Source organism: Labeo rohita, chromosome 21 (assembly GCF_022985175.1).
Source record: "Labeo rohita strain BAU-BD-2019 chromosome 21, IGBB_LRoh.1.0, whole genome shotgun sequence".
Classification (NCBI taxonomy): Eukaryota; Metazoa; Chordata; class Actinopteri; order Cypriniformes; family Cyprinidae; genus Labeo; species Labeo rohita.
This window is the reverse complement of record NC_066889.1, coordinates 4359091-4503269: the sequence shown is the minus strand read 5'-3', so window position 1 is coordinate 4503269 and position 144179 is coordinate 4359091. Positions and strand designations below refer to the sequence as shown.

Here is a 144179-nt window from a genome sequence, read left to right as displayed (position 1 = left end):
AATGGAAGAAGTCAAAACAATCAGAAAGTGGAACTGCTAGTAATAGTACTGTTTATTTTGGCAATGTATTTCTGTGCATAGGTCTTCATCGGGGCTGAAGGTAATATGAAGGTTTGCCAACATCAAGAAGATCAAACGCCCTTTACAAAAAAGATTTTTCAACATACCCTAACTGTATTGACCCAGATTACACAAAGTACGCATACGCACCGCAGAGACGAGACAAGACGAGCATTTGAGGTTAAAAAGTATATAAATTATCAATTTGTTTCGAAAATGACCGATCGTATCATTTAGAAGAGACCCTTCTTTCTTGACAGGGATTATTTAGAGCCATTTGAAGCTGCATTTAAACTGCATTTTGGAAGTTCAAACTTGGGGACACCACTGAAGTCCACTATATGGAGATCATTCCTGAAATGCTTTCCTCAAGAATAATTGAGAATAATTTCTTATCAACTGGAAAGTCATGAACATCTTGGATGACAAGGGGGTGAGTACATTTTCTGTCATTTTTGTTCTGGAAGTGAACTAATCCTTTAAGCCTAAACTTTATTAGACACAGAATTAGCTTGAGCTGTTGCACATACATACAGTTAGCTTATGTATGCGCTGAAGTTTGAATTGCAAATATGGCAAGTCTACAGAGCTATCACAAAAGTTATAGAGAAGCTATAGAGAAGAAATAATTTTAGTACGTTAGAAAGTCTAGGCCAATATGAAGATTTTCAAGACATTAAAAGTTTCTAGAGACACAGCTGGCAGCCTTACTCCTTAGTTTAAAATGAGTTGTAAAACCTTTGAAAACCTTTGAGGGTGTTGAACAAAAAAAGCACAATGTCATAAAAGGTTTGAAGAACAACTGAGGAAAAACCTGCAATGTACAGCCAGAGACTTGCAAGATGACCCGACGAAAGGACGAAAGGATTCTTGCCGAATGCCACTCTTGACTAAAAACAACAAAAAGGCCGACTTGAACATGCTAAAATTCATTTGGATAGACCTGTGTAGTTCTGTAAGAATGTTTTATGGGGTGATGTGACCAAACTGGAACTTTTTTAGACCTATGGATCAGCAGAATATCTGGTGCAAAAAAGGCAAAGCTTATAAGCAGAAGAACATCATCTCCACTGTCAAACTTAGAGGTGGGCCAGTCCTGTTATGGGGGCATTTTACTGTTGGAAATCGTGACTGTATGAAGGACATTTTGGATTCTTTGAAGTATCAGGGAGTTTGGCAAAAATTGTGATGCCTTTGGTGCAAAGACTGAAGCTAATGATCAATGGATTTTCCTGCAGGACAATCATCCCAAAGTATACATCCAAATCTACTTACGCTTGGTTCAGGGATCAGTCATAGAATGTTCTTGAGTGGCCTGTTCAGTCTCCAGATTTAATTCTCATTGAAAATTTTTGGTTGAATTTGAAGAAAGCAGTGGCAATGTGAAAACCAAAGATTATCAGTGATCTGGAAGCTTTATCAGGCGAGGAATGGGCCTTTCCAAGCAGTGTTTATTGGTGGTTTTAAGGAATAAAAGATTCTACACCAAATTTGACTTTTGGGGGTTGAACAATTTTGAGCATGAACGTTGAGAGCCAATTTGGTTGTTTTTCATTATTCATCAACTTACGTTCTCAGAATTACTCAAATGTGTATTAATAAACTTTCACACTTATTTATGCAGCGCTTTTTAACAAAACAGTTTGTGTCAAAGCAACTTTTCAGTATTAAATAGGACAATAGTGTGTCAATAATGCAAAAGTTCCATGTTGCAGCAAACCAGATTGCAGAGGACTCATCTGGTTCCCGTGGTCTTGTGCCGACTGCCGTCTAGGTGACTTTCTCTGATAGTGTACTGATGCCTTTGAATTGTTTTTACAAAATTTTGTTCTCTGCAGCAAAAAGTCTTGCAGGTCAAGGGTGTTGAATAATTTTAATTGCAACTGTACATCATGAGATCAGGTAGCATTTTGCAGAGATGTCACTACAGGCACATTTTTACAGTGAGCCTGGGTTAAAAATTTCTGGGTTGAAAAACTCTTCTGTCAGCGGCAACACAGTGTAAGAAAAATGTGTTACTGTCACTTTAAAATTTTTATTGTTAATAATAAAACATTGGTTTAGTATAGATAAATTGTGACTCTGGACCACAAAACCATTCATAAGGGTCAATTTTTGGAATCTAAGGGTGCAAAAAAAATCTAAATATTGAGAAAATCACCTTTAAAGTTGTCCGAATGAAGTTCTTAGCAATGCATATTACTAATACAAAATTAAGTTTTGATATAGTTACGGTAGGAAATTTAAAAAATATCTTCATGGAACATGATCTTTACTTATATCCTAATGACTTTTGGCATAAAAGAAAAATAAGATAAAAAAGATCATTTTGACCATTACAATGCATTTTTGGCTATTGCTACAAATATACCTGTGCTACTTAAGACTTAAGGTTTTGTGGTCCAGAGTCATAAATTGTATTGATTTTTAAAGATATTTTGTTTTTGCAAGGATGGATTATTCTAGAAGTTTCTGTAACATTCTGTAATATTCTATTTGTAATATTCTAGCTTTCTGGAACATTCCAGAACATCCAGATCAGCCAACACACACATCTGTAGGCTTGGACGACTCACTTTTGGTGACTGTTTATATTAATCTGTTGTTAGTTCAGTATTATGCATGTACCATGTCATTTTTATGCATGAGTGAAAACAGATTAACAAGCTGTTGACATTTTTTAGTTTTCAGGAGCACTGAAAAAATAATGTGATTTTAGTATTCAACATGTGAAACTTCATAAAGAAGCATAAAAAATAAAAGCAAAACAAAACTTTTAGTATAAAAACAAAACTTTGTTTCAATCTTTCTAATATTTTTCCTCTTTTGGAGGGTAATGCTGTAGTGAATGCTATAGTGAATTTCTCCTTTTTATTTGCTGCAGTCTCCCAGTCATCACTACAGAAGTTTAGCCATCTATGATGACTTCGGGGACAGGTGGTATTAGCAGGAGAAACATTCGCCATTAATCAAACAACTATTTATATATGCCCTTGAATGCATGGTGAGATATTAAAAATGTATATTTGTGCTAAATTTTAATGTTGACTTCACTAGAAGCCACAAAAGCCCAGTTTTGATGGGATTTTTAATAGGATGTTGCCATGGTCACAGAATCCCACCATCTCATCACTCACTACTGTGGCACACCAACCAATCTGTCCAGGAGTGTTTCTGTTTGTGGAATGCACTGTGGATGATGTTCAAACCAACCAGACCTGGAGTCATTTTGTGTGCGATTTACATTCTCTGCATGACTTTGACGTGCTAGATTGAATTCCGACGGGGCTCTATCCGTGTCTCTCGAGGATGTTTTCCATTTGTTTTCTTCCAAAGACGCCACACCGCTCTGCATGAGATGTAGACATGAGAGTGGTGAAAGATAATCACTCTTCAGCATCTGAAAGCCTGGTTCATCTCTACTTCACGTGTATCCGCAGGTCTCTTTGACAAAGTCAAGAGGATTGGCTTTCATTTTAGATAGAAATCACTCATAGCAGGAATAAAGTCAGATATGAAGGCATGATATGGAAAGAAGTCGATTCTGAAATTTTGATTTGGGGAAACGTAAGACGACCAGAAGATAAAATCCTCCTGCAAAGAAATTGAAAACATAAAGAGTTTATTTGTCTTTATGCCATGCTGGTGCAGGATGAGAGGAAACAAGCATGCTTTAAAACTCTGATAATCAAAATATGCTGCGTGTATGTGTCTTTTCCATTGTATTGATAACAAAGCTACAGAGTTGCACCCTAACCAGGGTATCGAGGATTGCATTAATGATTTTTTTGTAGGCCAGTCTGGAAGTTGGTATCACCCTGGTTGTTTCAGCAAAAACCCAGTAGGATTCTTCCATTGGCTTTTGGATTAAGACCAACAAAAGTTTATGATCATATATCATCATGAAAACATATGATGAACATAATCATGAATTTTGAAACCTAAATACATTCAGCAGAGGTAAAAAGCTAAATGTCACCAACTTTACAACTTTAACGTCACTGACATTAGGCTTCTGATAACTTTTTCAGTCTATTTTTAGGTAACATGTCATGAAAATATGACTTTTTCCGTGTTTAAGTGCTATAATTGGGTCCCCAGTGCATCTACCAACCCAGAAAACATAAAAAAGGACAACCCGGTAAGATTTCGCTTCCCTTCTAGACGTAGTGAACTGATCTGATTATAAAATTACCGCCACTTAATCCGCACAATTCCATCCCAAACGAAGATGTACAAGTACGAAAAGTTCGAGCAAAGCATGCTGACTGTTCTGTCTTTGACTGCACAGAACATTATTTCGAGTCCCACCCTCAGAGGAGACTGTTTTTGTAACTCATGTGTGTTTTAACATGAACTTGTGTGTATTTGACTTTTAAAGCGCAATAAGACATGAAAGAGAACTTAGTTTAGTACTTGCATGCCGTGTGACAGCTGCCTTCTGTGTGTGCTCAGAAAACCGTATATCAGAAGCTTAAACTAATATGGTTTAAAATGCAAGATTTCAACATGATAGACATGATAATCAATACCAAACAGATGTTTTTTTAACAGAGTATCTGAGGTAGAAGCTGTAAAGGCACAGTGCTATTCTGGAAAAGGGGGCGGAGAGCAGCAGCTCATTTGCATTTAAAGAAACATGCACGAAAACAGCGTGTTTCTGCTTCCACTCAAAGTAATTAAAGTAATTATCTGTGGGGTATTTTGAGCTGAAACTTCACAGACACTTTCTGGGGACACCTGAGACTTATATTACATATTGTAAAAAAAAAGGAGCATAAGTTTCCTTTAAAAAAAAAAAGTTTGAGTTAGATTAGTGAGTGGATGATTTTTCCTGTTCAGTGTGACTTTTAATGTTCCTGACAAGCTCTGTAGTCTCATTTAGCCACTTGCTAGCAACCATCTTTTTCAATACAAGTAAAGCTTTACAATCAAAAGGGAGTATTACTGATGCTTTTATGCTGAGCTTTTTGAGTCTTAACCACAGACTTTATTTCAGGCATTTACCAAAAAACCCTTTTAAAAATCACATTGACATCAGGATGATGGAACCGGAGGTGCTCATTTCTGGGTTTTGGCCTACAGAAATATGTCATCTCGATTCAATCACCCTCCTAAAACCAAGCAGTATATAAAAACTGAATAGGATTTGTTCACATGGCACACAATTCCAGCTTGCTTTAGGACCTACTGTCCACACTGTCATATTGTAAGCAATGAAATCTGATCTAATTGTTCAGACAGTGTCATCAATATCTGCTGTATCTATATCAGTAGCCATAGTAATATGACACCAGATACCTCCTTCTAATATACATTCGTATGCTTGCATACTCCTTAAATCAACGACTTCCTTCTAAAAGTGTGGAAGAAGTGGATGGAAAACAGCATTTTTTGTTTACTGAGGTCATTAAGGCAACAACCCACTTGAGGCCTTGTGATTCACTGATGTTACAATTTTAATATAATATTAATTGTACTATTTTTTCATCAACCAAATAATATAGTTTATTAGTTTAATAACTGTAGGGTGTTTACAGTTGCCAGGCAGTGATCACAATTGTGTGTTTATCACTAAGGGCAGTAATGCAAGCAGTCGCTGCACCAAAACACCTTTGGCTGGAATCATGAGCCCAACCACTAGAGGGCGTTTTTCCCCTCTCATGTCAGTTAGCCTTTTGGTCAGCTGAGGGAACATCTGCCTCTCAGGACAGACAGCAGCATTCTTAACTCATTCAGTGGCACAATTAGGCTTAAGGTAAAGCAATAAAGTTGCGCTAAAGAAACATCCAGAAGACAGTAAGTGTGCCAAGCATCGTATATAATCCTTTTTTGGGTACATTGCAGAAGAAGGTACAATATGGTCTTTTTCTTATTTCTGACTCTTAAGCAGTTGTATGATGTCTATTTTCAAATTAAAGCATGTTGGTAATCCTGAAGAAACATATGAAGTTTAATCTATATCATTGTCCAAACAAGATGCGTGCATTCTAATGCAAACTTCATATTGCACAAATACAGTTTGATGTTTTTGTTTTTAAGTATTAGAGGCATAAATGCAATCTTTCTTGATGTAAGAACTATTAGATATATTAGATAAACTGTAAACTAACATAAAATTAGAATTTTGTACAGATCAAATGTCTGTCTCTTTAAAACTGTTTTCTATTCCACAACTGATGTTTTGACAATCAAAATTAAATGTTTTATTAAATTATTATTATATTACACATATTTTTATGACTTTTAATTATTAATTTTTAACTGTTAACTAATTTGAATATTCAAACATATGATATACACTACCAGTCAAACATTTTTGAACAGTAAGATTTTTAATGCTTTTTAAAGAAGTCTCTTCTGCTCACCAAGCCTGCATTTATTTGATCCAAAATACAGCAAAAGCAGTAATATTGTGAAATATTTTTACTATTTAAAATAACTGCTTTCTATTTGAATATATTTTAAAATGTACTTTATTCCTGTGATCAAAGTTGAACTTATCTGAAATAAAAAGATTTTGTAACATTATATACTATACCATTCAAAAGCTTGGAGTCAGTATCATTTTTTATTTCATTTTATTTTATTTTATTTTATTTTATTTTATTTTATTTTATTTTATTTTATTTTATTTTCCCAGAAAGAAAGAAACTTTATAAATTAATAATTTCATTTAGCAAGGATGCTTTAAATTGATCAAAAATTATGATAAAGTCATTTAAAATGTTAAAATAATTTATATTTTTATAAATGCTGTTGTTCTGAACTTTCTATTCATAAAAAAAAAAAAAAAAAAAAAAAAAAAAAAAAAAAAAACATGAAAATAATAATAATAAACCTTTCTTTTTGAAAATCTGAATATTAGAATGATTTCTGAAGGATCAGAATGATGGTGACGATGCTAAAGATTCAGGTTTGAAATCACAGGAATAAGTTACATTTTAAAACATTCAAATAGAAGCAGTTATTTTAAATAGTAAAAACATTTCAAAATTTTACTGCTTTTGCTGTACTTTAATCAAATAAATGCAGACTTAGTGAGCAGAAGAGACTTTATTTAAAAAAACAAAAACAAAACATAACATTAAAAATCTTACTGTTCACAGGTAGTGTATATTGTCTCCATCTCCAAAAATGTTAAAATATATCTATAATATTTAAAATAATTATATATATAATTATGTTTTAAATAATATATAATAGTTGTCTTTAATTCAATTACATTATTCAGTTACAGTTTATTTTAGGCTGTGTTTGCAACCCTGTTACCCATTTAATAGTTTTTATTTTATTTTGTTGATTTATTTTTTAGGGTTTATTATTTATTGCTAGATAATTACAAAATCACACATGAGGGATTCAAATTGCATTTAGAAAATGCTAATTAAAAAATACAATTAAAAAATACAATTAAAATCCAGTTCGTTGAAAAAAAAAAAACGTTTTATTATTCTCTTCGTTTATTAGGTGGTTACGGCTTTATTTTGTACCTAATTCATGGTAAAAGCAAAATGCGCAATCTTTCAGACGGATGTTTTTTTGGAAATATTCCTAATGCTGTTCATCTCTCTCCTATTCTTCTCTCTCCTGCCTCCATTTCCTGTCTCACCTCCTTTATATTCTTCTTTCACCTCTTTTCATGTAGTGTTGTGCCCATCAATCATATCCACGTATTTCTCACCTTCTCTGCCTAACCTCGTTCTCAAGTTCTCACTCTGTGAGTTTCAGCAATCTACCTTTTTTTCCACCCCTCCCACTGCAGCTACTCTCTTTCTTCAGCACAAGTGTGTATGTATGTGTGTGTGCTGTTTCAGATGGGAGTCTTTCTCTGCTCCTGGGAAGCTCTATAAATAGCGGCATGCAGTGATAAGCAAGAACAGTGCTGCAGAAGCATAACGTGTCATACGGCCAATTTTAACATGAAATTTGCAAAATCGCCCTGCTGCAATGCAGGGAATAAACATGGCTATGCGATTGAAACATTTAGTGTGCTGTTTTATCCTATTTTGCATGCTTATTTTTATATACATAATACAGCCCTCATTCTGATTGGTCAGTCACAGCATTCTGTGGTTAAACATTTCTGTGTAATGACCACTGAACTATCTATAATTATATTGAATAAGATCATTGCACTGTATTTTTGTCTTATTTTCAAGTGTAAATGTCTAAACATACTTAAATTAACATACATTTACTTAAAGGAGAAGTTTACTTTCAGAACAAAAATTTACAGATAATTTACTCATCCCTTTATCATCCAAGAAGTTCATGTCTTTATTTCTTCAGTTGTAAAGAAATTTTTGAGGAAAACATTTTAGGAATGTTCTCCATATAGTGGACTTCGTGAGTTTGAACTTCTAAAACGCAGTTCTTCCAGCTGAGGAAGAAGGGTACAAAATGCAATTTATACCCTTTTTAACCTCAAATGCTCGTTTTGACTAGGTCTGCGATGTGCATGTGAACTCTGTGTAATCCGGGTCAGTACAGTTAGGGTATGTCGAAAAACTCCCATCTCATTTTCGCCTCCAACTTTCAAAATCATCCTACATCGCTGTTTTACCTTTTTTGTGCAGGGCGTTTGACCCTCCTTGCACGTTCACTTTGTAAACACTGAGTCGGTACTTTTTAGTACTTTTTACGGACGATTTTGAAGTTGGAGGAGAAAATGAGATTGGAGTTTTTCGACATACCCTAACTGTATTGACCCGGAATGCACAGAGTTCACGCAGAGCTAGACAAGATGAGCATTTGAGGTTAAAAAGTATATAAATTTAGAAAATAACTGATTGTTTTGCTAGATAAAACCCTTCTTTCTCGGCTGTGATCATTTAGAGCCCTTTGAAGATGCGTTTAAACTGCATTTTGGAAGTTCAAACTCACGGGCACCATAGAAGTTCTAAAATATATTTTAATTTTCCTACTTCAAAGTGTAATGTTTAATGCAACTTGCCTTTTCTTTGTAATTATTTGAAAAATTTACTAGCAATTTCTCAGTCAAAAACTGATTCTACACTAATTTTTATAGTGTAGTTTATCCACGTCTATAAGCTGCATTTAGTTCACACACATCTTCATGGTGTATATGAGCACTAATAGCATTTCTTTGCTGTTACAGAAGCATATGGATTCTATGTGTGTGTGTGTGTGTGTGTGTAAGTGGAGCTCTCTGCTGAGACGCAGAACTCTGCATCATGAATCTTTAAACATGGGCTGGAGGCTCAGCTTTCTCACGCCACACACCACTGAAGGAGAAACGAGAGAGAGAGAGAGATAGATAGAGGTTTTACATTTGACAGCGTTTCTTCATCCTACACCCACACACCCACTCTGTCTCTCTTCATGAGGGTATTCCCTGACTCCTCACGCCTCCCGCGCTACGTCATGCTCCCTCCCTCCCTCCGCCAACATCATCAGAGCAATTATTCACTCTCGGGAACGGGAGGTGTGAGCGTCTGCCTCTCTCCTCTTCCTCCTCCTACTCTTCTGTAATCTGCCCTTCATTCTCCTCGGTGATATACATATCTACTACGTAAAAAGAAAGCTGCTAAATCAAATATTATTATAGGAGGACAGTGAGAGAGCAAGAGAGCAACAAAATCAGATAAAGAAGAAGGTGGCAGAGATTGGCACGACGTTCAACTCAGGATCCTTGAGGACAATAAAGATGCGTGTGAGAGATGACGAAAATAAACTGAAAGAGATATAAATCCCTAGAAGAAAAAAGATAAGAATAATAGCAAGATATCGCAGAACTGGCCGTGTGGGAACAGCAAACCAGCATACTACTCTACTATTTCTGCAGTATGTGATGTGGAAATGTAATATATTAAAATTGATCTGTTTATTGATGTAGAAATATTTGCTCCATGCTAGTTTTTAAAAATAGTAAGTGAAGTAGTAGGCTTTATTCCTCAACAAATATTTTGGAGTTAGAATTCAGGAAAAAGGCTTGTTTAAAAAGACATGGAATTCTTAGTATTTTACATAGTGAGGTCACGTGACATCAGTGTAGCATAATATTATCTGAATCGTTTATCATAATGTATGGAGCCTCACACATGCAATGCATTAAGAATTTGTGGACATGGTTTAACTAAATTAAAACAATGAATTAGTACAACATGGCAATGATCAAATCAAACAAGGGAACATTAGGTCATTAGGCCAAGAATTAAGTTATTGTAGTAATTTGTTTAAGAATTCATTATTATATTTAGAGGACGTGAGAATAGATTTTTAGTGTGTGGCCACAAAAAAAAGTATGTATGTATGTATAAATAAATAAATACTGTACAGTTGAGATCATTGTTGTTCTGGAAGCAGACTTCTCCTTTAAGAGCCGGGGGGTGAAAACTTTTGAATCGAATGAAGATGGGTACATTTTTCTTATTATGATTTTAAACATCATATTTTTTTCATTTAGTACTGCCCTTCAGAAGCTACAGAAGATACATGTTTCCCATAAGACAAAATAAGTATAGTTTGCCCTGATTTTCAAATTCAAAAAAAGTTTGATTTTCAACTTTTAGTTCTCCAATCAAATGAGTCAAGAAGGAGATCTAAAAATCAGTTCATTTGCCACATGAGAAATGGAAGGTCAAGAGTGCATTCCAATGTGGGATATGGTACCCAGCGCAGTGTGCTCTGTTGCATACTTGTCATTTTAGCATATGTAGAAAGTCACCTGTTATGCAAACAGAATATTTACATGCTGTGCACATTATTCATCCTGCATGCTGCATAAATAGCAGGAGTTGTATGGTCAGCCCAGAAAACAAGGGTCTGTGGCGACATTTCTGCACAATTACATTACATTGCTTCTTGCATGTTTTGCGACACTTTCAAAGTAGGTGGCATGGAAACCGAGTTTAGTTTTATTCAAAACAGGTTCTTTATTACATTGCATGTTGTCAAACCAACCGTGCCATTTTTTTTTCTTTTTAGTGACTCGTACCTGAGCGCTCTGCAATGCTGTGCCAGGTGTGACCAGGTGCAAGTACAAATAATGCACAATGTTAAAATGTTTTAAGGTTATAACATAGTATTGTGCAAGGAAATGTGTGAAAATAGTGCTTATTAAGTGATAACCTGCCCCTGTAATCATAATTTGTTTAAAAGGCAATTGTTGGTGTTTTACTGTCACTAGTGTTCATTTTAACTGGAAACTGCAGTAAATTGTATATGTAGGTAAGTTTTTGGACTTTTGCAAAAATGTCAGTGAAGACATTTTCGAATGAGGTTGAGTATGGTAGTATGCTGTTCAAAACAATCAGTGTAGGATACTTTCTGGCATGCGACAAACCATGCACATTCTCCATTTGATGGGAAATTGCTGCCTGGAAAAAAAATATACATGTGCATTTTGCTCTCCATCACTCACCTTCACGGTTTCATATATTCAGATTTGCTCCATTCCTGCCTGCCTTCTGCCCTCCTGTTTTTCTGTTTTTCTTTTCCTCTTGACTTTTCTTCTTGGCTATGCCAGCAGCTCTCAGCCTGAGAAAATCAATGAGAAGGGTCTGTTTGTTTGTGAGTATTGTGTTTGTGTGTGCTTGTAGGTTAGTATACAATCTGTGAATAGTCTGTGTACGATGTTATTTATTATAAGTGTGTGTATGGAGTGAGTCACAGCTGGAGAGGGAATCGATACTGGCTGTAAGTGATTGGGTGGAACAGAGAGAGGTAGCAACAGACATAACACTTTATTTTGACAGTCCATTTTAGACATTCTACTACCTATAAGTAACTTTGCAACTACATGTCAACTAGCAGTCTCCTAACACTTTATTTGGTTGCTCAACAGACGGTCAATATCACTGCAGTTTCTATTGTTTTCAATTGATTTTTTTTTTTTTAATACATTTACTACTGTAATTATTCTGTCATCTGCTCTAAATTACATTCAATCTGAGATCTGCACTGCACTAAATAAATCAATAATAATATGCATAATCTAAAAATAGGTTGCATAGATCTAATGTAGTAAACTAAAGGGAAATAAAATCTATAGAGCAGTTTTATTCTATATATATATAGTACTACACACTGTCCTACTATGCACCATTTGTTTGACATCTGACATTTATTTAGCAACCATCCACGAAACCAGTACCCTAGTAACCACACTCAATATGCAAAAAACAAAAAACAAAAAAACAATACCAACTGTAATGCAACTGTGCAAGGCCTGGCAACTGCTCAGACCAACAGTGCAATGCTAGTTTTGCTTGTGCAAAACATTTTTTTTTTTCCACCAGAAATTGTGAGCTGACTTTTATAATTCTCAAAATAAGCTGATTATAATACTTTTTTCCAGTTTAAATGTGATTTTATGAAATCATTATTTGGCCTGTTTTATTAACTGCCCTATTTAAAAGTGTGATTATATATGTGAGAACATTTCTATAAATGTGTCCCTCACAGGTATAGCGAGCACACACACATCCCAGTAGAGCAGAATGAGTTCATTCTCTCAGTTCACTGGGTCTTTACACTCTCCCACACTTAATAAATTAATCCAGGACTAATTAAGATCTAAACTGCTGCTCACAGTGTTAGCCCTCGCTGTGCCCCTGAAGGGAGGTCTGGATATATTAGGGTGTGTGTGTGGATCTTGGCATGGGCATGTTTTTGGGGTGTTTCAGTAATATTTAATATGGTGTAAGGCTGTGTGTACTCTTATAGGCAGCCTGTTAGCAGTGTTCTGTTTGTGAACTCCATGCTGTGCTAGCAGACACAGATTATGTACAAAAGACGTACTGTGCTGGTGGCATGGTATCAAATGGTAATATATTCCAATGATACATACCCTGGAAGTAAACGATTATCATATTATTGCACCCTTATTATCGTACCTATTCTGTTCTATTCTATCCTATTCTATTCTATTCTATTCTATTCTATTCTATTCTATTCTATTCTAAACTTTTTGATCAGTAAAATGCATCAAAGCATTTTTTGTTAGTGCACTTTTAGTTTCTGTTCTATTTATTCAAGAATTTGTCAGTAATATTTCAATACATTTTTAGTTATTGCAGTTATACATGTTTTATTATATTCTGTTAATCTCAAATATTTAATATTTATCTAAATATTTAAAGATTTTTGTTAGTGTTTATAGAATTTATATCTAATTAAACTTTAATGTTAAATTCATATTTAAATATTTAAATTGAATTATTTGTGTTCTTATAGTATTTCTATTCTATTCAATTCTTTTCTATTCTATTCTATTCTATTCTATTCTATTCTATTCTATTGTCTAAAATGTTTAATCAGTCAAGAATACAAGAATTTCTCACTAGGTAAAAGATTTTTGTTGTTGTTTTTATTGTACATCTGTGTAGGGTATAGTATTTCTATTCTATTCTATTCTATTCTATTCTATTCTATTCTATTCTATTCTATTTCCTAAGTATTTCGTTGCTTTATTATATGATTTTTGTCAGTGCACTTTCTATTCTATTCTATTCTATTCTATTCTATTCTATTCTATTCTATTCTATTCTATTCTATTCTATTCTTTTTTATTCTACTCTGTCTAAAATTTTAAGCAGTTAAATACATGAATGGAATTTCTGTTCTTTTTTATTCAGGAATTTGTCACTAGATGCAACATTTTTGTTATTATACGTTTTTGTACAGTGTAATATTTCTATTCTGTTCTATTTTTTTCAGCTTTTTGTAATTTTAGTAGAAAAATATATAAGTACACTATAAAATGTCATATCTAAGCATTTAGTTGTTTAATTATATGATTTTTGTTAGTGCACTTTCTATTCTATTCTATTCTATTTTAAACTAGTAAAATGATTTTGTTAATGCACAAATTTCTGTTTCATAAACATTTTACCAGTCAAATATTCAAATGTAAATTTTTTTTGTTTGTTTTCTTGTAGTATTTCTAGTATTTTCTATTCTATTTTGTTCTTTTTTATATTTTTAAATCCATTTAAATTATTTTCAGTAAAACATTTGAGATTTAAATAAAATAGAAATTCTTGTTTTATATATATTATTTCTATTACATTCTGAAATTTGTTTTTCACCAGAAATATTAAAAGACAACTGTTTTTTAAAAGTTCAGATTTCCATAAGCTCTTATCACACTTTTTCTCCCACTGGCTCATTTCCGATGCTCCTATTATTGTCGTGGGCTCTATGCGAGAGCTGGCACTTTATCTTTGCAGAAACATGCTTCTCTCTTTCACCCTCTATCTCTCTTTCTCACACACCCTCACACTGTCTTACACAGGGATGTTGATTAGAGCAATATCTGTAACTTTCCTCTAGCTACACGTCACAATCTCATTCACACACACACACGCTTTTCATTTCACACCTCTCATTCAGTTGCTTCACTGTGAACATTGCTTTTTCTGTTGAAAGCAAGCAGCCTAGTATAATGACATTGGCTATGTGCAAACTCCACTGGCATACAGTCATACTGTATATAGGCTACACAGTCACAGAAGGAAGCTTCTAAGCTGGCGTTTTAGGTCATGATTTCATGGCTCTATAAGGCAGCACGTTCATGTTTGTATTTGTGTGGGTGAGATTGAAGATTAAAAGCATTATCAGTACTTTAAATTCTCATAAGCTACCACACTCCCGTACCTAACCTTGAGTGTTTCAGCACACAAACACCCACACATGCCGTTCACAGTATGCTGTCTATGGACCAGCCAGTCTTTACACATGATCACCTGCACATTAAAAGACTCTTGCAGGTGTCGTTTCTGCTGTTGTTATAGGCATGCTGCTATTTATGGTAGCCACATGTACCTATCAGGCCATAAACTTGCTGGGTAGGATTCGCCACAGTAACAGCCCAGCTGTAATATTCGCAACAGCTTCAGAAAAAAAGCACAGACTTCTCCCTACTGCAGTCTGGAACCTGATTAAAGAATATTTTTGAGTTTTATGGCTTGTAGTCCATATATGTTATGTTGCCTTCAATGTTGAAAGGATTGTGCTTACGTAGAGGTTAACACTGATTTTCTAGCGTACTACTAAAAGCTGACAAAATATAAGTTTAAGCTGATAAACACATTTAAAATGTACAATCTTTCTTTTTCTGGGCAAATCAATGATTAATGTTGTAGGCAAGGGCAAAAACGTAGAAAAAAAAAGCTGCCTCGAGCATATCTTAGCTATTAGTTAAATTAAAAAAAGTACAGTACAAGCCTTTCGATATGTTCCATCCTACTTCCTGTTTTAATAGGAAATACCTAAACAAAGCAGGGGCCTTTACACTTGGGGTCTAACGCTCTGTGCCGAGAGCTTATTCAAAAACCTTTGTATAATAGATCTAAGTGTGCTTTGTTCTAAGAGCTTTACATTGGAAGCTGTGGCTGAAAGGAAGCATTTAAAAGGCTAATTCGACTTCAGTGGGTGAATCACGTGTATAAAAAAGCGTATCGGTAACATTCAGTGTGTTTATATTGTTAGATGTCTGTATGGATTTTAAACAGGAAGGTGGGGGTGGATTCCAGAAGCACGCTTTTACTGAACCAGTCAGACAGAGAGATCTGTGCTGGAATGTGTGGAGAAAGAAGAATCAGCATTTTTAGGATAGGAAGGAAGAGACGGGTGGGAGCAAGAGAGTAAAAATGGCCAAACAGTGAGCATCTCCCTCATGCTGTCTAGAATTAACCAATCAGAATGCTGCACCAGTTTATTGTCAGCCAATTGGAGCACTGTTACTGTCTATGACTAACCAATTAGAGCACTTTTAACATCTATGACCAATCGGAACACTGCATAGAAAACTTTTGAGTAAAATTTAAAGCTAGGAAATCAATGAAATATACAATATACACAAATTTAGTATAAAATGGGAATAGACCCAACAAGATAATCTAACTCAAACATTTGAGTAAGCCCATTTTAAATGTAAATATGTGAATATTAAATAAAATATTCATGAACAATGTGAACTTGTTTCTTTTGAATCCTCTAAAAACAGCAGGTACCTATTAAAACACTAACAGATATCCTCCTATATCAGACTGACACAATATTAGAATAACGTCTGAAGGATGAAGAATATATGGAATGAATGAGTAATGGTTGTTGTTCAATCAATAAATCATTTAGGACACTCTCCATGTCTTTAACTGACCAGTCAATACCTGTTTATTATGAACCAGTCAGAGCACTGTTACTGTCTATAACTAACCAATCAGAGCACTGTTATCATCTGTTATCAGTGGACCAACTGGAGCAGTCACTATGTCTTCAAATGACCAATCAGAACACTGTTAAGGTTTAGAACTGATCAATCAGAGCACTGTTACTGTCTATAAATGACAAATTAGACCACTGTTAAACTGTAAAACTAAGCAATCAGAGCACTGTTGCTATCTATAATCGACCAGTCCGAGAATTTTTACTGTCTGCAACTGACCAATTAGAGTGCTGCCTCGCCCCAGCACACTATTTACTTGTTGCCAGCTCTGGGAAAGGTGGTTTTAATAATTTGAATGACTGCAAGTGATCTGTCTCAATCAATCTGAGCTTACAAGGAGGCTTGTGTTAACCACCAGCCCTTCCACTTTCTCCAAACACACACACACACACACACACAAACTCCCCCTGGAGCACACACAGGTTTCAGCCAATCATAGATGCCAAACAGGAGGAGTGGATATTCACAGTCCTCTGAACTACTGAGCCTTGTTAGAGTAAACAGTTTTTTTATTCACTGTTTTTTCCCTGTGTATGTGTGTGTGTGAGAGAGAAAGTTCGTCCTCACACACCTAAGAACACAGTACATACCAGCTCAGTGCTGATAACACCTACTTTTGTAGTACTGCATACTTGGTTAGACTTTGCCTCAATGATATTCAAAGAATGCTGTTTGTTCATGTGCATTCATAATGTAAGAGTTATGTATTCAATACACAACTACTGCCTATAGCACTCATAAAATCCAATGTACTGCTTTAAACACAGGGCTATGCTGCCACAGGCGGAATAAGATACTAAAAAAAAACACAAATAAAACTACAAGCTACTCTTTTACATACAAAGGATGCAGTAACCAGCAGCAGTCAACACCAAGATTATGACTAACTGAAAATCCTCCCAAACCTTGTGCATCAAGATAGGTTGCACCAGGTTTGAAAACAAATGGCATTGGTTCAGATGTGTATTGTGACTTATTTACACATTAAATTTACTCTCACATGTATGACTTTTTTGTTCTTCACAGGACATTAAATAAGTAGGACTGTCAGTGATTACAATTTTTAATAGAAATAAATACATGATGTTTTGATTAATTAATTTAATTAATCACAAAATAAATTTGACTGTGAAAATACCCACAAAAGATTATTTAAAGCCATTATTGTATTAAATGAGAAAGTATCAAGGAGAAATTACAAATTGTAACTTTAGAATAAAATATTTTATTTGATTCAGCATTTAATTTTATTACACATAAACATTTAGACTGTAACGGCCTAACGTAAATTATGGAACACAAAAGATAATTTGAGAAACATCTCAGTATGTTTTGTTCATACAGTGAAAATCATTGGTAGCCAAAACAGCTTTGTTACCAACAGTCTTCAAAATACTTTCTTTTATGTTCCACAAAAGAAAGGTTTAAAATGACATCAGGGTGAGTAAATGGTGACAGAATTTAATTTTTTTGGGTGAACTATCCCTTTAATGTTAATCCCTTTAATATGTATATATATATATATATATATATATATATATTGTTCAAACGGCTGTTTCCATCAGCAATGAAGTAAATAGCTCTCTTTATGAATGGGCCTTTGAATCACTTCTTCACACGATTCGTTCAAAACGCGGATTCATTCAGAAAGTAAACACTGCTGTGTTACTCGGAGACGCGCAACATTATGCTGTGGCTTCAATATGTTTTCTGTAAAATTGAGCAAAAAACATAATATTCTGTATATTCACAATATCAAATTTATTATTTACTAAACTGTTGTATAAAGTCACATTTAAGCTTGTGATACTTTGGGACAAAATCAGCATTAGTGTCATATTGCTCTTGCTGCCAGTGTGATATCGTGACATATATATATATATATATATACGAGACAAAACCCATACAGGGGCATTTTTTGCACAAATAGGGAATTTTAGGGCATAACTGCATTTGTACCTGTTGCCTTGCATCATATTTGTCAACAGTCAACTGTATGAAATATAAGCTGACATACAGGATTGGGGGCGGGGCCAGCGCGTTAACTGCGTTAAATTATTTAAATCACGTTATTTTTTCCATAACTAATTAATTAAGTTAACGCATTAAACTGACAGCCCTAAAAATAAGATATTTTGAGAATTTTTTCATACAGTGGAAGCCAATGTGCTTCAATATTTTAATTTCTAGTGTTCTTGAAAATATCTCATTTTGCATTCTATTTTTTCATTTTTGGGCACTGTTTGTGGCTCAAAACACTGGGATGGACTAATTTACTTACCCCCATGTCATCCAAGATGTTTGTGTCTTTCTTTCTTCAGACAAAAAGAAATTAAAGTTTTTGATGAACACATTTCATGTTTTTTTTCCATATAGTCGACTTCAATGGGAGCCAACGGGTTGAAGATCCAACTGGTTTCAATGCAGCTTCAAAGGGCTGTACACAATCCCAGCCAAGGAATAAGGGTCTTTGTAGTGAAACAATCAGTAATTTTCTAAAAAAAAAAAAAAAATAATAAAAAAAACACAATATACTTTTTAATCACAAATGCTCATCTTGCACTAACATCGTAATCATGATGAAAAGGTCACGAGTGATGTAGGCGGAAGTGCCGACCCAGTTTTTACAAAGTGAACGTGCAAAGAAAGTAAAACACCCTTTACACAAAAGGTAAAACAACGATGTTGGACTCTTTTTGAACCAAAGTACACAGATGAAGAACCTGGAATGTTTTCCTCAAAAACCTTAATTTCTTTTTGACTGAAGAAAGAAAGACTTGAACGTCTTGGATGACAGGGTGGTGAGAAAGTTATCAGCTAATTTTTTTATTCTGGAAATGAACTAATCCTTTAATTATTAGTCAAGAAATGCTGGAAGAATTGGCAGGTTGTTTGTATATCAAAGAGATATTATTAAAACATGCTTTTTTTGAACCTTCAGAACTTAATGTAAAAACATATAATTTCCCAGATTTTTGGTTTATCATTATACTGTAGGAGGACAGCAAAGTGGGACAGGGCTTTGCATTCACACAAACATACAGCTGTAGGGTGTGATCCTAATTCATTATTCCACGGCCATGTGAGAGAAACACAGCCTATCACACGCTGATCATGTGATGAAAGCCAGTATATGCTCACACACACATCTGACCCACTTCTCTCATGTAAACAGACATAAGATGCACACTTTTATTTAATCACTAAATCTAATATTAACAAGAATTTGAAACAACAAAAAAATAGTTTTGATTCCATATTGCAGAAAATTGATAAAAAAAATAATACAAAAAATGAATGAATTAAATTAAAACACATTTAAAAAAAAACTGCAAATGCAAACTTATGCAGCATTTAGATGAAGGCTTTCTGTAGTGCACTGGTGCTACTGTCACAATTTTGATATACATATTGTAGAGTATATAAATCTCTTATATTAAATTACAGTTTGCTTTACTAATCTAGACAGTCTAAAATACCAAAACAAATATTAACTCAGTTGATCCCATAAATGTGTTATAAAGTCAGCTTCCAGCAAATGTGATGGGTTTATAAGCAAACTCATAAATTTACCTTTGCACTCTGGATTAAACACTGACTGCTGCGCTCTGTCCAATCACTGTCCAGAAAGCTCTGACACCTGATCCTGATGACATGTGTCATCCCACTAGCCACCCCCTTGTGTTTGTATAAAGGGAAATACATCTTTAAGCAGGTCCTGGTTAGTGACTTCATGGGTGTGGGATTCCTTGATGGTGTGTGAACAGGTCTGACAGATGTGCTGAAGTCCATCGTCACAGTTTAACACCCGGGTGTGACTGATTGTGAGACATTCCATCTGCAAAGTGAATTAAAACGGAAGCTTTCTAAGCTGTTTTGTAGAAAAGCAGGCTGCACGTGAAGCCGAGGGCTGGTGATGTGATGCAATAGAGTGAAATCATGAGTGGTGGATAAACTTCATTATTAAATTCAGCTCACTGTGGCCTTAAATTGTTTTGGTAGTTGACGAAATTGTTTGTATGTGTTGTGCTTGATCAAATATTGTTTGCAAGTTGAGTTTTATTGCTCATTAGCAAGATATATGTTGTTTCTAAACCTAGTGAGCTGCCTATGCAGGCAGCATCATAAGTGTGCAAAAAGATATGCAGCATAATTTAGATGGTCTTTAAGCCATATTCTAGGGAGCTGCATGTGTTTTTAATAGAGCAGGCAGTGCCACAATGTATTGCGATATCCGTTCAAGGTAGTAGATGAATTTAATTCAATAGCAAAAAACATTCAGGCTTAATAACTTTTATTATTTAGTCAATTCAAAATTTACTTTTTGCATAAGCAGTTTATATATATGAATACTGTGTGCGTACTGTGAATGCATATCATAACATTATTATTGCATAATTACAAAGATAGCTGCAGAAACAGCCTTCTGATTTATTAGTGGCAAGATATTAGTGAAGCCACATAGTGTGAAAGCTAGCTAGAATGCATAGCTTCTACGAACAGATATTCTGCACACAGGAACAGTGAACACTACGTAGGGATCCTGTCAATTGGAATGCAATCTTTGACTTGAATGACTTGAAAGATTATTCCAACTGGTTAGAAACTCATCAAAATCAAACTCACCAAATTTTTATTCGCATTGTTTTTCAAAATGCCACATGATTTTCCAAAATACTTACAAAAACTCTCTATATTTTTAATATTTTTAAGGTGTCTTACATAACTCCCACCGCTACCATTTCCACACTACCCAGATTTTCCTATCTAATAAAACAGGCAGCAGGGAACACTGTGTTCCCTTGTAGAGGTCAGCTGCTGTGATAGAACAGGCTAGGGCTGCCCTCATGTAATCCTTTCCTCTGCCTGGCATGGATGAACAAGCGTATTAGCAACTAACTGCGGTTTGTGTTGTGCAACTCTGGCACAGGAAAGGAAGACACAGTGAATTGAAGTGTGTTTACTCGATATAGATAGTAAAATACAGTCAAAAAGACGTAATTACGAAAAGAAGAAATATGTCAATCTGATCTTATGAGAAAAGAAAAGGTGAGGTGGGGAATTTTTTCAAAAACATTTTTGTTATACCAGTTGAAAGTGTCTTCACATTCTGAGAGCAATCAAAAATTAAAGTGGTTTAAATATAAAAATATATCTGTCTGTGGAAGGCTCAGGACCATTAAATGTTTGTCCAATCATTTCATTGTGTATTTGCATATCTCTGTGCAGCCAATAGTGAGAGTTTGGGGCGTGGCTACTGTAGCAGACTTGAGCCAAAGGGTGTTTTGTAAGTGTGGAAAAAAGAAATTCTGATTACATTACACAAGTGCAAGCCAAAATTCACAGAGAAAGACAACAGGAACAGGGTAAACACTGGCAGTCTTTAACAAGATGGAAGAATTTGATGGAATGTTTGTTCTCGAGTTTCTTCTTGACATTTGATCAAAAATTTAAGTTAAAGGGGTCATCAGATGCCCATTTTTCACAAGCTGATATAATTCATTAGGGTCTTAATGAAAAGTCTATAATATACTATAATTATATAATATATTATATATATATAATATAAAAAATTCTCAATTGTTGTGTAAAACACCACCCTTTTTACCTTGTCAAAGATCCTTTAAATGCAAATGAACTCTGCTCGCCCTGTCCCTCTCTTCTCTCTGTGGGCTGCTCTGAGAGATTGTTTACTTTAGCCGCATTTAGCATGTTTGGCCGTGAAACTTGCTAACTAGGACGTTATTAGGAAAAGTGATTGCAGAGGTTCATAAAAAACCCTTCATACTCACTTCTGCTGTAGATGAAGCTGGATCACAAATGATTTGCGCGAACATAGACGCATTTATGTAGATTGGGAGGTGTGTTCCCTTCACAAACAAAGGTCATCCACTGCATCTTCAGCGGCTCAGATGTCGGGAGTAAATGACGACCACTATGTTCATTATTACATCCAGCAACACAACAACTCAGTCGCTCAAAGTATTGCTAAATGTTGGGCCTTTTATTGAAAGTATAGCCTAGTTTTACCTGTTGAAAAATGCTCTTTTTTTCATAAACACATAAGAATTGTGTTTTTGATGTTTGAGTCATGAAGCACAAAAGGCTTTTTGAAACATGCTTCATTTTTGTAGTTTTGTTAGATGATGATAGTACCGCAGAAATCGTCTACCCTACCTTTACCGTAAAAAATCTCTGCATCCATCTAAAAAGTTCTATGAACAAAGGCATATTAAAATGCAAATTAATCAGCTCTTCTACTTTCAGTGTAAGGTTCATTGCTTTCCATTTCCATTTTCCATTCATTAAAAAAATACAATTGAAATACTTTTAATGTCAAACGCTCATCTTGTCTTGCTCTCCCTGAACTCTGTGTATTCTTCCTCAAGACAGTTGACTAAAAACTCCAGTTGTATTTTCTCCCTCAACAAATCATTTCAAAATCATCCTACATAGCTGGAGAAGTACCGACCCAGTCTTTGCAAAGTGAACATGCAAAGAAGATCAAACACCCTTAACATAAAAGGTAAAACAGCAATTTTGAAGTTGAGGGGAAAAAAAAAATAAAAGGTTAAACAGCGATATAGGGCGATTTTGAATTTGAGGGAGAACATGAGATGGGAGTTTTTCGACATACCCTAACTGTCATGAACCGGAAAAAACAGTCCAGGCAGAGTAAGACAAGAAGAGCGTTTGACATTAAAAAGTATATTAATTGCATTATTTTTATGAAAATAACCGATCGTTACACTAGATAAGACCCTTCTTTCTTGGCTGCGAAAATCCCAAACTGCCTTTGGGATCGTTTGAAGCCGCATTTAAACTGCATTTTGGAAGTTCAAACTCGGGGCACCATATCAGTCCATTATATGGAGAAAAATGCTAAAATGTTTTCCTCAAAAAACATAATTTCTTTATGACTGTAGAAAGAAAGACATGAACATCTTGGATGACAAGGGGTTGAGTACTTTATATGTGAATCTTTGTTTTGAAAGTGGACTTCTCCTTTAAGATCCCACCCCTAAACTTAAAAGGTTAGTTCACCCAAAAATGAAAATTCTGTCATTTTCTTTTTTTTTTTTTTTGTATTGGTATTTGGTATGATTGTATAAATTCATATGAATTAGCCATCAGTTAAAAGGTAAAATAGTGAAATAGTTACGAATTGCCATGAAAGCGTGTTGAATATGTTACCTCTGTGTGAGTGCATGTGGGTTATCCCTGATCCCTTTTGCGCGTCATAATGCAGACAGAGGTTGAGAAAGACTCACATGGCCTGAGAGTATGGTCACATGGGTTTACCATGTGCAGCTACTGAGTATGTGTGTTTAGCTGAGTCTCTTTACCTTACACATCAACAACCGTCTGTATTATTGCAGTCAGTAGGTAAAAAGCTACTGTAGGTAAAACAATGATAACAGAAAGACACAGTTTGTGGATATTCTGTGAAATAGATTATAGACCTTTACAGTGCACTGCGTCATACGAATAAAGTAGATTTTTACATTTTCTTGAGTAAATGTTTTTGTGGCTTGCGGTTGCTAGTGTGTTTTGGTGGCTACCTACTTGTTTAAGTCAAAAGAGCCTGTCTTTAAGTCTCTACGACATTCCAGTTTCTATATATGGCCCAGATTCCTTTTGACAAGCCACATGACTTTAAGGCATCATTCATGTCTGCTGCAAAACAGTGTGGGGCGACTTATGCTTTGCACCACCAAAAATATAAGATTAATAATTAAATGTTAGAATAGTAATAGTTTAATGCTACTATAACATAATACAAATGCTGAAACCCAGTTAAACATTGAGTAAAAAGGGAATTTTTTTTTTGAGGAAGAACATGCTCTTAGAGGAAATAAGTCTGCGTGTTTCCTTTTCAGGGAAAAGGTGCTGGTCTTATAAGTTACCTCTGTTACTTCTGTGTGTGAGTGCATATAAATGCAAGGCGGATACGGTGGAAGGGAAAATAAACAACATAGGCGACTGTAAACAGCAACTGTCAAAGGGCTTTTCTCTAAGCACTGAGAGCTGGATGCTGTGATGTTGTCTTTCTTAAGGAGGTGTGTCCTCTAACTTACAAAACCTGTATTGATCAATCATACGGATATACTTTCATTCACTCTGAAATCCAGATCCTGTTGCAAGTGTACAGTTGAGGTCAGAAGTTTACATACACCTTGCAGAACCTGAAAAATGGTAATTGCTTTACCAAAATAAGAGGGATCATACATAATGTCATTTTTTATTTAGTATTGACCTGAATAAGATTTCATAAGATGTTTAAATATAGCTCACAAGAAAAAAATAATAGTTGAATTATTAAAAATGACGCTGTCCAAAAGTTTACATACACTTGATTCTTAATACTGTGATGTTACCTGAATGATTCACAGTGGTGTTTTTTTCATTTAGTGATAGTTGTTCATGAGTCCCTTGTTTGTCTTAAGCAGTTAAGCAGTGCGCTGTTCTTCAAAATAAACCTTCAGGTCCCACAATTTGTTTTTGGTTTGTCAGCATTTCTGTGTATTTGAACCCTTTCCAACAATGACTGTATGATTTAGAGATCCATCTTTTGACACTGAGGACAACTGAGGGACTCCAGAAGGAAAAACGATGTATTAAGAGCCAAGGGTTGAAAACTTTTGAACAGAATGAAAATGTTGAGAATATGTAAGACCCTAAAGGATTTTTAAGAACAGTGGGCAGTTTAACTGTTCAGTTTAACTGATCCCTCTTATTTTGGTAAAAAAATTAACATTTTTGTTCTGCAATGTGTGCGTAATCTTTTGACTTTAACTGTATGTGTGTTCATGTGTGTATTTTTGCATGTGTGTATTGTATTATCATTTTGTATTGTATTAAATCAATTAGAAAGATGAAAGTTGAACACACCCCTCTATAATTAACTGCATGATTTTAGATATTATTCATGATCTGTGGTCTGGGCTGAGTTACCTGCTAGCAAGCTCTATTATTACAGCACTTAATACTGTTTTGCTCAACATGTCTCCTTGCACCATAAATGTAAAGGTTAAATATAAATGTTCTTTACTGAAATCTATATTGTTCTATATAATAAAACAAACAAACAAACAAACAAAAAAGGTTAGTTAGATTATTAAAATGTTCTTTACACTGAGAAAAAAAAAAGGTTCTTTGGGGAAATGCTTCTTCTATGGCATAGATGTAAAACCCCACTTTTCGAACTTTATTTTTAAGAGCATAGGGTAATTATGAACTTTTGTCTGTGTGTGTGTGTGTGGGAGCACTCGTAAGAGAAGCCTGAAGTGAAGGGATCCATTCAGAAGTAATCCCAAGTCAAGTACCCTTCATCTCAATGAGGTCAAATAAGTGTATGTTGTGCTAGAGGAGCCACAAAGTGTGTATCACATTTAATAGTCTGTCCTTGTGTTACACTCATCCACTCCGCAAGCGAGCGAAACTAGACGACTCCCATTATAATCAACAAATCTTGATTTGATTTGAATCTTGACAGGTAGGCATGAAATTCTAATAAATGCAAAAAATGGTGAAATCCTTAAATGAAACAGTGATTAGCTACAGTACCTCAGACATACACATTCACTGATTTAAATCTTAACCTAAAATCTTATTTTTATTTTTTAAATAAAATTCTGTTGAAGCAAATGTGCCAACAACCCAGCTTGATTTAGAAGAAAAGAATGAAAGAGTGAAAAACAAGACGGGCCCGAAACAGAACCCTAAGGAACGTCCTGTGTGACCATGATGCTGAAACATGTACCTCAGGGGCGAGCGAGTGTGGCCTCTGTATGGAGCTCATTGTTCGTAATCCGGTCATGAGAGCCGCCAGATCACATGAAGCAGTAGGATTCTCACACAGACACCGGCACACACACACGCACCACTAAACAGTGTTTCCAGACTCTCTGGTACACCATTGTTGCTGAAAAATATTTTTTACCCAAATGCAGATGCACATGCAGATGACCAATATGAATATACATTTAAAATCTTTTCAGAGTATAATCTTAAACCATTATTATATCACATCTATACATGTTTTAAAATCTGATTAAAATTATGTATTAGTATTAACAATATACTAGTATCAATACCGGGCAAGCTACTCAAAAATGTAGCTTGATAAATTATGCATTACGGCTAGTTATGCTGCAGGCTAAATAGCAAAAGTATACAGTAGATTGTTACATTTAAGATACCTGCCTAGATACAAATATCATACTACTTTGATATATTTACAATATAAAATGTGTACCAAATTCATGTAACCCTGTCCAAAAAAATTCTTGTTTCATGGCAATATATTTAAATATTCTGTCTTATACAAGACTCTTTATGGTCTCTGAATTCCAAAGTATAATGTTATTGTTGTACAGGGAAACCACACCAAATGATTTAGGGCATAAGCAATGTTAAAGGAGAAGTCCACTTCCAGAACAAAAATTTACAGATAATGTACTCACCCCCTTGTCATCCAAGATGTTCATGTCTTTCTTTCTTCAGTCGTAAAGAAATTATGTTTTTTGGGGAAAACATTTCAGAATTTTTTTTAATACAATGGACTTCTATGGTGCTCCGAGTTTGAACTTCCAAAATGGAGTTTAAATGCAGCTTCAAATGATCCCAAATGCAAAAAGTATATAAATTCTATTATTTTGATGAAAATAACCGATCGTTTTGCTTTCTTGGCTGGAATCGTTTACATCCGTATTTGGGATCGTTTGAAGCCGCATTTAAGCTGCATTTTGGAAGTTCAAACTGAGGGCACCATAGCAGCCCATTATATGGAGAAAAATGCTGAAATGTTTTCCTCAAAAAACATAATTTCTTTACGACTGAAGAAAGAAAGATGTGAACATCTTGGATGACGGGGGGTGAGTACATTATCTGTAAATTTTTGTTCTGGAAGTTGACTTCTTCTTTTATTTTGAAAAATGTGAAGATAATTTAGCCTGTACAGAAAAAGTTCAAAAGTGTGATTCACTGGCAAATCACTCATGACTGTCATTCAAGACAGCTAAAAGAAAACACAACCTGATTGGTTAAAAATCATCAGGAAAGTATAACCCTGCTACTTAAAGGAGAAGTTCACTTCCAGAACAAAAATGTACAGAAAATTTACTCAACCCTTTTGTCATCCAAGTTTTTCACATCTTTCTTTCTTCAGTCGTAAAGAAATTATGTTTCTCGACAAAAAAAAAAAAAAAAACATTTCAGGAAATTTCATCTCCATATAGTGGACTTCTATGGTGCCCCCAAGTTTGAACTTCCAAAATGCAGTTTAAATGCAACTTTAAAGGGCTTTAAATGATCCCAGATGAGGAAGAAGGGTCTTATCTAGTCTTTTTCAAAACAAATTGACAATTTATATACTTTTATCCTCAAATGCTCATCTTGTGTCATCTCTTGCATGCGTAGTCTGTGTAATCCAGGTCAATACAGTTAGGGTATGTGGAAAATCTCCCAACTCGTTTTCTTCTTCAACTTCAAAATCATCCTACTTCACTGTTCTCTTTTTGCAAAGAGCATTTGATTTTCTTTGCATGTTTACTTTGTAAACACTGGGTCGGTACTTCTGCAGCGATGTAGGACAATTTTGAAGTTTTAGGATTAGGGAAGAAAATGTGATGGGGGTTTTCCGACATACCCTAACTGTTCATGCAGACATAGACAAGACGAGCGTTTGAGGTTAAAAAGTATATAAATTGTCAATTTGTTTAGAAAATGACTGATCGTTTTGCTAGATAAGACCCTTCTTCCTCAGCTGGGATCATTTAGAGCTCTTTGAAGCTGCATTTAAACTACATTTTGGAAGTTCAAACTTGGGGGCACCATTGAAGTCCACTATATGGAGATCATTCCTAAAATGTTTTACTCAAGAAACATCATTTCTTATTGATTGAAGAAACAAAGACATGAACATCTTGGATGACAAGGGGGTGAGTATATAATCTGTAAATTTTTGTTCTGGAAGTGAACTTTTCCTTTAAAGGGATCATGACATGGATTTTTTAATTATTATTATTTTAATACGTTCCCTGAAGTTTACTTATAATGTTAATACATTTTTTGCACACAAAACAAATAAATATGTAGAAAAAAAATATTTTCAACCCTCATTCTGAGCCTCTGCTAAAAACTACCTGTTTTAAGGGGCGTGTCCTTCAAGGCTTCTCAGTAATTTGCCACTGTTATGATTGGCTAACGTCATTGCATACCAAACAGTATTAACGTCCCCTCACTACTGCATGTGAGAGTTTTAACAACATGATCAAAATAAAACTGTCATTTCCAGACAAAGCATTATGAAACCATTTACTTACCATTTGTAATGCAGCTGCAGTCAGATCTACCGCTTCATCTTTCAACAAATGTTTCTTTGTGAACTCTCCATGACATTGCGCATCGTTTACAAAACAACATTACGAATTCCGAGCAATCCTCTGACACGATCCAGGGTGGCATTAAAAATTAAACGATCCACTTGTTCCTTACGCTGGGATCCTTCTGATATTTGTACAAAGATGTGAATGAGCTGTTTAAACCAAACGCGTCAAAGCAAACGTTTTTTCACTCCATTTGTCCAACTGATGACAGACTCAAGCGCGTAGACTGTCAGAAAGCGAATGAGCATCTGTAGACTGTATCAACTGTAGACGATAGCGGTGATTGTAATTTCTATTTGCTTTTGACGCAACTCCATTAAGCGACTAAACGCCAGTGGGCGGGGCCTATGGTAAAAAAGATGATTATTCATCAATGCCTTGCTCTGGAGGCGGTGTTTATGCAAACAACTGCGCCCGGGTGATGTCACCCTGCCACCTCGGATCCAAACGAGCCGTTTTTGGAGTTTGATTAAATAAATGCTTTGTTTACAACGAGGAGGTTTTAAGACCTCTTGACCCCGTTAATGCACCTACAGTACCATAGGTTTGTGGCAACGTCTTTTGCATGCTTATGCACGCCTCACATTCTTTGCAGAAAATGAAAAAAAAAAAAAAAATATATTTTTCATGTTCATCAGAGGAACATTATGCAGAATAATAATGTTGTGGTATTACCACAAAAAACAATTGCCTGCACCGAACCTTCTCACATCCGACTCAGCACAGGTCACTAGAAAGGCTCTGTCTCTTTTCCTTCATCCTCCCCCACTGCCAGATGTGACCTATCACATGCCCCATCTGCTCAGAAAATCTGCATCATCGCTGCCATCTCTAGAACACAATCCAGGATACTGCTCTCTGAAGACACACACTTCAGAGAATACAGACACACACGCCCACCAAAGCCAAGACGTTTAGAGGTAGTCTGATCTGCATATGTTTAACAGACCTCTTTGAATTATAATGCATCCATTTTAGGACTTATTTATTTGATTTATCCATTAATCAGCAATGGGATATTCCACACTGTACCCAAACACTCTGCATATACATTTTACACAAACATACTATGAAGATTATAATTTAAATTGATGATAATGATAAATGATAAAGGGCCACTCTTTATTTTTCATTAATATGTTGTTGTACGTATAAAATATTTTTATATGAAACTACATTTTTTTGTGTTGAACAGCAAATACTGTTTTGATCAAAATGACTGTGCTACATTTCTTTTGCGCTCTGTTAGTTTGACATGCATGTGTACGCTCAATTAAGTTTTTGATGTTTGACTATTTAATTACTCACTTGAAATAAGGACATGCTGTGGAAATGAAAATTCATTCAAATAACATGTAAGTAAATGTATGTGTGCTACCACAAGAATGTAAGTTTACATGCTTTAGAAATCAGACTACCATTATAGTCAACTGTTGTAATGTAAACCACAAGCCTTACTTTACTCATAAATTAATATAACGCTATCTAAAAACCTTTTGGACATTCCTGAGGGAGTCCATGGTGAATTAGCCTTCCGGGTTCACTGACAAATTGACATCGTGACTGAAAAGCATTATAGAAATGCTCTTGTATTAGCTATAACTACATTTGGTGCTGTAGTTATTAATGTGGTCATTAGATACGATCATGAATCCAACCATTAGTTGTTCCATACTCAGAGTTGACGTCATATTTTCAATGGGACAGTGCGTACCTTGATGTTGTTCATTAATTTATATTTTGGCAGATGCGTTTAGTTGACTTACAGTACAGTGCATTCAAGCTAAACATTCTGGGAACTGAACCCGTGACCTGTGTTGTTAGTGCCAAGCTTTGCCATTTGATCTGTGGGGAACTTGGTGCAGCCGACAAAACATTAAAAATACATTTACACTTTTTCCAATTGAGAACAACCCTTTACTTGCAGTATGTGTTGGCTGAACCTATCACAGATCATTTTTGGTTGCATTAAGTAAAATCTCGTTAAGTAAATCATTAAGGAAAATTTGCCATCCAAATCTCAATAGAAGATACAACAGCCCTCGGTTTTTAAATGGAATGTCACATAAGAAGCGTATTGATGTTTTGTCTTTCTGCCTACATCTCGCTTACCCCGAAGCCTGTATGCTGGCTGCCATGCCACCGTTCACTGTTGCCATGGCAAGCAAATGGGGACGACACTCGAGCACACTCCCAATGATCTGACCTTGTGAGCGAGCATCCAGCTGTGGAACAGTGTTTCTAAATGTGACGCCATTGGATGATGAATCACATCGAGGTCATCGCCATAAATACGCCCCCTCCTACCAGGTTGCCTTTGTAATTATTGCTTTAGTAGTAACCTTAAGCACATCTAATGCATTATTGATGCATCAGAACGAAGGAAGTATGAACAATGGGTCAATGATGTGTAAGAGTGTCCTGGATATAAAGGGGGGGGTATTAGCCATGTTGGTTTCATATGGTAAGATTTTTTTAAGAAAAAAAAAGCTCTAAAAATGGCATATAAATGTATCATTAATTTGTAATTTTTTCATCAGTTTTTTTGGGAGTCGCACCACATGACACTTTACAACCTGAAATAACCTTGCCTTGTCATCCAGTAGATTTAATTTCCTGTTTTCTTTTAATGAAGCTCATTTTTTAATTATAAAATAGACGACTGAGGTGTTGTGTTGCTGGATGTAATAATGAACATAGTGGTCGTCATTTACTCCCGACATCTGAGCCGCTGAAGATGCAGTGGATTATATCGGTCTATGTTTGCGCAAATCATTCGTGATCCAGCTTCACTTACAGCAGAAGTGCGTATAAGGTTTTTTTTTTACGAATCTTTCCTCATAACGTGGTAGTTGGGAAGTTTAGCAGCTAAACATGGCTAAATGTGGCTAAAGTAAACAGGCTCATCACTCCACAGAGAGCAGAGAGGGGCGGGGTGAGCAGAGCTCATTTGCATTTAAAGAAACAACCCCTTAGAATGAGATGATTTTAGCAGAGCTCATTTTGACAAGGTAAAAAGGGTGTTGTTTTACACAACCACTGAGAATTTTTAACCAAAGTATATTATAGACTTTTCATTAAGACCCTAAAGAATCATATCAACTTGTGGAAAATGGGCATCCGATGACCCCTTTAAAAAAAAGTCCTCCTCGTGAGGTAATGTTCCCATTATCTTGACATATTACCCCAACAGGGATAGTTTCCAGAGATAAAACTGGCCTGGTGTTGAGGACGACTTGTTTGTAAACTGGGTTTCGAGAGTTATAGGTGTCTGAATTCTGTAGTTCTGTTATATTAGGAAAAATGTTCAGGGTCTATTGGGATCTAAAACTTTGAAACATCGCATTCAGTAAAGAGAAGTTATGAATGTGTAAGATGTGAAGAGTTCTCAGGGTTTCTAGGACAGAATTGGGGACAGGGCTTTAAGGATGATTACTTTTGCAGGAAGTGGCTATAGGGCCTTAACACTGTTCCTGTTGGATGGCTATTTAGGGCAGGCCCCCATGGTGCATCTTGGGTGATGACTTTCCCCTGGTGTGGCAGGAGCAGTCCATTTTCACAGAACATACATTTACAATTCTTGTCTGAGGCACCAGTGATTTCAAAAGTATTGACTGTGATAGAGTGCTGGAGCAATTTTCCACAAGTATAGACCAATTTACAGTCCTCAACTTGGCAAACATCACAGTACAAGTGAGAAAAAACCCACGCTATTCCATAAGACACTCCATAACATCTTCAGCATACTAGCATTGGGCTTACATTTAGCATGCTATGCTAGCACCATTATAGTTGCAGCCAAAATTGCATACTGTTCAGTAAGTGCTTACTTTGCGAGAAAGTATGTTCTATATAATTCAAATATGAAATTTGCACATAGCTTCGCCATTATGTTACTGTCACATGACTTACCAGCGTCAGTTGCTTCGCCTCACCGTCATTCACAAATCCTCACCGTGGCCTAATTGGATAATAAAGTGTCCATCAGAAGCACACTTCAGAATCCCAAAGTAGTAGGTAGTAGTGGGTCATCCAAATACTAAGAAATTGGACATACTACGCGTCCTTTTTTGTCTAAATGGTTCCATAAAGAATCTTTAACACCTGAAGAACCTTTCTGTTTCACAAAAGGTTCTTTGTTCTTCAGAATATAAAAAGGTAAGAAAGGTAAGAAAGAGATGGTTCTTTAAAGAACTCTTGACTGAATGTTTTTTTGTGGAACCAAAAATGGTACTTTTATGGCATTGCTGTGAAGAACTGTGTATACTGTTTTCACCTACTATATAAAAAAAGTAGGCATATTCATGCACTGGTTATGTGAACAAGGATAATCATCGTCAAGTTTTTCTTGACATGCTTTGTATACTGATATCCCCCATTAAAAAATGAATCTTAAAATATTTTAAAGGGGTTTGCTGGTTTCACTGCTATACCAAGTGGATTACACTGGTCTGTTTTTAGGGTTTCAGCTGGGTTTTGGGCATTGAATTCCAGATTGGTCATGCTGGGAGATGAGCCAAGTCAGGCAAACTTAGGCTGGTTTTTCAGCATGCGTTTGAAATGGCTTGATGTTACTGTTGTTACTTTTGAAAGTATGTTCACAGAAAAGAGCAGAGCCTATATTTTAATAATGGATAGCTAGTCTTTGGTGATTTTAGAGGGGTTTTGAGAACATTTCAGCTGGTCAGGCTGGTAAACCAAATGGCCTGCAGACCAGCAAACATCCTTAGGCTGGTTTAAGGTGTTCTTTTTATTTCACCAGGGAAGATACTCCTCTTAAAATCAAAACTATATCATAACTAGCACTCTTGTTTCTTGCTAACAGCCTCCGCAATCACATTTGCACTGAGATTAGAACACTAGTTGACTCTTTAGAAACTCTTTTATGACCTGATATAGCACTTGCTCAGTTTTGGCACTGTTTGCCATTGTGTTCTTGGAGTTTTTCTTGGCGCTGAAGCACCACATTAGCACTTCACTTGTATTTTTATCTACCTGTTTTGGTAATTGCCACTTACACAATATGTGCAAAGTCGCTTTGGTTAAAAAGCATCTGCTAAGAGCATAAATGACTTATGCAAGTCTTTGAGCCAAACATTTTAGTGACAATGACACACTTAACAGAACATTTGTTTGACCATTTTTAGTGCCGTTATCATGAAATTATTTGGATTTAGATATCATGAACATTACGCCTTTTCCAAGCACCATTGTACAGAGCTCAACGCAACATGTTTTTGTGGATGTGGCATTGAGCAGCATTAGCCATGTTAGCATAACATATGAGAACAATGCGGAGGCCTTATTTCACCGTAGCTGGACTGGCGGTGTGCTGGTTTGCTGCTGCTTTGAGCACAGGAGCTGAACTAATTACCCTCTGTCAGGAATTTGATTACGGTGCATTTGCCGGGCATCCGTTTGACGTGATAAGAGCCGTACTTGGAAAAAGCCAGTAACCCTTGGTAACGCAAGCCTTTTGTCATAGAAATGGATCCCTGTAGCTCACATTTCTCCTCATCCATTTTCTTCTGTGTGATGTCAATGAGGCTAGTTATATAATGCATGAAAGGTCAAAGGATATAGATTATGTTTAAAATAACATATTTCAGGATGTACCTGAAAATGATTCACAAAATGATGCACATCCTGGCTTTTGTAACTTAATGTTAATCATCTGTTTGGTGATTCATAATGATTTCATTCACAGAACGCAACTGGGTCATTCTCGTCTCACTTAATACGTCTGTATTTCTATAACATGTATACCAGACTTTCAGAAATAAGCTCTTGTCAAGTTCTAGTACTTAAAGGACATATCATGAAAATCTGACTTTTTCCGTGTTTAACTGCTATAAATGGGTCCCCAGTGCATCCACCAACCCAGAAAACATGAAAGGACAACTCAGCAACTTTGTTTTGGTAAGCCTTTTTCTGCAAGCATGTGAAAAAATTAGCTGCTCAGATTTTGCTTGCCCCGTGGATTAATCTGCACGTTTCCACCCATGGGCCTCCATTCTGTTTTTGCAAGTGACAACGGTGTAGCAGTTCTAACATCCTGGCAAATGTTCGAGCAAAGCATGCTAAGTGTTCTGTCGTTGGCTGCACAGACGAACACAGAACACTATTTAGAGTCCCAGCCTTAGAGGAGACAATAGAGCAGTGGATTTATTGATTTATTTACTGTATGTTACGCTGCTGCCACACAGATCTAATATAAACATGCGATTTCTTTCCCAGCTGTTTACCTTCACAGGCATAGTGTTTTTGCAACTCCTGTGTGTTTTTAACATAAGCTTGTGTGTATTTGACAGCTATAATGCAATAAGACATGAAAGAGAACTTTCTGTGTAACAGCCACTTTCTGTGTGCGTACATGCTTCGGATGTATGCGCTCAGAAAACCCTATATCAGAAGTTTAAACTGATATGCTTTAAAACACATTATTTCAGGGCGATAGATATGATAATCAAAACCAAACAGATTTTTTTTTTTTTGGAATATCTGACATACCAGCTGTAAAGGGACAGCCCTATTCTGTAAAAGGGGGCGGGGAGCAGCAGCTCATTTGCATTTAAAGAGCCATGCACAGAAACAGTGTGTTTCTGCTTCCACTCAAAATAGGCATTTTCAAAATTATGTAATAAATGATTTGTGAGGTATTTTGAGATGAAACTTCACAGTCACATTCTGGAGACACTTGAGACTTACATTAGGTATTGTAAAAGGGGGGCATAATAGGTCACCTTTAAACTTGATAATTTACACAATGGATATAAATAAAAGGCAGGGTTAGCCAAGTTAAACTGTTATTTTTTAACAATCTGTTGCAACTTTGATATTATCACACTGATTAATGTAATTTTATTAAACAGAATGAAATGATTTAGAATCAAACAAACCCACTAATACCACAAAACATCACAGACTTCGTAAATCCCACTGGTGATGGTTACTGATATATTGGATTTTGAATTTTAAAGGGGTGCTGTTATGCTTTTTCACTTTTTGAACTAGTCAGTGTGTGGTGTGTATCTTTGGGCATAAAAAAGATCTACAAAGTTACAAATCTCAAAGTCCACTCCAAAAGGAGCTATTTTGTTTTTTTAAAAAATCCCTTTTTTAAGAACTACAACGAACAACTCCTTTGGACTAAAACGTTTGTTTTCCACATGCAATGATGTCACAACACGGTCCATTAGAATATCATTAAATTAAATCCCGCCTACGGAAATTTAAATTGTTCGGTGGTGGGTGGGCAGCGCGGCAGGTATAAACACAAGCATTGACTTGAGTGGCCACTTCAGAGCAGTAACGTGGTGCAGACGTGTGCAGTACAGGTTGTCGAAACACATGCTGAAGCCACGATCTACTCCGCTTGCCGCGTCGGAGCCGCAATGCGCTGCAGGCGTGTGCAGTGTGTGATAAGACATTTATTCATCATACAGTGTAGATAGCTTCACTTATAATGCGAGTGTTTTTTAAAATGCATAAACTTGCACTAGAATAGGCTAGGCTGATCAGTGATGATGTTCTTTGATAATGTTAGGCTGCTTTTAGCCTTATGCTGGAGCTGGTTTCGGGCAATGAAACTAAGTATGTAAATATTTTAATACATTAGCACGATAATATCATGTATCGGTGATCTCGCAGGCTGACGATAGGACCCAACACTACTGTAGTATATTATTTACTCACCCTCCATACATCCTACGTGTATATGACTTCTTTCTTTCAGACAAATTCAATCGAAGTTATATTAAAATTTATCCTGGCACTCCCAAGCTATAGAATGGCATAGAAGGGTGATTCTCCTCATCAGTCCAAAACAAGTCCAATAATATACATCCATCCATAATAAAAAGTGCCTCACACAACTCCGGGGGGGTTAATAAAGGCCTCCTGTAGCGAATCAATGCATTTTTGTAAGAAAAATATCCATATTTAAAATGTAAGAATCACATTAATCTAGCTTGCGCTAACAGTTGTACACGGAACTTGTTTCTTTGACAAGGGTCAAAAAACACCGTCCAAGCTGTTCGCCAATCACAACGCATTGGGACAGCTAACCAATCACAACACATTTCGTTTTTCGGAAGGCGGGCCTTCATTAAACCCTGAACTAATCGAGTCATGTGTGCCAGGCTGGGAGAAATGTATTGTAATAATGTAAATTATGTTACAATAATGCGTTTTTTTTGAACCACCAAGCATGAAAACATGTTCTAGCATACCCCCAAAACAAAATCAAGACTTTGTAAAAGAGCATAATAGGACCCCTTTAAAATGTTGTCTACCTTTTTCTTCCCATAAGAGTGGATGCAGCCATTTGTAAATTTAATGGGTCTCGTTTTGCTGCATAATATTGCAAATTGGTGTGTCTTACCATATTATTTGAATGTATTATCTTAATTATGAACACACTGGTTTGTAGTGCAAACAGTTTTACTGTTTACTGCACGTTGTTATTCTTTTCATTGTTTCCCTATAGCAGATAATGAACCAGAAGTCTCACCCATAGGTTTACTTCTGCGTTAAAGAAAAAGGTGGATACTGCAGGGGTGTTGAATGCTTGATTCTGATTGGTTGACGAACGTTCTAAAGTGTGCAATTATTTTAAGGCAAATGCACGGCTAAAGTAGTTTCAAGCAAGTGCTGTGTCACTTCGCCAAATGATTTTTGGTTGTGTCCGAAACCTTAGGCTGCTGACTTCTTGTTATCAGGCAATCACTTTGCAGGTGGTGTTTGCACACAAAGGCACCTCACAAAATGATTTCAGACAGGCTTCCGAGGCAGCAAAATGGTTTAATGGTCTACAGCAAAATAGAAATCTAAGCAAATATTTAATTACTATAAAACTGAGTTCTTGCTAAGGGTAAAATCAAAAGTGGAAGAAGTTGGTCAGAAACATACATTTGCACACAAACTGACCAGAAGCAACTTCAGATGCCATCTTTATTTTTTAGCTTAACTGTCACGGAATAGAATGCACAGGATTGTGGGATGTCAAAGGCAGTGAAGGTTACATCTATGTTGCCTTTAAAAATCAATCAGATGAAGGTATCTCAGGAGAGAGTAAGTGAAGCTGACATTGGATTTGGGTGTGCCTTGATGCCTTTCTTGGAATTCATCAGTTATTTCTTAATGTACTGAAAATATAAAAATGAATACAATACTAAACATACAATTCTGGCAGTAGGAAAAAAGGTAACAATCTCTATGTCTGTGACATAGCGCTGGCAAAATACTCCTTTCTACAAGGATGCAATGGCTACATATACCATAATTATCTAGATTACGTTGAGTCACTGAATCGTTCATCCACAACCAGTCCAACTGCCCTTATTTTGGATCAGCGTCGTGTCTGTCTGCAGATGGCCCAGGGGACGAGCCTGTGTGTTCATGCTGTGGCTCTGTGTGTCTGCCCCGCTGAATGCATCAGTGCCTCTAACTGTGACACTCTCGCTCTGTTCTGCACGCAGCCGAGTGAACGTTGCCCACGTAGCCCCGGCAGCCGCCGCATGCCACCCCACACAAGGACAGCGGACCTTCACACCGCGCATCACTGCATCCCACGCCTCACTCCCACTGCAGCCCAGGAGACAACACGCTTAACCAACACAGCAATTTGTCACTAGATAGTTGTCCTCTTATTTTGAATGGAATGCACTTGCATATTAATAAAAATGATTCAGAGAAGCTACATTTTAAGCATGCTAATGAAAGGATTCTTTATGAGACAATGTATGGCCATTGTAATGTGGAAATGTCACTGCACTGCACTGGTGCTCTACTGTAGGTAGTAATGTATTCCGGTAATTAATGTTTAAAACAAGAAGATTTAATTTAATGAAAATTATGTAAATAAATAAATAAATATAAGATCTTACACCTATACCTTATCTAAATATGTAAAATGTTTAGTACATACATTACCAGTCAGTTTCTGAACAGTAAAGTTCTATGTTTTAAAGAAGTGTCTTCTGCTCACCAAGCCTGCATTTATTTGAAGTACAGAAGAACAGTAACATTTTTAAAATATTTTCACTATTTAAAATAACTGTAACTTTGAATATATTTTAAAATGCAAATTGTTCCTGTGACTTCAAAGCTGAATTTTACTGCAGTCACATCTTTCAAAAAATATTATAATATTTATTATTATTATTATTATTATTATTATTATTATTATCATTAAGTTGAAAACAGCTAAGTAGATTTTTTCAGGTTTCTTTGATGAATAGAAAGTTCAGAAAAAAAAAAATCTTTTGTAACACTGTAAATGTCTTTATCATCACTTTTGATCAATTTAAAGCATCCTTGCTAAATAAAAGTATTAATTTCTATAATTTAATTTCTATAATTATTTTTCTAAAAAAAAAAAAAAATCTACAAAAGCTTTTATTTCAGATAAATCTCCTCAACAAAACAAAATGTACTCAACTGTTTTAAATATTGATAATAACGATAATACAAAATGTCACTTGAACAGCATGTTATAATGATTTCTGAAGGATCATGTGACACTGAAGACTGGAGTAATGATGCTGAAAATTTAGTTTTAATCACAGGAATAATTACATTTTTAAAAAAAATTCAAATAGATATTTAAATAGTAAAAATATTTCAAAATTTTACTGTTTTTGCTATACTTTGGATCAAATAAATGCAGGCTTGGTGAGCAGAAGGGAATTCTTTAAAAATAATATAAAAATTAAAAATATATTATTAATATGTATTGTATAATGACCACATAAACATTTATTTATTTATTTATTTAGCCAATATTGCTGTTATGGGGAACTTGACAAGGAAATTACTGTAAATAAATAGAGCAATGATATAAAGAAGGGAAAACCTGTTCTCAAATACTTAAATACAAATAACTATAAAATATATAGTGCAAGAATATTCAGTCTATTTAACAATCAGCACAGAGAATTATTGGGTCTGTTCACAGATTTCAATAAATGACACCAAATGAAGCTTAGTTGTTTCTCTTAGCATGCTTGACAAGCATAGCCCAACGGTATAGATCAGCCAGTCTAATGACACGTGGTTATATGTATTAATTTGATTGGACCACGTGTTGGTCTGTTGATGATGGCCTCTCAATGACCCATTCAGGACAGCTCCCACATGGGGGAGTCTTGAAACACTGCACCACTGAGCTTCCAGGGAGCTTTTTCAGGAGCAGGGAGTGGGCATGAAAGCTGGGGGAAGGGAAAATCCACTGAAATCCAGAGTTAAGTGAGAAGAGGACTGGGATAGACAGTGCACTTTACTAGGATAGTGTGTGTGTGTGTGTGTGTGTGTGTGTGTGTGTTCTGCAGAAAGGGAGGTGAAAATGTGTAAATGTTTGATGGGAGTGCAGATTGCTGCTCTGATATATGGCATCACACCATCTGTCTCTAGCCGGGGCCTACAAATTGTAGAGAGAAAAATTGTGTGTAAGGTGGAATGAGAATAGCACTAAAAACACATCACTTATTTTACTGTGTGGAAATTTATTAAAGCACAGAATATTTTAGTAGTCATGTTTTTAGTGTTGCACTAATGCCTATTCTCCCAGCCTTTTTTTATTCTAATAATTGTGCCTCTATCTGGAATACATTTACATCTAGAAACAGAAAAGAAAGTGCATTAACAAAAATGTATTCAAAACCATTTTTCGGTATCATGTTTTTCAATGGTAATACCTTTTTTTTTTTTTGGTAACATTGTAAAAGTCTTTGCTTGTGCTTTTAATCAATTTAATGTGTCCTTGCTAAAAAAAAAAAAAATAGAAATTACTTTCACAAAATAAAATCTAACTGACTCCAAACTTAACAGTAGTGTATATGTGACCCTGAACCAAAAAACAAAATGGTCAAAATGGTCAAAATTCTTAAATTGAGATTTATACATTATCTGAAAGCTGAACAATAAGCTTTACATTGATGTATAGTTTGTTAGGATGTGACAAAGTTTGGAATCTGAGGTTGCAAAAAAAAAAAAAAAATCTAAATATTGAGAAAATAGCCTTTAAATGTGTCCAAATTAAGTTCTTATCAATGCATATTACTAATAAAAAATTAGGCTATTGCTACAAATATACCCATGCTACCCATCACTGGTTTTGTGGTCAAGGGTCACATATGTGGTCCATGGTGCTATAACATAATAATTCCTAATTCTGCATAATGTATTTTTCATATCCCCACTGCAATTTATTGATTACAGAGTGTGACCTTTTCATTGTTATCAGGGCTTGGGTAAAGAGATTGATTTTCCACCCGGCAATGTTCATAGGCCTCAGTTCACAGAGTTCACAATAAGGACGGGCCGATGGTTAGCTGGATTAGCTAAGATATGGGACATGGGTCATGAATCAGCTTTAGTAGTACATTCACTGCAATAATATGTCTGTGAAGACTAGCATGCTCAAAGATCTCTTCCCATCCTTCTCAACAAGACTCACATTTGGAGGCTTTTCCATGAAAATGGATTTTTGCATTGCTGCCTTGTTGGACATTTTTGTGTTTGTTTACATGAGAAATAAAGAGATTTATATCTTCAAAATAAATAGCCTGCTGCTGTGGGATTTGAGCGATTTTTATGGTCTAGTTTTTGCTTTTTCTCGCTCTACTTTTTGCAAGATGGTCCTCACTGCAGAACACAAGATCCATGGGGCGAGGTTGGATCCAGATCCAGCTCCTCCCACCTTACATATCCCTAAACCTATCCGTCTCCACCCCCAATCCCTAAACCCACCCATCCCCACCCCTAAACCTACCCATCTCCACCTCCTAGATGTGGATTGAACCTTACCCCCTTGGATCTTGTGTTCTGCAGTGAGGGGCTACTGCTTTTTGCAGGGACTTTTTTGGGGGGCCAAAGAAACAACACTAAAATCAGTTAAGACAGAGGCTTCCAGAATTTTCAATCAAATCAATTGGAGGTTTGGGGGGGAGGGGGTGGGGGTGGGGGTGGGGTTTAACTATATATGTAGTGCCTTCAAACCCCTTCATTTTTTTTCCACATTTTGTTATGTTGCTGCCTTATGTTAAACTGCTTTAAATGACTTTTCCCCCACATCAGTCTGCACTCGATATACCATGATGACAAAGCAAAAACAGAATTGTCAAAATAAAACACTGAAATAAGTACATTGCATATGTATTCATACCCTTAAAGGAGTAGTTCACTTCCAGAACAAAAATTTACAGATAATGTACTCATCCCCAAGATCTTCATGTCTTTTTTCTTTAGTTGTAAAGGTATGTTTTTTGCGGAAAACATTTCTGTATTCCTCTCCATATAATGGACTTCTATGGTGCTCCTGAGTTTGAACTTCCACAGTGCAGTTTAAATTCTGCTTCAAATGGCTCTATATGGTCCCAGTTAAGGAAGAAGGGTCTTATCTTGCGTATCGATCGGTTATTTTCTAAAAAAACTACAGTTTATATACTTTTTAACCTCAAACGCTCATCTTGTCTAGCTCTGCATGAACTCTACATGTATTCCGGTTCAAGACAGTTATCGTATGTCGAGAAACTCCCATCTCATTTTCTCCTCCAACTTCAAAATCGTCCTACATTGCTGCAGAAGTACCGACCCAGTGTTTACAAAGTGAACATGCAAAGAAGGTTAAACGCCCTTTAAAAAGGTAGAACAGTGACGTAAGACAATAGTATACACATAGTTTACGCAGAGCTAGACAAGATGAGGTTAAAAAGTATATAAACTGTAAATTGTTTTTAGAATATAGCCAATTGTTTCACTAGATAAGACTCTTCTTCCTCAGCTGGGATCATTTAAAGCCTTTTGAAGCTGCATTTAAACTACATTTTGGAAGTTCAAATACGGGGCACCATATCAGTCCATTATATAGAGAGAAATCCTGAAATGTTTTCCTCAGAAAACATAATTTCTTTACGACTAAATAAAGAAAGACATGAACATAATGGATGACAAGGGGGTGAGTATATTATTTGTGCATTTTTGTTCTGGAAGTGAACTAAACCTTTAACTCAGTACTTAACTGAAGCACTTTTACAGACTCAATCTTTTTGGGTATGGTGTGACAGGCTTTGCACATCAGCATTTGGCAATTCTCTGCCATTCTTCTCCTCATCTCTCAAGCTCTGTCAGGTTGGATGGGGGCAGACACACATTTTCAGGTTTCTCCAGAAATTGATTGGATTCAAGCCAAGGCTGTGGCTGGGCCACTCAAGGACATTCACAGAGTTGTCTATAAGCCACTCTTGCTGTGTCCTTAGGGTCATTGTCCTTTTGGAAGGTGAACCATCTGCCCAGTCTGAGTTTCTGAATGCTCTGGACTGGGTTTTCATTAAGGCTATCTCAATAATTTGGTGCATTGAGGTTTCCGTCTACTCTGACGAGTCCCTCAGTCCCTGCCGCTGAAAAACAGCCCCACAGCATGAGGCTGCTATCACCACACTTTACTTTTGGGATGGTACTCTGCAGGTAAGGAGCAGTGTTTGGTTTCCTTCAAACATGCTTGGAATTTTTTTCCATATAATGGACTGATATGGTGCCCAGATTTAGAACTTCCGAAATGTAGTTTAAATGCGTCTTCAAACAATCCCAAATGCGGTTGTAAATAATCCCAGTCGAGGAATTAAGGTCTTATCTAGCAAAACGATCGGTTATTTTTAATAAAAAATAATACAATTTATATTTTTTTAATGTCAAACGTTCCTTTTGTCTTACTCTGCCTGAACTGTTTTTGTTCCGGTTCATAACAGTTGGGGAAGGTCAAAAAACTCCCATCTCATGTTCTCCCTCAAATTCAAAATCACCTTAATCGCTGTTTTACCTTTTGTTGAGGGTTTTTGATCTTCTTTCAATGTTCACTTTGCAAAGACTGGGTCGGTACTTCTGCAGTGATGTAGGATGATTTTGAAATGATTTTTGAAGTTGAGGGAGAAAATACGATTGGAGTTTTTCGACATACCCTAACTGTCTTGAGTCAGAATACACAGAGCTCAGGGAGAGTAAGACAAGACGAGCGTTTGAGATAAAAAGTATTTAAATTGTGTTTTTTTTTTTAGTTTTGCTATATAAGACCATTCTTCCTCAGCTGGGATCGTTTGTTTTGGGATTGTTTGAAGCTGCATTTTGGAAGTTCAAAATCAGGGCACCATAGCAGAGCATTATATGGAGAAAAATGCTGAAATGTTTAACTCAAAAAACATAATTTCTTTACGACGGATGAAAAAAAGACATGAACATCTTGGATGACAAGGGGGTTTGAATACTTATGCAATGGAATCATTTAAGTTTTTTATTTTTAATAAATTTGCAAAGATGTTTTTTTTTTTTTTTTTTTTTTTTTTGCTTTGCCATTATGGTGTGTGGAGTGTAGATTGATGTGGAAAAAAGTAATTTAAAACATAAGGCAGCAACATGAATGAAAAAAAAAATGAAAGGGTATGAAAACTTTTGCCAGGCACTATGTTTGTGTGTATGTGTGTGTGTGTGCATTTACACACATTTATATTTAATAAAAATGGTTACACAAATACAGGTAGGGGATGATACAATAATCTAAGAATTAACCTTTAAAAAAAAACATAATGGTTGACAACATTAATCGTATTGCTAGGTAAACATCCATAATGGTTGTCTATAATGGTTACACTGTAGATAATGCCTTCATTCTGAGGTCACAGGCTGCCATTGGTGAGTGCTAACATTTAAAAGGTTTTGTAGGTGAACTTCTCACCGTCTCTTTGTAATTTAATGCTGTTTACTTCATTCAAAGCAGACACAGTTAGGAACACCCATGTTTAAGTAGGGCAGCAACAAACTTGTAGAGGAAATTAGGCTGTATGAAGCCCGGGGGAAACCACCTTGTTTTGCAGCTATTTGTACAGAAATTTTTGAGCAGCATATAAGGGATGGGAACATCTGGAACAATATTAACTTACATGGTAGGAGTTTGTCATTGATATTATGATGCCGAGTAACAGTTTTAATTATTCCAGTCCCAAAATGCCCGGGGCCATCCCGTGCATCAGCCTTCTGTTATAGCCCACATGCATTATCTCGCCTTCGCTGACACCCGACTGATATTGGAGCCACTGCAGTGTGTGATGAGTTGCTCTTCAGAAGCTTCACGACTCAGATGCAGAGACCTGAGCTCTGGCTTTGGCTCTCGACAGGCTGAGGGAACGTTTCATTATTGATGAGGCCACATTCGAAGCGTCTCTGCTGTGGAGGAGGACAGTGCAGCCCAGGCTGACTCAGCGTTTTTCGTCCGCCAGTCAGACCGATCAGCCGTGTCAGCGTTTCATGGGGCTGGGAGCGCTTTGGAGGGAGAGAAAGAATGAGTTATTTCCGTTTGGAGGCCAGCCCCTATAATTGCTATTGTGTTTTGACACGCAGACATATGCGTGTTGGTATGACTTTGACGTCGAAAGTTCATATTAAAGAATTAGATCACACAGGAGAGAAATGAATGCCATTACTCACTCAGCCTCACATTGTTCTAAACCCATTCTTTCTTCAAGTGGAATGTAAAAGGAAACATTTTGAATATAGTACTGGTCATCCTTTTCCATATTACAATAAAATAGAAAATTAGGCTTGTTAAGCTCCAGAAAGGACTCAAAAGCACCAAAACAGTATCATACTTTTATACATTCATACTTCATTAGTGTAAAGGCATATGATTTTATCTGCCCTAGCTGCCCTTGGTGAAAGAGACTTCATAAAAACACAAGGTTATTACCGTAAAATAAAATAAAATAAAATAACAATGAAATTCGATTAAACTAAAAAATAAAATAAAATAAAATAAAAATAAATAAATACCACTTGAAACAAAATAAACATTAACTGAAATATTTAAAAATTAAACATTTTATTTTAGCTAGATGCAAAGGCAACATTTTTCATTTTCGTTTAGTTTAACCTAAACTAACTAAATCTAAATAATTACTAACTAACACTAACACTAAGTCAACAGTCAAGATTTTAATGTTTTTAAAGAAGTCTCTTCTGCCTGCATCTATTTGATCCAAATTACAGTAAAAACAGTAAAATTGTAAAATATTTTTACTATTTTAAATAACTGTTTTCTATTTGAATATATTTTAAAAGATAATTTATTCCTGTGATTTCATAGCTGAATTTTTAGCATCATGACTCCAGTCATATGATCCTTCAAAAATTATTCTAATATTCTGATTTGCTGCTTAAAAAATTTTTATTATTATTATTATTATTATTATTATGATGATGATGATGATGATGATGATGAAAACAGATTAGTAGATTTTTTCATTATTTATGTATGTATTTATTTATTTGAAATAGAAATCTCTTGTAACATTATAAATGTCTTTATCATCACTTTTGATCAATTATAAAGCATCCTTGCTAAATGAAAGTATAGTTTTTTTTATCATTTCTTTCTCAAAAAAATTACAACAGGAATACATTACATTTTAAAATATATTCAAATTGATGGCAGTTATTTTAAATAGTAAAAATATTTCAAAATATTACTGCTTTTGCTGTATTTTGGATCAAATTAATGCAGGCTTGGTGAGCAGAAGAGAATTCTTTAAAAACATAAAAAATCAGATCAAACAAATTAAAGAATAATTTTTTGACTAGTTGTGTAAATACACATATTTTAAAATGTAAAAAAAAAAAAAAAAAAAAAAAAAAAAAAAAAAAAAACAACTTACAAAACCTAAAACTAAAATTAAAGTGAAAACAGAAAATATACAAATAAAAATCAAAATATTAAAGAACAAAACAAAACAAAACAAAACAAAAAAATATTACTGGAACTAAATTTGACACTGCATGAGAGACATTTGATGTTCTTTTAAATGAAGGCTAATGAAAATCACAAAACCTACTCACAATTTACACTGATTCAGTTCTTGAGTTCAGCTCACTTGATTCAGTATAGTTTCAGTGAATAACAGCTCACTGGACCAGAAGATTAATTTGAGAATAACAAACACATTTCTATCCATATCTCATGCAAAGCTACTGCATCACTTCAGATGACCTAGAAAATACTACACAAGTTGGACTACTTCTGTGACTCTTTCATTGTGCTTTTATATCTTTTTTGAGTCTTAAAAACCTCAGTCCCATCCATTGTAAGCACCGGGATGTCTGAGGCAAGTTAACATCATAATCACATGACAATGCATAATTGCAAACTGTCAGTCAATGCACACTTTCTGTCCCTTACTCATACATATGCACACACCAATAGGCATACATATGCTGAGCTGATTGTCTATAATTTATTCCTCTCAGGACCCAGAGGACTAATGAAATCGCAAAAGCCTTTCTGACGTGAACGGCCGCCCGGCCGCATTCCTTCCAACAAGCAGGGGTGATGTGCTACTGACTGCTCGGCCCCTTCAGCTTAATTAGGATTTTATCCCTCAGGGATCCCAGCAAGAACAAATAGATGGCGAGCGGTATATGCACAAGCTTTGGCCCAATGCAAAGAACGCCACAGCAGACTGATAAATTACGTAACATTTGCATGCTGAGCTCTATAGCAGGGTATCAAGAGAATATATAACGTCTAAACTACATCCAGGTGTAGGTGATTGAATGAAATGACTATATAAAATGACTTTACAAATTTGCTTGAGTATGCGAATGTGTATGCAGGGCAGCCATTTTGGCTCAACCTTCCTGATGGTTTAAATGCAGTCAGATCATTCTTCTTTCGAGCTCTTTAACATTAAAAAAAATGGAATGTACTTGTGTAATGAAAGTATTTCTGTAAAGCACGTAAACTTAAAATAAGCACTTAAAACATAAACGATAACTATAAATGATAACTTGACTGTTTACACAATGACACAAATAAATAAATAAAGTTACTTTAATTTTAAATTAATTTATAAATTTTAATGTTATATATCATTTCATGAATAAATAAATAAAGTTGCTTAAATTTTAAACAATATTTATACATTTTAATGTTATATATAATTTTATAAATAAATAAATAAAGTTACTTTAATTTTAAACTAAATTTACAAATTTTAATTTTGTATATTTTTTTAAAGTGAGACAAATTAATTCTATAAAACATAAGCAGAATCTCCAACCCTATGGCTAATACTTTTTTTCCACCAAAACATGTCACTTTCTTTAATTAAATGATTAATTAAAAATATATTTTTTAAAAAATATAAAAAAATAATAAGAGAACAATAAGATTTTTAATTAATAATATAGTATAGGATAAGGCATAATATGTAAAAAAAAAAAAAGCCTTTAAAAAAATGTCAAATTCACCTCAATGTTCATTAAATGAGTTTAATATTTTATCCATATATTGACATGATGGGGACGATGAAAATGCACTGTAAAACAAAAATGGTGCAGTTTCTCGCTGCTGCGACAAGAATACGATCCCTGTTGCGTGTTCAGCTTACATCGCTTTGTTTAGGCCTGTGTACACTAGCTAAATATTTCATGACACACAAAATAAGCAGTATTACACAACACAATGCATCTTCATTACAACTTCATTCTCTTCTCTTGAGGAAAGTATTGTACCATAATTATGCCTCAGGTAGGGGTGATTAATTTTTCAATAGATTCAATGTTTTATTCATAGTCTTGCTGGCTCTTTGGCGAATGAAACCGGAGACTGAACCAGGGTCGCGTCTGCAGTGAATCTTTACAGCGAGACACGAGTGCACATCTGCTTGTTCAAATGCACCAACCTCATTCAAATTGCCTTAATGCATGTAAATGCGCTTGAGTGACTGAATAATTTTGCATGGAGGTTATTTGAGCTCTGATGCAAAGGTGTGTTTCCTTTAAAGCCAGTCTGACTGGTTTTGTCTCTGCTTTTTAATCTCTTTAACAACATGGTGGCATCTTCATTCTACATTAAGAGAGAGAAGTGTAGATGCCAAACAGATTTCCCAATTCCCCTTTGAGTCGTCAGAATGAACATCTGAACATCTGAGACTCTGCTGGAGAGGAAATCAGAGATTGAGGGGTTAGGTATACAGTGACATCATTAATAGCCAATTTCACTGGGGTTGCTATTAAACTTTTCTAATTAATGTTAGATGAGTGGTTAATAAAGGAGTTTAACGAAGAGAATCGTCTACTGGTACTTAATTAGATGCCAATCAAAGTACTTTGGCTGATGTTTGACCCAAGTAAAAATTAGGTCTGTGGAAGAAATGATTCTGAAGTTCGTGTCTTTTATTTATAAAATCAGACTGTTAGAAAAAGCAAATGCTATAAATAGATTTAGAGTCTACAGTGATGCAGTGACTGGCGTCATTTTGTAGGCCAGTTCTAAAGTTAGCATCACCCTGGTTCCCAAGACAAAAACCCAATAGGATTTCTCCATCAGCTTTTGGATTATTGCAGAAAACAAGACCTGTAAGCAACAAACGTTTATGATTTCGGTTTTGATTATCATGATAATCTTCACAAATGAACACAATTTGAATGAATTCTGAAACTTAAACACAACTGACCCTTCGCAAAAACCTACCCTCTTTGCTGTTACTGTTGCTATCCCTGCTGAAAAAATAACTAAAACCAGCCTAAGGTGGTTGGCTGGTCTTATCTGGAAGCTGGAAGTAACTGGTTTTAGCTGGTCTCCCAGCCTGACCAGGTAAGACCAGTCTGACCAACTAAGGAAGTGGCCAAAACCCCTCTAAAACCAGCCTGCTGACCAGCTAAGAGCAGGATGGAGGATCAGCTAAACCAGCTAAACAGCTTAGGCTGGTTTTAGCTCTATTTTTTTCAGCAGGGATGTCCGACAAACAATGCTGCTCTCACAGTACACATCACGTTCTCATGCAGTGAAAAATTCATCACAGAACGAAGAGGAAACTGACAACATGCTGACACACAAGACAGAGCAGATTACTTCTGGTAAGAATCAAGGTCTTAGCTTTAAAATGTCATTTTTTTAAAGAAATTCAAACAATAAATACAGTTTTGTGGCTCTTTAATGTGTCGTGACAGATCACTCTACTGCCTATTAGATCAATCAAAATGTGAACTGTCTTTTTTTTCTTTACTCAAAGAATGAAAAAAACATGAATGAATGTATTTTATTTCAACCGCGGAAAGACATCAATACACAAATTGTTTTCAAGTTTAAGTCCAGCGAAGTTAATTTACACTCCTGTCTGATTTTTTTGTTGGACAGAATGGCAGGTTCTGCGTTATGATTGGTCAGATCACCTGTCCATCAAGCTATTTGCAGCGGGTCAGTTGTCAGAAGTGCAAAGCTAATCACAGGCTATAAATGAACTATAACAAAGTTTTAAATACAGTGAAACTGTGAAAGCAGACTAGTGCTTGCTGTTTTTAAGACAAGTAAATGGTTTTAAAAGTGCACAATGGGGAATTACTGATGTATTTTATGTTTTAGAATAAAACATGAAAACACAGTTGAGGTCAAAAATACAGCGAGGTCAAAATTAAAAGCCGAGAGGTGAAAACTTTTTTCATTTTGAAGATCAGGGTAAATTTAACTTATTATGTCTTCTGGGAAACAAGTAAGGACAGTACTAAATGAAAAAAAAAATTATGTTTATCAAAATAAGAAAAATGTACACATTTTCATTCTGTTCAAAAGTTTACACCCCTGGCTCATAATGCATTGTTTTTCCTTCTGAAGTGTCAGTGAGTGTTTGAACCTTCTGTAATAGCTGAGTCCCTCAGTTGTCCTCAGTGTCAAAAGGTGGATCTCATAATCATAAAATAATTGCTGGAAAGGATTCAAATACACACACACAAAAAAGGATTTTTCTGAAGAACAGCGGGCAGTTTAACTGTTCAGAACAAACTAAGGACCTATAAACAACTAAAAAAAAAAAAAAAAAAAAAAAAACAGTTGTGGATCATTCAGGTAACAACACAGTAATAAGAATCAAGTGTATGTAAACTTTTGAATGGTGTCATTTCTATAAGTTCAACTATTATTTTCTCTTTAGGACTATATGTAAATGTCTTTCAAAGGAACCGGAAGTGCTAAAATGCTAACTGGGTGTAGGTTTACGTTAAAATACGTTATCCCAGCACTCTATACTTCCAGCATTTTCAATTTGAATATGTCATTGGCAATGTTTCATGGGATTGTAGTTTTTCCCTCACTAAAACGCTCAAGTACGGTCCAGTACTTCTGTCTTTTTGTCTGCAATGTTCACCTCTGATTCACCTCTGGTTGGTTTGGTGGTTGATACCTCTTAAACTAAGATTTGTTTTCTGAGTCAAACATATTTGAAGTGTAGGCTGTGTCCGAAATCGCATAATCTCATAAGTACTTTTTTTTTTTTTAATAAGTGCGTGCTTCACAAATGCAAAAAGAGAGTATGTTCTATATAGTATAAATGTGTGTACACTCTTAAAAATAAAGGTGCTTCACGATGCCATAGAAGAACCTTTTTTGTCTACATGGTTCCATAAAGAACCTTTAACATCCAAAGAACCTTTCACAAAAGGTTCTTTGTGGCGAAAGAAGGTTCTTCAGATTATAAAAAGGTAAGAAAGAGATGGTTCTGTAAAGATCCTTTAACTGAATGGTTCTTTGTGGAACCAAAAATGGTTCTTCTATGGCATCGCTAAGAAGAACCTTTTACAGCACCTTTATTTTTAAGAGTGTAGTATGAATATACCCTGGACATACTATATTTGCCATGTTATCATTATCATGTGACCTACAAGCGTTAGTTGCATCACATAACTTCCTTTCATAAGTCTTCTCCCATGGTGTGCACACTTCAGAATCAAGCCAGAAGTAGTAGGTCATCCAGGTACTTTTTGCCTGTTCTTTTATTAGTAGGCCTACTGTGAATTTAAACATACTTCTTTTGTCACATACTGTAGGGAAATATGCAATTTCGGATGCAGCCATATACTCATCTGCAGCTGGATTTTAGTGTGGATGTGAAAGGTCAGACTGTGTTCAAATATTTCAATTTATTTTTATTATTTACTGTGTTTACTGTACTGTATATTGTCTGGACCATTCTGATTGGTCAAATATTTGAGTATATTACCTTATTTTTCCCTTGTATATCCTGCCAGTCCATTCTTATGTATCTTTCTTTGAATGTCATTTTAGTTCATACTTTGAAATGTTATATGATATTTTTTAATGTATTTGTAATCATGTCATAATGACATATAAAACATGTTGTCTTATACCTAAGATGTCACCCACAGAAGCTGATTTTTTACAATCTGGCTTCACTGTTGGTAGACCTAGTATTATGAGAGGTCCAAGACCAAATAATGATGGTGGAGGAGCTCCATTATGGAGTGAAAACCACGACAATGTCAGCAGCAGGCCTTAATGAGACCTCTGTCTAAGGGCACAGCTGTCATATTCAGAACCAGTCTCCTCCCTGCTCTCTGAACCATTCGTTTGCAGGAACACTGGTAATGAGATTGATCCCGGTTGCTTAAAACAGGGAAGAAGGGCACAAGCAGGTGTCATCACAACTGAGAAGAGCCAACCCCTGCTGATTCCAATTCCTTCTAGTGTCTTAAGAAAGGACACACATTTGCACATGCGGCAGAATTCGGTCACCAGGGGACAGGAGAAATCTCAGGAAAATTGCATGAGGGTATACACATTTAAACATAGCTATACATGTATAGCATTTTGTAGTGGTACATATATATTCCATCGAGACGTCCGCTTTCAACACTAATCACACTTACACTATTTTTCAACATAAAACTATAAAAGAAAAAAATAATGATCATATATAAAACATGCAATAAATGCATGTATTTCACATGGCTACACTTGTTGTTATATATTAAAAAATGATGCAAATATTTTTAAACCTTGTTGACCTTACAGGGAGGAGATATTAACACGTAAAGGGTAAAGGCGGAACTTTGTTACTCAAATGACCTTAAAGGGCAGTCACATATTTATGAATCGCATCCAAATTAGGACAACGTGGGCGGGAATACCTTACATTCTGACCAATTACAGCCCGTGTCCTCAACCAGCGTGGGAGGAACAGACGCCTAGTGAGGTTCCCGTGGGCGTGGCCTGACGCGGCGGAGGCGGAGCTTTAGCCGGAAGTGTGTGTGGACTGGGTCTCCTTGTCATTTGGCTTCAGTAGATTGTGCCGTGGAGAGGAGAAGGACAGCAGCGGCAGCGCAGCGAAGGGAGCAGCAGTGCGCTGGTGAAAAAAAAAAGACAAGAGAAACGAAAATCTAACAATGAAAAGGACGCATGAACGCATTGCAGTTCACCAGTAGCTAAACTAGTCTTTTTATATTGAAGTCAATGACGTAGAATCGTCTAAGCAAGTGATTTAAAGGTTAGCAGCTGGCTAAAGCGAGACAGGGCTGTGTCATTGAGAAGGCAGGACACGTCAAGACGAGGAAGGGAGAAAAAATAGACACTCCTGTCGGATTAAAGATCCCCACTTTATAATATCAGATCACCAGTTTATTCGATCTTCTGCGTTAGTTTGCGTTGTGATAATATCTGGAACGAGTGTCTGTCCTCAGTCATCGCTTGGATCAGCCACTAAGGTGAAAAGTACATTTATTTATTACATTTTGTGAACGTATTTATAATAAATCCCTCATATCAGATGTGAATTGTGCTTTTATGTGTGTTAAATCGTGCAGTATTGTGAGTATTGTAGAGCGAGAGTAGAAGACGTCATCATTTTTCAGACCGAGCATTCGTTCGTTGAAAAGGAAAGGGAATGCTAAAGATGTTTTTTTCCCCTTACATGATATTTAAATGATAGCAACAGCGGTGCTTTGTCGTGTAAGCTAGCTTTCTGTATTATTTCTGCGTCAGAAAAACACGGCCTTTCGGTTGAAATGAAGCCTTTTAGCAGTTCCTGTTGAATAAGCCGGTAGCCTGTTAGCTGCTAGCTGAAGAGACGTCACGAATCTATAATTAGAGCCTGAAAGACCTTTATAACTTGTGCTGTAGCCAGTATGCTATAGTGCTTGACAACGTAAACTTGTCATATCGTACATTTCCTGGCGATGTTGAGCACATTTATCTGTCCTGTCAGTGTTTGTGACGTCTGGTGGCGTAGTGCCACATAGTCTCTCACCAAAGGGTGTCCTCAGTGTTTCCAGTATGTCATGAATTATGTTGTGCAACTGCGTCATGGAGTGTTTTAACCGATATGCGTTCTTTTTCAGGGCTTAGGAAGCAAGAACAACTGTGTTGGAGCCAGGTTGAACTGGAGAACATAAATGGGGGATTACGGGTTTGGAGTCTTAGTGCAGAACAACACTGGCAACAAGTCTGCTTTCCCAGTACGAATCCACCCTCACCTGCAACCGCCACACCATCACCAGAATGCGACCGCCAGCCCCGCCGCTTTCATAAACAGCACCCCGGCTGGAAATGGCAGCAGCAGCGGTTCGACCTGGCTGTTCCCGGCGGCCGGCGCTCACAGCAACATGCAAGATGAAATTCTGGGATCCGAGAAGCCCAAAGCCCAGCAGCAAGAGCTGCAGGACAACCAGGAGAAGCAACAGCAGCAGCAGCTCTCCCCTGGACACCAGGAGAGTGGCATCATCTCCGAGCTGGAAAAGGCTCGTGCCGAAGAGAGCAAGGTGGAGAGCGGGTCATCCGACGGGACCAACGGCAAGGAAAAGCTGCGTTTGGAGTCCCCCGTGCTGACGCCCTTTGACTATCAGGAGCCCTCGGGACTGGGTACGGCTGCCCAATCCAGCACCTCCTCCTCACTGACCAGCTTCAACAACTGGTCGGCTGCTATCCCCGCCACCCCCTCCACCATCATCAACGAGGACATCAGCTTCTTCAACCCGGCCGCCTCGGCCAACAACGGCCCTCTGCTGTTCCAGAATTTCTCCCACCACGTCAGCCCAGGCTTCGGGGCCAACTTCTCCCCTCAGATTGGTCCCATCTCTCAGCACCACCCACCTCACCCCCACTTCCAGCACCCTCACAGCCAGCACCAGCAGCATCGCCGCTCTCCGGCCAGTCCCCATCCGCCGCCGTTCCCCCACCGCAGCGCCCCCTTCGGCCAGCTGCCGCATCTCTCCAACAACCTGAGCAAGCCTCCCTCACCCTGGGGCAGCTACCAGAGCCCCTCTCCCTCTCCTTCTTCCACTTCGTGGAGCCCAGGTGGGGGTTACGGCGGTTGGGGTGGCTCCCAGGGCCGTGAGTACCGCCGTGGCTTGAATGGCGGAATGACGCCTCTCAACTCCATCTCCCCGCTGAAGAAGACCTTCCCCAACAACCACATGCCCCAGCAGAAGTACTCCCGTGCAAGCCCCGGCTTCAACCCCAAGTCCTGGATGGATGACAGCAGGAGCGAGAACATCTTCCCTTTCCAGGTGTGTATATTATATAGGCACAATGATCTGCTTCACGAATAGGTAACAATAACCAGTAACTGACCAATGTTGGCCAGGCCAATAGAAACCTTTTCACATCAAGGATGATGACTAGAAATATGTTTAATGGGGTAATTCATCATTTGCAAGAAGGACTTTTATTAAAACTTGGTTGTCTATGCAGTAGAGAGGTGTTTTTCCCCGATATGACTGAAGAAAAAGGTCTGTGGTGTCCTGTTTTGCCAAAAAGGTATGAAAATGTGAACGCCCATAATGCACAGAGCTCGTTCTGTCTTTTTGTGAGCGAGGATATAAAAATGCATGAGTACGATATGTGACTTTCACAAAATCCCTGGAGCTGTCTAATAAATGGGGAAATCTTGATGTATGCAACATCCCACTTCCAATTTTCAGCTAAATTTTGTGTGAAAATGGGCCATGAGCAAAATCTGTATGGGGAAATATTTCTTTATCACGTTTCCACAGATTCATATTGACCAATTATAAGTTTGTTAACATTCGGGATGCATGTGCATCATGGTTGCAGAAAACCCTGGAGAGACAGCCTTTACGCCTAGAGAATTACACGAATACGGTACAAAATGGTTAAATAAAAAAAAAAAAAATAGATTGTGTTGATTAGATGTAATTTTCAATATGTTCTCTGTATATTACAAGAGCTTATAAGCAATAAGCATTGTTATTCAACGAGTAGTGGGATAGTCTTACAGATCTGAAACAGGGATGATGTTTTTTTTGTGGGCGGAGCCTATGTAAAATGACGGTTTTCAAGTGGCAGTCTATAGAGCCATGGAATAAAAGAATAAAAAAAGGATTTTCTATTTCAAAATTCTGACTTTATTCTTGCAATTCCAAAATTATATCCCACAATTCTAATAAGGAAAAACAACTCGCCATTCTCTCTTTTCCCCACGGCTCAGAATAGGAGTTTATATCCTACAGTTCTGGCTTTTTTCCCCTCAGAATTGACAAACTCACTATTTTTGAGTTAAAATGAGTTATAAATTCAGAATTAGGAGATATAGAAGAAAACTATGTAAAAGTATTAATAGTAATAGGTTTAATATTTCACACTGTAACTGTAGGGTTAATACAGTATGTCCCCTGCGAACACCATATGTGAATATTATGTAGACCTATTGTTTAAATCAAATGTATGCTTTGAAAGTAGAGTAATCATAGCAGTTTTCATCCACAGAATGTAGCAGTTTTCATTCAAATGTCGTCTTGGACGACAGTATTGTATAAAAATTTGCATTCTGATATTGACATCAGAAGGCACAGTTTTTTTCTCTTATTCCATGGATTTTACCCATTTACCTCCACTTGTTATCAGTGTTTTTCTGCAACCACTATACGTGCAGCTGCAAGTGACATAACTGTGGCATCTACTTCAAATTGGTCTATTGGAATGACTGGATTTCGCACCTGAAATTTCACAGAGCAGTTGTGAATGTGACCACACCTACGAGAATACAGAAATCCACACTACAACTGTAACTATAATGAGAAATCACTTTCAGAATATTCTTTTTCCAACTAATGAATGAAAAAATAATTGTCAGCCAATCAGAAAATCCAACTGACTTTAAAGAGCTTTGAGCATTTAAAGCTGCAGGCGACATAAATGCAATGGTTATAATAAACCGAGTGGTATCGACCGTTCGTGTAGATGCTAATGTTGTTATCATTGTGGTTGTGTCTATAATTATCGTTCTTGGTGTGAACAGGCTCTAGGTACTTCAAAATCTACTCAAAACTTTATCAAATGCTATTTTTCATCTTTCTTAGTTAAAGAATGTCAATAATATGGGTAATAATATGGTGTTAATCTCTTTGCTGGTTGTAAATGTATCAATTTAATTACAGCTACAACTACATAATTCACGGCCCCCCTGCTCTTTATATAAAAGGTGTTGTATGTCTCTGTGCCCTCCCATTGGTTGTCGCCCCAACGTGTCACTGCTCATTTGCTTTTAAGCTCAGCTCAACTTTCTCACGTCGTCAATGGTATCGTTTCGCTTTTGTCATCAGAAACTGCCAGTTTACATGAAAATGAATGATTCCCGGTGGCTTTGATGCTGCAGTCGCTGTCAGTGTGAACCTCGTAACATGAGGATCATTGTTCTGTGCATTTGCACAGCTCTAATTTGCCTGTTTCTGCTCTCTCATGGCACATTTTGACAAATTCTGCTTGAGTTGGGCCCAAAGAAACATGTGCCAGAGGCTTGGATGACTAACTTTGCCCTGCCTGTTTTGTTTTCCAAACAGCTCTGTGAGATTTTAGGAACTGACAGTTGCCTACCGTCTGGGTTGGTTTGATGGTAATCTTGCAGAGCGAATAATTGTAATGTAGACATTGTCTTTTTGACCCATTTGATTACATTTACATAAGCCATTACATAAATCATAAGAGCACAGGTTTTAAAATGTCGGCCAACCTGTTTTATTTCTGGTAGTATATTTTTGGCCTTGTCATACTTAACTGGAGCTAGACAGATTAATGGGATCTTTAGGTCTGTTAAGGTGGTATACAACACATAAATATAAAATTAATTTACACTAGTGCAGCAGTAGTATGACACAGTCGTAAGTGTTTATAAGCTCTACTAGAAGCACTCCTGTTTGTTTGGAACGCGTGTCTGTGTACATGTGATGGAGGGGTGGAGTGATGATGGTAAAAAGATAGGACATGGATACTTTGACAGTATATTTGTGCTTCTTTCTAGATTAAAAAATATTGTGAATGTTGTCAGTGATAAAGGGTGTTGTTAGGCATGACACAGTGCAGTGCCTTATGTTCTTTTATAAAAAGGTAACAACATAATTAAATTATTAAGGACACAATTTAGCTATAATTTTTCTTTCCTTTTTTTTTCCCCAAAACATTTTATCAAGCAAAATTGAGTTTAATATAAAATATGGACCCTGTCAGAGGTCCTTCACCGCTCTTCTTATCACTGCTGTTTGTCTAATAAAGGCAAATTTATTAATAAAAAATGTGCTATGGATACTTCAGTCAGTTAGTATAATACTAATACTATAATATGCTACCGTAAAAAACTGTTGTTTAACAACAATTTCCCTTACCACATACGAAAGAAAATTGTAATCTAATGAGACCTTTTTAATAATTTAACCGTAACATACTGTAAAATGTACAGACTTTGGACATTCATCTTATGATAATCTTATCATTTGCAGCAAACAAATGTAAACTGGTATTCTCATAATTTCCTTTGTGGTATTTTGTTTAAACAATTTCTTATTAGTTTTTGTTATCAGTTATATCTATTAGGATTTTATGTTACGTCTTATGTTCTTTAATTAACATTTAGTGCACTGTTTATGTACAGTGTGTTACCATGATGGTGTTTTGGATTTGTGTGCACCTTCAGTATATTAATATATACTTCAGCTTGTGGATACTTGTGATTAATTTATCATGTCTATTTTACCACATGTTTTAGGTACTTAATGGAATATTAACATTATACCAGTTAATGAAAAAAAAAAAAAAAAAAAAAAAAAAAAAAATTATATATATATATATATATATATATATATATATATATATAGAGAGAGAGAGAGAGAGAGAGAGAGAGAGAGAGAGAGTTTTTTACACTGAAAATTTAATTTCAGTCTCATGAAACCTAAAATGATGCTACTGTATATTATACAGTACAACTTTGGGAAAGAGTGAACTGCAGCTGCCAATTTTACAGATTAATTTTTGGGTGAACAGGATTTGTCATAGGTCACTAGATTGAGAATTTCAGCACCAGGACAGGAAGCATGCTTTTTATATATTAAGTATAAAAAAGACCAAAGACCATTTTCTACATAAAGAATAAGCATCAGATGTGCTTTTGCTTTTTTGTGATTTTATTCAATTTAGGTGCTGTAAACTCAATCGTTATATCTTTGTAATATTATAATATTGGATTTTGCACATGATGTACCTTGCCTAGTTTTATTATGAATAAAAAAAAAAATTCATTGCAACAAATTTAGCACCAGTACAAAACCTGCATCTGTTGTGCCTGTAATGTTTTATAACTGAAGCACCCCAATTTAGATTTAATTTAGAACCAATTTAGAAAGTTACAGTCCTGCATCATGTGCATTTAACTCGTAAATGCAATATTTCCAACATGACCTGAACACACCATTGCCTCTCAAGGTTTTGTCCTTATACAAATGCATTGCTTTTAACCTCCTTTTTGTTTGTTAGAAGAATCAAAAAAATGTTGTTACTTGCTATAATTTAATTGCTAAAAATAGTCTGTTAGCTTTAAATTTAGCGTTATAGAATGCAGCATCAATTCTGTGGGCCATCAGCCCTCATTTGTCTCAGTGTATCTCCATTTCAGCTTGATTCAAGTGAACAGGTGCTTTCCAGATCCTCTTATCAGGCCGTTTGCACGCAGAGGTCATCATCTGGTATAGGAACTTGGGTCAGCCTGCAGTTTTGTGATCTAGATGGGTTCTGTTCTTTGTAAAACTAACAAACTAAAGGTATTTGATAGCGCTTGGAACCTGTGGCTTCCACCGCTGAGAACAGGCAGCTCTTATTCGCAGCTATTTGCTCCAGCTGGTTGAATACGTGATGTGATTCCCAGCACTGCATAATGTCGCTGGAAGTTTCCACAGGCTCTGTGTACTCTCAGCCAAGAATATCTGATGTTTGGTGTGAAAGCAAAGGCTGTCTCCGGAGGGGGGGGCAGGACACACACGTATATACACACGCACACACACACGTTGACAGACTCACACATGAACAGGCGCTGCCGAGATGTGTAATTAAGCAGTTGCTCAGAGAGAAAATGAGAAATGGGACACGCAATTCATGATGGTGAAGATGGTTCTCATGACAAGGTTAGATGATTGAAGACACTGTAAAGAAAACAGAAAAACAAATATGGCTGTTGGGAAGTGCCCTTTTTTTTTTTTTTACCCAGTTGGGTAAAAAAAAAGACCCAAGGCTCAATTAGCGATCAAGCTGACATGGAGACAGTTTTAAAGCTGTTTGTTTTATTTCCAAGGCCAGCTTTTGTTTGGCTATTGTCACGGGGCGCAGGTGCCCACGGCAAATCGTCATCTGTTGCTCGGCTTTATCGTAAAGAACAGAGGGTTAGCCAAGGATTTGACTGCGCAGTTGCCTAATATGACACACTTTACATGTTTCATTTTGCACCGCATGCAAATCATTCTCACACTTTTTTTTTTTTTTTTTCGTTGGTGCCTTACTAGTATAAGATACATACTTTTGTTACTGTAATGAGCATGGTGTGTTTTCAGTATGCTATGCTCTCGCTCAGCCAGGTCTTTTGCTTTGTAAATTCTAGCCATCATCATAACCCTCTATAATCTTCTTTAAAGTCTCCTATGATTGCGTGGGATTCAGGCTGCCTCAGCATAGACATTCATCCCACAGTGCATTAAACTGCCTCCATTCTTGGAGATCTTTATGGTGTGAAACAAAGAAAAATGGTTTTTGGTGTTAGAATCAAGAATCTGAAAATGAAAATTCTTTCATCATTTAAAAGCCGTTCACGCAGAACATGTTTTTGCATTTCACTGCATTGCTTTTCTGGGTAATTCCACATAAAAGTCAACCTTACCATGAAAAAATAGTTTTTTTACTATAGTGATAGCACAGATGTCAACTTTTGGTGGTTTAAATACCCATGTGAGGTCTCTCTTAAAGTTTTTAAAGCAGTTTTAAAATATAGTCTGGTAAGTGCTAGTTTCAGGCTTTTCACATCCATAACGGTACATATTCCTCCTAAATAGATGCATCAAAATTAAAATAGCGTAACAATAATATGTTCTGCCAAGAGCCATCGCGTCTCTTTTTGTTGGGTATTATTAAGTCTGGTTTGTGCATTTTTATTTTTTTTCTTTACGCATGATTATTTTTAACATAGGAAAACTCATGCATAGACTGAAATGTTTCTGATGCTTAGACTCTATCAACAAGGGTTTATTAAAATATAAATGAATGGTTTGGTATATTGGTAACACATACATTCTCTAAGCATTTATATGTCACATCCATAACGCTGGATTTGCCCTTCCTGTTCTGTGTAAACTGGTGCAAGATGGATGTCTTTGACCATTAGGTTCAAATTTAGTGCAAAGAAAATATTTTTTTTTCAGTATGTACAAGTAGCTCTTTTCCATACAGTAAAAGTAAACAGGGATGGACACTATCAGTCTTCAAACCGTAATGGAAAAGCAATAAATGTGTATTATGCTATATTCAGTGGTTACTGCATGCGACCAGCATGACATTTATTTTTTGACCATGTTGTCATAGATTAAATATCCTTTGTAATGGACATTTTTTATGATATACGCATATATTAACATATATGCTATTGGGATATATTGGCAAATGTGATCAGTCAGGTGGTAATGCATACATTTATGTTGAAATAGGTTATATGACTAATGTTAAAACCATTTTTTCAGTACAGTTAATTAGGCTTCTGGTCAATCCTTTTGTTTTTAGATCAATCTGCGTTAATGTTTTGTATTAACCTTTAATTATAAGATTGTAATATAATGGTACTTTAGTATTTACTCTGCTGTAATAGTACTGTAGTAATGCACCATGAAATTCTCTCTAGCTGCCTTCCATCCATTTGCTTATTACATTTTATTGTGGGCTCAGTTTCAAATAGTACACAGCTCAGGTATCTTGATTCACTACTGTCTGGGGATAAATAGACCCTTCAGTGTGCTTCAGTTGGAAACCACGTACCTTTTCAATGTTATTTTGTCATATTGAGAGTTCTCCAATGAGAAAAGGTCTACGATATAGGCATGACCATGGCAGTCATGGTCATTTTACGCCGTCTATCTGACCGAGAACTCTTTCTACACTTTAATTACTTTATCAGCAGAGTCAGTTGCGCTCCCCTGTGGAAAGTTTCCATACCCCCTGCCTCCCCAACCGTGTGGAAAGGCTGGATTAATAGGCTTTAGAGTGATTTGATGTGGAAGGCTTTGAAATACCTTGTGCTGCGACAAAAAACACAATGTCAAGCCTCTGCCTCCCATTCTCCCCCGTCCTCCTTTTCATTAGTTTAGCCATGACATTTCAGATTAATGTCGTTCCTGAAACACCCGTAACATGCCACACTTAATCACTCACATCAGGGTGTTCCATCAAGGTCCCTTTCTGAAAAGCGCACAGCAGACTTTTTCCATATCGCTTGAACTATGATGACCTGAAAACATGCCCCTGGTGGGTAAAGGCCTTTGAGTCAGCAAGCCCTGCACGCAGTCTAATTTTAGTTAAACCCAAAATAGCTCTGGCGTTAAGGAGTGGGAAATGCTTATTAACACCTTTTTAATAAGACGTGGTGTATAGAAGCAGCTCGTTGGGTTTTGTCAATGATGGCTTCGGTCTTTGTGGAGTTGGTTATTCATCAAAGGGCTCTCAGCAGAGTGTACTGTGCAGTAAATCTGAAGACGGCCTTTGGCCCGCTCTCGTGTTCTGAATCAGCGAGCCAGCCCTGTGCTGTGGCATAAGTGCCCTGCGTGAGCACACGGCCTCTCTAAGCTGAGGGGGATGAGTGGTGCTCTGAAGATCCCAGCAGATGCCAGATCGTGACTGAGCACGAGCAGATTGTACCGTTAATCACGGCACCATCCAGTTCAGCTGGAAGCTGCGTTATGTTGGAGCTCAGGTACACCATGTTAGTTATTTATATAAACAGCCAGATGGACCCGGCTGCACCATGAATGTAGCAGTAAGCAATTTAAGTCTCTAACTGTGTGGGTGTGTTATTCCTTGAGAGGCCTTTTGTTTAAAGCATTCAAAAAGGTGGCATATTTGGTGTTAAAGGATTAGCTCACTCTAGAATTAACATTTCCTGATAAATTTAGTCACCCCTATGTCAGCCAAGATGTTCATGTCTTTTAAGGGTTTTGAGGAAAACATTCCAGGATTTTTCTCCAAAAAGTACACTTCAGTGGGAATTAGTGGGTTGAAGGTCCAAATTGCTTTACTAGTGAAGCGATCGGTCATTTTCTAAAAATAAATACATTTATATACTTTTTAACCACAAATGCTCATCTTGCACTAGCTCTGCAAAACGCGTCTATAACTTCACACATTATGTAATCACGTTGGAAAAGTCAAGCTTGTTTAGTTCTTCGTCTTCGTCATCTCATTTTCTCCTCCAACTTCAAAATCGTTGTTTTACCTTTTTTGTAAAGGGTGTTTGACTTTCTTTGCACGTACACTTTGTAAACACTGGGTCAGTACTACTGCCTACGACTTTCCATTGTGACTACTAGGGATGCACCGAATGTTTGGCAGCAGAAATTATTCGGCCGAAAATTTGGTGTTTGAATAAGCGAAAAGACCGAATAAATTATGCCGTGACAATCAAATAGAGGCGCTTACTAATGCAGCAAATATGTCGGCAGTGTGGGAGCATTTAAAACTGTCAGAGAAAGACGCAAAAATTATTACAAGCACCAACAGCGAGAGACTGTTTAGTACCATCTCTCGTGTCTTCGATGAGAAGAGGAAGGGAGGTTGTTGCTGGTTACTGTATGATGACTGAAATCGCAAAATGGCCTTAAACCTTTAGTCAATAAACTACAGAAGGCTATGTTTTCTAATACACGCCCAAATTGTATGTATTCTGACAGTGCTGCACTAGCTCCAAAGTGCAAGGAAAATCTGAACCATTCATAAATCTGCTGCTGTCAACAAAAAGAATTACTGAGGTCTTCTTGCGGGTTTTCGCCAAAATAAAAGTCAACATTCATAAAAGTTAGTATTGTAATTTTATCGTTGTTCTGTAAAATAAAATAAAAAAAAGTAAGATAACAATAATTACAACAGCTCTGTTAATACATTTATTATATCAAATTGGGATCTGTAATATTTTCTGATGTTTTAAAAGAAGTCTTTTCTGCTCAGCAAGGCTGCATTTATTTGTACATTTAAAAAACACATGCCTGATTCAAGAAAGGGGTCTTAAAAATGGCCAAAGAATATTATTTTACTAACTTATTAATTTTAAGTTAAATTGTACTTTGTTGGTAGGCTATAATGTCTACCATGTTAAAAATGTTCAGTGTTAAGTAAATATGTTTAAATGGTTTTGTAATTGATTTTTTTCTTTGAAAAGCAAGACAAAACTGTAAAAAGCACATTTTGGCTATTTAATTTATGCAATGGAGAAAAAAAAGGCAAAATACATGGGCGGAGGAAAAACCTGAAAAACCATGTTCTGTAATCGGCCTTCGGCCCGGTGTTTCGTTCAGTGCATCCTTAGTGACTACGTAATGCGTTAAGTTGAGCTAGTGCAAGACGAGTATTTATGGTTAAGTATACGTTTTAATTTTTTTTATTAGAAAATGACCGATCATTTCACTAGATAAGACTCTTATTCCTTCGCTTGAATTGTGTGAGTCCTTTGAAGCTGCATTGACATTGCAATTTGGACCTTAAACCTGTTGATCCCTATTGAAGTCCACTATATGGAGAAAAATCCTGGAATGTTTTCCTCAAAAACCTTAACTTCTTTTTGACTGAATAAAGAAAGTCATGAACATCTTGGATGACATTGGGTGAGTAAAATATCAGGAAATTTTAATTCTGGAGTGAACTTAATTCCCTTAATGCCAATAATGGTGGTTCAGATTACACAGTTTTTTTTGTCGGTTACGATAGTCACCTTGTCAGATTTTGACTACACGTCAGTGGTTTCCTGACCATTCTTCGCTTGCCCTTTTTAACGCTGTGCATGCTGTCATTGATAGCGCAGAACTGGACAGAAGGTGTCATGAGCGTAAACAAACAATGGCTAGCAAACTGCGCCTTTTGCTCTGTCTTGTCGTCAAAAAAGCCCAAGAAGGAAAGAACCTGACATGAGTGGGCACAAATATGGATTGCATGAAGAGGACATTATGAACTGTCAAAGAGAACTGATGTAAAATAGTTTTGATTTGACCTTTTTTCACTTTGTCATGATAAAAATCATAAATGCAAGAATATTGTTGCCATAGCTCCACGAACATTTCTTCAATTGTACAATTCCACATAACAGGACTGATACCATTCTGTCTCTTTCGTTTCGGAATGTTTGAAAGCATGTATGAAAGCATGCATGTAAGCATGCATGTAAGTGCTTCTGTGCTCCTATTGGCCAGCGTCACAGATGTGACGGAGCTCGTCGTGGACGACTGAAAAAAAAAAAATGCTAGTCTTACTGCGATGACGGTGTGAAGCATAGCAGACGTGGCATCGGTTATCGTCCACTATGACACTATGCCCATTGTTGTTTACGAATCCCCAAAACACCAAGCAGGTAATGCCAAAATTAGGATAAAATTGTGTAGTCTGAACTGGTCTTAACAGTAGTTTTGAAAAACCTGATTAGTCTAAGAGTTAAGATTAACCAGCTAATTGAATGCGGATGAAATTCACTCACATTTCTGGCATGAATTGTGTACGAATGCAATGCATAACACATTCTCAGCGGTGTTACAAGGGCTGCTATACTGGAAAACGTAGTAGATATGTAAATATGTACTAGATGGATGTGTTTGACAGCTCTAACAGCATTCTGAAAACTCAAGATAGAATGAAGCATTCTGAAAACTCAAGATAAAATAAGTAATACGAAACCTTTAGGACACAGATGTTTTTTTTTTAAAAGAATGTTGTGGACCCAGGTGAACCCCATTGACTTTGATTGAAAGGACCAAATCTGTTCTTCAAAAGAACATTTATGAAAACATTCTTTAAGGTATCTTTTGTGTTTCCAAGAATGAAAGTCATGCAGATTTAGAGCTACACAGGAAAAATAATCTACTTTTTGTAGTGAACTATCCCTGTATTGGTGCAGACATTTGAAGGTAACTCTATCGCCCCCTGAAGTGCCGAGGTTTGTTACCGCAAGAGCGCACATCAAGTATGCAGAATAGGATGGCACTCTTGTAATGCTTTGGCCAAGCATTTGCGTCTGTGTTGACGTACTTTCATAGAATGTCTTTCTGACCTTCAAAAAACAGGAAGACCTAGATTCTGTTATTGTTTGCTTTTGGTGGACAATAGAGTGAAGAGTCTTGAGTCTAAGGTGTGTATTTAATACAAGTCTCAGTTTTGAAATCAGATGACCTCTGGTCTAGTTCAAACACATGATTGTGCTGAATCATCAGGTAAAGGGGAATATCCTAATCCATTTAAAGTAAAAGAACGCTCTTTATCATTTATCAACCTGTTTTGTCCAATAGTTATTTCTTGAAGTCTTCATACAATATATATACCACCCCCCTCCCTCACTTAATAGTATTGTCAAAACCATGAATTTAGTTTGCAGGGATCACACACACTCGAAGTCACATAGGCCAAATACAAATGCATACAGCTGTAAAATTTTTCTGATCTCAAATATATTGTTCAAGCTTTTTTTACATTCTGTATGAGCCATTTGTGATGCAAACAGGTAAAAACATTGGTTTTCAGTCTTATAAATAGTCACGGAAACCCTTCAGTCACATGATTTGAGTTAACATTTGTTAGTCATTGGTACCTCTGGGTTTGTATTGTTGGGTTACATCATTGCCAAGTTGAATCTGCATTGCAAGTGTGTTTTTATCAAGCCACATGCGTTCTCTGTCAGGTTTTCAACCTTTGTGTTTATAAATCATGTCAATCATTAGACTTGTCACCTTAGACATTATTCTCATGATCCAGAGGTCAAGTGAGTAGCGAGCACCAAATTGGATTTATATTTTTTTTCTGGAGCCTTTGTTGAGCCTTTCATTTGTGACTTCCTTTCAACAGGATATAGGTTTTGAGAGGAACAAAAGCACAACAGCTTGAACTCTATTGTAGATGAAAGGGGATACTCCCGCAGAGCTGAGGGATATGAGAAATGCCATCATAGTTGTTGTTTTTTTTGATACGCATCCTCTTTTACTCCCCTCACAGGATCGTCCCCGTTCATTCGATGGCTTCAACATGCATTCTCTGGAGAACTCTTTGATTGACATCATGAGGGCTGAGCAAGACACTCTGAAAGGTAAGATAAGAGTCCACGTAAGGAGATGTGTGTGTTTGTGTGTGTCAAAGTACCATATTGATGGCTAAAAACCTTTGTCCCGTCAGCAGTTAGATTCGTGCAGCCGCTCACGTGGTTTTAGTTGCATTGCTCTCTCTGTAATCAAATGAAAGCTTGCTTGTACTCCAGTAAGGGGCCGTTCACATAGAACATGTTTTTGAATTCTACTTCAATGCATTTCAATTGGTGTTTTATGTAAACATTCACTAGACAAATGCATTTGACCGTTGCATTTGCGTCTTGTTTCTTTTGCGTCTTGTTTCTTTTGCAGTATTGTACGTATGACAGTGTTTTAAAAATGTAGTGCTAAACTTACAACATTTCCCATTTTTGAATGCGGAAGCATGTTCTGTTGAAATGTCTCTTAATAATACCATCATGGTTTGTTGATTTGATGGAGCTCCTGTTCTCTGACCAGTGTCCCATTTTCTTAAAAGTTGGTTGGTTATTGCATCACTTTTCTATTCCTCTTTTGAGGCAGCTGACAACTGGCAGGGTCCTGGAGGCCTCACCTTTGATAGCAGTTGTAAATGCATACAAATGACAATCAATGAGCCCATGACATTATTCCAAGCGTTTATTAGAGCATGTTCTGGAGCAGACAGTAGATCTAATCTTTTTTTATGGTCTCTGCTGCTGGCTATGGCCGTGTGTTATTTCCCAGTTGAGCAGAGCAGAATTATATTGAAAAAAAGTGAACAAGCATTAAAACATTTCTTTTTTTGTCTTGGCAGTTTTACTTTGCGCTCTCCAGTGGCATTTTAAACCCTGTTTTCTTGCATACTTTTATAGATTTCTTTAACATCAGATGTGGTGTTAAATTTTTGGTGCAAGAGTGAGCAGCTGTAAAAAGCTGCCCATTAGCGCTGAATCATTGCACACCCACGTACACACACACACATACACACAAACAGAGCAAGAAGAGAGATAAAGCTCTGTGTTGACCTACAAATAGCTGTGTCTGTGCAGCAGAGCTTAACCAGAGCTCCTTCCACAGCAGTAACTCTGAAGCTGCACTAGTCATTGCAAACACATCAGCCTGATTTTGTGAGATTGTTGATTTTTATTATGCGAGCTCGCTCAGATCTGCAGCTTGGATCAATATGCATTTAAGAGGAAACTATTTATTGTATTTATTTATTAATTTGTCATATGGTAATAAGAACACCTGCAATAAGGTAACCATTGCCAGTCAAAATAAAATCGAAATTGACCCTGTTTTCTTTTTTAATTAACATTTCCAGTCTTATTCTTAATGATTCATTAGTACATAGTATTATGTAAATAAAATAATAAACAAAAATAGTCTTTTTGTAGTATACTTTTAAGGTTTATTTTTTTTACTGCACATTGTCATATGAACAGGCAGTCAGTACTGATGTAAGTTTCACATATGTTGAAAACTTAAAGGGATAGTTTAACCAAAAATTAAAATTCTGTCATTAATTACTCACCTTCATGTCGTTTCTTCAGAACACAAATTAAAATAAATATAATGAAATCCGACAGCTTTCGGACCCTCCGTAAACAGCAAAGCAACTACCACGTTTAAGGCCCAGAAAGGTAGTAAGGAAATCATTAAAATAGTCCATGTGACATCAGTGGTTTAACTGTAATGTCATGAAGCTACGAGAATGCTTTTTGTAATTTTTTTTTTTTTTATACTTTTTTATGCATGTGTCAGCAAACAAATTGTTGAATAAACTATTCTCGTAGCTTAATAAAATTAAGATTGAACCAGTGATGTCACATGGACCATTTTAACAATGTCCTTGCTACCTCTGGGCCATAAAATGTTTGTTGAGTTGTTGCCTATGCATTCTCAGAAAGCTCTCGGATTTCATCAAATATACAGTTGAGGTGAAAAGTTTACATCCTCCTTTTAGATTCATTAAAAATGTGAATTATTTTACCAAAATAAGAGGGATCATACAAAATGCATGTTATTGTTTATTTAGTGCTGACCTGAATAAGATATTTCACATAAAAGATGTTTACATATAGTCCACACAAGAAAATAATAGCTAAATTTATAAAAATGACCCGGTTCAAAAGTTTACATTGCCTCTTAATACTGTGTTGTTACCTGAATGATCCACAGCTGTTTTCAGTTGATCCACAGCCACAGCCAGTCTCTTGTTTGTCCTGAATAGTTAAACTGCATGCTGTTCTTCAGAAAAACTCTTCAGGTCCCACAGATTCTTTGGTTTTCCAGCATTTTTGTGTATTTAAACCCATTTCAACAATGACTGTATGATTTTGAGATCCATCTTTTCACAATAAGGACAATTGAGGGACTCGTGCAACTATTACAGACGGTTCAAACGCTCACTGATGCTCCAGAAAGAAACACTTTTTGAAAACTTTTCAATTTGAAGATCAGGGTAAATTTGACTTATTTTGTCTTCTGGGAAACATGTAGGATCTGAAGGGCAGTATTAAATGAAAAAAAAAAAAAAGATATTTAGGCAAAATAAGAAAAATGCACACACTCCCATTCTGTTCAGAAGTTTTTACCCCCAGCTCCTGAAGTATTTTACTAACACATTATTGGTAAAGTAATTTTTTATGTAAAAATAACATTAACATTAATAACAAGGTAAAATAACATTCAATTTTGGGTGAACTATCCCTTTAAATTTCAAGATGAACAGCACTGGATGTTCAGAAAGTGCGTCAGGTTTTGATTCAGTAACTGGTCTGATGGGTTCAGTGAGTTCATTCAGTGAGCAATTTGTCAGACTGATTTAAACCAGTAACCTGTGAGTTTGTGGGTGCTTTAGAAAGATTCAGAATAAAAAAACGGTTGATCAAAATCATTTGTTTGTGAATTGGATCGTACTGTTCTCGCTGTATGTTTGTTTTTGCATACAGCCTGAAAGAATAATTAAATTCACGTTTTCTTGCTTTTTCATACATTTTTTTAATTTTTTTATTTTATCTCCTCACATTCCTTTCAGGCTGTAACCTCACAACTTGGCAAAAATATATAATTTTGTTTTCCATAGCACTGCAGATTAATGCGTTTAATTTTTACTTTAAACAGAAGCATTTTATTTCACATGCTACACTTTTATGTTTTAGTTTTCCACACATTTGGACCATGATTAGTGCAACCCACAAAATGCAGTCAACTTACTGTTTATTATTAATAAGGAACACAATGAAATCTCTGTTGGATGGTTTCTTGAATCAAAGCTGCTCACCCCCATATACATTACCATCACTTGACAACCAAATTAGAACAACCCTCAGGGTCAGCTTCTCTTTAGCATTGCATAACTTCACCACCAGAACCAGAGGGTCGACCCTGCAGACACCACCCCAGTGTGGCAGAGATGACCAAACAAGACGGGGGAAGAGAAGTAGTCCAGTGTACAAGTTGCTTTGAATAGCTTCCAGCATTGTCTTTGCCTGTAAAAGAGCTCTCTGTTCTCGCTAAAGCAACAAAATGGTGTGCTGGCCCTGGCCACCAGACTGCTCTCGGAGTGAACAGTAGAAGGAGGAGGGGGCTGCCAGAGCCATGTTAACACTACACAGAGAAACAGTCCATACCAGCCGTGCTGGCTGTAGTTGATGTTTCCTCTCATTCTTCTTCTAGATGCAGAATGAGGCTGAGTTGAGCACGAGAATGAAAGTGATCTGTTTCCGGGAGAGTACTGTGATTGGCCCGGAATACATTTATATAAACACAATTTCTGATGACGTTTTTGTCATCATCCAGTATTTGGAGGAGTAGCATGGCGTTTTAAAGTATGCCGTCAAAATTTAACAGTGAAGAGGGAGCAAATTTAGATGTCCTTGTCAATGAACAAATGACTCTTGTGAATCAGACTTTCTTCTTCAATGAGTCATTACTGAGTTCACACCTGACTCCCCTACTGAACCGTGTGGCATTTTTGCAATGATCTGGGAACTGTCATGTGGACTGTATATTCACGAGACTTACATGAGTGTATTTACTGACTAGTTGTCTATGTGACAGTTGTTGAGACATGCAAAACTTTGTTTGAGTGATTATATTAAAGCCTTTTTGGCTTTTGGACAGTTATCTTTATCGACTGATTTAGAGGGATAGTTCACACAAATATGAAAACGGTCATTTAATTACTCACCCTCATGTCGTTCCAAACCTATGAGATCTTCGTTTATCTTCTGAACAGAAATGGAAGATATTGATTAATTTAACATTAGCCGGGTTTCCATCCAAAGTTGCGAATCTAACTTATGCGCAAAAATTGGAATATCACATAAAACATTGCGAATAAGCACCGTTTCCATCCAACAATTCAAAGAGAACAAAATCGTCACTTCCTGATAAACTGACACTATATATTACTAAGAAAAGTAGGAGAAACCACTAAATATAGTAATTTTCATATATAATAAATTACGTGCACCTCAGAGAGAGCTGACGAAACACAATAAATGTAATAATTTCTTTCTGAGGTGGAAGCCTGCTGTTTGGGAACGCAGTCGTGTAGGACAGTTCTGGGAGGCAATTATACAGAAATACTTTGACTACAGACTTTACTCAGGCATTTCAGAATGACCATAACAACATTTTAGATGCTGTGGAACGAGATCGGTCCACTGATTAGACAGGTTTTGCCGTCCCATGTTTCAAAGTCACATAACTTTTTTTTTTTTTTGATGCGTATGGAGGAATTTATTCAGCAAATGTGTTTCCATCTCACATTATTTGCATTAACCCTTTTTCGCACAAGTCAAAAACCACCTCAAGTGAGCGTAAAACGTTTTTTGTGATTTAAGGTTGTTTTTTTTTTTTTGTTTTTTTTTTTTCGAAATGTGGCGTTTCCATCACTGGTTTCTGATGCGATACTTCAAAATGCGCATAAAAACAGGGTGATGGAAACATAGCTATTGTTCGTCATTTTGACGGACAGGGTTGTAAAAATTCTGTCATAATCTATTATTACCTGGCATTTTAATTTACATATTTTAATTATAATAGCACATTTAATTGCTTTTATTTTTGTTCACATTTTAATTTTTAATTATGAACCTATAGGACGACAGCACAGTGTTCAAAAACAACAAAATACGCTAGGGCTGGGTAGATAAAAAATCGATTTCTCGATTTGAATAGATTCTCCTTTTAATGAACCAATATCAGTTCTTAAATCCTAATCAAACTTTTGGTCTATGCTGTTTTCAGTTTATGAATGAACTGAAACAATAGGAATCGAAACAATAGGCTGAACTCTGGGCTTTGTTACTTTTGATATTAATCAAAGCCTCAGATTTCAAATTCTGTCCATTTCAAATTCAAGCAATAAATACTGTTTTAGCGCTCTTTAATGTGGCGTGATAGATCGCTGTAGCTAAACTGGGTAGGCTGCCCGCCTGTGCATAATCAAACGCACAGCAAAAGATTCTGAATTTTGTTTTTTGTTCTGGATCCCGTACTCTGTTGCCACACTGGAGCGCACTCGTTACCAGCTGGACAGGATTGGGAATTATAGCTACAATTTACAATAGATCACCCTCAGTATAATGTCAAAATGACATTTTGTTTTGTTTTTGTTGCACGTAAAAGGTATTCTTATAGCTTTATAACATTACAGTTGGACCACTAATGTCACATGGACTGTTTTAACGATGTCTTTACTTCCTTGAAACTAGTAGTCCCGTTGCTGTCTATGCAGAGTCAGAAAGCTCTCGGATTTTATCAAAAGTATCTTAATTTGTGTTCTGAAGATGAACGAAGGTCTTACGGGTTTGGAACGACGTGAGGGTCAGTAATTAATGACAATTTTCATTTTTGGGTGAACTATCCTTTAAACTGTAATTTGTCAACTAGAAAACTGAATCTATAGTGTGCATTCAAGTTGCTGCATAATCTTTGAAACTGAAGACCTGTTACTGTACTGTGTATTAACACAAACCACGTGTGGATACAAATGTGCTGTATGTCGTTCCAACTATCCAGCTGATTTATACCCTCCTCTCTCAAAGGTCGCCTCGGATTCACCCATACAGGAGGAGACAGCCCCTTGCCCATAAATGGTATGCACGTGCATTTTATTGGTTTAATGTGCTAGTGATTCTAGCAGAAGGATAGCTGGACATGCCCAAGTTGTGTGTTGAATGTGTTAGCAAGATGAACTTTGGAGCTATTAGTCTTACTGGTTCACTTTAGCTGAACAATTTTGTTATGAATGGTTTTGAAACACGGCTAAATGTAAATATACATACATTTATAAAATTAAGAGAAATGTAGGATATTAGTAGAGTTAATGTATTATGTTATCATATAGAGGTGCATATCTTGAAAAAAATTTTTTAAGATTTTTTAGGATGGAATGAACATGGTTCTTAAGGATGTTTCTACAACCCACAGCTTCTGAACCAAAGGGTGATGAAATAAAACTGGCTAAAACTAGCTTGTTTCAAATTGTTCAGTGGTTTGAAAAGTACATTTTCACATTTTTTCCACTCCAATAGGGCTAAAATTCTATATTTTAAAATATTTTGCTTATGTTTTTAGCCATAAGTAATATCTTGAGTTTTTTGTAATATAAAATAAAATTGTAGCTATATAGCCTTCAATTGTTTAATGCAAGTAAAATGCAGATAAATTGGAAATAAAAAGGCAAGGTTTCCATGATTTTTTTTTTTTTTTTTTTTTTTATAAAACTAAAGGGTGAATATTGTTTAAATATTACCTTCTATTTTCTTGCATCAATATAATATGTATATATTACATAATAATTATAAACCGCAGTATTTAAAAATGATTTGATTAAAACAGATAGCTTGAAAAGTTTAATTTGACATTTAAATAGAAATGCTGTTACACATGCTAATACTCACTTTTTATTGTTATAGCAGTGAAAAATATATTTTTGAAATTGTAGTTTATCATGTTTCCAGTGAGTAAATGTTTGATAATCTGCAAGGTTTGTTAATGAATGTGCTCAGAATTAAGACACGTTTGGACTGGTAAGTTGAATCACACAAGAGTGTCTTAAAAATACATTCCACTGATCTTCTCTGAGTCACTGAGCCAAGAAAATCTAGACAGTTTAGTTGGACAGTTTAGTTTGAGTCTTGTTAACAGTATTTGAGCACTTGTCCAACAAACCTAGGAAATTGACATGTAAACTGCTCTTTTTGCAAGATTTTGAATCTAAAATGGCACATACTTTTCAACACATTTGATTAAAATGTAAAACTGATACGGTCGGGTTTGACATAAAAAGCTTAGGTCATGCATTCATATATCTTAGTCAGAAAATTCACATTTTCATTGGGGATGTGTTACTTTACATGTGATCATCTTATTTTACATGCAGCAAGGAATTATGGGAGGCGACGAGGTAAAGACAACTTTTAACAAATCCAAATGAGAAAAATTAAAAACTTTCAAACTCTCATAATTATGGGTGGAATAATCCAGCATCTGCATGATATGTTTTGGGGCATTGGTAATTGTTTGCATGTACATGTGCAGCCTTCATTTCCATTTGTGTATCGGTTATGTGCCTCTTTCCTGCTGTACTCCAGAGATTTTATTTTTTTTGGTGAAGAGTAAATTTGATTGGGGCTTTTCTGTGGTCAGGGCAACCGCACACACACACACACACACACACACACACACACACACACACACACACACACACAGTCCACACATCCAGGCCACAGTTGTGACTAACTCCCTTACATAAAGTCTTGTAAAGCAGCTCAGGCCTGTGTTCTGTCACGTCAGGAGGAAATTTGCTGGAGTGGCTTGAGCCAGAGGACGAATACTACATCCTCCAGCCCTCGCTTTGTGTTATTACCGAAGCTTTAGTGCAGAGCTACATGACCGTGTGCTGGACATTAACACTTACATTAACAGATATTATGACAAAATGTTCTCTTATATAACCTAATTGCAGAAATGAGTTTTATAAGCTCAACACAAAGCAGAGTGCCTAAAACCCCATTAAAATCTGTAACACAGCTTAATGCTTAAGCACAAATTTGGCTAACGAACATCCCATCCTACATTCACAGATATTTTAAAGATGGTAAGATTTGGGAATTTTTTTGGTGAGTTTAGGAATCTAGATGTTAAAAAAAATGAACTAATATGTGACCCTGAACCACAAAACCAGTCATAAGTCGCACAGGTATATTTGTAGCAATAGCCAAAAATACATTGTATGGGTCAAAATGATCTATTTTTCATTTATGCCAAAAATCATTAGAATATTAAGTAAAGATCATGTTCCATTATGATATTTTGTACATATTTGATTAGTAATATGCATTGCTAAGAACTTCATTTGGACAGCTTTAAAGGCAATTTTTCTTTTTTTCACCCTCAGATTTCAGATTTTCAAATAGTTGTATCTCGGCCAAATATTGGCCTGTCCTACCAAACCGTACATCAATGGAAAGCTATTTTTTTTAACTTTGAAAAACAAATAAGATGTATAAAGCTCAGTTTTAAAAAATTAACCCTTATGACTGGTTTTGTGGTCCATGGCCACATATAGGATGTAAATTTAACCTGAAATTTTAATCTAATTCTGTGTATTTAACAGCAAGGCGTTATGAAGTAAATATAAACAAATATTCTGAAATTTAGGCTCAGTAAGATTTTAATTAGCATGCATGCATTATATTGATCACAAGTCTGAAAACAGTTATGATGTTTTTTTTTTTCAAACACATGCTGTTCTTCTGCATGTAATAATCAGAAATGTTTTTGAGCACAAAATCAGCATATTACAAAGATTTCTGAAGGGTAATGTGATGCTGAACGCTGAAGAGTAAATGATGCTGAAAATTCAGCTTTGCATCACAGGATTAATTACATTAAAACATTAACAGTTAAAATAGAAAGTTACTTTATATTGTAGTCATTTTTCACAATGTTACTGTTTTTTCTGTATTTTTCATCAAATACATGTCTTGGTGAGCATGAGAGACTTACAAAAAAAAAGAACATACAAAAAAATCTTACAGAGGCCAAACATATTTGAACAGTAGTGTACACATCCATGCTTTAACACAACTTTCTGTGTAGAATATGAAAATGACCTGTTTTATCATTGGGCCAAAACTGTGGGCTATAATTTGTTTGATTACAGGACCACAGTAGCCGTAATTGAGAAATCCCTATGCTTTCGAAATTGCACAAGCAAGATGATGCAATTGTCTGTCTTAGTATTTCTTGGGCTCAGAACAATCCATCAGTGTAATTCATTTTCCTCTGTGGTGCAGGAATATTTTATAAACACTGAGAAAGCACAGATAATAATTCCTGCTTCCTCCCCCTTCTTCAGGACACTCATCCCTGTTCCCGATGGAAGATGGCTTCCCAGACGAGGAGAGAGGCGATCAGAGCCTGCCTGGCCTCGGTTCCCCCCACTGCTTCCCTCACCAGAACGGAGAGAGGGTGGAGCGCTATTCTCGCAAAGTCTTTGTGGGTGGCCTCCCCCCTGACATAGACGAAGGTATTATACACGTTTAGGGTGACCTCTACGCTGCTGCTTATAAAAACAAAACAGGTTTCAAGGTTCATTGTTGGCTTTGGAAGGGTTTCAACGATAGCCGCTTACTCTTATCTGCAATATTATCTTTCCTAGACGAGATAACTGCAAGTTTTCGCCGCTTTGGGCACCTGTTTGTGGACTGGCCTCACAAAGCAGAGAGCAAGTCATACTTCCCCCCGAAAGGTGAGCTAAGAGTTAAGAGTATTAGTTGACCAAAGACCATTTTAAAGGGGTCATCGGATGCAAAGTTCACTTTTGCATGTTGTATAAACATAAATGTGTGTTGGCTGTGTGTACACAACCACCCTATAATGATAGAAATTCACCCAGTGCTTTCTCAGATCTGAGATTCCTGCCAGAATGACGATTTAGAATAACAATTGCCATTGGGACAAATTATTTCTTATAAGCATTTCTTCTGGTCAGAGGTATTTTGAGCCTACGTCCTGATGGGAGCATTTCAAAAATAGAGTGGAGGGGATGAGTATAAAATTTTTTTTAAAATCGCAGTTGCTGTTTTTTCCATAAAAAAAATCAAATAAGATGTGAAGTGAATGTTGTTTATGGCCAGTAATCTTATTTGCCTGATTAATTATTTGCAAAAGTTTATTCTTCTGTTTAACTGTTGTATTACTGTACCATGAGACAATATTATATGTAAGAATGCTCTCAGTCATTGACCTGTAGATCATACTTAGAGTCTTTCAAACATTAAAACTCCTCAATTTTCTAAGAAGACCAAGGCGCTGTCTTGCCTTTTTATAGACGGACTCACATTACTTTCGAAGTTGAGTTTATCATCAATAATTGTTCCTAAATATTTAAAATTCAAGACCTGCTCTACCATTTTTCCTTTTGTGATTACTGGCTTGTATGAGCTTGTGTCTGCTATTCTTGTTTGACTCCTCAGGCATAGCTCTTTTGTCTTTCCAATATTAAGATGTAAAGAGCTACTATTAAACCAACCAATAATACTATTGATATACTCAAAATATGAAGAGCTATTCTCTGGCTCCTAATGGCCCCTAAGCAATTGAGGTGTATTTTTGTTGGATGTAATAATGAACATAGCCGTCGTCATTTACTCCCGACATCTGAGCTGCTGACAACACAGAGGATTACTTTTGTTTTTTAATCAAATGTGCTCCCTTATCTGCCTAAATGCATCTATGTTTGTGCGAATCATTTGTGATCCAGCTTCACCTGCAGTAGGAGTGAGTATAGAGACAGAGTGACCAGCGTCATAATCTGAAAACCACACCCACCAGGGGGGAAAACATTCCAACACTCTCCATTCACTTTGTATTGTGGCAAGCTGCCTCCTTGTCATTTCTGACTTAGAACAAAAAACTGAACGAAGCTGCAGTGTGACAAGGTGTACGGTAAATAAGCTTAAAAACCCAGAACTACGTTTTTATTAGCCATCGACCATAAAATCGAGCATTTAAGGACACAAAGCGCAACGTGTCATATTACTCTGAGAACAACGCCCACTGGAGGGAAACTTAATTGTGACAGGAAACAATCATTATTTTTAACCATGTCAAAGGATTATTTCACCACCTTATGTAAACCTGAGAGGAGGAGAATTTTAAAGAAACTAAATTTTATTGGTCTGTGTCAGTGCTCCTTTTCTTTACCTTCCTTTTGCTGGAGAAATTACCCTGACATTCACAACTATTTTTGTCCTTAAATGTTTTTTTTTTTTTTTGGGGTCGACAGCTTATAAAAACATAGTTCTGGGGTTTTAGCTTGTTTACTGTACACATTGTCTCACAGCAGCTTTTAGACATTGTTCTGTTTTGTGTTATATGTCAGAAATGACAAGGAGGCAGCTTTCCGCAATACAAAGTGAATGAAGATCGTTAGATTGCACCCCCCCCCCCCGGTGTGGGCGTGGCCTAAATGTGCTCTGTCTCTATATGGGTTTCTTTTGAATCTTTGTAAATCGCCTTTCCTAATAATGTGCTACTTAGCAAGTTTCGTGGCTAAAGTTTACAGTCTTTCAGAGAACGGCTCATCAATCCACGGAAGAGAGGGGCGGGGTGAGCAAAGCTCGTTAGTATTTAAAGGGACAGACATCGAAACAGGAAAACAGAGCTGTTTTTGACAAAGTAAAAAGGGTGTTGTTTTACACTACCATTGAGAAATTTTACCCAAAGTATGTTTCATTAAGACCCTAAAGAATCATATCAACTTGTGGAAAATGGCATCTGATAACCTCTTTAAACATTTTTCGTAATTTGCACATACCAATATTTTAGTTGTTGCTGGCTTGATCACGATGGCAGCATTTGAGTACTAAATTAAAGGGATAGTTCACCCAAAAATCCTCATGTCATTCCAAACCCATAAGACTTTCGTTCATCTTCAAAAAAGGAAGTGAGAGATTTTAGTTTTGTTTTTTTTTTCCTCCGAAAAAAAAGCAGTCCATATGAATTGAGTGGTGAAGTCCTCTGAAGAGACACCATCAATTTATGTCTATTATGCTTGAACAGTGAATGAATTATATGTGAATATAAAAGCCTAAATTAAATTTGTTCAGCATATAAAACAACCCCTGTCTCTTCAGAAGACTATGATGACTGGTCATCATATGAATTACTTTTGTGATGTCTTTATGAACTTTTTGATGGTTGAAAGTTTTGGTGGAATGAAATTCCAATGGGACAGAATTTTTAAAAAAAGTTTCATTAAATATACTTGTATTTGTGTTTTGAAGATGAATGAAAGTCTTGTGGGTTTGGAATGACATGAAGGGTGAGTAAATTTAAAGAATTTTCATTTTTTGGTGAACTACACTTTAAGGTTGGTGCTATTTGATTATGTTTAAAGACTGGAGTTGTTTTGCCGTTCTACTTTATTTATTGTTTTAATGTCAAATTTCCAACTTATACTATTCCTACTGCTTACTAATTCTCAAATTCATTTTTCCAAAGGTTATGCTTTCCTCTTGTTTCAAGATGAGAGCTCTGTTCAAGCCCTTATCGATGCCTGCATTGAGGAGGATGGAAAGCTCTACTTGTGTGTTTCCAGCCCCACCATTAAAGACAAACCTGTAAGAATAAATTAGACTGCTTTTTTTGTCTTAAACAGCTGCAGTTTGAAATCAAGCATTATATTGTCCTTTATTTGTTCTGTAAAGACCTGCTTTTTTGTCAGCAGATTTGAACTCTGAAAAAACTAGGTATCTGTTGTGGATTATTTTTTTCATTCATTTTGTTGGCGTGTGGTTTTGTAACAGGTCCAGATTCGCCCATGGAATCTTAATGATAGTGATTTTGTGATGGATGGATCACAGCCCCTGGACCCGAGGAAGACCATATTTGTGGGTGGGGTGCCACGTCCACTTCGTGCAGGTGTGGAGGGTTTTTTTTTTTCATTTAGAAATAGTGTAGTTTCTGGGTGAGATTAAATACATGATCACTTAAAAACTGTGTTAGAGTTGCCAGGGTTTGATTTGTGCCTGAACAAGTCATTCCAACTGCCTTGGAATTGCATTCATCAACTATTTTAGTGTTCCCCCAAACAGAAAGGATGCAATCTTCCTTCCTAGCAAAAATCTTTTTATTGTGCCTTAATAAGTAGTTATTACAAGACCAATAAGTAATTCTATTGTAACATTTAAGAAGTACTGCTCTTTAAGTAACTTGATCAGAAGGGTAGTGAAACTGTAGCTTACTAATACTTTGTTGCGAGACGAACTATTTTCAAAGTAGCTTTTAAAAGCATAACTTCTTAAATGTATTGGCAGTTGCCATTTTCTTTTCGTATGAAAGAGGTAGAAAGAATTATGCGGTCTGGTTTGTATGTTTCTAAACTTTCGAATATGTTGTCTTTCTGACAGTGGAGCTGGCGATGATCATGGACAGGCTGTATGGTGGCGTGTGCTACGCAGGCATCGACACAGACCCGGAGCTGAAGTACCCCAAGGGAGCAGGGCGGGTCGCCTTCTCTAATCAGCAGAGCTACATTGCTGCTATCAGTGCTCGTTTTGTACAACTGCAGCATGGAGAAATCGATAAACGGGTCAGTGCTTACTTCCACAAAAAAATACGCACTCCCCTTCCATGAAATGGCATTGATCCAGCAAGGCTCGAAAACACTCAAAAAGCAGTTTTGGACTATGCTCTAACCCTAGTTGTGACATTACAACATGTGTTTGGCTGATGAACAAACACACGTTTTGCATAGTTTCAGTTACAATTTAAATGTGCCTCTTTAATGCAGGAATCTAGCAAGTCTCAAAAACATTCAAAAAGCAGTTCTGGACTATGCTCTAACCCTGGTTGTGACATTTCAACATGTTTTTGGCTGATGAACAGATGCATGTTTTGCATAATTTCAGTCAAAATTTAAATGTGCTTTTTTAATGCAGGACTTATTAAAAATAAGAAAGATTTTGGGGGTTTTTGGAGGCCAAAATAATCATGTAACATATAACATTTTAAAAATATTTTAAAATGAGCAATTTTTTTGTGTTGTAGTATTTTCATGACAGTGTTTTCCCTAATTCTGCCCAGTTATCACTTTTGCTTTGGTGCTATTTTAACTTTACTTTCTTATTAAGCATTTTTAATTACGTTATTTATTAACTTATTTATTTCACAAAACAAAATATCCTGTTGACCAATCCATTGAAGAACAGATTTAACAAAACAATGCCCATTTAAGAAAGACTGTATAAATGAGACAACAATAGGGAAAAAAAAAATATTTACATTTACATTGACATTTAGCAGATGCTTTTATCCAAAGCGACTTACAAAACAGGACAATGAAGCAATCAAAATCAACAAAAGAGCAATAACATGCAAGTGCTATGACAAGTCTCAGTTAGCCTAACGCAGTACACGTAGCAAGGGTTTTTTACAATCCTATAATAAATGAAAAGAAAACAGATAGAATAGAAAAAGAAAAAGCAAGCTAGTGTTAGAGGCCTTACGAAAAGAACAGAAAAGCTAGTGTTATTTATGTAAAAAAAAAAAAACAAGTAAGTAAATGAATAGTGTATAAGTCTAAAAGGAAAAGTTTTATTTCTCTTAAAGAATAGAATTAGAATATATTTATTTATTTATTTTTAATTTAAAAAAAGTCACAAAAAACCCTCACATTTAATTTGCCTTTAATATTTCAAAATAAGGTTTTTGCTGTTTTACTTTATACTGTCATGACAGTTAATATTGCGACTCATAGAAATTACTCAAAACCTAACTGTCCATACTTACGGAAAAAAAAAATACACTACTAGACAAAAAATTTTGAACAATAAGATTTTAAATGTTTTTTTTAATTTATTTTTTTTAAGTATCTTCTGCTCACCAGGCCTGCATTTATTTGATCCAGAAAAAAAATTGAAATATTTTTACTATTTAAAATAACTCTTTTCTATGTAATTGTTTTTAAATTCCTGTGATTAAAGCCAAATTTTCAGCATAATTACTGCGGTTTACAGTGTCACATGATTCTTCAGAAATCATTCTAATATGCAGATTTGCTGTTCAATAAACATTTTTTATTATTATCAATATTTAAAACAGTAATTTTTTTTTTTTTTTTTTTTTAGGATTTTTTGAATAGAAAGATCCAAAGATCAGCATTTATCTAAAATAAAAAGCTTTTGTAACATTATACACTATACCACTCATAAGCTTGGAGTCAGTATTTTTTATTTTTTTATTTTTTTTTGGAGGAAATTATAGAAATAAATACTTTTATTTAGCAAGGATGCTTTAAATTGTAAAAAGTAATGATAAAGATGTTTATAATGTTACAAAAGATTTCTGTTTCAGATAAATGCTGTTCTTCTGAACTTTCTATTTATCAAAGAAACCTAAAAACTCTTAACGTAATAATGTTTTTTTGAGCAGCAAATCAGAATATTAGAATGATTAATGAGTAATGATGCTAAAAATTTAGCTTTAAAATCACAGGAATAAATTACATTTTAGAATATATTAAAATAGAAAACAGTTATATTAAATAGTAAAAATATTTCAGAATTTTACTGTTTTCACTTTGATCAAGTAAATGCAGGCTTGGTGAGGAGAAGAGACTTCTTTAAATGTATTAAAAATCTTGCCGTTCAAAAACGTTTGATATGATTTACACACATGACACGCGTGTAACGGTCTGCTGATCTTTCACGTTCCAGGTGGAAGTGAAGCCATACGTCCTGGATGACCAGCTGTGCGATGAATGTCAGGGGACTCGCTGCGGAGGCAAGTTCGCTCCGTTCTTCTGCGCTAACGTGACCTGTCTCCAGTATTACTGTGAATACTGCTGGGCGGCCATCCACTCACGCGCCGGCCGGGAGTTCCACAAGCCTCTGGTCAAGGAAGGCGGCGACAGACCTCGCCACATCTCCTTCCGCTGGAACTGAAGCTGGTAGGCCAGGAGACGACGGAGAGAAAGAGAGGAGGGGGAGAGTAGGCTAGGAGGAGTCGCAAAATCATCATCTAAATAAATGCACTTTTCTGTTGCTGGTTCCTTTTTAGTTTAATTTAAAAAAGACAGACAAAAACTATGATTTTAATTTGTCATTTAATATATTTAAAAAAAAAAAAAAAAAACATGGATGTGTATCCAAAAAAAGATTCAGGAAGAAAAAGAAAATGTCTAATCCATCTCTCTATTTTTTTATAACTCCATTCTATTTCATTTTCAAGTGCACAGAGATGTGAATATATTGAGTATTAGTATAATTTGTCAGTAAGTATCTGCATGACTTTAGAATTGGCTTTTTGTTAACATTGCGATTGGAAGTATTACGTCCTATTTTAATTTAATCGAAAAGGCGAAGGAGCAAACGTGAAAAGAAAAGGTGCGGGAAGAGTGCACTTATTTCTTTGCTACCCAGAGTGCAGATGTGTGGTCTTGAGATCTCAGTTGTTAACCAAAGCTTGGGATTTGAGAACAGAAGTGAATTCTCTCGACGCTCTGTTTCTTTTGGTATACTTTGTACTTTAAGACCATGCTAATCTTTAATGTTTCTTGATGACAACAACTGATTCCACAACAGCTGTCTGGATTTGATCTCCATTGTGACATGCAAGAAAACTAATACCTCAAGCTTAGCTGCTAGTTTAAGTCGAATATATATATTTAAGAAAAAAAAACAGAAAAAAAAAATCAAGCTGGTCTCTCACCCTTTCCCCCAGGACCACACAAAAAGGAAATGACATCAGCAAACGGCACATTGAGAAAATCTGCTCTGTCACTTCCTGCTTTGAATTGGAGATTCAGCATCCTAGTGGGGAATGTATGTTGTTAAAGTTGCAGTAGTCTGCCTGCAAGCTGGTTCAAGTGCAAGGAACTTGATTTCGTTTCTGGCCCAGCTTAGCAAGAAGCAGCCGACGTTCTCTCAGGCTGTTAGCGGCAAGCCTTCGCTTTCATTTTTAACTCGCAATATGTGTCTCCCAAGCCTTTCCCCAGCCCCCAGAAACCCTGAAAAGTGGTGTACGTACAAGCAGTTAGAAGGGAGGAAGAACGATCGAACAATGTACCTCCTGTCCTGCAGCAGCCGTGCCCGCTCAGCCTGAGTGTGAAGCATAACTGAAGGTAGTCCATGCATCTCTCCGCTCTCTCGCTCGGCCCCTTCCCCCAACGCTCACCTGAAACACAAGAGGTTTTGCTTTCAGACATTAGGGAACCAAAGATGGCTGTGTAGTAGCTAGCGAATCCATAAACGTTTTCTTTCTTTCGCCCTGCAGATTTCATTTCGGCTGATTATTTGTGCCCCCCCCAACCCGACCCAGTCCTCATCCCATTCGATATATATAAAGACCAGATGGGCTCCAGCAAACCAAAGATTGGCCTTGAATCGATCAGCATGCAGTTAAAGTCCTAGTAACACTAGTGAAAACCACTGAACCTTTTTTCGCAAGTCTGCCCGCTTTCCAAAGGTCAACCGAAAGAGGCGCGCGTAGTTCGGCGGTCGAGGAGTTTAACGCCAGGCATCGGGATAGCCAATTTACGGCATTTAAATAAACGACTAGCGCAAAAGTCAGGGAGTTAGTGATCAGTTAAGACTTGATACACTAGTGAGAAATTTATCCTCGTGTCGGCTTTGAGCTGGTGGGTGTGGCGGTTGAACATTTTCGAAGTTAAACACTTTTTGAAGAATTTGCTGTTAACGAGATGGCAAAAAAAAAAAGATGATTATTTTATACATGGCCTGCTGATTTTTGGTACAGTGTTTTCTAGCTAAATTATTTTGTCATGCACATATAAACATTTATTATGCACTACTTTTCTAAATACTTTTTTTTTTCAACAGTCATTTTAGGCACATTTTTCACAAAATGGAAAAACTCCTTTTTGCAATACCTCAATTTTTCACATTGTGAAAGGTAGCTTTTGTACTTTTGTTACTGAGAGATCTGCATATATGGAAATTTTCATTTTAAGAGTAAAAAAAAAGTTGAGTGAATTTAATATATATTATTTTCAATTATGCTTTTTATACATTTCAGTGCTGAGGAATCTTTACAACTGAGCACGCACTTGTGTTGACGCGACAAATCTGCAGAGGAGAGATCAAAGTGTGTATTGTACGCTAGATTTTAATGGCAACCCTAGATTCGGTCATGACCCGACAGCAGCATGGTAAGAACGTGCTGTCGTTCATGTTAATATTTGCGCAAAAACGGCTAAAAGATAACCTTGTCTTTTTGGTTTCCTCTCCATAGCTGAATATAAACTATAATATAAGGAGAATGCTAAATCTGGTTCATGTTTAGGCTGATCCTCGTATCACAAGAATGGATGTTTGATGTTTAGATATTTTAACATTTGAAAATATATATTCTTGAACTGCCAACTAGTTCCTATTGTAATCCTTAGCATGCATGATGATGATGAGAAAAAAAAAGGCGAAAAACAAAAAAAAGACGTACATGAATTAGCTATTATTGAAATTAATTGTTGTGGTTGTGCACCAGATGTTTCTAAACCTTTCGTTTAAGGCCACCCCACACCCTGCACCCTTCCCATGTTATTCTCTATGCCTTCCCCATAATCCAGTATCGATAGGATGCACAGAGAGAAAAAAAATAATATCCACACACACGCATATACACAAACGAACACACACACACACACACACACACACACACGTGAAAAGAGAACTCTAAATGTCATCGGATGAATTTGCAGTGCAGGACGAAAGCATCTTCTTTAGTACGCTGTTGAAAAGACTTGAGAACTTCATCCCCACTTTTCTGTTTGAAGTAAATCAAAACCCGTTTGGAGGAAGGGGAACTTAAGACTTGAATGTGGTAAATGTTGCAAGTTAACTTCGAGTTGTTATGTGCAATACTTTTTTTGAACTTTTTCCAGATAAAGACTCTTTGCAATGTAATTCTTTAATGCCATTTTTAATTGCCGACATTTAAAGAAGATGTTAATATGTTTTTCACAGTCATTTTCTACTGTTATTGTAATCCTTTTCATGCTGGTGTTTGTAAAAAAGAAAAAGAAATCAAACTATTTGTACTAATATAAATAATTGAAGTTATTTTTAAAACATTAAAGGTTTTGTGCTCATTTGCTTATTTTGTTTATTTCAAGCTACTGTGATTGATTGCATTGTAATTATTAGGTCAACAATGTATCTAGCTGTTTATTGGTATATTTTTAATTGGAATGTATAATTAATTTTTATAATTTTGATCAGATTTTTGTTATATTTTTGAGGTGAAGCTTTTAATATGTTAAAGTGTCTAGTTTTTACTAATTGCTATATTGTGCTCCACAATATATGGTTCACATTTTCTGAAGGAAAATAAATATTTAAATATCTGTCTGTTAACGATGTTACTTAATGGCAAAATTTCAATAGTTTTTAACTGTGTATGGGAAGGTTGTTGTATTTATTAATAGCATTTTTTTACTTAAGATATCACCTTAATTTTTATTGTCATTTCACTTTATAAGTTCCTATTTTTGTATTTTTCTTTCTAATTAAGTTATGTTATACGAAATGTCCATATTCTAGGAGTTGGTCTGTAAGTGCTAGTGAAACAAAAAGAAAAATCTAATGTTATTTAATTGTTTGCAGCCAACTATTTATAACAATATGCATAATTTTTAAATATTTGTAATGTGAAATGTTGAATGAATAAAACTTAACTGTGACAAGACGCTGCGACTCTTGTGTTTCTTGCATCGTGTTTTAGAAAAGCAGGTCACGCTTTATTTTAACGTCCACACTGTAAAATTTAAAAAACACAATTTGTTGAGTCAGCTTAAAATAATTTGTAACCTGGCTGCTTTAAAATTTTAAGTTCAGTCTACTAACATAAGTTTAGTCAACTTGAAATGTTAAGTTGTGCTAAGTAACAACTTAGATATTTGTGTTTGCTACACTTAACAGATGGGTAACCCAGCCACCTTACAATTTTAAGTTGATTCAACTGAAATACATAAATTGTCACTTAGTATAATTTAACATTTGAAGTTGAATAAGCTTTTTTTGAGTTGACTGAACCTAAAATTTTAAGGCAGGCGGCGTAACGCTTTTCAAGATGCACGTGCAAATTCGTCCGATCCTTGAAACGATTGCGGCCAGCAGCACAAAGTTGATTCTGTGCTTAACTTGATCTACTATTTGATGTTTTTTAAAATGTTGTAAATTTAAGTAGCAAATGAGAATCGCTATTTTTGCGACAAATGTTTTCTTAATGATTTTCAGTTTTGTTTAAGATAATTAAAACAACCATTTTTAAATGATGAAATAATACATAGAAGTATGGTATTTGGGTAAAAATACCATACTTTCGGAATCTTTTTTAAATGATTTTGTTTCTGTACTGTAGATAAAGAGGGTATACATGTGACGTCACCGTCAGTTAATATATTAATATGTTGAATTGTGCAGTAAAATCATATCCTATATACTGTATTGTAGTATATCGTATTGACAAGTCATCAACTAAATATTTACCATCTTAAATTCTGCATATCTGGATTTTTTTTTTAAATAAACACTGACAAAACTATATACGTTTTTCAGCTGGACGATATATATATAAAACATTGGTATAAGTGATCACCGGGGTTTAGACCAACCTATTTTGTATTTTCAAAATGAGTTCACAGGCAAATTTGCTTTATTTATTTTCCACGACTTCAAAATCAGACACATATAAGTGTTAGAAAACACAATTCCTGGCTGCATCAATATCCATTGACCACTTAATATTTGTTAAGTTGTTAGGAACATTATATTAAGTTAAGCAACCTTTAGTTTAAACTGATTATCATTTGTTTTACTCTTACACAGTAAAAATAGATGGGTTATTTTTTTAACCCAATAGATGGGTTACACATATTGGGTCACTATGTTGGGTTATTTTCTAAAACGTTGGGTTATTTTTTAAACATCGTTGGGTTGTTTTTAATAATAACCCAGCGTTGGGTTTAATTGGTTCCCGCGGCGACAGTTCAAATTTTAACGGACGACGGTGACTGACGACAGAAGAAGCTGCTGCTGCATCAGTATGAGGTGAGTAACAGGGTTTTGATAACTCTTATAACATTATACTTATAAGAAGAACGTGAAATCCACTTCAAAATTGAACTTTTGTTGTTGTATGTTTGTTTTTTAACGAAGTTGTAGTTTCCTTTAGTCAGTGTATTGTAACGTTACTGCGGAGAATGAGCTCCATTGTAAACGAATAACTTCACATTAACGTTACCTTAGCTGTCCCAGTTAGGCCGCTAGCAGTAATAAAGTAAATTAAAATTAGCAGAAAGTTGTAAAACTGTTTAGAGATGTATTACAGTAACCTAAAGTTAATAATGTATGGTGAAATGTATATAGGACTACTTATGTTACTGAAATCACCGTCTACCATTACTACAGGTTTAGTATTATTTTACAGGTGATGAAGGGTTCTAGACGTACAGTTTCTGACTACAGTTTGTTTGGTCGCACTAATGATTATCACATTTAACGTTATATATAGGAAATGGCTAATGCTAAATGAGACATTGGTGTTGATTTGAACCGCGCCGCACGGATCATTCAACTTCGGTCCAGTATGTAAGATTCGCTCAGCGGCAGCTCAGAGAGATGCGCTCAAATTCGGCGAATTCTCTGTTAGAAAAGTCTAAAAATAATCACATTTTCCCAAAAGAAAGACGTGATGGGAGAAACGAAGCTTTTCAAAGTTTCGAATCAATTAAACGAATCGCTTCGCAAAATGATTCACTGCTTCCAATCGTTCGTGACACAACGGCGACGCCTGCTGGTCAAAACAGGGCAAGCGTCAGTTGTTTGGAAAGCGAGCACTAATTGGAATAACACTAAATGTGTTTTTATGGTTTATTTATGTTGAATATTGTTATGCATATATTAGAATCGCCTCTACTTACAGCCATTTCTCATATAAAGCTATGACAGATTTGCATGTTTTTTTAAATGTGTACTAAATGTGTTTATACTTATTTTTAGACATTGGGTTCTTCAGTGAAGGGAAAACTACAACACTGGAATCTCATACATTAAACATCCACATGCCAATTAACTGAAATATTTCAAGGTAAGTAAACTATTTATATTAGTGATCCATATACATTACCAGTCAAAAGTTTTTGGACAGCAAGATTTTTAATGTTTTTAAAGAATTCCCTTCTGTCTAAGCCTGCATTTATTTGATCCAAAATACAGCATTTAAAATAACTGCTTTCTATTTGAATATATTTTAAAATGTAATTGTCCAGTCTTTTCAAAGCTTTTAAAATAGAAAGCAGTTATTTAAAATAGTAAAAATATTTCACAATATTACTGCTTTTACTGTATTTTGGATAAAATAAATGCAGGCTTAGTGAGTAGAAAAGAATTCTTTAAAAAACTTTAAAAATCTTACTGTTCAAAAACTTCTGATTAGTAGTGTAGGTTTTCCAACAATTATGAAAAAATGTTTCTAGTTTATCTGTAAAATGTTTCTTCTTCTGCTTCATCTTATCACAGAGGAAGGAGTGAATGAAGGAAGTTTTATGCGACCGGATGACACCAGCATTTCTGAACTCCAAGAACTCCTCCCAAGTTTTAGCATTTTCAACAGTGAAGTAGTGGAACAGAAGACCTTACTACAAGCAGTGGATCTGTGTTTCAGACATTTCTACATGTCCCCCCAAAGCTCCTCTGCACCCATTTGCAGCACACAGTCTTTAATGTTCCAGGAGTTCTTTCAACACATTACCTCTTCCTTAGAAACTTTGTATCTATTGATCTGTAAAACTTTTTATGTTGCTGATTATCAGCAAGTCCAGCAGCCAGCAGATTTACTTTGTTTATTATTATTATTATTATTATTACTTGTGTTTATGATTTTTTATTTTTGTTTTATTGATAAAGGTTTGTATATTATGTTTGTTTTATTTGTGCACATTTGTGTATGTGTTGATATAAATAAATATGAATTGATACACATTTATGACCCTGGACAACAAAACCGGTCATAAGTATCATGGGTACATTTGTAGAAATAGCCAAAATTGCATTGTATGGGTCAAAATTATCAAATTTTCTTTCATGCCAAAAATCATTAGAATATTAAGTAAAGATCATGTTCCATGAAGATATTTTGTAAATCTCCTACCATAAGTATATCGAAACTGAATTTCTTATTAGTAATGTATTGCTAATAACTTCATTTGGACAACTTTAAAGACAATTTTCTCAATATTTAGATTTTTTTGCACCCTCAGATTCCAGATTTTCAAATAGTTGTTCTATCCTATCAAACCACATATTAATAGAAAGCTTATTTATTGAGCTTTCAGATGATGTTTACATTTAAATACAAAAAACTCGACCCTTATGACGGGTTTTGTGGACCAGAGTCACATTTGTTGGTTTTGAATTCAGTGTACATCTTGAAAATATGTCAGTTGTGTGTGCATATTTGTGTTTTGAATGTATTATATTTTCACATTCTTGTACACTTATTTTGTAAACATTTGCAGTATGACTGTTTTACATTTAAAAATATATTTGTAAAAAAAATATTTGCATATTTAAATAAACAAAATATTTATTTGAAAACAAAGTAGTGTTATAGTGTATTTTTATTAAAATAAATAAATAAATAAATAAATAAAAACTGATATAAATGAATCTAAATAATTAACTCAACTGTTGGGTTACTTTTAACCCAACTGGATTTTAACCCAATTCATTGGGTTAAAATAACCCATAGATGGGAAGGTGCTATACCAACCCATAGTTGGGTTACTAGTTGGGTTATTTTTAACCCAACATTTTTTAGTGAGTAGTCTTCTGGTGTTTTAATCTTCCCTGATAAATCCAATCATGGCTCTTTTGCCACTCAGTCCGGCTGAGGGGGCGTGTCCCGGTGGGAAAGTGAGGTCAATGCACACCCTCTATATTTTTTATATTAACACATCTTAATGTGTAAATATATGTAACAATATGACATTTTTATTTTTCAAAATAAGCAGAAAATAGTACAAACTTTGCTAAAGTGATTGTTTTGAACAAGTATTAACTTAGACATGTTTCTATATATATTGTACTTTGTATACTACTTTGTATAGGTTTCTATGCAAGTACTGGTACTTCTGATTGAGCTGAGGCTGGAATTTAGCGAGTTTGAGGTAAAATTATTTGACGTATACTATGTGTCAGGAGCATTCACTCAGTATCATTATCTCATTTAAGACCGAGATGGCTTTTAGCTGGTTTTGCATCTGAACTCTTCATATATATATATATATTAGCTAAAGTATTAATCTTTTGTCCCATGCTGGTGGCCCCCTTGCCACTTCGTACATTTATAAGATTTTAAAACAAAATAAACAACTTCTATGATATATTGTCACATAAATGTTAAATACAAATGTATACATTTTTTTCTGCAATTATACATTTTAGGTGCAGTGAACAGCACATTTTTTTCTTAAGGTGTGCCTTTGGCCCCACTGTACCCTACTAATAAACAGCCAATATGTTAATAATAGGCATGCTAATAGTTAACTAGTTAAAAGTGAGAATTGTTCCCCATATTAAAGTGTTACGGAAATGCACTTGTTCTCGAGATACTCTGTGCGTATCACTTGTAGATTCTGGCAGATGCTACTCTGAATTCATTTATTTATTATTTATTTTTTCTGTGGCTCGCAGCTCTAATGAATCACAGTGACCAGCAGGAATTCTGCCGTGGAATTCAAACTCTGGATTTCCATCCAGATGTCTGTTACAGTTTAACATTAAATTTAGCTATAACCACTTTGTGGAATTCAAAAAACTTTTCATTTTTTACAATTGTGTATTACTTTAGAAACCTCGGTGTAGAGGTAAATACATTAGTAAGCTATTTCATATGTTTTTATATCATTAGGTTTTATGTTTGCATTTAGTGTGTTCTCAGTGGCACCATCTGCTGTCTCTAAATAGATCTATTGGAAATTCAGTTCTTTGTTACTTGATCTTGTAAGCACTTTATTTGTTCTTTGGATTACATTTCTTTGTTTAAGTCTTTTGTTGTAAATCCATTTTTTTTAACACTTCCGGTTATGTTCACATAAACCATATTTGACCATATTTGATACTCATGTAGATTTGCAGGTGTTTTCATTTGTCAATTCTACAATATTCTTAAAATAAGCATGATCATCTAGATGAAAAAAAAAAATAGAATAGGGTATATATGTGCGACTGCACAATGTTTCAGATGCCAGCCAACACAAATCTGATTTTATCACTAACCCCTGATTCGGTTCTTATCTTTATTCACCCGATACTCCACAGGAGATCATCAGTTTCTTTGCTTTATAATTTTCCAGGTTTTCATCAACTGTAATAGATCAGGGTGGCACTGTTTCAGTGAAACTTCTTTGTCTAGATTTCACAGTGGTCGATGCCATCTTGCTGAGGTAATGAAGATGATCCACCCTAATAAAACTGTGAACATGCCTCAGTTGTTCCCTTATATCTCTTCAGCTACAGGATCTCTAGAATAATAGAAGAGTGAGATGAGATCATCCTCATCTGTGACTCTGGAAACAAAGGTTGAGTACTGTGTGTAGTCGGGTCACAGTCTAATTATTTATTTCCCATTAGACTGTGGCACAGGAAATGTAGATCATGTTGGTTCACTGCTGATAGGTTTCAATCACAGAACTCATTTGGAATCATCTGAATAATAAACAGATTGATTATCAGTTGAAGCTGTGCATGACGTGTGACACCAGCGCCACACCCTTCAGCAGGAATCACATGATGAGTAAGCCTGCATGTGTTTGGTGGCATCCCATAAAAGCACATTTCAGCATCATTTTAAAAAGAATATTTATAAATATTGAAATAACATAAATTGAGGAATATAGCTATTTAAATGAACTGAATTATGTTTTCACACACTTAATTGCATGTTAACTGCATTTAAATGAAAATGTATTATAGTTTACATTTATAGTAAATTGAATTTGCTGACCTTTGATTTGAAGTACACTACAGACATTCAATACAATTAAGTGCATTTCTGTTTTTCACAAGGGATAGTGTATGTGTGTGTGTATGTAGTTGCAATATACAACAAATCTGTGTGTAAAATGACGTTTGTGTGTTACACCCCATCCACCTTCAATCATTTTTAAATTGGGATGGGTGCTTTCAGTATTATGCATGACAGAATGTATAAATCTTAGTTTAATGGCAGGCATAACAAATCTATAATACTTCACGCCCCCTTGTGGCTGGAGATGAAATTGACATGGTATATATTAAAAATTACTTTAAGAAGAACTAAAATCTATTTTGTAAACTATCCGTTAGTATTTCAGAAGTAGTTAGTAAAAAGCAGTTTCTTTGTTGAAGCCAAGAAGTGCGCGGATTTTAATAGCCATGAAACAAATTAAACAGAGAATATATAAGAATTCTGTTCTTTATTCTCATTTAGGCTACTACTTATACTGTTATGTAAAGCTATAAATATATAACCAATTATGCTATAACTATAAATAAGGTTTAATTGGTTTAAATTAATGGGCTTGCACATATAAGCAAATACTATTCTAGCAGTTCAATTTTGTATTAACATGATAATTTTGCTTGGCCACAGTAAGCAACCTAAAAATTCTACAGGATTCCAGTAAGAAAATTGTTCTAATTAGAATTTCTATCATAATTTGGAACCATTCCAATGACATTCCACCTTTTTCTTCAATGCAGAAGTAAGCCTATGAGCGAGACTTCCGGTTTCATTATCCATTATAGGAAAATAAGAATAAGAATGAACGTGCAGTAAACGGTAAAACTGTTTGCACTACAAATCAGTGTGTTCATAATGAAAATAATACATTAAAACAACATGGTAATTGCACAAATTTGCAATCTCAAGCAGCAAACAAGCTATTTTGTACAGCTAAAAATAGCTCAGGGTTGCCAAAACCCGCCCAATTGCCACTCAAACTAGCCCAATTGCGTTTTAAAAATGGCGTTCTGTGGAATAAAATACACATTTTCGTCAGGGTTCCCTGGTCAATTCGCATTTCAGGGGCTAAATATGATGTTATTGAGGTCGATTCAACCTGCGGACATCAAAAACAACCCGCGGAAACAGTGTTAAAGTAGCCCAATTCTGCAGGAAAACTGTGGACTTGGCAACACTGAAATAGGGGGACATGAATGAGACCGGAAGCCACACCCATAAAATTTACAAATGACCACACCCACTCTTACGGAAAGAAAAAGTTGATTCCTATCCACCTTATTTTTCAATGCGGAAGTAAGCTGTTTTCTGGTAATGTGTTAGACATCCGGTTTATAATCCACCATAGGGAAATAATGAGAAGTGCAGTAAGCGGTAAAACAGTTTGCACTACAAAACAGTGTGTTCATAATTAAGATAATACGTTAAAATAATATGGTAAAACACACCAGTTTGCAATATTAAGCAGCAAAACAAGCTTTTCGTGCAGCTAAAAATAGCTGCAAGTGGATAAGACCGGAAGCCAGACACACGCAAAAAAAATGACAAATGGCTGCACCCACTCTTATGGGAAAAATAAGGTGGATATGATTTTTTTTTTTTTTTTTTTTTTGAACGAACTGGGATCTTTTGGTGACCTATTTAAATGATTCTCTTTTATGTACATTGTCTCATTAAACAAGCTGCTGCAAGGAAAATAAACAGGATATGAACAAAATCCTTTCTACAGAAATTCCTAGATAGGAATCTTAAAGGAATTGTTCCAAAATATGATAGGAATTCTAATTAGAATCCTGTACCATTTTCTTATTGGAATGCTTCAGGATGTGACCCTGGACCACAAAACCAGTCAAAAGTAGCACAGGTATATTTGTAGCAATAGGAAACAATACATTGTATGGGTCAAAATTATCGATTTTCTTTTATGCCAAAAATCACTAGGATATTAAATAAAGATCATGTGCTTTTAAGATATTTTGTAAATTTTCTACTGTAAATATATCAAAACTTTATTTTTAATTAGTAATATGCATTGCTAAGAACTTCATTTGCACAACTTTAAAGGTGATTTTCTCTCTTTTATTTATTTTTATTTCTTTTTTTTTTTTGCACCCTCAGATTCCAGATTTTCAAATAGTTGTATCTTGGCCAAATACTGTCCTATCCTAACATACAACAATTGAAAGATTATTTACTCAGCTTTCAGCTGATGTATAAATCTCAATTTTTAAAAAATGACCCTTTTGACTGGTTTTGTGGTCCAGGGTGGCAGGTGAAATTATTACCATATTTAATATTTTTTTAATATTTAATAAACACCGGTGTCTTTTACAGTAATGATGTTGCCACATAAATATCCTCTATAATAACAACAACAGTAATAATAATATTAATTATTATTATTATTATTATTATTAATAATAATAATAATAATTAATAATAGTGGTTTTATTTGAAGAATACACCCCTTAGTCATGGTAAAATAAAGCAATAAATCATTAAACTCTCTTACTCGTGTTAAAATGACTGTAATGCTCAGACCCCAGTGGTTATGTTTATATAAACATGAGAAAATGTTCGATTTAGGCCTAATTTCCGTTGGCTATCTGTAAAAATCACAATAAACAATTCCGGTACATAATAATTTATTATTCCAAAAGCTGTTCGTGGTTGCCAAGCAGCGCAGCAACTTGGCGCATTAATATAAAAGTATACATTCTTTTTATTCATGCGTTTAAAATTTAGAACCGGAACTATAAGCTAACTATAGTCTGTTATAAAGTCTGTTGCTGTTGTTGTCAAACTGCTTTATTTGACAAATTTGAAATCCCCTAAATGAAAACGCTACTGTACTTCTCTCAGTTTTTCACTAGATGGCAAACAAGTCAGCTGGTGTGGGTAGGTATTGAGCTTCAGGGTTTGTAAGGGTCGGGTAAAACAAATGTAAGGTTTCTTTTAGATCCCCCCTAGTGGCTTGAGTGTAAGTGAGGGTTTGGATGCTGCGTGAGGCCGTTAGTATCTGCATCTCTCGCATCAGCGCCACGCACACATACACACTCACTCACACACACACGCACACACACATACAGCATCTCCATCTCGACGCTCCACCTGCTCTCATCAACAAGCCGAATTGAAACTGTCTCTGAGCACGTTTGAACCCTCAAAGTTGACCGCGTTCGGTAAGTACGTGTTTAAAAACATCTTTTCATCCGGTGCGTGTTGTGTTTGGGTGGGAGATAAATTGTTGTGACTGGTAAACCAGCCATAAAAGGGGCGCGGATGCTTTATTTGCTGTGTGGCTGATGTTTCGGCACCTGGATTTTAGTCAGTGTAGTTAAACAGCGCTGTGCCGTTTCCCTTTCATCTTAAAGATCAATGCACAATCCTTTACTTTTATTTACAAGCGCAACGTTTGTGTATTTTAAAGCTTTCGGGTTGACATCAGACTAACACGCGTGAGGTGTTTACCAAACGCTGTGATTTATAAGGTGTGATGTAGCTCTGCATGGTTTATTGATGTGCCTGAGGTGTATAGATTTTTTGTTTTATTATTAAAGGTGGTCGATGTCTGACTTGGAGCCAGGCTGGAATATTTTAAAATGGGATTTTACAAGTGTTTTTTAAACCCTCTACATTTATAGGCTGGTGAAAAGTGAAATAATCCTTTAAAGATGGTTAAACTGGGGAGTAATCTACAAGACAAAGGAGCAAAAGCTGTTAGCGTTGAGGACGGCTTTCAGAACGTCCCCCTCATCACGCCCTTGGATGTTACTAATCTTCAGTACCAAGCCCCAGACAAGGTAAGGAACATTGTTCTTCAGGTCTTATATAACAGGACATCAGACCTTGTCTGTTGTCAGTTCAGAAAAATAGAACCTTCACCTTTTGTCACATAGCAAAATGTCAAACGATACTAGAAAGCATAATGATGTATTAACCTTATGTGTTTTATTGCACTATCCTTTGATTTTATCTTTTGAGTATGTGCTTGCTTTCATTGTTTTCCCCAAACATGCCGGTACAAACCTCAGATTTTAAGGTTGGGTTGCCAACCAGTGTGCCTAAGGGTGCGAGCTGTGACACTTTCTGTGAGTGGTGCTTCAGCCCTCATTTGGGATTCTGCTGAGGAAGGCGCAATCATTTTTTGCACCTGCTAACTGAAGTGGCCTGTCTCTCTGCCCAAACCTGTGCGCAAGCGAACGCTGTCATATTTTAAGGAGTACGTAACCCTCCATGCAAGCCTAAGACCCCCCCCGCCCCCTCCCAAATCCTTTGGGACTCTGCTGCTTTATTGGCCTGCATGGCAAAGAGAAAAAGCCAGTTTATCTTTTATCTCAGATGTCATATGGAGGATGCATCCTCTGTTTAATGGCAGCTCAGAGGTGAAGAGGATGTGTTGGATTATTAACATGTCTGTGTCACCTGGTGAGCGTTTTTTTCTTCTGTTGTGAAAGCTAGTGGCTCTAAGATACTATACATTAGTAAACAGGCAAAAATGTGTTTTTATGCATACTTGATCATTATTGTGGACAGAAAATGTCATGCATAATGAAAACATTGTAAATATAATATTTATATATATTTTTACAGCTTTTATTTTTTTAGCTACAACTGTGAGTGTTACTCAAGAATTACTATACCAAAAAAAGTAAGTAGCATGGGTATATTTGTAGCAGTAGTCAAAAATACATTGTATAGGTCAAAAGTATCGAGTTTTTGTAAATTTCCTACCGTAAATACGGTACGCATTGCTGAGAACTTAATTTGAACAAATTGAAAGGTGATTTTCTCAATATTTAGATTTTTTTTCTTACAAATAATTGTATCTTGGCCAAATATTGTCATATACTAACATCAATGGAAACTTATTTATTCAGCTTTCAAATGATGGATGAATTTCAATTTAAAAATAAAAGACTGGTCTTATGACAGACCTTATGACTGATTTTGTGGTCTGGGGTCACATATGAAGAGGAAAAATAAAAAAATACAGTTTTTAAAAATTAACTGTATTTCTAAAGGTTGCTGAAGAGATCTTGGATAAGGTCAGTTAATGTTTATTTCTAAAGACCTGTGCTCTAGGGCCTCGCAGGCCAGTGATCCTGCCCTGCTTACATGACATCATACTTTAATATAGTTCATATTTAATTAACAAAAATGAGATTGTAATTATGATATTTTCTAATAAATAACATGAAAGAGCATGGTAATTTAACAGAGGCCCTGAGCTTCAGTCGGAAAGATGACTGAATTTGTCTTGTACAAATTATTTGAAAGCATTTTGTTTAAATATACCCAATTATGTTCTGAAAAGAACATCACTAATTTTAGCTTCTTGTGTAATGTCAGTCAGTAGTTCAATAGTATACAGATGCAAATAAGCAATTTTATTTTAATTGAACTAAGTAATAATGTTGAAGCCAATGTGGTACTTAAATGGCCAATGTAATATTTCTGAGATTGTATTTGTTTGGAAGGTCAAAGGCAAATTCAGTTATTTTAAGCAGAGAATCATAGCATGTGAAGTTGCTGTAATGCATGCGCATGATGCAGTTATGTCACCTAAACTTGGACAATGTAAAAAAAACATTAATTTTTCATGCTGACATTAAAGTGTTTATGCAGGACAAGGATCAGCCCTGCGGGAAATCATTATCTTTCTCTAGAGGTCTGCAGATAGCAATCAGGCAGTAATGACTGCAAATTATTTGAAAGCTGTCTTAGCATTATTTATTTTACATGAGCCAAGTTAAGAACATGCTATTTGAAGAATTAAGTTTATTTACTATAATGAGGTGGGTAGATTCATTAAATAGTTATAATAGTGATTTTTTGTCAGTTATTTAACACCATAACTGAAGAACAAAATATTTGTTGATATTTTTTGATGTTTCAAAGATTGCATTTAGTTTTGGGATCACTGCAGATGTTCTTTTCATTTTTTTTAGCTTTTAAAACTGCTTTTAAAACTCTTTTTCCAAGGACACTTGCATATGGACACATTTAGCCAGGTTGTCTTGTTGTTATCCAGAATCTCGAAACCACTCCATTATCATCAGACTACCGAATTCATCATCTGCTAATTGCATGCAAATCACAAGCTGCATGTCATCACCATCTCATCATTATTCAAAGCATTTTTCAATCAAGCAGGTTGTCATATCAGCATATCAGTACAACACTTATATTGGAGAGGATCAATTCAGTGCAATCCACAGTAGTCCCTGGTGTTGACACTATCGATGGCTTGAATCAGCAGCAAAAAAGACAATGCGCAACCTTGCCTGGAGGCAGAGGTTGCATTCTGGGGGAGTGCAAAAACGGAATAACAATCCCGGCGATAACAGAGTGCCTCACATAGCTCAGGAGAAGGAGAGAGAAATGGAAGCAGACAAGATGGTTATTCAGGGGGAAAATGAAATGTCAGAGGGTTTGGGAAGGAGACAGATCAGCAGTAATTGCAGAGTTCATGACAAGTGGTTGAGCTTCATCCAGTGGTCCACAGGGCATTAGAACTGATCAACCTCAGAGTTTCTAGAAAGTAAGGTGGCATGAACCGAGGTCAGCGCTGAGGCGTAATCATCTAGAGATGTCATTTCTCCATCTGACAGCACACATCTCACCTTCAGCGAGGGATGGGCAAAATTCTTAGCTTCGAATTTGCTCCCTCCTTCTCAGTCCATGAGTTGGCATATCCAATTTTTTGAACACTTGAAATACAGTTTTTATGAACCCTATCTAAACCACATACTCATGTGGTTTGAAACCAGATTAAAAAAATCAGTTTGGATGAAGTAGGTTTTTTCATCATCTGGGATGCAATGTGATCTACCCAGTCTGATTTGTAAGGACTTAGGGCTGTTGTGGGAATAGGTTTTGATTTTGGTAAGGCCAGTTATGACTATGTTACTGGAAGTCCTAGTTACCTCAGAGTGAGATCAGTGATTTTAAAAGCCAGCATGAAGTTTTATCATGAGGAAGGCCTAACATGATTATGGTCATTATCGATCGGAGGTCACTGGCTTTATGGTACAGTCATCAAACCCTAAGGGAATTTACTGTTTACATTATGTCAAACTGTTGTTTTGATGGATAAACACTCTCTTTTCAGGTGGTGGTGAAGACACGAACTGAATATCAGACGGAACAGAAGAACAAGGCCAAGCTGAAGGTTCCGAAGGTGGAGGAGTTCACCATCAGTGTGACTGATGGAGTTTCTGAAAGGCTGAAGGTATGGCTGGACTTCCTTTGGTGTGAATTCATAGAAAAATGAACATTGAACAGTTGGCGTTTGTCATGCATTCAGTAAGTTCTTTTAAATTGGCTTTGATGGCTTTGCCTTTCACTCACTTGCTGAATAAACAACATGGTTTGTCAGCAGATGTTATGGGTGCTGGTCCTAGAATGGGATTCACTGGAAAACGGGTTCACCAGTAAGACTGAATCTGTAAATCCAGTTCAAAACCCAGCCTGCAACAGCATGGAAATTCATGCTGGTCTAGGAATTTTTTCCAGGTTGTATCCAGGGTTCCATCTTGCATTTTTTCCCCAGTACTAAAAGAGGATGGTAATAGAATAATGTTCTAAAGATCTTTTCAAGTGTTATAAACGTGGTCAAAAAAACCCCCCAAAAAACAAAAGCATGCAGCCTTTTTTTTCAACACTCTTTGCTTCAGCTATTTGGATCGAATCCTGGAAGCAGTTCTAGAGGCAGTTGGGTGATAGAGAGTAGTTGGCAGCATGAACTGTTTTCATTAATGCAGAGCTGGAGTGTCTAGAGGGACGTTTTACCGTGGCAGTGAAGGTCATTGGAGAGACAGGTGAAGAATACAGCAAACATTGGTATAAAGATGGACTTCCTTCTGAAATGACACTGAATGAACCTGTCAGCTGCCTTGGAACCACAATGCACTACGAAAACAATAATGCATTTGACATACACAGAATATTTCCACAGACACAATGAAGATGTTCTAGTCTGAGATCATCCTTCAGCTTTGTGCTTGTTATTTTTAGAGGTACTGAAGGAAACATACAAGAGCGTTCTTGTTGCGGGAAACTCTTCTCGAGGATGTTGTCTAGAGCGAGTCTTTCGGAGTACAGAAAGCTAACTGCAGGGTTATCTCTGCTGTGCGAAGCCTCCCAGTTGGATTTTTATCATATTCCCTGCTGTAGCTCCACTAGCAAGTAAAGAAGGAATGTTCCCCCTCATTAAATGTTCAAAACAAAAGAGAGTTGTGGTCTCTTGGTGTCTCATGCAGCCAAGTGGAACATATTAACATATCATGTTAAAATAAATGTGGTATTAAGACAACTTAATTAAGCAGGGAGGAGGTCTTATGATTTCTGTTTGTTATTAGTGCAGTTGGATGGGAGGTTTGGCAGAGTGGGGAAAATGGTGAGTTTGGCTATGATTTCCCAACTATTCTAAGTGCCACACATCTTTACTATATTACTATGTATTTTATTGTTGTTCAAAAATAATGAAATAACTACTAATCTTAGATTTGGCACACTGTTAGTTTTACGTTATATCAGTGTTACATAGTGAAAAAGAGTATTCGGTTGGAAAATAAGGTAGGATGGGACTTAATTTTATCCTGTAGGATTAGAATGGATAATGAGAATAGGCTGTGATAGTTGTTTCTAGAGCTTGCTAAGTGTAATCCTTTTCCAGTAGCGAGGTTTCCACCCAAAGTTGCGAATTTAACTTCTGCGGAAAATTGGAATATCGCATGAAATATTTGTGAATAATTCTATCCAACGAGTCAAAGAAAACAAAATCATCATATCCTGGTAAACTGGCACTAAATTTTACTAAAAAAAAGTAGGAGAAGCCACTGATTGTAATAGTTTTTATAAATAATAAATTACCTCAGTGTGAGCAGGCAAAACACAATAAATGTGGTCACTGCTTTCGAAGATGGATGCCTGCTGTTTGAAAACGCAGTCTGGGAGGCAATTATACAGAAATACTTTGACAACAGATTTTGTTTAGACATGTCAGAATGACCACAACATTTCAGATGCTGTGCAATGAGATCGGCCTCCTGGTTAGTCAGGTTATGCTGTCCCATTGCACAAAGTCATGCGCATGGAGCAATTTATTCGGGAAATGCATTTCCATCTTCCATTATTCGCATTAAACCTTTTTCGCACAAGTCAAAACCACCTCAAGCGAGTAGAAAAAGTTTTTTTTCATATCGTTTTTAAGGAAAGCATTTCAGGACTTTTCTTCATATAATGGACTTGATTGGTGCCCCGATTTTGAACTTCCAAAATGTAGTTTAAATGCAGCTTCAAAGGGCTCTAAACGATCCCAGCCGAGGAAGAAGGGTCTTATCTAGTGAAACGATCTGTTTTTTTTTTTGAAAAATAAAAATTTGTATACTTTTTAAGCACAAAAGCTTGTGTAGCACAGGCTCTGGGATGCGCGTTCACGATACTATGTACTATTGAATCAGGTTGAAAAGTCACGCCGAACGTAGGCAGAACTACAGACCCAGTGTTTATAAAGCGAACGCGCAAAGACAAAGAAAGTGCAAGTAAGTCAAACGCTGTTTACAAACAAAAAGGTACAACGATGTCAGACGATTCTGAAGTTGTAGGAGAAAAGAAGATGGAGTTTTTCACCATACTCTATGTTTTTTAGCCGGAGTACACAGACGATGAACTTAGACGTGATTTGTAGTAGTGATGGGAAGTTCGGATCATTTTACCGACTGGGACCTTTCTGTCTTCAGTCGTAAAGAAATTATGGTTTTTAAGGAAAGCATTTCAGGATTTTTCTTCATATAATGGACTTGATTGGTGCCCCGATTTTGAACTTCCAAAATGTAGTTTAAATGCAGCTTCAAAGGGCTCTAAATGATCCCAGCCGAGGAAGAAGGGTCTTATCTAGTGAAACGATCTGTCATTTTTTTTGAAAAATAAAAATTTGTATACTTTTTAAGCACAAAAGCTCGTGTAGCACAGGCTCTGGAATGCGCGTTCACCATGCTACGAATTAGTGATGGGTCGTTCTTTTTTAAACGAATCTTTAATGTGACTCGGGAAGAACGAGTCGTCTTGGGGAGTGATTCGTTCATCCTATTAGGTTCTGTACTGGAATTAGTTCACCTGTTTTGAGTCTACAGGTTTTTCGAGTTGTTCGTTCATCTTACGGGGCTGTCACGTGATGAACGAACAACTCGAACCCGAAGGCTCGAGAGATGAACTAATAAATTATTTTTCTGGCTTTTTCTTTTTTTGTCAGATAAGAGGTGAGGTGAGCTAATTATAGACTAAAGACCCAGGTAAACAATGAATTAACCTTTTCTGTTTCTTATAGCATTATAGTTTTGTCTTGTTTGTAGTGTAATCAATGTTGTAAGCAGTAGATGTGTTAGGGAAGTAACACGTAACATTTTAATTATATTTTGCTGAAATGAACGAAATGACTCGAAAAAAGATTCATTCATTTTGCTGAACGAGACTCAAAGGTCCCAGTCGGTAAAATGATCTGAACTTCCCATCACTACTACAAATCACGTCTAAGTTCATTGTCTGTGTACTCTGGCTAAAAAAGATAGAGTATGGCGAAAAACTCCATCTTCTTTTCTCCTACAACTTCAGAATCGTCCGACATCGTTGTACCTTTTTGTTTGTAAACAGGGTTTGACTTACTTGCACTTAGTCTTTGCGCGTTTGCTTTATAAACACTGGGTCTGTAGTTCTGCCTACGTTCGGCGTGACTTTTCGACCTGATTTAATAGTACGTAGCGTTGTGAACGCGCATCCCAGAGCCTGTGCTACACAAGCTTTAGTGCTTAAAAAGTATAAAAAATGTTATTTTCCGAAAAAAATAACCAAACGTTTCACTAGACAAGACCCTTCTTCCTCGGCTGGGATCATTTAGAGCCCTTTGAAACTGCATTTAAACTGCATTTTGGAAGTTCAAAATCGGGGCACCAATCAAGTCTATTATATGAAGAAAAACCCTGAAATGCTTTCCTCAAAAACCATAATTTCTTTACAACTGAAGACATTAACATCTTGGATGACAAGGGGGTGAGTAAATTATTTGTGAATTGTTGTTCTGGAAGTGGACTTCTCCTTCAAGCTCACTATGGTAAAATGATCATTTTAATGAATTTAATGAATATATGATTATATCCATGCAAAATAAATGACCCCCTCAAATTATTTATGGGGCTAATTAACATGAATAATGATTTAATAATTATAAAATAATTATTTCTGCCATAATTATTCTACTGCTTTTTACAAAATTGTGTTTACATAACTTTAAAGTGGAAAAATATTAGCAATTCTAACCTTGCGCTCATAGTTTTGATTATAATACATCACATTGGGTTGCATACAGAAGTGGAAGTATTTCAACACATCCGACACTCAAATTAGATTTGAAATTTCCGTATACGCATATGTTCGGAACTCCACGCATATTCCTCACTACTCTTCGTTGGAAAAATAATGACTGTATGCTGCTTCTCGTTTGTGTGAGATTTCTTGTTTGTATGGCTTAATTCTGGGCATTTCATTTTTTAAGACTTAGAAATCAGGCTCTTTTGGCTTGGGGCAATAGGCAACCACCTAGGCTCCAAACAACTGAATTGCAACATGCTAACAACCACTCGCACAAGCTAGCAACCACGTAGCAAGAAAAATCTTGCTGGTTTATAATATTTTTCCATATCTGTGTAGCATTGGTTGCAAAATCAGAAACGTTGTTTCAGAAATTGATTGTTTTTACATTTAGATCAGGTTCAAAATTATGCTTTTCTTTCTTTGGAACAATGTTTGCTGATAAATTGTGCTCAATAAGCATTTAAAAGACTGACACACACATTCCTAGAAGAGATAACTTGTCAAACTCCAGGAATACATCCCTGCAAAACCTTCAGGCAGTGCTGCAAACCAATTAATAATCTGCCTGAAAATAATAACGCTTTCTAATGGAGAGCGTCTGCACACACAAAGACACACAAATTCTCATGCGCAGTGCAAAACAGATACCCAGCTAATCCTTAGACGTAGCTGCACAATCCTCAGTTCAGACACACATCCCAGAGCTGAATGGATGTCAAGCCGACAGCAGACATGAGGGACGGGAAGAGAGAGATAGAAAAATAGAGGACATTGAGCTGAAATGCTGCCCCGTCAGTCTCGGCATCTCTGGGAGAGCAGCAGAATAAGAATGAAGGAGAGGGGTTGGGTGAGCGGCAGACGTGCTCGCTTGAAGGACCACTCACATCCTGGCACACCCACACTGCACTGCCTAGGCCCTTCGGCTCTTGTTTAGCCTACCATTTTAACATCTCCAGAGAGAAAATGGGAGGGAACAAGAAATAAAAAGAGGGTGAAAAAGACGGCTTCACCGGAGGCAGCTAGTCAGACCCGATAGAGGGAAGGAGAAAGAGAGCGAGAGTAAAAAATACACTTTTAATACACAGTTAAGCTTTTATAAGACTAGAAATAGAGTGGGCATATTTTAAATTGTGCAGTTTACACTGTGCGGTAGACGGTACATTTCAAATAAAACAGTACATCTTGCATCTTTCTGCAGATTTAACAACAGTTGTGCATGTTCGCATAAAAAGTGCACATATGCCTATATTAAATTGCACATAGGCCTACAACTTTTTTAATTTTGATATTTACCATGGCAATTAAGGCTTACTATATCCATGTACCCAGGCGTTTATGCTACTCCAAGGTAGTTAAAGGAATACCATGGTACTGTGTTAGTTATAACATAAGGCCAATATATTATCCTATTCATGTACTAGTATATTTATATGGTAATGGCATGTTGCAAAGTCTAAAATACATGTTAATACAATTGGATTTTTTAGTGTGAATACAATTGATTGGCAAAATCATTTCCATGAGATTTGCATGATAACCCAAGATAATTCAAATAATACTACTGTTACTATAATGCATGCCCAAAAGTTAATGGTAATTGTACAATGGTATATTTTGTTAATTTTGGTTAGTGTGAAGCCAGTTGATTACCATATTTATGTGCAGTTGCATTCCATTAATTCCAGGGTAGTACATGTGCAAAAAGGTAATATTTATTAGAATATTAATTCAAGTCAGTGCTTTCCTTTAAAGAACATTTAGCTAATGTCTTCTGTCCCTTTAAAGGACTTTTTGTTTGAAAGTCTGCAGGCGTTCAAGCTGAAATGCCTTTGTTGGTGCAACGTAACTCATTCTGTCATTGACAGAAAGGAGACCGCCATGCAGAGAGATGCATTTGAGGGCACACAATCCACTTTTGTATAACGCTGCCAATCCATTCTCCCTAGTCACGCAGTAAATTGTCACTGGCCGTTCGGTCGATGACAATATAAAGTACCCAATCGTGTGGGAGTGCCAGGAAACAGAGACGATTGTCACCCACCCTGAAGTCAGGAGACCGTGCTATGCTGCAGTTATGCTGAATTGCTCATAGCATCCCCCTACAGATGATGGCCATTCATTGAATTTGACAAATCGTTTGCTTGGGCAAAACCATATGTTGTCAAGCAGTGACCCCGGGTAATGCAGGGGGCAGTCACTGTCAGAGTGATTGATCGTGTTGAGTGATGGTGATTGTAGTCTCCAAAGGCAAGATGGAAACACTCAACCATCAGTTTTTACATGTTGTCTCCACTATAGTGCCATCCAAAAGATACGTAGAATGTTACTTAATGTTCCATTTGCAAAACTTTAAATAATTTCATGGAACTCACCTTCCTGTGTTCCATTTTTGTAATCTGCAGTACACAAAAGAAAGACTTCAGTAACAGTAACAGTCACTGGGGTCCAAAATTTTCAAGTAGTGGTGACAGAATTTATTTTAATTTTTGGGTAAACTATCCATTTAAGATTCTATCATTGAAAAACCATATTGATTTTAGATTTCTCTGCATCAACCAGTATATGTCATAAAATGGCCAGCATTACATCACACTTATATCTTGTATCTGCCATTGTGATATTTTGTGAAGTCAGAGATGTCATTAGAGTTGAATGAAAAGCTCAGGCAATTTACTGGAGTCATTTGTCACGTTAAAATGCGACAGTGTATTTGAACTCCTGCAGGACGCGGTGTTCTCTGTTCACTACGACAGAGATGATTTATGACACCAGATGGCTTTTCCTCTGTTTGAACCCTGATTAATCTCACCTTCCACCACTGCTGGAGAATCACATTCATCTCTTTTGTCTATAGTTTTGCAGATAGAAATATTACCCACTTATTGACGTAGACAGTTAGCATGTTTACATGCTCGGCCTAATAACTCAGCATCGTGTAAGGTCACATATGCCTTGAACGGTTTTATTTTAACAGACTATGAGGTTATAAATGTCTAAACCAAAAACTGTTTGGGACACCTAGATTTTTAGGCCATTACCCTGATTTTGCTCAGCATGTAAGCCGTAAATCTTTCTCTGTGTGCTGATTAAATTTTCAGTGTGGTACGGTACGTACATCGTACATTACTCTCTGTGTAATAACAAAAACATTTATTTCAGTGAAAAAATAAGTCGAAAAATCTCAATTTTTTCAGAAATTCTTGTGTGTTTTAATTTTTCTGATAATCAAATTCAGGCATTAAACATTTATTTAATTTTAATTAAATGACAATTAAACACTTTTATTTGTTGCCAAACAGAGTTTTTTCTATTATTTCTGTTATTATTATAATTTCTGCATTTAATTGTTTTATTTAAATTTGCCAGAAACAGGAATATTTAAACACCTACGTTATACTGTACAAAAGTAATACAAGACTAATTTCTATTACATGTTAAACCGTACTTTTATTTTGACAGGTTGCCAGTTAGTTTTTGTATGTATACACTATGATATGATGCTAATTTTCTCAAATGAAACGGTATAATTTACATGAAGTGACTCTCACAGAAGTTCTGGAGATTAAGTCCATGCGTTTATGTCGTCATAATTACTTACCCTCATGTCGTTCCAAACCCTAAGACCTTTGTTCATCTCCGCGCATTGACTGACACGGAAGAGAAGAAATTGTTAAATAAAGTCATTATTTCAGTTTTCTTTGCACATTCTTTGCAGTTTTCTCATAGCTTCATAATATTACGGTTGAACCACTGATGTCACATGGTCTATTTTAACAATGTCCTTACTACCTTTCTTGGCTCTGAATGTGGTAGTTACGTTCCTGTCTATGCAGGGTCAGAAAGCTCTCGGATTTGATCAGAAATACCTTAATTTGTGTTCCGAAGATGATTGAAAGTCTTACAGGTTTGGTACGACATGAGGGACAATTAATGACAGAATTTTCATTTTTGGGTGAACTATCTCTTTAAGGTTGGGCAAGGTTCCCCACCCAATAGGAATTCAGTAAACTTTAAATTTTAAATGAGAGCCTTTCTATAATTTCCTATTTAAATAATGCAATTTTTATTATTTGTTTAAATCATGGCTCTTTTGATATGAACCACCACTTTTTGCAAAGGCTGATTTTGACTTCAAGTCTTTTGTTCTAAACAACACAGCAGAGATATATTTAATATATCTCTAAAGATGAACTGCAGAGTAGAATTTTAAAAATGATATCGACACTTGAGTTTGAAGTTTTGCTTCTCATCTGCTGCGGTTCCTGTCATAGAACAACAATATTTTTTTCCTCCCAGCTCTGTAGTCCACTCTTCGGTCCAAGGATGTCACAAAATAAAATGCAAGCATATGCAGCCTGCTGCTCAATTTTGATTTATTGAAAAAAACAAAAAAACAAAAATAAACAAAACACACTGCACTTCAGCAACAGAGTTTTACTCACCAGTGAGCAAGTTCAGCATAATCTTAACACATTGTGAGCTCGCATAGAGCTATGACTAATCAATCTGGATTGTGTCCACACTACAGTGTGATCTAATGCAAAATGCAAATCACTTTCTCTTGAGTCACACACTTCCTGTATGTGCTGTCCTAATGGAATTAAGGCAATACCCAGATAGAAATGCATCTGAATACCAGCCATTATTAATTATAAACCTGCACTGATAAGAGACAAAAGGATGAATCACACCGAAACAGTCACAAAAACATGTCCTTGTCATATTCCACTCTGAAATCAAAAGAAATTTTTGATTGTAAAAATGAAAATAAAATGCTTTTTGTATTGTGAATTTTTTTTACTTAATAATGATATATTATTTTAATTCTACATTATACATCATTGATAGTGGTGCAAAATAACTAAATAAAACATTAAAGGAAAACATCCAGCCACTTTAAAATTTTTTGCAAAATTTACCATATTCTTTGACGCCACATGACATCATACATTTTGAGAGCCTTCATTTCTTTTCGTTATGATACGACTTTACAGGACATGTCCAGAAATTTTGCCAATGCTGGTAAAAAAAATTTCCAGCAGAATGGCAAAACACGCATTTCCCTCAATCTGACTACACAGCAAAATGAGTTCACGTTATTCTGTGACACTGTTGCCTCTCTTGAGCAAAAGCCTCTTACCTATGCACCTATAGGGTGCTTGGGGAGCAATTAGTAGCATGGAGCAACTCTCCCTACTGCACAGTTTCTCTTCTGTCTTTCTCTGTCTTTCAGCACACACTGTTAGCAGGGCTAATGGCCAAAATGCCCACAGGCTCACTGGTGTGAGAGACACGGCCCTGGAGAGGCAGTCTTGTTATTCTGCCATATTGTTGATTACCCCCTACAGAAGCCTTCTAGCTCTACAGTGGATCTGAGAGGCAGTTAGCACATCGCAAGTAGACTACACTTGAGAGGAAGTTAGATTAACACTGCAGTATTACTGACAGCTACAACTTCCTGATGTGGGGAAAAAAAAAGAAAAAAAAACCTTTGAAATTTTTAATGCCAAGGGCATCCAAACTAATTCTTTCCCCGCCAGCGTTTTTTTAAGTTGCCAGCCACAGCCAGCATTTTTGATCATTTTCACAAAATTTTCATGGCCCCCAGAATATTTTGTTTTATGAATAGCTAAACATGCAATATGCAAAGAAAAAAACTGTTTTATTCTAGCTTCATGCATTCCTTTTTTAGACTCTCCCAACCAAAACGAAAATCACTGCTCAGTTGATACTCAGAAAGGCCAAATACTATGAGATTTTTTTTTTTTCTCAAATGCATTTTTTTAATATTTCTTAGAGCTTTTTCCTCTGTCACAGTTAACTTAAAAAACGTCTTTAGAATTCTAAGATAAAAGAGTAGTTCAAAGAGCTCTGGGATTTTTTTTCTTCCCCTCAGCCGCTGTCTTTTCTTTTGCCTTAAACATTCTGAAGGATTCTCCGATAAATAGTGTTTGTCTTTTAGATTGTTCTTTTGTCCCCTTCAGTTTGGGTATCTCCAAAGAGACCCAGCCTAATTGGCTCATATTAAGATACAGTAATTGGAGCTGAACATGACATTTCTGTCCTACCCCTGAGGAGAATTCTTTCATTTGTGTCACTTCTCCTTTTATGAAATAGAAAGGGATTTCTAGCCGTGTAGAGAGCCACACTGCCAAACAGTGTTGCTGTGTTAGTAGTTGCCAAGATTGGCTTATTCAAAAACATTTGTTATGAATAAGTAATATTCAAAGTAATTAGGCCATAATTAGTTTGAAAAATTAGCTTCACGGGCCAAAGCATGTTTTTAATGTGCGCAGAAGTTAATGCACTCTGAAGAAAACTTTAGTACAGTAAACAGACTCGATGCTTAATTTAATTTGAACTGAAAATTAATATATTTTCAATGTACTAAATTGCTACACTTACCAGCGTGATGTTATATATCTTGGATTTAATTTATGCACTGCATTCTGACATTTCCTTTTTCTGTGAAGGACATGTGATTCTGCCTTTACATTTCTAAAGCCAGCTATCTTATGCTGTCTAGCTCGTGGAACAACATTCACATGCTGCCTTAGGTAGTGAACACAGCGAGGTCATATTTTTTTCTGAGAGAACAGACTGGCATTGATATATTACAAATAGTGAATAAACACGGTAGTCTTTTCTGTTCCCTTGACGTCTAATGCGTCACTGTGATTTTCCCCAGCCTCTCTTCACCCTGTTTCACCGCTGTGTGTCTGTAGGAACAGATGAAGCTTAAGATTATAAATCCCACAACTGTTTTTTTTTTTTTCTCTAAATATCTGTGCTCTTTTTCTCGGTTAATCTTACATACTTGAAAATACAAGGTGGGAGTAGAAGGTAATTTGGAAAGCAGATGTCTGAGGTATTACTTATCTAATAAAAATAAAAGCTGGATATCTTTTCTAATGCTCTGTGGTTAGTCTTGGCTCACATCTCATAACAAGTGTTACTCTGGGAAAATGAGTCTTCCTCCATCTGAAGCTCAGGGATGCATTGATTTACTTATTGACTGGCATCACACTGCTTTGTGGGAACCGTTGTTATGCGGCAAGAGTAGATGAAACTGAGAATCTCAGAACCCCTGAGGAAATTGTGACGGATGGGCTGCTCACACATATGGAGTGGAAAGTCGTCTGGCTGTGTTTGAAGGCAATTGTTGCAGTTGCGGAGGCAGCAGGACAGTGCCAGGAACAAGGGAGTCTCATTGAGCCACAACTATAGTATCCCAGAATCCTCATAATGAAAGCAAAGGGATGCTAATACAGATTCCTTTTATACTGATGCAAACAAAATGACAAACAAGATTTTTTTTCTTTTACAAGACTGCTTTGACAGTGGGGAGCAAGTGGCATTTTCTTCTGTAGGTCTTCTAGTCTTTACAATTTTGGGATGAGAACAAGTTGTGATGTTATACCCATGCAGAAAAAATACAAGAAAAGTGTGCTTAATTGTATTGAATGTGCACTTGTAGTGTGCTTCAAATCTTGAAAGTATCTTTTTTTAAAAGTCTTAGGGTTATGTATATAACCTGGTTTCTTGAGATGGGAACAAGTGTGTCTATTGTATGGATCATGTGTGGAAACACACCATATTCTATTGGCAGATGGCAAAAAACAGAATATTTCGCTGTTGAAAAATGTTTAGTGATGCTTTCCGATGATTTCCATAGAGAGTTACATCTGTGGTCTGGAGCTGCTCAACAACAGACTTTGGAGACTTACGCCTACAACCTGACACGGCTTGGAAGGCAGGACCAGAGCCTTCATAGAGGATGTCTCTCCAGGAGAAAGATAGTTTATGAGTGGGGCATCCTTGTGTATCCCTGCATGCACAGTCCCTCCACATTCAAATAATTTGAACGTTATATAGTCATTATGTGAGCTGGTATGGGTTCCTCCATGACCTTGACACCTTGGTGTGAAGGTCTGGGAAGAATGGAATGGCTCACTGGAAGGGCAGTTATGAACCACTAGTAATTGCCTGGACACAGCGCAGTTCATAATTTCCACGTATGCAGGGCTGGTAAAGGAAGCGAACTTGCTGATCTTTTTAGCATCATCCACACCCAAACTAGCTCTTCAAAACTAGATGCACCCAGCACCATGTAATTCCCATTATTGAAGCAGTCATGTAGCTTCTGCAGATGCAGGGTCTGAATATGTGGGGTGCAGACATTTGACCCCCATCCCTCAAGAAAACGGCAAAGTGGGAGCAGATTGTGTGCATCATCAGATGTAATGAAACATGGACAAGATGCTGCACGCTTTCTGAAAGATTTGCTGCTACACTGTAAAAAAATAAAAAACACAATTTGTTGAGTCAGCTTAAAATAATTTGTTACCCTGCTGCCTTAAAATTTTAAGTTCAGTCAACTACAATAAGTTTATTCAACTTGAAATGTTAAGTTGTACTAAGTAACAACTTAGATATTTGTGTTTGCTAAACTTAACAGATGGGTAAGTAACCTAGCTGCCTTAAAATTTTAAGTTGATTCAACTCAAATATCTAAGTTGTCACTTAGTAAAATTTAACATTTCAAGTTGAATAAACTTTTTTTTGAGTTGACTGAATTTAAAATTTTAAGGCAGCCAGGTTACAAATTATTTTAAGTTGACTCAACAAATTGTTTTTTACAGTGTATCTGTTTTATCTCCGTGCACTACAAGCCAAACGGTCTCCCTAAGACAAACAAAACTGGTGAGATGTAATGCAGATGTAGGTGACTTTTTTCTTCAGTAGAACAGTAAAGAAAACTTTTAGCTGAAACCGTGGTCCTTGGTGATTCATAAAAAGTCTGTGGCTACCTGTTTTTTTTTTTTTTGCGAATAAAAAAAGGATATCAAGGAACCAGTTCACCAAATTGGACTGAACCATCTGAAACAGTTCGCAGCTCAACCAGCACAAATCTACAAGTCACTCACTTTTGGAGTCAAAATACTGCCGTATTTGATTATGTGGTGCTGGGTTTTGCCAACTCATTCAGAGCTCCAGTTCCTGCAACAATCACTGAACTGAGAAAACAGTTCTAACTCGGACCAAAGACAGTTGAGCTGGTGATATGCACTTACATGAACTGAGCACTTGAATGAAGGGGCGAAATGAACGATTTTATGGTTTCTCTTTATGTAAAAAGTTGAGCTAATAAGCAAATAAACGTGTCTGTAATAAAAATATGTTCCAAATCTGTCTTTTCCATGAAAAAATATTAATTTTTAACCAATAAAAATTAAAGTTGAGCAGCAGCACGAGTGTAAAGGCCTGGGTGTACTTCTTTTTGTAAAAAAGAATAACTTAGAAGTTCATCTAAACTCATTTTCCGCTCTGCAAGAAACATGTCCTTAAAGACGTTATTTAGAAAGTCCTTGAAACACTCCAGTTAAGCTCTTTATATACAGCCATGGCTTATTTAGTTAGCACAGCTAGTAAACAAGCGCCAGACGTATTATAAGCTGGAAAAGAAAATCAGTCCTGGCCTTGTGTATCAGAATACAGTGCCTAATAGACAAGAAGTAAATTCAATTGTGCCATAATTATGGTAATTATAAATGGATATTGGGGAAACAATCAAAACCATTAGCAAGGTTTTTACAAGCAGAAAACTCTTTCAAACATGGAGTCACGGAGGCTGGCAAATGGTGACCTGAACTGGAGAACATTCAGGTGGCAGAAGGCCATGCAGCTTTTATTAAAAGGCAGTGGAGAGGCGGGGAGTATTATAATGCGAGCATGATGGGAATACAATAGAGGAGAGAAACTAGAGTATGAAAGAGGATAGACTCGACAGAAAAATAACAAAATGCAACAGCACTACATTGTCATGTTCTTGATGTCTGAAGAGAAGGAAGAAGATCTGTTTCTTGGAAATGGTGCCTGATATTAAGTTGTTTGGGCATGTAACATGGTGCTATCACAGCATTCTTTGAAGCATAGGAACATTACCAACTCTGTGTCTTATATTATTAGTCAACTGGTTAACACTGGTTAAACCAATTTAACTGTGTCAGTCTGTTTGTTGCTGCTTAGAGATGTTTCTGAATTTTAAGAATAGACCTTTGACTAACCTTTGCCTTTATCTAATGCTATTATATTGTTTTTAAATAATGTTCATTGTTCATTCGTTGTTTTATTTGATTTTGACAAAATGACAGCATTATCAGATTTTTGTTCATCCAAATGTAATAAGTACAGACTTTTTCTCAGTCATAACTTTTATAGAAAACAAAGAGGAATATAGACTTTTGCTTGTGAATGTCTAGTTTGGTACTAAATGCCTTAAATAAAGCACTGAACGTCTTTTAAAATGTTAAGCATCAAACCTGGTAAACTGTTGCGAAACCTGGAATTGTTTCATCCTCGAAATGACACATTGTATAATATCAACCTGATGCAACACAGTCTTGTTTCCGGGCAGACTCATTTAAAAGCTTAGTGTATCCTTACTCCCGAAAATGTAGTCAGCCAATAAGATTGGAGCTTGCCAGACAGAGAAAGTACTTAGGTTAGGTTAGCCTCTATAGTACATGCAGAATCAGCATGAAGCATTAATACTCCCAGCACTCCAGAGAAGATGAGCTATTGAGTAAATCCACCCTGGGGATTATGGTTTTCTGAACATAGATTAATCTGACCCCAAAAAAACAACACTGGGGACTGAGAAAAACAACAACAAAACACCCTACAACCTTGAGGCCCACTGGTAGGGCGCAATAAAGATTAATAAACTTTGTGGGGGTGACAAACAGGAAAGCAGATGGTGGTATGTCGCGTGTGCCACAGACACATTGACATTTGAGTCAGGATGACCTCATTTTATGCCGATTCTGTCCTCTGTCTGGATATGATTTGCCAGAATAAGTCTTTTTTTTTATCTCCATATCTGTGGATGGGATGAAAAAAAAAATATTTTAAAGTCTATGAAGACAGCTAAGTATTAATAATATTCAAAATAATGAATAATTATTATTAATGTATCCTGCAAACAACAGCAGGTGCTCAGATTAAAGCAAAAAAGACTTTAAGACACTCTCCATGAAACCATAGCCAAATTGCATGCAGGATTTCCAAAAAACATAACTATTTTCAAAATGTCCCATCAGGGGGTGGCTTAAAACACTAAAGTGGTTCAAATCTAGATGCTACCCAGAGCGTGAAAGGCACCCAGCCATTTTGGCGCTGGTCCCACCGCTTAGCAACAGGGTACAAATGGGGCCAATTTTGGCCAAGGACACCAGGCTGTACACTTGTTTAATCTGTGATAACAGAATGAAGAGAGAGGGAAAAAAAAAACATCAAATGATTCTAAAAATTAATTCCCATCAGGCATCTCTAGTAGTATTATTCTTAAACGGGTCATCGGATGCTAAGTTCACTTTTACATGCTGTTTGAACATTAATATGTGTTGACAGTGTATGTACAAATCTACCCTATAATGATAAAAATCCATGGAGTGGTTTTTAATTAATCTGTAAAAATAATATCCCTTTTTTCAAATCGAGAATTTCTCAGATGCCTGGCGTCACACCGACAGTGGCCGCTCCCACGATAGGTGATTGACATGAGCGTCTTACCTTAGATCAGTTGTAACAGTCCGCCCTCTTTGTTTCAATGCCGGAGCAGTGATGTAAATTAGACAAGAATATCTCTGATTGAGCAATTGAGGTGTTGTGTTGCTGGATGTAATAATGAACATAGTGGTCGTCATTTACTCCCGACATCTGAGCTGCTGAAGATGCAGTGGATTACGTTTGTTTGTGAAGGGAATGCACCTCCCGATCTACATATATCCGTCTATGTTCGCGCAAATCATTTGTTATCCAGCTTCACTTATAGCAGAAGTGAGTATAAGGGTTTTTTTATGAATCTTTGCAATCGTCTTTACTAATAATGTGCTAGTTAGCAAGTTTAGCGGCTAAACGTGGCTAAATGCGGCTAAAGTGAACAGACTCGTCACATCACAGAGCTCATTTGCATTTAAAGCAGCCTCGACCAGAATGAGATGATTTTTGCAGAGCTGATTTTGGCAAGGTAAAAAGGGTGATGTTTTACACTACCATTGAAATTTTTAACCAAAGTATATTATAGACTTTTCATTAAGACCCTAAAGAATCATATCAACTTGTGGAAAATGGGCATCCAATGACCCCTTTAACTAGTTATCTATTTAACTGTGTGCTTCTACATCCTAAAACGAAATAAACCCTAAAGTCTCAGATCTGAAATGCTCTCAACAGGCCACAGAAATAGTGCTTGTGTGAAGTCCGTAGGGTTTGACATTAGTATGATGCTGATACGATAATCTAATTATGTGACAAAATGCAAATATAGAGTGCTGCAGTGATGATGTATTTTTGTGACACCCTGGTTCCAGCAATAACAACCCAGTAAGATTTTTCCAGTGGCTTTTGGATTATTGTAAAAAATAAGGTCTGTGACCCACAAACGTTTTTGATTTTTACATGTTTTGTTCATCATGACGATCTTCACAAATAAACACAACGTTTATGATTTTTGAAGCCTAAAAACGTCAAACTTAGGCTATAAACAAACTTTATCACGACTACACTGCCATTAAGCTTCTGACTTTCAGTCAGTCACTTTCAGTCTATAGTCAAAAATCCCTGAAAGTTTGAATTAGAATTGTTTGCAAGAGCATGATTATAAACACAATGAAGCAGCAAAAGCAGATAGGTGGACTTTTTTTTGAAGTCCCATTGTCGGTCAGAACAGGACGCAAAAACGTTCAAATTGGTCGAGTCATTTTAACTAAAACATCTATAACTCTTGACCGGAATGACATATTTTCACCTAACTTGGAACACATATGAATGAGGTCATTCTTTGTTCAAATTATAAAAATTGGGGAGTTTGACCACTTGGTGGCACTACAACAGGAAAAACAATACATAATAATGACTGTAGACTCCTTGAATAACACGTAAATGAATTTGACAAAGAGCTCACCAAAGTGGACATGAGGCTTTATCTCCTCAATGCTTTATTGTATTCATACTGAGTTTGGAGTTTGTTCTGACAACTATGTTCTGAGGTTACCTGCATATTTTTAGCACAGTGCCACCTAGTGGTCAGAAGATATGAAAAATGCCAAAATGGATCTAAAGCTGTTTCTCTGGCACCAAAGTATGTGTGTGTCATTGTCACCCCTAGTTAACCACACCACATTAACTTGGGAGCAGCCACCTATTGGTCAAAAGCAATATATTATTAAATGATATTTTATTTATTATTTTTCAGTCTTTTTGAGTAAAATCATCTTAAAATGTCTATAATTGCTCAAAGGTCTTAAAATGCTTAAACCCTGGTATTTGCTGCTTGTAGCTATATTTTTCACTTGTTTTTCTTAAAAGTACTGAAAAACAAATCTGCCAGTGCTAGAACACAAATTACTCTTGGCAGTTTTGGTGTTGAGGTAAATTTATGATTTATATATGTGTATATGCCTTAGATTTTATCTGAAAATTATGTATCTAAAATAAATAAATCTGTAAAATAACAGAAAAGGTACTGGCAGCTGATTACACACAACATTATCCATTGATTTTACGGACATTTCTGTTAACTCTAAAACATAATGCAATGAAGTGTGAAATTCAAAATGCTGGTAAAATGTCTGTAAAAAATAAATACAGAAAAATTCCTTCAAATTATACAGATTTTTTTAGAGTGTAAGTAGGCAGCATAATATTGCTGTCTATTTTAGAACAATCTTTAGAACAGTCTAGTGCACACTTATGAAGCTGTTCAGTTTTTAAGTATACATATGTACTCCTAAATGAGAGAAAAAAAAAAAAAGTATACATATATTCAGAGTTAAATTCTGTTCATCTGATACTCACTCACAAACTTCCAGTACAGTACACTCTCTGTTTTCTCAAAATTGGCTACCCTAGTGTTACAAAAACAGTGTCCAAAGTGCTGTGGATTCAGCTGTTAATAGTAATTTTAATATAAGATGGCAGTTTTTATATTGATTTAGTGGAAGGGTTGCAGCACTTTCTTGTCGGCACAGACCTTTCTCAGTATCTTGGAAAGCTCTGAAATATTCAGATGTCAACTGGCTTTCTCTCATTTATCTTTCATTTTAATTTGCATAATTCTAATTAGTCAGTCCTCCAAAACATCCATTTTCTGTTTCTGGGGCTAAAATGTTGAAAGTGGCCAGAATTTTAACAGAATTAATCGCCCCTGACAAATTAGTCCGGTCTGGTCGAGAATTGACTTCTTTAAGCCTCGGATTTCTAGTGGACCACATAGCTTTATTGTATGAGCTTCTTTGTCGAGACAAATGTAGTGTGACAGATTGAACTGCATCGTGTGAGGTCAATGTACTTGAAGATGACAGTGATGTGAAAAAATTAGCGCTGATGGGAAAAAAACACAACAGAGATGCGATCACACGATTGTCTCCATCTGACCGTTTAACCCTAGTTCTGTCTTTGCCTTTGCAGAGGTTTCGAGAACAGAGAGTTTGAAATTGAAAGCTGTTTTGCATTTGTTTTGATGTTTGGCAAGCTTTTGAAAACATTATTTATTATTTATAATTTATTTTTTATATATTTATTTATATTTTTTATTTATTATTTATCTATTATAATATGTGAGAACAACATAAATGCATGTTTCATGGCTGTATCATGCATCCGACTTGGAAAAAAGCAAATATTATAAAAATGTAAACAAATATTGGACATTCAGCCATTACAGTTACTAAATTCTGACTTTTTTGTTGTTTTCAATTATGACCTTTTTGCAAATTCAGCTGTAGTTGCTAATGTTATTGACCATTTGATCTTAGATTTATGCGTTTTGCAGATATGTTATTACAAATCAACTTACATTGGATTCAAGGATCACATTTGCATTTCATCGGTTTCTTGCTTTCCGGGAATTAAACTCATGACCTTGGCATGCTCTACTGTTTGTGCTACAGAAAAGCGTCAATCTTAAAGACTTGTAGAATTGCTAGAAGGGCACAGTATTGAACTTTGTCCCTTTTTTTGGACATACAGGTGACCATCCTCATCGTACTGGCCTTGGCCTTTCTGGCCTGCATAGTGTTTCTGGTGGTGTACAAAGCCTTTACCTATGACCACACCTGCCCTGATGGCTTTGTGTATAAGGTAAGCAGATGAACACAAAACTTCTTCATTTATTAAACTACAACATGTCAACGGTAAATAAAACACTTCACCTGTGCAACAAATATCTTTGGAAAACATTTTTACTGTCATTAGCCAATTATACTCATTGGGCCTCATTAATGAAACTTGTATAAATATATGAGTAAATTCAGAGTAATTTGCACATAAAACTTACCGAAAACTGTCCCCTGGATTCACAAACGCTTCGTAAATGTCCGATTTGATAGTTAAACTTGTATGTTAATGAATTTCAATCATTTGTAAATAGGGCACTCGTGCACACTCATTCACAATTAGCATGATCCCCGCCTATGAATCACGTAAATTGCTACGTAAATTGCTACATAAATCGCGTGTCCTAGAACGCAGTGGAATATTCTGGTCTATTTTCTCAGGGTTGGCTGTAGTATATTGCATAAATGCAAAAAAGACTAATAGACCATATGCCTAACAATAAATAATCAATAACGTGTATCCAACAAAGAGTTTTTAGCCAACTTAAAAAAAAAAAAAAGTCAGTCGCTCTTCTTAAAACAACCAGCTGGTGGCGCTTGAAAACACTTTGGTGGCACAGCATTTTTCCAGCTGAGGCACATTAGTCGATATGATTTGGAATATACACGACAGCAATGTATTACTAGTATCTCATTTTTAAGAATTTTTCTAAATATAAAAAAGCAATAACCAGTAATATTGATTCCTCTATTGTTGTAGGTGCTCGTTGTACATGTAGGATGGTTGGTCAGTATTTGTTACAGGCTGTTCAGTTGGTGGCGAGTGTGATCCGGTCTGGCAGCAGAGCATGGGATCCAGAACAAAAATGAAACTGTCATGAATCTTTTGCTATGCGTTTGATTAGCACAGGCGTAATTAAAGAGTGCCAAAACTGTATTTATTGCTTGAATTTCCTAATGAAATGGACAGAATGTAAAATCTGAGACTTTGTTTCATATCAAAAGTAACAAAAGCACAGAGTTCAGCCTATTGTGATTTATTGGATGGGAGGCGCATTATAGTATTCATTCATCAACTGAAAACAGCATAAACCAAAAGATCGATTAGGATTTAATAATCAATATTGGTTCATTAAAATGAGAATCTATTAAAACTGAGAAATCAATTTTTTTTTTTTTTTTTACCCAGCCCTAGTATATTTTGTTGTTTTTAAACAATGGGCTGTCGTCCTGTAGGTTCATGATTAAAAATTAAAATGTGAACAAAAATAAAAGCAATTAAATGTGTTGTTATAATTAAAATATGAAAATTAAAAAGACGGGTAATAACAGATTATGACAGAATTTTTATGACCCTGTCCGTCACAATGACAGACAATGTTAAAGTCTAGTGCAACCTCTAGCACAAGGTCAATGAACTTGTAATTATTATGGCAGTGCATCAAAATTCAGTGTCATCAGTTTGCCAGAAAGAACACAGTACATTTTACACACCATTTACAGGTAGTAGGGAGCAGGTGTACATTTTTTTCGTACCAACTAACATTTTGAAAATATGAACATTTTCATGAATTCGAAGGTTTACATCAAAATGACTTCACAAACGATTTACACATAAATTCGTTCTGCTGGTGTTTCATGAATGAGGCCCATTATTTCACAACTATTTAAGCAATGTATATAATGATTACCATAATGATTACTTAATTTGAAAATAAGGCTAACTAGACCATTTATAACTGTCAGATGTTACAAATAAAAGCAGTTATTTCTAGAAAAATACTGGAAAGATGTACTTCTGTAAAATTAATAGGTGTTCAAAATAATACTCACACCCACTTGTTTTTAGACAAAATTATACAAATTAAAGGCCACTTTATACACTTTTATGACATTTTTAAAAAGCGTGCTTTGTAATAATGTCAAATTAAAACTTTTTCTTTAAAGTGCATTTTAAATCATTTTTCCAATTAAGATTCTTTAACTGTAAAAGGTGACTCTTTAAATTACATGTAAAGTTAATATTTTTAAATGTACTAAATTGCATCTTATTCATTACAGATATGTAATTACAATTTCAATAGAAATAACACCAAAGTATATTTTTGATGACGTAAATGTAGTGTATTTTACCCATATTTCAAACATAAGTAATTATAAAATTACATATGAAAAGTTCAGATGCAAAACCAGCTAAAAGCTACCTCGGTCAAAAATGAGATAATGATACTGAGTGAATGCTCCTGACACATAGTATACAATCATCAAATACTTTTACATCAAACTCGCTAAATTCCAGCCTCAGCCCAATCAGAAGTACCAGTACTTACATAGAAACCTATACAAAGTAGCCAAAAAGAAATACTAATTTTAAAGAAATACGTCAGATGGATTTAGAGGCTTTTGCATCTGAACTCTTCATATAAAGATACTTCATATTACGGAAAATGAACATCCAAGATGTGCATGTCTTTCTTTCTTCAGTTGAGAAAAAAATTAAGGTTTTGAGGAAAACATTCCAGGATTTTCTTCAATGGGGATCAATGGGTTGAAGGTCCAAACTGCAGTTTCAGTGCAGCTTCAAAGAGCTCTACATGATCCCAGCTGAGGAACGAGGGTCTTATCTAGTGATTTTTTTCTAAAAAAAAAAAAAAAAAATAGAAATTCTACACTTTTTAACAAAATGCTCATCTTTAGCATTAGCTCTGTGTCCACCACTTCATGTATTATGTAATCGCATTGGAAAGGTCTAACCACGTGCTATTTTACATCATGATTACATAATGCGTGATCTGCATTTTTTTTTTTTTTTTTTTGGAAAATGACTTATCGTTTCGCTAGTTAAGACTCTTATTCCTCGACTGGGAATGTTTTGAGTCATTTGCATTGAAACTGCAGTTTGGACCTTCAACCTGTTGATGTCCATTGAAGTTCACTATATAGAGAAAAACTGGAATGTTTTCCTCAAAAACCTTAATTTCTTTTTGACTGAAGAAAGAAAGACATGAACATCTTGGATGACATGGGGGTGAGTAAATTATCAGAAAATTTTAATTCAGGAGTGAACTAATCCTTTAAATAATTAGTACATTCATCTATGACGATGACAGAATAATTGCGATGTGATGCACATTTGTCACGTTGAAGCATTTAAATATTAATAAAATAATAATAATAATGTCATATGCTGATTTAGAGTCAAAATTCATAGCTCTAATGATACATATTCCCAACTTTTCCAACAGCACAAGCGCTGTATCCCAGCCTCACTGGAGGCTTACTACACCGCCCAGGACGCCAACAGCCGCGGCCGCTTTTACACCGTCATCAGCCACTACAGCATGGCCAAGCAGACCACCTCCCGCTCTGTTTCTCCATGGCTTCCTGCTGGAAGTGCCCAGCATGATGTCAAGCCTCCCAACACAGACAGCCAATGAGATTTCCCTCGCTGCTTTTTAAAGAGTTGTCACCATGTTCACCTGCATCACGCAATTCCCTAATCCCCCAATATTTCCACCGGCTCATTTGTTTCTTTTATGTCCACTGTTTAATTTTTTAGCTGCGTAGTTTTAATCTTATATTTGCTTTTTTTTATTATTATTTATTAATATTTATTTTTGTTGTACTTTTTATTGTATTTAATACTCAACTATTGTTTGTACAAAGGCATGACTCTGCAATCTTGTCAAGCGGTTTTCCAACAATGTCTGTGAGTGTCAATGACCCATTATGGAAGCAGAATACCCATACGCCCCTTATGTAGTTAGGTAACAACAATCTTGAAAGGCATGATAAAACAGGGAGTTTTGTGCTTTTATTTCTGAAACAGCAGAAAATATACATACATGCTCTCACATTAGAATATGAGAATAAACCCTACTTGTTAGACTCATTTTTATGTACGACCTATTACAACATATTAATGAAATATTGATATAGGCCAACAATAAAATGGCAAAAGAACATATTGTACATGTACAGAATGTTATGGTTCCTACTTTGAACCTCGATGTAAATAACTCACGAGAGCAATTACCCATGGTGTGTATGTTCGTCAGACACATTGTAATATTCTCACTGTTTCTCAATGGATGGAGGTGTTTAGAGCTTTGCGACTTGCTTTAGCTGGTGTCTATGCTTGCATTTAACCAGAGGCGAAACCTTGGACTTTTGAGATAATTTGGTGAAATGTCTCATCTGAATTTCTGCCAAAGCTTGATTTTCTGCTGTTTGGTCACAAGTCTGCTCTTTTTTCCATTTTTATATTTGTTGTCAGAAAAAAAAAAGGATTTTTGAAATCTTGTGCTGTTGTTAGTTGAGATGTAGCAAAGCCTTGAGTATTTTTGATTGTGTATCCTTTTAGGTTCAAAGTAATAAAGATATACAAGGTGTTCAATTGGTGCATCTTTTGGTTCTTGTTGAGTAGTAGATTAGCACAGTGTGTGTGTATGTGTGGTTTAGGTATACTCTGCGTTATGGAGACAAAATGTCCTTACAAAGATGCCAATATTCAAAATCCTTGTCCTTGTGGGGACATTTTTTGGTCCCCATGAGGAATTAAGCATATAGATCATACAGAATTATGTTTTTTTTTAATCTAAAAATGCTGAAAGTTTCCTGTGATGGGTAGGTTTAGGTGTAGGGTTATGGTAAAGGGATAGAAAACAGTTTGTACACTTGTACACCTAAAAAAATACATTATGCTAATGGAATGTCCCCATAAAACATGGAAAGCCAACGTGTGTGTGCAATAAAATCATTTTTAGATAAACTGGGAAATCTCAACACACTTTAAATAAAATCACAAATGACATCTCTTTGATATCTCAATTGTTTCTCTTTGTTCTTGTTGACACTATTGAAATGTAATGTAAAGCAAACCAACATTTGAATTTTTTGGAGAAAATTAGAAGAAGAGTTCTTGATTATATTGAATGTGAACTTCTTGTATATTTAAAACTCCGGAATTACTGCATTAGAATGTCACTTAAAGGAGAAGTCCACTTCCAGAACAACTATTTACAGATAATGTACTTACCCCCTTGTCATCCAAGATGTTCATGTTTTTCTTTTCACAGTCGTAAAGAAATGATGTTTTTGAGGAAAACAGTTCAGGATTTTTCTCCATATAATGGACTGCTACGGTGCTTCGAGTTTGAACTTCCAAAATGCAGTTTCAAATGATCCCAATGTGGTTGTAAACGATCCCAGCCAAGGAAGAAGGGTCTTATCTAGCGAAACGATCGGTTATTTTCATAACAAAAAATACAATTTAAATACTTTTTAATCTCAAACGCTCATCTTGCCTTGCTTTGCCTGAACTCTGTGTATTCTGGCTCAAGACAGTTGGGTACAGGGTATGTTGAAAAACTCATATTTTCTCCCTTAACTTCAAAAATCATTACAAAATCATCCTACATCACTGCAGAAGTACCAACCCAGGCTTTGCAAAGTGAGCATGCAAAGAAAATCAAACACCCTTAACAAAAACGGTAAAACGGCGATATAGGGCAATTTTGAACTTGAGGAAGAATATGAGGTGGGAGTTTTGACATACCCTAACTGTCATGAACCGGAAAAGAACAGAGGTCGGGAAGAGCAAGACAAAACAAGCATTTGACATTAAAAAGTATATAAATTGTATTATTTTTATGAAAATAACCGATCGTTTCACTAGATAAGACCCTTCGTTCACAACTGCATTTGGGATCATTTGAAGCTGCATTTAAACTGCATTTTGGAAGTTAAAACTCGCGGCACAATATCAGTCCATTATATGGAGAAAAATCCTGAAATGTTTTCCTCAAAAAAACATAATTTCTTTACGACTAAAGAAAGAAAGACATGAATGTCTTGGATGACAAGTGGGTGAGTACATTATCTGTACATTTTTGTTGTTGAAGTGGACTTCTCCTTTAAGTGTACTTAAAGAGGGTACACCTTCATAACTGTAAGTATACTTTGTAGTAATGTCTAAAACATTTACTTCAAACTACATCTTAAATCATGTTTTAATAATCATTCTTTAAAGAAGTAATTATGGCAGTATATGTAACATGTACATGACTTAAGGCCTACTTAAATTGATCAAAACACACTCTAAAGTTCTTTAGATCTTTATTTAAAATACATTTAAACTATAATACATTTGATTTTATTGCATTAAATTAACAAGGAATAAAGTGTCCAAAATTAGTCAGTATAGTAATTGTACTTTTTTTCCACAAGGGTGAGTAATTGAAGTAAAGAAAGAAAGAAAGAAAGAAAGAAATGATATTTGTCATATGATGATATTTGTCATCATAATGACTTTCATAATGGTCTGTTCATTCTCACACATCATATTACTTCAGAAAACATGAAAAAATAGAGCATAGTCCATAAGTCCACTACTGTTATGCTATTTGTTCATACTGAGATAGATTGTCATATATTCTAGTCACTTTTACTCCATGTAAAGGAACAACAAGGATATTTAGCTAATTATGTCCTTTTGTGTTCTAAAAAAAAGTTTTTGGGTAGCATATCCCTTTAACTGATTAGTTCACTCTTGAAATAAAATTCGCTGATAATTTACTTACCTCCATGGCATCCAAGATCATCCAATTTCATGTCTTTCTACACATTACATAGTCACATTGGAAAGGTTACATGTGATGTAGGCGGACGTACCAATCCAGTGTTTATAAAGTGAATGTGCAAAGAAAGTCAAACACCCTTTACAAAAACAGGTAAAACAACGATGTTGAACAATTTTGAAGCTGGAGGAGAAAATCAGATGCAGTTTTTCACCCTACCCCACCTTTCTGAATCAGAGTGCACAAACGAAGAACTAACCATGTGTGACCTTTCCAACGTGATTATGTAATGCGTAAAATAGCAGTAGTGCATCGCAGAGCTAGTGCAAGATGAGCATTTGTGGTTAAAAAGTATTAAATATAAAAAAAGTATTAAGTAAAAAATAACCAAGTCCTTCAACCAGCTGATCCCCATTGAAGCCTATTCTATTGAAACATTTATTTTTGACTGAAGAATGAAAGACATAAACATCCTGGATAATATGGGAGTGAGTAAATCAGGAAGTTTTAATTCAGGAGTGAATTAAACTTTTGAACTTTAAAAGAGCAATACAATTTTTCCTCTGATAACTGATTATTCATTTAATCATAATAGCAACACGGCAATAGCCTTCTAAACTACCTATGAGAAATGCAACATTTGACTTGACCAATCTGTCAGAACTCATTCTGCTGACTCAAGATGATCACAATGTCTTTCTACTGGGTGGGTGGGTGTCTCATATGAGTGAAGCACAGCAGTCGCACATTAGACTGACAGCTGGTTTATTTCTGCTTGGCTAATTAGCAGTCCTGTTCATCTCATCTGTTCCTAGCTCTCCTTCACCTCGCATTCTCTCGTGCTGAGAGGACTGAGCCACATCCTGAATGTCAAGATACAGATCGAAAACAACTGCCATGGATGCACTGAGTCTGTAATCAATTGACTATAGATGCTGAATGAGTATAAAATGAGAAGACTCTTAAAATGTTATTCAGCTAAATACTGAGCATTTGGATAACAATTAAGAAACTGAAGACGTCTTTTTGTTTCTCCTAGACAGCAATGATTAAGGCTTAAATTGAACACGAAACAGCTTTTGAAAGAAATTTAATTCCTAAGCGAAATAAGCAATAACAATAACATTTTCTGGGTTTATCCTTTTAATTCAAAAGCCTATAGTGAACTGCACTGTATCTGACAAGAACAAGATCTGTGAGAATGGTGTTCAAAAGATCCTTTGAACTTGTTTTATCATTGATTGGATACGACACTTAAGGACATTTGCAAATCCTTCTGAGGTTTTAGATTTAAGAGGATTTACTCAAAGTATAAGGTAGATCAAGCCATATCTGGGCTGGTGGAAAAATTCAGTCAAAGACAAAAAAAAAATCCCACAAAGAGCGGTGTGCTCATAGGATCACATAACTTGTTTAAAACAGCTTGTTGTGGTTTGCTAGTGTGGCTGCATGGTCTCCCAGCTTGGCTAAACTGACAAATACCTCTAAACCTTCTAAAATCCATCAGAACAGACTAGGATTAGGCAGTAGGGCTAAAGCTGGCTTTCAGGGTGAGCATCATATTCTTGAAAAGAAATCAAAGATTTGCTAACACACGGCCAGTCTTCATTTCCCAGGTGAAAAAAAAAACAGCATATGCTGGTAGGTATGTTTTGATGCTGGGATGCTGGTTAGGTATGTTTTGATGCTGGTTTAAGCTGGTCCTTAGCTGGTTTATGCTGGTCATGTTGCTGGTCAAGGACCAGCATAAACCAGCAATGGGCCAGGATAAACCAGCTAAGGACCCGCATAAACCAGCAAAGGACCACCTTAAACCAGCATCAAAACATACCTACCAGCCAGCATATGCTGTTTATTTTTCACCAGGGTTGCCATTTTAGATTTTTGGTCTGTTGTTGAGATCATGTACCTCAACAGTAGAAATAACTTTAAACAACAATAAAGTGGTATTTTGACTCCCTTGACTTCATTTACTAAGAATTTTTTGGACTACTTCCTTTCATACTATAATAGAGTCTGTGATGATATCATCATAACAGATAGTTGTGGATAAATTTTAATAAACATTTCTGAGAAATATAATCATAAATATTTCCAAATTGTCCCATGACCATGAAACAATCACAAATCTGAACATTTCTAAAACAACAACAACAACAATAATAACAATGCTTTCATTTTGATCTAGCATAATCATGTTTAAATAAGTAAATTAATAACATGCATTTTGACTATTCTCGTTTGCCACCCCTTGTAAAAAAAATTACAATGTTGCATACATATTTTAAAAATAGCACTTACTACAGAAACAATATACTTTAAAGTAATATATTTAAGGGCAAACTTAATGTAATAAATTTTGAGCACTTTCCTGCATGTTATTTACAATTGAAAGAAAATTCTATTATAAAGTTATGAAGTTTGCATTTGTTTTTAACATGACCAGCATGCTACTAGCATGCTTTTAGCATGATTAACATGTTGCTAGCTAGTTTTTAACACAATTAACATATTGTAAGCATGTTTCTAACATGATTAGCATGGTACTAGCATGTTTTATCATGATTAGCATGCTGGTATCATGTTTTTATTTAACATGATCAGCATGTTGCTAGTATGTTTTAGTATGATTGCCATGTTGCTAGCATGTTTTTAACATGATTAGCATGTCTATAGCATGATTAGCATGTTGCTTGCTTGTTTCTAATATGATTAGCATGTTGTTAGCATGATTAGCATGTTACTAGCATGTTTTTAGCATGCTTAGGGTTAAGGTTAGCTTGTTTTAATTACATTTATAATAACCCTGGTGAAAAAAACAGCATATGCTGGTAGGCATGTTTTGATGCTGGGATGCTGGTTAGGTATGTTTTGGTGCTGGTTTAAGCTGGTCCTTAGCTGGTTTATGCTGGTCTTTTGTTGGTTTATGCTGGTCCTTGACCAACAACATGACCAGCAAAAACCAACAACATGACCAGCAAAAACCAGCAACATGACCAGCAAAAACCAACAACATGACCAGCAAAAACCAACAACATGACCAGCAAAAACCAACAACATGACCAGCAAAAACCAGCAACATGACCAGCATAAACCAACAACATGACCAGCAAAAACCAACAACATGACCAGCAAAAACCAACAACATGACCAGCAAAAACCAGCAACATGACCAGCATAAACCAGCTAAGGACCAGCTTAAACCAGCATCAAAACATACCTAACCAGCATATGCTGTTTTTTTCACCAGGGAAGTGAGTGCATTTATATAGCGCCTTTTTTTTTTTTTTCGTTTTTACTGCAAATTAAATGCTTAAATACTTTATTGTAATTTCTATTGAAACTTTTTTTGTTGTAATTACACATTTGTAATGAAGTTGCACATCTAAAATATATTTAATATAAAAGTACTTTGTATAAAACATGATGATTTAAAACCTTTAATATGGCATCAAAGTGCACTTTTTAAAAGTATACCTAAGTGTGTTAAGAAACACAGTCATGAAAATTACACTTAAGTGGCCTCTAATTTCATTAATATTATATATATACAGGGGTTGGACAGTGAAACTGAAACACCTGGATTTAGACCACAATTAGTATGCCGTTTGGCCTCCTTTTGCAGCCAGTACAGCATTATTTCATCTTGGGAATGACAAATACAAGTCCTGCACAGTAGCCAGAAGGATTTTGAGCCATTCCTTTCGCAGAACAGTGGCCAGGTCACTATGTGATGTTGGTGTATGAAAACATTTCCTGACTCGCTCCTCCAAAACAACCCAAAGTGGCTCAATAATATTCAGATCTGGTGACTGTGCAGGCCATGGGAGATGTTTAACTTTACTTTCATGTTCATCAAATCACTCTTGTCACCAGTCTTGCTGTGTGTATTGGTGCATTATCATCCTAATACACGGCACCACCTTCAGGGTACAATGTTTGAGCTATTGGGTGCACATAGTCAACCTTCACACTCTGCTCTTATTGGTGGAATGTGCGATCAGTAAAGACTGGCCACCAGGCTGCATAAATATAGCCATGAAACCTCCAACACTATATTGGCCAGTGTTTCAGTTTCATTGTCCAACCCCTGTATATATATATATATATATATATATATATATAAGTATATATTATATTTTCTTAAAAAATAAACTTCTAAGACTTAAAGTGCACTACGTGCACATTCAGTGCAATTAAGTGCAATTCTTTTTCACAAAGGACAAAATAATAAATGTAAAATGAATTAATGTTTTAGCAGGTAACTAATGAAAATACTACAAACATTTCAAAATATGTCTACTAAAGCATTTCCAAACCTTTAAACAGAACACAGTAATCACATTCAGGGAAAACACAAAGCATGGAAGTGCCTGGGAGAAACAGGTCCAGTTGAATCAAGGTTTAGCAAATTGTGATGTTTCACTGTTGCTATGGAGGCAGCTGAAGCATCGAGCTTTCGTGTCTCAGCACAACCTGTGGCAATGCACTTGTGACGCATGTGCTGAAAACACAGTGGAAAACAACACGTCAGTATTTGTACGTATAATTTATTTGAACACTAAGTGACAAACCAAAATGCAATGTAAGGACCTCAGTGTAAGTCAGTGTAATGGCATTAAAAGCAGTGTTGGATTGAGACACGTCTTTATCAATGATAGAGTCTGCCCAAGACCATTTCACAGTGGTGCTTGCAATTTGTAGCATCAAAAAGTAGGACTAATGCTGTCCCTCTGGTTCTTATGCATACTTAAGTACTGTGACAGATCCAGTTGGACTTATTCAATCTTTTTTAGTCAGATTGAGCCTTACAAACATGTATGTCATGATAAATGTCTCTTTCATCTGCGTAAGAAGATGAATCTGACATACTATGACGGCAGAGCCTATGGCTTAAGAAATGGATTGGCTCCCTTGAGGGGTTACAGCAAATTTCTCTGTGTGTGTGTGTGTGCATGTGTCCTGCTGTGCTCCTGTCACCCAAAAGCTGTTGTCTGGCCACAGGGAGGGAGGTAGCAGGTCACCCGTCATGACTAAGTAAAGCAAGCAAGGTTAAAACAAAATCACAGAACACCGCAAACTTACTGAAAGCGAAGCTCCACGACACCTCGTTTTGTTTTTACACAGATGACTCATCTCAACAGGAAGCTCACCCACTGTGCTGATGCCGACCCCCTCTAACAGGGTCCCAACACATTTCTGATTGTGACATCTGTCACCTCATTTTAGGCGAGCCTGTAGTTTCAAATGTAGCATGAGATGTTTCATTTTACATAGTCAGAACTTGACAAATGCTACAGGCGTTTCACGCACAGATATTAAAGTCTACATGAAGTGGCATTCACAGTGTACAACTTGTAAAGTACTGAATTTCACCATGAAACAACACCAATGGGGAATGAATGAATAAATAAACAAATAAATAAATAACGTTGAGACTTAATGAATGAGCACTTGTAATGTCACATCTTAAATATATTTTTTAAAAAAGTACTTTTCTTCATGACTGTTTCTTAACACACTTAAGTTGACTTTTTATAATCTTTTGCTTTAAGGAAGTGCACTTAGTATTTTGATGCAGTGACTAACATTAAAGCACATGTGCTTGGTTATAATTTTACTTTATTATAATCTTAACTATTGTGTGTTATTTGATTACATTTAAAGTTAATATACATGTACTAAATTGCAACTACATCATTACATATGTGTAAATACAATATTTAAATACATGACATGGGATTCAGTGAAAAAAAAAATAGATGTGTACAGTTCACAAACTTTGAAGTTGGGTTGAAGTTTGAAAGTTTAGATAGATTAGATAAATGTTGGTAGCATGTTGCTAGCATGATTTACCACATTGGTAACATGATTACCATGTTGTTAGCATGTTTTTGCATAGCATGTTGCTTGTATGTTTTTAACACTATTAACATGTTAACATATTGTTAATGTGTTTCTAACATGATTGTCATGCTTTTAACATGTTGCTAGCATGTTTTTAACATGATCAGCATGTTACTAGCATGTTTTAGCATGATTAGCATGCTGTTAATCATGTTTCTAACATGTTAGTATGTTTCTAGCATAATTGCCATTTTGCTAGCATGTATTTGGCATGATTAGCATGTTACTAGCACATTGTTAACATGTTATTGACATAAGTGAAGTTTCTAGCATGTTTTAAACATGATCAGCATGTTTTTAGCACGACTGACATGTTAATTATGTTTCTAACATGTTGGTATATGTAATATAATTAGCATGTTGCTAACATGTTTTTAACATTATTACCATGTTGTTGGCATGATGCTAGCATGTTTTAGCATGATTAGCATGTTGCTAGCTTGTTTATAACATGGTTAGCATGTTGCCAACACGCCGTTAGAATGTTGTAGGCATGATTAGCAAGTTACTAGAATGTTTTTATTATGATTCGCATGTTGCTAGCCTGTTTCTAGCATAATTAGCATGTAGCTAGCTTGTTTCTAACATTATTAACATGTTACTAACATGTTATTAACATGATTAGCATGTTGCTAGCATGTTTTAAGCATAATTAACATGTTGCTAGCATGTATTTGGCACGATTAGCATGTTACTAGCACATTGTTAACATGTTTTTGACATAATTAACAAGTTTCTAGCTTGTTTTAAACATGATCAGCATGTTTTTAGCACGTTTGTCATGTTTGTTATGTTTCTAACATGTTGGTATATAGCTTGTTTTTAACACGATAACCATGTTGCTAGCATGTTGTTAATTATGTTATATTATCTAGCATGATTAGGATGTTAGACCTGTGGCAAAGCGCACTCATAATAGAATTGACGCAGTCACAATGCTCATTCTGTGACATGCTTGTTTTTTCTAGGCATGTCTATGCAGCAGCGAGATGAAAACATCTCAACTTTTTAGAATGCTACAAGCGCACCGTAGGTCATGTGACAAAAACCAACCAATCAGCTTCATGCTTTCCATATTAGCATTGAAAGCTCAGCCAAAAGAACCAGCTGATCATAGCTATACGTGGATACCCATTTTCAAATTAATTTAGAAGCAGAATGACTTTTAGTGCTGGAAACCCATTTATCCTTTGCTGAAAGTTCCACTTCATCATGGACAGCACAAGTCATGCTTATTTACTAACTGAGCGCTGTGGAAAGAATGAGAAAGGGGTGCTTTTACAAGCCAACTTAATGAGATTAATGTATATTTTAATGTAGCATATACACTTGTCAGTACTGTACATTTAACAGTGAACTTAAATTATACTTCAAAGACTACAGAAGTAGTAGGAAATTACATATTAAAATGAAATGAAGTCTTTTTTTAATTAATCAAAAAAAAAAAAAAAAAAAACAGTAAGTTTTATGCTACAATTATTTATTAAAATAACTGCATTTAGTAGTATTGCATATAACCTCTGCTCTAGCTTTTGCTCTGGCAGTACAAACTCCAACACTCTAGGGGGTGATAGTGCTCAATTGTCTCTGCTATTAAACCAAATGTGAAATAACTTGGGTACAGCTATCAGCATGTTAACTTACTCCGCAAGGTTGCTCTGCCATCACAGTACTGGCAAAGCCAATAGAAAGCAAGCCTGCTACATTTAGCCAAAAAAGTGTAACGGCTTATGCTAATGCTTCCGATTTGGGAAAGGAGACCAGAGGCTGTTATGTGGAAAATAATGTGTTTATTGAAACTCAAACCGCATAAACACATTGCATTACACCAAATACACAAAATAATGTTCTTTTTAGCAACATCTTATGACCGTCTATCTGCTAATTTTTAACATGTTTTACACTAAACAGTACTTTTGGATTTAACTGTTTTTATAGTGTACATCGAGAAAAAACCTGAGCCGTTTTATAAAAAGTCACTGACTTTATGCGACAAGTGGGATTCAGCCTACAGCACTTCCCATTCATTCCTATCATATCTGTAAACGGCGACTAAATGTTGCACAACTCTGAACTGAAAATCAATGACGTCAAGATCTATGTCATTGGTTATCAAGGCACACGTGATCCAAGTTGACCATTACGCCACTATAGTGCCCCTTGTGGTAATGCTGACAATTGCATTTATCGTCACATATTTGTGAATATTTTTTTTGTCAACCTAAGGCTAGGAATGTTTATTAGGAGACTAAATGTGGTCAATTATGATTAACTGTCTGCTAAATATACAATACTGACGCTTTCTATTACCATACAAATGTTCTGATAATGATAAAATACACTAGCTAAGATTTATAATTGTAGCAGCTATGACTTTATTCGTCTAACATAAAACTCTAACATCACATTACTTGTCCTTGAGAGCATTTTTTTTTTCAAATGTGTCTGGTTCTTCCCACCTTTTGAGTAATTCTTGGCTCACTATTTTGTCTTTAGGGATCCCAGCAGGGCACACTCATAGCTTGTGTGTAATTTTGGCATGGCCTACTTTTCCAGGGATGTTTAATTGCTCGCCTGTCCACCTTCCTACCCATAGGCATTGTGTTCACCAGTAGCACTTGGGACTACCATTAAGCCCTTATGCATGCATTATTCAAAATCAGAGGATGGTTTATTTATATACATTATGCCTCTTTTTTTTTTATTTTTTTTTTTATGAATGGGTTGTTTTCACAGACTTAGGTGTGCATTTAGTCAGAGTGCTTTTGAAAAGGGGCAGTGGAACAAATAAAAAAATTGCTTAAAAATGCTCTCTGTCCACACATGTCTGATTTTTTAAAAAAATGATCTTGCTCATACCTCCTTTTCAAATACCTCCATTTTCATGTTCGACACAGATTCTCTCCAGCTGAACAGGTTTCTGCTAAATTATATCAAAAAGTTATAAAGCCATTTTGGTGCTGATGTGTGAATGGTAGTTTATTGTTCAACAACATAAAGCCACGGCATGTGTGAATAGCAAATGTGGTACATTTACCAGAAAAGTCAATTTTATAGCAATTTCGGAGGTTTAATGTATGAAAGTGTCTAATGTAGATGGCAGACAGCAATGCAGCTCAGTAGGCTTTATACTTTCCTAACCTCTACTGCCTTATCAGAGCCTAGGAGGGCTATTAAACCAAATCTAGCGGGAGAACAATCACCAGTACAGCTCTTTACACTGAATCTATTCTGAGACACCGGTTCCTCTCAGTGTCTGAACTGCTGCAGTTGTCTTTGTGTCAGCTCTTCATAGTCCTGCTCCATTCTCATTAATTAGCACAGTCGATTAGCAATTAAAACGACTGTTAATGAAACTCTCTCCTTTTCTCCCACCTCTGGGCGTATCAGGTCTGAGTTAGGAGAACAGTGCAGCGTTCCTGCCAAATTCAATAGAGATGGTGGAAAGTGTGCTATAAAATACTCTTTCACTGGGATGTGAACAAAGAGTCTATTTTATTATTGAAATGGGCAAGGTTATTGTCTGTATGCATCAGGGTTGTATAGTACACACTTAATTATGAAATCTCAGTTTCAAAATGTGAATAAAAGATTTTTCCCCCTAATTTAATATGTTAATTACATGTAACTTGTTCTTCATCCCAGGCAAACTATTCTGCATCGCTCACATACTCTGGTCTGAAACAGACAAGGGGAGAAATACAGAGAGAAAACATCCAAGTGACGTTATACAAAATATCAACATTCTTAATTTTTTTTTTTTCTTTTTTTTTTTTTGTACAAGTAAGTGTGTGTACAAATTCTTGAAAAAAATCATACTGTTGCATGCAATGATTTTCGCAGTGACTTTTGAGATTAATAGATTTGTGTGGCTTGCCCTCTTCAGAATTATGTATTTGTTTGTTTCTTTTTTTTTTTTTTTTTAATTAGTTGAAATTCGACATGTGGCTTATATACAAGCATATATGATTGCTTAACAGACATTTCAATTTTAATGCTTTGTTTTAGCAATTTTAACCAAATGTAGCATTTATGCCTGAGTTTGCTTATCACTCTTATACATTCAATTTAAGGAAATCTTGATTCTGGGAGACTTCAGTATACAGTGCACAGCATAAATTAGTGCACCCCCTCTAAAACTGAACAAATTAAGCAATTACTCTTTAATTAGAGGACATGTTAGGGTTTTTTGGAAATATAATGTTCCAACAAGCTTGCTTGATCAATTACCAAAATTATTAAGGAAAACAAGATTTTCTTATCAAAGTGATAAAACGTTGTTTTGCAAAAATCAGTACACTCTCCTGAATGGAAAAAAAACAAAAAAAAAAAAACAAAAACATTTTAGTATAGGTTTAAGGCAATTTTTGATCAACAGGTAAGTATATTGAATCAAAATTTTTAAAGACAAGTAATTTGAGCAGGAGAAATACCATGCAAGTGTTTCAGAGCCGGCAAAAGTTATGAAAAGAGTGACACTTTATCTCACAGAGTATGAAGCAGCCTGAAGAAGTTACATTCATGGTTGTTGTCACCACTAAAATTACCTACTGCAGCCAAAACACAACCCATTTAACCTCTTCCAAGGCCCATATTTACGAAATATAGACTTTTGGGAATCCATAGTCTGGTCTCCATGAGACCAGGTCAATCATTTCGGATCCAAAAGCATCCAAAATGTTATGATGTTGCTAGAGGAGGAGTATAGTGAGAGGTGCCTGGTTTCCTCAGTGACGTTCAGTGGTAGTAAAGCTCTTTTATAGGCATGTATGAGTGCTAAAGCTGTGAGGGAGTTGTGCTTTATCAACGCTGTCATGAATTCATACACCACTTTGTGATGTAATACAAAATCTTGAAACAGAAGATGCTACCCTCTCGTCATTCCCTGCATTGTTGGGCATTTTTTTCAGCATGACAATGAAGATATTCATTCTCCCAAGGTGAAAATCCTTCAGTGGACATGTATTTCACCCAATATTAACATTCTTGAGCAGCTGTGGGGGATTCTGTAGAGACGAGCTGAGCAACACTTCCCATTAAAGACCAAGGCATTTAAGGAGGCATTTTGCTATGAACTTGTACACAATGTGCCACAAAGGGTCAGAACAGTATACTTAAAGTTCTGGAGGACATACTAAGTTCTAGAATATTATACAGGGTGTACTTATTTCTGCAATCCTTATTTTAAACAAAATTGGCTAATTTGCTTATTTTACAATTTTTAAAAAAAATTGGCATAAATGTTTTTATTTTTTATTAAGTAGATGTTTAATACATTTCAATTTTGCCATCTTTCCATTAATATTGACCATAAAGACTGTGTGATGGCCAAGGACCTTTTGTCTTTTTGGACTGTTTTGATCTCACACAGTTTTTTAATGGCTGTACTCTTGTAACTTTGTAAAGGTCATACACTGAACTTGGTTATTGCAAATTATTCATTAGTGTCTAAGTTTTCATCTGCTGATGTCTGCTTTAGTCTGCTAGAAACATTACATCCTTGTAGACATTTACTAGGTACTTGTTACATGCACATAAGCCTTTCCCTCACTCTCTGAATGAGGGAAAAGATCTTCATATTCTTCTCAGATTACTCAGATTATTATTACTACCGAAAATAACCAAAGCAATTCTAAATAGCTCTTTCACAATATTAATAGGCTACTTAATAGTGATGCTGCTAACACTTTATCTGCTTCAGTATTGATAAAGTATTGATTTTTCCTCTCTCTTTTTTTAGTTCTAAAATTGAAAATGTTCATAAATGTCTCTAGCTCACTTACTAGTCAGTTTATCTAGCTTTTCTGGTACTTTTCTTTCCAATTTTTTCTTATTAGATCTTGAGTCACTTTGTAGGCTGCTGTCGTGTATGAGTGCTTTCACTTGCATACTCAAACCTTTGCCTTCAAGGGCATTTAAATCTTGTTTTTTGCTCCTTGTGTCTAGCTGTTCTCAGTATAATAAATTACTCTCTGTCAACTGGTGCTGTGTCAGTGGCATTTAAAACTTTTGCTGCAAAGAGAATTTTTTTTTTTTTTATATATATATATATATATATATATACATTTTTAGTAACTTATTTTGATTTCTAAACTCTCATTTTGACTAAAAGTGACTATAAGTGTATTGTCACTTCACAACTCCATAATCAATTCGTGATCTTAGTGAATTTGTATTTTTCGGCAGTCACAAATCTGATGGTTGGGCCTGTTCATATTGGTGTCCCGCAGGGCTCAGTTGTTGGCCCTTTACTCTTTAACATGTATATTTTCCCACATGGTCAACCTACGGTCTGACATTTGAGCTCCATGTGCAAAACATTGTTAAGACTTCCTTTTTTAACTTCAGAAATATTGCAAGCTTATAAGCTTAAGGCTTATTCTAACTTTTTCTGTTGCTAAAAGGCTGTAATGCAATATGTCTACTGTAATGCACTCCTTGCTAGAGTTTCTAAACCCTCTCTAAACAAATGACAATACCAGAAAATTCTGGCAGCCAGAATCTTGACCAGGACCAGGGTTTGTGATCAGATTACCCCTATTTTGGAGTTTTTGCATTAGTTTCCTGTCAGGGACTGACATATAAAGCATTGCATGGTCTGGCTCTGCAATACTTGCCTGAGCTCCTAACACCATCAAGTTGTAAACCTGCGCACTTTTCAAAGTTGTCTTTTAGTCGTTCACCAAACATGACATCACTTCATATGTGACAGTTTTTTTTTTCATCCTATGCACTGAAATTTTGTAACTCTCCTGGCTGACAGTAGGGAAGCACAATTGTTAGGTACAGTAGGTACTATTTCAGGATAGCTTTTACCTGACTACTGGTTCGTTTGTATGTTTTGTTTATGTTACCTTGTTTCTGTTTGCTTGTGTTTTGCCTTTTTACGTCTCTATAAAAATATGCATTTATTATTAATTAAAAGTATATAATACTTTATATTGAATGCAATTAATTGAATTCAAGAGGTTTTTATTTTTAATCTCACTTAAGTAGGGCTTAATTACATCTATATATGTACACACTCTGAACACTGTTTAAATCTTTATATGTATACTGCTGAATACACTGCAATAATTTATGGTATATATATCCTTTAAATTGTATTATTTATTATTTATGCTATTACTTGTCAACTTATATGTCATGTATTTACATTTATTTGTAATTACGCATTTGTAATGATGAAGCTGAAATTTAGAGCTCTTAAAATATATTAACCTTAAATGTAACATCAAATAACAGACAAAATTATAAACAAAATTATAATCAAGTATTTTACACATGCTTCAGTATGTTAGTCAACACATCAAAATTAGTGCACTTCTTTAAAGCATGGCATAAGATTATAAAAACAAAAGGAGTTAAAATGGGATTTAAAGTAAAAACTTTAATTTGACCTTAGTACAAAGTGCTTTTTTTTTTTTTTTTTTTTTTTATAAGTGTACTTAAAGGAACACTCCACTTTTTTCCCCTAGAGTTAAACAGTTGAGTTTTACCGTTTTCGAATCCATTTAGCCGATCTCCGGGTCTGGCAGTAGCGCTTTTAACATAGCTTAGCATAGATCATTGAATCTGATTAGACCGATAGCATCTCACTCAAAAATGGCCATATATAATGATGATATTTTTCCTATTTAAAACTTGACTCTTCTGTAGTTACATCGTGTACTAAGACTGATGGAAGATAAAAAGTTGTGATTTTCTAGGCTGATATGGCTAGGAAGTATACTCGCATTCCATCTTAATAATTAAGGAACTTTGCTGTCGTACCATGGGTGCAACAGGTGCAATGATATTACACAGCGCCTTAAAAGTGTAAGTTTGTGTAGATGCAGAGTTATGGCTGCAGAATATCATTGCACCTGCTGCACCCATGGTACGGCAGCAAAGTTCCTTGATTATTACGCCGAAATGAGAGTATAGTTCCTAGCCATATCGACCTAGAAAATCACGGAAATTTTTCATCCGTTTTTGTACACAATGTAACTACAGAAGAGTCAAGTTTTAAACAGGAAAAATATGGAAACTCTTTCGATGTTAACGGTCTAATTGGATTCAATGATCTATGCTAAGCTATGCTAAAAGTGCTACCGCCTGACCCGAAGATCGGCTAAATGGATTCGAAAACGGTAAAACTCAACTGTTTAACTCTAGGGGAGTATTTTCAAACAAAGTGGAGTGTTCCTTTAAGTGTGTTAAGAAACACAGGGCCTGTCCCAATAGCCATATGTACAGTCTTGCGCTCTTTACGCCCACTTGAGCACCTAAGCTCAAAGTATACTTCACTTTTTACGGGTACGTGAACCGATTTTTGTAACCAGGTCACACATGCGCCTTTAAGTTATTTTGCAGCAACCAGTTGGTCCACAAGGTGGCAACACTGTCCTAGGCCATTGTCTTACAGTAGAAAACGAAACTAAAGAGACGGAACAGCAGCAACAACAGGCGCTCACGACTCAGAAGTTTATTTTAAAATGCTGTTGTTACAACACTATGTTGTAATTGTGTCCCGTTGAATAATCAAAAGGTCTACAAACACTTGCGCATTCCGCACCCACTTATGCACTTGAGCTCAAAGTTTGCTTCACTTTTTATGCGTACGTGAACCAATTTTTGTAACCAGGTCACACATGCGTGCTGAAGTTATTTTGCAGCAATCAGTTGTTCCACGAGGTAGCAACACTGTCTTGGGCATTGTTTCACAGTAGAAAACTAAAGTAAAGAGACAGAACAACAACAAAACACCGGATACTGCAACAACAACAGACGCTTACACTGAAAAGAGTGAGAGGGTATGAGACATTTTAGAAAAGTTAAGAAATATTTGTTATTGCTCATAACTTACAGGAAAAAGTAGAGCAGACACAGGATATGGATGAAGCTTACTAGACTGCATGTGTTGACCGGCTACATATACTTTGAAAGGCTACATGTTTAACTTATGCATACACTAGCGTGCATATACAAAAATGAAGTGTAGCCAAGCATAGCCATGTAGCCTAAGTAGGCAAGTGGTCAATGGTAAAGACCACAAATTTGAGTATTGGGACAGGTCCATAGTCATGAAAGGTTGCTCTCTTTAAGTGCATTTCTTTTTCACAAGGGTAGGGGCAATGGTGGGTCATGACTGTCTATCTGGAGGCTTAATGTGTGTCACTGATCTAGCAGGGTCAGTGAGCTTTTGAACTAACATTGTGCCTTGTCCATCTGTTAGTATTTTTCCTCCAACACGAATAGATAAATACTAGATAAAGAGTACAACTTTTATGTCTCTCTTTTTTCCTGTTTAGTCCACTGTGACATGTCAAATGCTCAAACACTTACTTATGTGTGAATTCACTTAACACCCTGTTTGTCTCCAGCACATGACATGAACATCAGGGACTTCTGGCATGGTGACATGTCTGTCACTTTTATCTAATAAGGTGGGCAGACGTGACTGGCAGAGCATGTGGAAAACATGGAGTCATTCAAGAGTCATTTTAATATTAAAACTAATGTGACAAAGATTATGGAAATACACAATTCCCAAACTGTATTGCAGTTGAATTTCCATGACCTTATTATTTGTTTTAAATACATGCTGATAATTTAAAGGTGCACTATGGATTAACAATTATTGAGCAACGTCACAAAATATGTGCTTAAAACTGTCTCCTTGTCTTGGTTAGCTTATAATAAAGATTTACAATTTGAAGTATCAGGTCGAATTTCATTTGAAATGTTCAGGCCATTTGTATTTGCATGGTTACATCATATCTCTAAATAAAGAGAAAAAGATCCAGCTATTACAGTGCACTTGTATGTGGTGGGAGGTGTGTGAATACTTCTGACAGCTTGTAGTCATAACTAACAAGCGACATTAATAACACAATGGATTGTACGAAAAGACATCAGTGACAGGGCCCATAATACAACTCATATCAATATTGGATGGGCTTTTCAGAGATGGCAACAATTCTGAGACTTCAAAATATTTGAAAATCGACTGTCTGTTTCTTGCCCAGCTAACTGGCAATTGTTATATTGAATGTCAGCACTGTCTTTGTAACTTTTTTGACTTCATTTCAAAATATTATTTTCAGTGTGCCAAAACAGTGGAAAACAGCTACCCATGCAAAATACATTATTTACAGATATTCATTTTTTATTGTTTTGTTGTTGTTGTTGTTAACATTATGTCTTTTCTTTTTGGATGAGGTGAGTTTTTACACTGTTTAAGACACTGATGCTGATAAAATGACTGGTTCATGCTTATGCATCTATGCTGAAGAAATATTTATTAAAGTCACATTTATGTATATATGTGCTTTTTTCTGCATGTTCACTATTTACTCCAAATGCATGTTTTATTGTATTCATTTTTTTTTAAGATTTTTTTTTTTAAATGTTTATTAATTTAATTTAATTTAATTTAATTTAATTTAATTTAATTTAATTTAATTTAATTTAATTTAATTTAATTTAATTTAATTTAGCACTGGCATTACTTAAGTCAGGGGTGAACTTAACCTTCTACACCCTGATCAAAAAGCCTTTTCAACAACAGCTGTTTACAATATGGGATGTTGCTACATGATCTGCTTAATCTGTGAAAAAGTACATAAATACATTGCAAGCTTCACTACGGGAAACATGAAGTGTCTGAATTTATGTCTCTATTTACAACTTCTCCCTGCAAGCGTCAAAAATTGCTGATCAGTTAAACCCAGCAATTGCTGGACGTAAAGACATACATTTTCATCTCATTCATCTCCAACACAGTCTCGTGTTCATTCAAAGGATGCACTCAATGTATGAAAGCTTTCGAAAAATGCACCACTGCAAGCCTATTTGTTAAAATAGACATGCACATTCTCCTACCACATTAAATAAGCATATACAACAAAACCACATGTAAATGTGTGCATGCTGTGAAATCTGCAGCTATTCATGGAAAAACCTGATCACAAGTTGTCACCTTCTGCTCGTCACCTAACGCTCCTCAGCAGTGCATCTCACCTCCATGTCTACTTCACACACTCACACCGCAGTCTTTTTATATCCCACAGCCGCTGGTGAATAAGAGTCAGACAACTCTGGAAAAGATGTCCTCTAAATCCTCGCCGTCTGTTCGGTGCAAATGATGTTGAGATGAATATTTATCAATGCATTCTGTCGTTTCTGTTTAATGGCCATGCTTGACTAATCCCAATATGTTAATATTAAAAATAGAAAATAATTGTTCACATATAGTTCAGTCATGCCAATTCTATGAATAGTTTTAGCGTGATATGACAATGTTAATGTGCAGTATTTAGTCTTGGCAGACAACATCTGCTGTGCACACTGATGTAGCAGATGAAGTCAACCGAGACCAAATACATTAACATGGTCATATCGCGCTAAAACTATTCAGAGAGTTGTCATGACTGAACTACGTGAACAATTATTATCTACTTTTAGAGCAAGTATGGACAAATTACTGCAAATAGATACACATACAGTATATACCACTGTGAGCTTGCTGAATAGGCATATATAATCTGAGTAGACAAGTGGAGCTAGGGGAGGTGGAGGGTTTCGGAAGAGCTCTGAAAATTACGTGATAGCTTATACTGTGTAGTAAATTTGATTGCTAACAGATTGCATGTAAATCATCTCTATGTCTGCAGGACCTATAGTTTCATGACTGAGATATATATTTATTTAATGTCAAGTCCCTTCTCGGTATGCTTGTGTATTAGATACCATGTGAAAATGTCATAAATTTAGTTATCCAAATCCAGAGGAACACAAGTACTATATGCTACATGCAATAGGGAGCTAGCAATATGTATTGCATAAAGTAAATGCCTGGCCTAAGCTATTGAACCTATATTCCCTTAATATGTTATATTAAATAAGATAAGGTGCTGCTCTGGCCTATACTTATGGCAGGTAGAGGTTTTGATCAATGTGAAATGGATAGCATCCCCCTCAGGGAAGCAAATCCTAGGGCAATGTTTTCTTGGCAATGCAAGCATGCTCAATTAGAGGACATTAAATGGTAAGAGCTCTCGCCTCATGAAAAGGTCAGCAGTTAGACCTTGGCAAAATGTCAGCCTTGTGTAACTAGCGCAGGCTAGAAGATCCTTGGCCTGAACACGCG

At 35.9% G+C, this 144179-nt stretch overlaps 2 protein-coding genes and 1 long non-coding RNA gene across 5 annotated transcripts; all 3 read left to right on the top strand.

Moving 5' to 3' along the window:
• Nucleotides 1-52747: 52747 nt before the first annotated feature.
• cpeb4b (cytoplasmic polyadenylation element binding protein 4b) lies at nucleotides 52748-84342 on the top strand. 3 transcript variants are annotated; one of them, XM_051093895.1, is made up of 11 exons: nucleotides 52748-53181; nucleotides 53815-54981; nucleotides 66971-67061; nucleotides 73080-73130; nucleotides 74420-74443; nucleotides 76400-76570; nucleotides 76703-76792; nucleotides 79549-79667; nucleotides 79854-79968; nucleotides 80457-80638; nucleotides 82764-84342. In XM_051093895.1, the coding sequence occupies exons 2-11, from the start codon at nucleotides 53869-53871 to the stop codon at nucleotides 82989-82991; spliced, it is 2184 nt and encodes a 727-aa protein (XP_050949852.1). In that variant the 5' UTR covers nucleotides 52748-53181; nucleotides 53815-53868; the 3' UTR covers nucleotides 82992-84342. The 3 variants fall into 3 exon arrangements, with proteins under 3 accessions (XP_050949852.1, XP_050949853.1, XP_050949854.1); XM_051093896.1 differs by lacking the exon at nucleotides 74420-74443; XM_051093897.1 differs by lacking the exons at nucleotides 73080-73130; nucleotides 74420-74443.
• A 3543-nt stretch (nucleotides 84343-87885) lies between these two features.
• On the top strand, nucleotides 87886-90120 carry LOC127152984 (uncharacterized). The gene is made up of 3 exons (XR_007825156.1): nucleotides 87886-88115; nucleotides 89067-89154; nucleotides 89586-90120. It is a non-coding gene; the product is annotated as an uncharacterized LOC127152984 (long non-coding RNA).
• A 5897-nt stretch (nucleotides 90121-96017) lies between these two features.
• nsg2 (neuronal vesicle trafficking associated 2) lies at nucleotides 96018-123957 on the top strand. The gene is made up of 5 exons (XM_051093898.1): nucleotides 96018-96251; nucleotides 96714-96872; nucleotides 100184-100303; nucleotides 119476-119586; nucleotides 122807-123957. The coding sequence occupies exons 2-5, from the start codon at nucleotides 96744-96746 to the stop codon at nucleotides 122996-122998; spliced, it is 552 nt and encodes a 183-aa protein (XP_050949855.1). The 5' UTR covers nucleotides 96018-96251; nucleotides 96714-96743; the 3' UTR covers nucleotides 122999-123957.
• The last annotated feature ends 20222 nt before the right edge of the window (nucleotides 123958-144179 follow it).

Excerpts from the sequence above, each read along its gene's own strand:
- nsg2 (XM_051093898.1), top strand. The coding sequence starts at position 96,744 with ATGGTTAAACTGGGGAGTAATCTACAAGACAAAGGAGCAAAAGCTGTT. Across the intron at positions 96,873-100,183 it reads AGTACCAAGCCCCAGACAAG|GTGGTGGTGAAGACACGAAC; the intron begins GTAAGGAACATT and ends CTCTCTTTTCAG. Across the intron at positions 100,304-119,475 it reads GAGTTTCTGAAAGGCTGAAG|GTGACCATCCTCATCGTACT; the intron begins GTATGGCTGGAC and ends TTGGACATACAG.
- cpeb4b (XM_051093895.1), top strand. The coding sequence starts at position 53,869 with ATGGGGGATTACGGGTTTGGAGTCTTAGTGCAGAACAACACTGGCAAC. Across the intron at positions 73,131-74,419 it reads CAGCCCCTTGCCCATAAATG|CAAGGAATTATGGGAGGCGA; the intron begins GTATGCACGTGC and ends TTTTACATGCAG. Across the intron at positions 79,969-80,456 it reads GCCACGTCCACTTCGTGCAG|TGGAGCTGGCGATGATCATG; the intron begins GTGTGGAGGGTT and ends TCTTTCTGACAG.